This window comes from Podarcis muralis, chromosome 7 (genome assembly GCF_964188315.1).
Source record: "Podarcis muralis chromosome 7, rPodMur119.hap1.1, whole genome shotgun sequence".
Lineage (NCBI taxonomy): Eukaryota > Metazoa > Chordata > Lepidosauria > Squamata > Lacertidae > Podarcis > Podarcis muralis.
The window spans coordinates 72,494,828-72,633,958 of record NC_135661.1 but is presented as its reverse complement, the minus strand read 5'-3'; the positions used below and the strand labels follow the sequence as shown (position 1 = coordinate 72,633,958).

The 139,131-nt window shown below is 47.3% G+C and overlaps 5 protein-coding genes and 1 long non-coding RNA gene across 13 annotated transcripts; 3 read left to right on the top strand and 3 right to left on the bottom strand.

The window, feature by feature from the left end:
* Positions 1–11,505: 11,505 nt before the first annotated feature.
* On the top strand, positions 11,506–23,839 carry UPK1A (uroplakin 1A). The gene is made up of 8 exons (XM_028742671.2): positions 11,506–11,612; positions 17,676–17,777; positions 18,413–18,613; positions 19,054–19,128; positions 20,633–20,740; positions 22,118–22,297; positions 22,497–22,580; positions 23,462–23,839. Exons 2-8 carry the CDS (start codon positions 17,715–17,717, stop codon positions 23,504–23,506), a joined length of 756 nt encoding a protein of 251 aa, XP_028598504.1. The 5' UTR covers positions 11,506–11,612; positions 17,676–17,714; the 3' UTR covers positions 23,507–23,839.
* Positions 23,840–27,088: 3,249 nt separating this feature from the next.
* ARHGAP33 (Rho GTPase activating protein 33) lies at positions 27,089–79,851 on the bottom strand. Of its 2 annotated transcripts, XM_077932074.1 has the most exons (22): positions 79,610–79,850; positions 64,567–64,661; positions 62,018–62,102; positions 61,769–61,852; positions 57,043–57,180; positions 55,795–55,887; positions 54,830–54,952; positions 53,104–53,181; positions 51,947–52,013; positions 49,672–49,731; positions 48,448–48,597; positions 47,495–47,597; positions 46,129–46,273; positions 43,271–43,353; positions 42,976–43,083; positions 41,227–41,372; positions 38,750–38,939; positions 38,243–38,388; positions 37,571–37,645; positions 35,235–35,795; positions 33,638–34,002; positions 27,089–33,099 (listed from the first exon to the last, which is right to left on the bottom strand). In XM_077932074.1, exons 1-22 carry the CDS (start codon positions 79,613–79,615, stop codon positions 31,957–31,959), a joined length of 4,044 nt encoding a protein of 1,347 aa, XP_077788200.1. In that variant the 5' UTR covers positions 79,616–79,850; the 3' UTR covers positions 27,089–31,956. The 2 variants fall into 2 exon arrangements, with proteins under 2 accessions (XP_077788200.1, XP_077788201.1); XM_077932075.1 differs by lacking the exon at positions 49,672–49,731 and having other exon boundaries at positions 79,610–79,851.
* Positions 79,852–79,929: 78 nt separating this feature from the next.
* Positions 79,930–96,387, top strand: LOC144328461 (uncharacterized). Its single transcript, XR_013393736.1, has 2 exons — positions 79,930–80,586; positions 96,166–96,387. It is a non-coding gene; the product is annotated as an uncharacterized LOC144328461 (long non-coding RNA).
* Positions 85,473–107,530, bottom strand: PROSER3 (proline and serine rich 3). The gene is made up of 13 exons (XM_077932076.1): positions 107,314–107,530; positions 95,709–95,812; positions 95,486–95,594; positions 94,640–94,938; positions 93,610–93,755; positions 92,672–92,733; positions 91,635–91,714; positions 91,370–91,488; positions 90,120–90,310; positions 89,157–89,663; positions 87,666–87,837; positions 86,569–86,650; positions 85,473–85,891 (listed from the first exon to the last, which is right to left on the bottom strand). Exons 2-13 carry the CDS (start codon positions 95,717–95,719, stop codon positions 85,825–85,827), a joined length of 1,845 nt encoding a protein of 614 aa, XP_077788202.1. The 5' UTR covers positions 95,720–95,812; positions 107,314–107,530; the 3' UTR covers positions 85,473–85,824.
* Positions 107,531–107,884: 354 nt separating this feature from the next.
* Positions 107,885–120,120, top strand: LIN37 (lin-37 DREAM MuvB core complex component). Of its 7 annotated transcripts, none has more exons than XM_077932078.1 (10): positions 107,885–107,905; positions 110,961–111,015; positions 111,241–111,316; positions 111,773–111,823; positions 113,250–113,279; positions 114,368–114,453; positions 115,361–115,527; positions 116,778–116,927; positions 118,750–118,823; positions 119,915–120,120. In XM_077932078.1, exons 1-10 carry the CDS (start codon positions 107,903–107,905, stop codon positions 119,994–119,996), a joined length of 774 nt encoding a protein of 257 aa, XP_077788204.1. In that variant the 5' UTR covers positions 107,885–107,902; the 3' UTR covers positions 119,997–120,120. The 7 variants fall into 7 exon arrangements, with proteins under 7 accessions (XP_077788204.1, XP_028598520.1, XP_028598519.1 ...); XM_028742686.2 differs by lacking the exon at positions 107,885–107,905 and adding an exon at positions 110,206–110,469; XM_028742685.2 differs by lacking the exon at positions 107,885–107,905 and adding an exon at positions 110,206–110,716.
* Positions 120,121–129,272: 9,152 nt separating this feature from the next.
* Positions 129,273–134,122, bottom strand: HSPB6 (heat shock protein family B (small) member 6). Its single transcript, XM_028742688.2, has 3 exons — positions 133,813–134,122; positions 131,004–131,126; positions 129,273–129,887 (listed from the first exon to the last, which is right to left on the bottom strand). Exons 1-3 carry the CDS (start codon positions 134,035–134,037, stop codon positions 129,690–129,692), a joined length of 546 nt encoding a protein of 181 aa, XP_028598521.2. The 5' UTR covers positions 134,038–134,122; the 3' UTR covers positions 129,273–129,689.
* Positions 134,123–139,131: the final 5,009 nt, after the last annotated feature.

The following is a 139,131-nucleotide window of genomic DNA, read 5'->3' as shown; positions in this document are numbered from 1 at the left end:
CTTAAAAACTCATGTGTGCACACCACTAACCAACGCTCAACTTGTGTCGCATGCACATCATCTTAACCTGCACCAGGGACAAATGCCATTTTGTTTTTAAAATTACAGCCCGGCCCTGTGTGCCCTCGACATAACACTGCATTCCACGCCCCCCCCCCCAAAAAAATGCATCCATCCATTGCACTCACTTGCGACTCCATTTTGCAGGGATTTTTATTTTGAAAAACTGAAAGAAAGGAAAACCACACTGAAACAAACCATGGAACGCCTGTAGTTTACATGCGAGACAGAGTGCCCCGCACACTCGAACTGCCCAGTTGCTAACCTAGTCTGCCTCCAGCATAGGAAACGAGTCCACCTACACTTGCTTGCCTTTTCTGTCTCCACTTGTATTATGCTTCCTTTTGAACTCCTCACTAGTTGCACTTAATTTATTGGAAAGCCAGCTAAAGAGGGGTAGGCCTGAGTAGGTAAACCCTCTGCTACCCTTGGCCCAGTTAACTTCCATCAGCACCTTACTGACTAGTTTTGGAGAGGGAAGGGGGAAGTGAGGATTGAAGGTCTCCTCCCCGCCTCCTAGTCCTCCCTCTCTTTCTCCTCTCCCCGCCCCCCCCCCCATCAAAAGATGTACGGGATAGGAGGGGCAAAGTTGCTGAAACAGATAAGAGGGCTGGTCTTTGTCCATCCTAAAGTTCAGCAATTGTTTGGTTTTGTTTTTTTCCAAAGGGGGCGGGTCCATTATAGGGCTAGGCTGTGATAAACATATGCCTATTTTTGTCATTTGCAGCGAGATATTTTTCCTTACAGTAGGACCTTGCCAATCACGCAATAGGGTGCTGCCATCTCGACTTGATCACCTTCCAAAGCAATGCATATTTTGGGATGAGCCATCTCAGCATCTGAAAATGAGGGGAATCAGGGACCGTAGGGGCTCCATTCTGTTGCCACCTCTGATGGTGTACACCAGTTGCACTGTAGTGTTTCCCCACCCCCACTACTGGATAGGCCTTGTCCCGCCTTTTGGACTGTACCATTTTACCAGCTTTTCTGGGGGTTGCAGTTGGGTGGCCAGCCAAGGGAATAGACCATAAAGTTGGCACTTGTCAAATTGGGACTCTTGAGCTAGATTAGAAGAAACGATGCTTTGCCCTGGTTTTGATTTTGTTTTTGGTCCCCCCCACCCCACCCCGAGATGTAATGCCTTTGAGGCATTGGGCTTCCTAACTGTGAAGGGTTAAGTACGTAAGAAAAAGACCTGATGGATCAGGTCAGTGACCCATCTAGTCCAGCACCCTGTTCTCACACTGGCTAACTTGATGCCTCTGGAAAACCTGTATGTAAGGCCTGAGCACAACAGTACCTTCTCCTCCTGCAGTTTCCGGTTTTCGGAAGCATTCGTGTCTTTGACAGGGGAGGCAGAGTATAGTTACCATGGCCAGTATCCAATGATCCTATTGTTGCCAGATCCTATTTCACGCTGGGCTCTTGGCCTCCAAAGATCTTCCAAGGACAGTGGTTCTCAACCTTGGGTCCCCAGATGTTTTTGGCCTACAACTCCCATGATCCCTAGCTCACAGGACTAGTGGTCAGGGAAGATGGGAGTTATAGGCCAAAAACATCTGGGGACCCAAGGTTGAGAAAGGCGGTCCTAGGAGATAAAAGATTAGTGTGATATCCACTCGGTCAAGAGAGCCAGCATGCCCAGAGAACCGCCTCCTCCAATAGGTTCCTGCAGTCCCAGGGGTGGGCCAACCCCCTGCAAGCTCTGTACTCAAGTTTTGAGAATGAAGAATGTAAGGCTTTGCGCCCCCAACACCCTCCGTTAATTCCCTCGTTGTCTATTCACTCTGTGTGCCCTTCCTTGTCCTGTTTCGGGTTTAGTTCTTGTTCCTTTTTTTTTTAATGCTGACACTCTTGAAATCAAGATGCAAATGTCAAAACAGACAAACCAGGAGATGGATTTCAATTGCCAGCCCTCCCACCAAACTAATAAAATGTTGTCACTTCTCTAACCCCAGCGCCAGACCCAGACTCTTCTGTGAATGGGGCCGTGGTGGGGAAGGATGGAAATGGGGCAGTGGGCTCTGTGTGTGCACACACTTTCCACGCGAGGTTTCAAGGAGGAGGTTGGGGAAAGGTCAAATAAGAAGACCGTCTTAGTTCATAAACATCCTCTCCCAATTCTCTAGGATGGCCAACCAACATGTTGCCATCAAGGATAATCTTTGGACTCTTACCCTCTCCTCCTCACTTCCTGCATAGGCCCAAATCAGAAAAAATATGGTTTGTGCCAGGGATAGGGCACCTGGTTCCCTTCAGAGATTGTTGGACCACACCTCCTGTAAGCCCTGCTAGCTGGGGTTGATGAGAATTGGAGTCCAACAACATCTGGAGAACCATAGCTTGCTTCAGCTGTGAAGGGAGGATATCCAAGCAGGTGTGGGGAGAACCAAGACTTGTTCACATCAGTCAAACTGTGATTTGGGTTTTCGGCTCAACCAGGCTTGCTTTTCAGGGTGTGACCTGAAGGTAACCCTCCCAGATCTCTTCGTCCTTCAAGTGGTGGCTTGTGTGATCCACCACCAAAAACAAAGCCTTCATAATCACCTCACTAATTCAGGGCAATGGAGATCATGCACACATTCAACTTTACATCCTGGCCCTTTGTGAATCAGTCTATCCATATGTTTGCAAGGGAGGATAAGTGCAGGAATGGGAAACCTGTGGGGGGCCCCCATCACCCCCAGCCAGCATGGCTTCAATATCATTAGGCCCAAAATTGAATGGCGAGGATTGCTTTCTCCCTCACCTGATCCAACAGGAGAAAGTGGTGTTGGATGAAGCAGGGGTGTGGCATGTATAACCTACCAACAGCTTAAGACAATGCCTCGGAGAGGCTTGCTGGTAAAAAGACAATGATAACGGTCAACTTTGTAAAAGGTGACTTCTTTTTTTGGTGCTGTTATAAAGGTCTCTCTGTTCTCCCAAGTTAGCATGTCATCAGGTGTGCCTGCTTTAGGGGGCAGAGGTGTTGTCATCCCCCCCTCAAAATTCCGTAGCAGGGGGCTCAGCACCCCAAATATTGAGAGGGTGGAGGAGGCCGGACCATCGAACCGAGCGTGACACAGCATCAAAAGCAGGCTTCTCCGGAGCATAAGAAGAGAGGAGCTGTGGCCATTGAAGCTGAACGGCACTGGGCAAGGCTGCCCCCCAAGGACATGCTTCTTCCCAATGTCACATGTGTGCTGCACCACTTCGCTCCCCAATCTTTGGCCCAAGGTGCCACATCTGCACATCACTAGGACTTATGAGACTGGTACAAACTGGATCACCACATCCATGTGTGTGTGTGTGTGTGCACGTGTACTAAGTGTTTGTGTACCACTTAATACGTAGTATGTACCATGAGGGAGAGGGACGCGGGTGGCGCTGTGGGTTAAACCACAGAGCCTAGGGCTTGCCGAGCAGAAGATCAGCGGTTCGAATCCCCGTGACCAGGTGAGCTCCCGTTGCTCGGTCCCTGCTCCTGCCAATCTAGCAGTTCAAAAGCATGTCAAAGTGCAAGTGGGAAGGTAAATGGCGTTTCCGTGCACTGCTCTGGTTCGCCAGAAGCGGCTTAGTCATGCTGGCCACATGACCCGGCAGCTGTACCCCGGCTCCCTCGGCCAATAAAGTGAGATGAGCGCTGCAACCACAGAGTCGGCCACAACTGAACCTAATGGTCAGGGGACCCTTTACCTTTACCTTTACCTTTACCTTTACCGTGAGGGAGAGCTGAATTTCTCTTGATTCCTCACCATTTCTCATTTTCCCAAGCTTGAATTCAGTTCTCTACATTTCTGGAGCAATTCAGTATTAGTATTACTCTTTTTAAACAATCATGAAAATTCATTAATATGCAGTTCAGACTAACAAAGTTGCTTTTGCTAGCAATTTCCCCTAGTATGCATTTTTGCATGTTATTTCCAATGATTTATTCATTTTTATGCATGTTATCCCCTAATATATGCATTTTTGTTCACGCAGCATTGAGAGAGAGACCTGCATCGCAAAGGGTGAATTCTGGAGGATGATTGTGTGCCAATTCATGTATGGGTCCAAAAATATGAATTAGGTGGTTTCCCATTCAAATGCAAACAAACCCCAAAATTCTCACCCACCTCCCTCTCATGGTGCCACCGAACAAAGTGCCCCCATTTTGCGAGCCATAGAGCCAGTTGGGTCACAGTTACTCCACTGAATCTTGTTAATGGAGCCAACTCAAGGTTTGAGGGACCTCTGGGCAAAATGTTTCTTGGGGGCCCTTCAAAACTATTCAGGGAGGGGGGCTTTGCAAGTAGTGGGCAGTAGCACTCAAAGCCCTGGCACATGGCTATCTGTAATTTCAATTTACCACAATGCTTTCTTACATAACATCACTCCAGGGCAGAGCAGGGAATTAAGGAGGTGGCTAGACCCAACACCAGGCCTCAGGGAGAGGAAATTCACAGGGTCCCCGGGAGCCTGCCAGTGACACGACAAGTGGGCGATGATCGAGGACAGCCTGTACTTCAGAAAGAAAGAAGAGCAGCCGGTTAATCCTGCTTATCTTTACCACAAAGTGTTAAGACGTGAAGAAAGGGTATCTCCCTGGTCAAAGCCCAGGAGCCGCTTCTAAGAGATGTCTGCATAGCTTGAGCACTTACAGTTTTGGAAGTGTTATTTCAGGTTTGTGCTCATTCTAGTTTTGAGATAAGACAGCCTGGGGAATAAAGGTAAATGCCGCCATCACAGTCACTCACTTGGAGTGCAATTGCTGGCAGCCAAAATGGTGTCCTGCAGATATTTGGGGAGACCACAACTCCCATCAACCCTGGCCATTGCCCATGCTTGCTGGGGCTGATGGGAGTTGTAGTTCAGCAACACCTTGCGGGCCAAAGGCTCCTCACTCCTGTATGAGCCAATGCCAAATGAAGATGGGAAAGGGAGCAATGTACTGCGGCCAGGTGAGGCCCTCAAGCCTGACCTTTCTCCATGGCTAGCTAAAATAATGTCATCGCTCAGGACACTGGCCAGCATAACATAAAACAATGTTGAAATATTTCCAGAAATAGGAAAAATACAGGTGCCACCTATAAAGTACAAAATCTAGTCGGTTTGGGCTTTCTGCGTAGAGATCCGTTCATTCCAGCACAAACTGTAAATAGATTTTCATAGCTGGTAGGGGATTACACGATCTCTTGCATCATTTGCTTGGATGAGTCATCCACAAGCAAGATAAACCGGTTTACGAAGAATGGACTCGTGAATAATCCTATCAATCAAGCGCTCCAACCTTTTAAACTGCATATTGAGGGCTGAACAGACCAGAGGACCCAGCAGGTTGGAACTGAACGAAGGCAGATCTGCTTTTTGTTGACAGTAAGGGGAGGATCCTTCTTACGATGCTGATGCAGTCCCTCTGGGGTCATTAGTCTGGGAGGGCCTTCATGAAGAGGAGGCAGAACCCAAAGTGGGCAGGTTCGCTAGGAATGGACAAACCTGCCAGATTCCGTCCTTTTAGTTTCTCGTCGTTCGAATCTTAAATTCAGTTTTTCTAATTGTGCCAGCGATTTGAACGTCCATCAGCTTTTTAGTGCAAATTTCTCCTAATAAAGACATTATTGCATGTGGCTTTGACGAATACACACCCTTTGCAAGCAACTTCCTCCAGTTTAATACATTTCTGTATGCTATTTTCATGAATATGTGCATTTTCATGCACACATTGCCCTGGTACGGGCATTCTTGCACACATACCATGGGTTGCAAATTTCAGGGAAGCGCCGGTTTTGAAGAACAACTGTGTTTCAGTTCTTGTCTTATTTCAGAAAGTGCGGATTTGATGGTGTCAGGGGCTCAGGAGCAGAGGCACAGGAGAGGGAGGAAATAGAGACCGAGGGGGAGGAATCTGAAGGAAATGTTAGCGATGACAGCCGTCCGAGGTCTCTGAGTCTCTCCAGCGACTCGGAGGATTCACAGAAAGGGGCTCCCATGGTCAGAGCAAGGGGGGTGCCTAGGGGGACACCCCAGGAAGAAGGGGCAAGAGGGGACTCAGAGAGCAGCAGTTGGAAATCAGGACCAGCTTCTCCACCAGAGCGCAGTAGGGGGGAGGAGTCCCAGGCATCGGGATCAGGCGGCGCACCACCAGCGGGAGGACATGAGTCAGGATTGGCCACACCTCCATCGGAGAGCGAGGAAACGGTCAAAAGGAAGGTCGGAGACTGGGCGCGCGCGCCAAGTTCAAATGTACAAGAGGGCGGCGCAGTGGGCAGCCCGGATAGGGAGCCAGGTCCTAAAGCCCGCCGAAAGGAGGGAGGAGACTCAGGGGGGTCAGCGTCAGAAGAGTCCAGGACGGAAGGGACCCCGGGGGGTAGAAGGACCCAGAGGAGAAAGGAGAGACGGAAGAGGTGGAGTAAGGTTAGAGTCTTAAGCTGGTGTACAGGGGGCGGAGACTCAGATGGAGCTTCGCCGGTCTAGCCTCTAAGACGTAGAGCTGGGGCGCTCCGGTTTGGAAATGGAAACTGTACTTCAATAAAGACTTTTGTACATTACTGCCGGCTAGCGTTGGTCCTCTGTGAGCTGGGACCTGGAGCCAGCTCTGACAGTTGGGTTCACCTTTAATTGTGAATTGGATCTATTTTTTACCCCATCCCTAAAGGTCAGAACCAAAGTAGGCTCTCTACCACCACCTTCCATTTCTGCCACCACTCTCCCCCCCCTCCTTTTTCCCCCCTCCTCAATACTGTCATGAAATTAGACCGAGGTTCATTTGTGTCTCCAGTGCTGCCGGTTGCCCACCGCTGATTTCCAAATGAAGACTGGGAGGGAAATGTTTTACATACCTTAAGCCAATGTGTCGTGGGACGTGGGTTAAGTGTGTTAAGGGACGTGGGTGGCGCTGTGGGTAAAACCTCAGCGCCTAGGACTTGCCGATCGCATGGTCGGCAGTTCGAATCCCCGCGGCGGGGTGAGCTCCCGTCGTTCGGTCCCAGCTCCTGCCCACCTAGCAGTTCAAAAGCACCCTTAAGTGCAAGTAGATAAATAGGTACCGCTTTATAGCGGGAAGGTAAACGGCGTTTCCGTGTGCTGCTCTGGTGCCGGTTCACCGGAGCAGCTGGCCACGTGACCCGGAAGTGTCTGCGGACAGCGCTGGCTCCTGGCCTCTAGAGTGAGATGAGCACACAACCCCAGAGTCTGTCAAGACTGGCCCGTACGGGCAGGGGTACCTTTACCTTTACCTTTAAGCCAGTGTGTCAGGCCAAAGAGGCCTACTTGCTTCAAGGAAGAGATGGTGAGTAGTACGTCCAGGGAGAGAGTTGGGCAAAAGCAACCACAGTGGCCACCCCCTTTTTTTTTTAGTGGTGGGGATGTTAGAGAGACAAAGAGGTTTTTACAGGATCTTCCCTACTAATCCTAGAGCAACATGGCTTATCTTACTCCTCATCATCAACCTTTTATTCGACCGTCAGTCAGAAAAAGTACATTTGTCAATACACAGTTAAAACATCCAGGAAGATTTTAGAACTTAGCCAACACTAAAATGGGCTAAACAGATAGCCCTATATCAATACAATCAATTATAGTCTTGCGACGCTTAAGAGCTAAAAAAAGAAATTTGGCCACCAAGGAAGGTATAGCTCTAGTGACGTTATTCAGCAAGTGTAAAACCTGGTTTTCTCCGGGTAGGAAGCTAAATTGACATAGGAGTGGGTCTATAAAATTTTGTCTAAGCTCTGCATAAGAAGGGCAAGTCAAGAGAATGTGTTCGGTGGACTCAACCGCACCCATGGCACAATGACAGGTTCTCTGGGCGTATGGTACTCCCCTGTACCTTCCCCACAATATCGCAGAGTCAAGGACATTTAATCTAGCCGCTGTAAGAAGTCTGCGGTATTCCACATAGTGGATTTCTGCAAGGTAGGGGGCTGGTATGGTCCGATAAATCTGGTCCCCTAGGAACATCCCTGGTTTTACCTGGGCTATGTCCTCTTGTCTGGCAATGTCACTCAGTCTCCGGGAGGGCTTATCTTACTGGTTAAGGGTCCAGTTCTGGGGGCAAGCCAGGTTAGAGCAAATGTCTCCCCTGAAATAAATATATATAAATATTGTGGCACCTAAAATACTAACATAAACTTAGGACTCAGCCATACAGCTGCAAATAAAATGCATTGTGCTTTAAGTGTAATATAGAATGTGACACTAGATGGCGATGGTGAGCCTTATGGAAAATTCAATGTACAGTGGTACCTCGGGTTAAGTACTTAATTCGTTCCGGAGGTCCTTACTTAACCAGAAACTGTTCTTAACCTGAAGCACCACTTTAGCTAATGGAGCCTCCCGCTGCTGCCGCACCGCAGGAGCACAATTTCTGTTCTCATCCAGAAGCAAAGTTCTTAACCTGAAGCACTATTTCTGGGTTAGCGGAGTCTGTAACCTGAAGCATATGTAACCCAAGGTACCACTGTATTTTTAAAAATGCTTTTTTAAAACACATTTTCAGAACGGTTTTTATATGAGTGTAGGTTCCACCTTGGGACGCGGGTGGCACTGTGGGTAAAAGCCTCAGCGCCCAGGGCTTGCCTATCGAAAGGTCGGGGGTTCGCATCCCCGCGGCGGGGTGTGCTCCTGCTGCTCGGTCCCAGCGCCTGCCAACCTAGCAGTTCGAAAGCACTCCCGGGTGCAAGTAGATAAATAGGGACCGCTTACTGGCGGGAAGGTAAACGGCGTTTCCGTGTGCTGCGCTGGCTCACCAGATGCAGCTTTGTCACGCTGGCCACGTGACCCGGAAGTGTCTCCGGACAGCGCTGGCCCCCGGCCTCTTGAGTGAGATGGGCGCACAACCCCAGAGTCTGTCAAGATTGGCCCGTACGGGCAGGGGTACCTTTACCTTTACCTTAGGTTCCACCTTATTCTCCTAGGATGGGTCACTTGAAAATTGCTGGGTGTTTTGGCAGATCACAGGGCTGACCCTATCAGGCAAAGTGAGGGGACTGCCTCAGGTGGCAGATTTTGGGGGGCAGCTTTGGCATTGCCCCAGCCATTCCTCCTAAGCCCTCTGAACATTCCCATCTATTGAAAGACAGGACTGCATTATGCTGCACAGCAGGGCTTGCCCAAGGCATTTTGGCACCTGAACCGAATTACAAAATAGCATCTCCCACCACGCCAGGGAAGAAGGGGTGAGTGAAAGTGTTATGTACTGCAGTTCTCACCCTGGGCCAGCAGGGGATACTGTAGATAGTTTTCACTCAGATCTGCATATGCAAATAAGGAATTGAAAGTGACGTTCAGTGATTGGATAGTTACAGAAAGTTGTTACTGTTGCGTGGTAGTGGAGCTCTATATAAGCAGGCTGACTGAACCCTTCAGTTCAGTTCTGTTCTGGCCTGTGCATAAACAAGAGTTGTCTGAAGAATCGCTGTGTCGTCTGATATGTTCACCCACAACTTAACAGAAAGCTACATCAGAAACAAGGGGGTAATAAAGAGCTACATTGGGATCTGCTGCCCCTGTGGAACTTACCACCTGAGGCGGTTGCTTCACACTGCCTCTACACAGACCTGTTCTCCTTAGTCTCAAGTATTGCCCCTTGTAGGACTCAGCAGGGTGAAGGATGGGGGCTAAACAAGAGTAAGTTCGCTCTGCCTGTCATTGGCTCTAGTGCCACCTACTGTTGACCTCCCTGCCTTCCTCCCTACGAGTTCCAATGGGCACCAGCCAGCACTGCCTAAACGAACTGGCTGCCTCAGTGGAGGATTTCAACAGCGCTGCCAGCTGCCACTCCAGTTGGCACCTCTGGTAGCAAATTATCTTGGGCTGGCCCTAGCAGACCACACTAGCTTTTTCTCTTCAGCCCCATTGTCAAAAACAGTGAGGCAAAATCACAGGCCCTAGACTAAGCATTTTAAAGGGGATTTTAAAATATAAATTTGAATGGGAAATTAGTGTACTGTACTGTACTAATGCCATATTATGACACTCATAGGCCCCAGCCCATGGCTTTGTTGCTTGATAATCTGATCTGGTCAAAATGGCATCTGTTTCTTTTGTCAAGGTGAGGAGATAAGAAAATCCAGGGCTAAGTACAGATGCTTTTATCCATTCTTCTTCCATGCCACAAGGACCACTGTGTGAGAACCTCTGGACTAGTCTATTTATTACAGTATAAACTCATACCCTTCAGCATTTCTCCGATGAAAACAAGGACTTCCTATTCCCTAATCATGATAATAATAATTTTAATATTTATACCTCACACATCTGACTGGGTTGCCCCAGCCACTCTGGGAGGCTTCCAACATATATAAAAACATATATAAAAACATTAAACAATAAAAAACCTCTCTATACAGAACTGTCTTCAGATGTCTTCTAAAGGTTACTTATCTCCTTGGCTCAGGGGTCACATAACTCCATACCCCCCCCCCAAATTTCTCTGATGAAAATAGGGGCATCCTAAGGGAAGTGGGACATTCCAGAATCAAATCAGAAACTAGGATAGCTTCTGTAAATCCAGGACTGTCCCAGGATAATAAGGACACTTGGAGGGTCTGTAAACTATGCTATGGACATGAACAGACGTCATCACGTTCCTCCAGTATTATCCTCTGTTTGGCAGGTTATAAAGTTGGATGGTTTTGCATTTGACCAGACTCACTTATGTCTGCTGAAAATAAATGAGGTGGTTTTAGCACCACCCCAAGACAACTGAGACAACATCCCATTCTACTCAAAGCTCTTCAAATGTGTACAGAGTGCAGAGGTGGTGAACAACAGGGGCAAACAGCTGTAAAGGACAAGAGGCACCGTCAACAATCAATCTCTCTTCCCGGGGAACTCTGGGAATTATAGCTCTGTGAGGTGGAGGGGGGGGATAGGGGTCTTCTAACAAGTATTTTTAGGATTAGACCCATAATCTGCTGTTTCAAATCAATGCTCAGATTCAGCTGACAGCCATTAAAAATAAATGCGGTTTTCAAAACTGCTGATTGAGTTGCACTTATCCCTAAATTGGATTGTGGCTGCAAATAGGTATGTACATTTATTTATTGATAGAATTGCCTGCCCCGTTTTCCCATTAAAAAAGTAAAATGCTCAAGGCAGCTTGCAACGAACACACACACACAAGCATATCTTCCCTGCTTAAAAACTCAAGAGAAAAAATAAATAAAAGCCAGAGCTGTATCCAAATAATAAAAGAACATTATTACTAAAAGTGATCAACCTCAACCCCTTTAAAAAATGAACCACACAATTTCATTTCCACTCTGCTTGTCTGCCAGGGTGTCTTGCAAGCTTTCGAAAGCTCCTTGCAAGGGAAATTCCTGTCCCCATCAAATTACCCGGAGGATCCAACTATGTGATAGCTCTGGTCAGTCAGCCTTTTGCTGGGTGGGGCATCAACCAACCGAGTGGCAGAAATCTCTTTCCCCCCCCCCCAGTCCTTCCTGCCTCCAATCCAGAAAATCCAGTCCAGTTTTCTGACCCCCCTAATTCCCTACCCACTTTGCCTGGGCAAATATATAAAGGGCAGCCTTAAGATTGTTGCACCTTGCAGAACAGGATACATCTGGCTTGTCTGCAGCTAACAGGTGAGTGGAGGCTTTAAGCCGGGAGGTTTTGAGGATGGAAAGGGGCCCATTGCTGCCTTTCAAAACTGCAGTCCCAAACTGAAGAGCTGTGATTGTTTCCATGTATGTGTTATTGTTGTTTAGTCATTTAGTCGTGTCCGACTCTTTGTGACCCCATGGACTAGAGCACGCAAGGCACTCCTATCTTCCACTGCCTCCCGCAGCTTGGTCAAACTCATGCTGGTAGCTTCGAGAACACTGTCCAACCATCTCGTCCTCTGTCATCCCCTTCTCCTTGTGTGCTCAATCTTTCCCAACATCAGGGTCTTTTCCAGGGAGTCTTCTCTTCTCATGAGGTGGCCAAAGTATTGGAGCCTCAGCTCCAGGATCTGTCCTTCCAGTGAGCACTCAGGGCTGATTTCCTTCAGAATGGATAGGTTTGGTCTTCTTGCGGTCCATGGGACTCTCAAGACTCCAAGTATGTACCCTCCAACATTGGGGACATCCCAATGTTTATCCAATGCAAATAGGGACATCGTAAGGAGAAGTGGGACATTCCAGGATCAAATCTGAAACTCGGACGGCTTCTGTAAATCGGGGACTGTCCCTGGAAAATAGGGACACTTAGAGGGTATGTGTGTAGAGTTCTTATCAGTGGTGACTGTCTTCTGATAGCAATGTCCTTCCAGAGTGGTAGCCATTGCAGGGGAAAGCGTGGAGTCTTGTGGCACCTCAAGACTAAGTTTTTGTGAGCAAGATGCATCTGATCTCTTTAGCTGAGTTACCTCAAGTGGGGCCATTTCATTTGTGCGATGAAATGGATCCTTCCAGAAATGGTCAACAAGGCTTTATGGCAATCCAGCTAAGCTTCTCAGTCTCACACAAAGAAGGTGTGCGCATATATTTGCAAAATCTCTCCCTAGTCCTGTTTTTGTGCCTCAGATTCACCATCAGTTTCCATCCAGGTGACTGAGAGGAGTGTGGTTCTGTACAAACCATACATTTAAAGTATGTTGCTTTCCCCAAAGAATATTGGGAACAGTAGGCTGCCCCTCACAGAACTACAATTCCCAACACCCTTAACAAACTACCATTCCCAGGCTTCTTTGGGAGAAGCAATGTGCTTAAATGCATGGCTCATACGCAGCCGAAGTGTGAGGCTGGTGGCAAATTACTAGGTCTGTGGTACGGAGGGTTGAAGAAAAACAACAGAGGCTAAACTTCAGGATGGCAGTGGAGAATATTCAATTCTCATTCAATGAATTTATATACCAGGCTAAGATGTGCACGGAAATTGCATCTGTTAGTGAATATAACATTTAGAAATGCATTATATCTGGGGAGATTGCTTTGCAAAACTGCATGCAAAAATTGGTATATTAGAGGGGGAAATTGCCAATGAATTTTCATGAAGACTGTAAAAAATCAAATCACAAACTGATGTGGAGAAGTGAACTTAAGTTTGGAAAAATGAGAAGTGTGAATTTTGAAGGATGCCTGCAGTTCACATATTGGTTTGAAGAAGCATAAATGCACCTTTAAATGTTCTATATCTGGTTCAGTGCTTATCATGTTGATAGAATATATCCCAAAATTTCCATTGAAATGATGGTATATGGTGATGTAGCGTATTTTTGAGAAGCTGTCTGGAACATGAAACCAGTCAAGAGAACCTAGAGGCAATTACTGCCTGGGAGTAGACACCATAGAGCACAATTTGTTTTACTTCCGAGTAAACACACAGGAAGGGCGTATGTTTTTAAGACAGAAAATGGCCCGCAAAACCAGCTAAAATTCACAAACTGACTACAATGCACAAAGCGCCTCTGAAATGAAAATAGCCAATATTTACTAATTTCCAGGTGCTGAACATTAAAATGACAATAAAATGTGTCAATTGGTGCCTGTTTAGGAGATACAAAGATGGTAATGCCTTGAGTGCATAATTTCGTTTGGCAGCACTTAATATCTTTAGGTGCCAGGCAAAAACATTTCTCTTCAACCGGGCATTTGGCTGATTAACATTCTATGGCTTTTGAAACGTGCTTGTGGGAAAGAGTTGCTTGTTTGTTTTTGCTTTGTTATGTATTTTGTATTCTCATTTTGTATTTTTCCGTTGTGAACCACCCTGGGATCTTCGGATGAAGGGTAGTACACAATTTTAATAAATAACAGGAACAATAATAAAGGCAAACAGCCTCAAACTCTCTCTTAAGAAGGAGGGCAGTCTGGGTTTCAGATAATTGATTCCAGCTAATTAGGCAACTCTTTGACTAAATGCTTCTAGCCAGAACGCAAGTACCTCCAGAATTCTTAAATCCATTTGCAACCCAGTACTGATTTGGGGCTATTAGTTCTTGGTAGGGCCATAAGGCAAGGTGAACTGACCACCTTGGGCGGCATGGTCCACAGGGGCAGCAGATCTTGTCTCCAAGGAATGTATCGCTTGCTGCTGCTACAGCGAAGGTTTCAGCATGCTCCTTGGAGGATGGACCTGTCGCCTCCTTGGCAGCCCATGCCACCTCGACAGTGACCTCTTAGCAACTAGGAGGCACTGCTGATCTCCTCCCACCCCTAGGGAGAAGGTGGGGGGGCTGCCCTCTGGGGTCTCCTGGAGTCTGCACCCATCTGCACAATTCAAAGTGTTGGTGCTGACCTTTAAAGCCCTAAATGGCCTTGGCCCAGTATACCTGAAGGAGCGTCTCCACCCCCATCGTTCAGCCCAAACACTGAGGTCCAGCTCTGAGGGCCTTCTGGCAGTTCCCTCACTGTGAGAAGTGAGGTGACAGGGAACCAGGCAGAGGGCCTTCTCAGTAGTGGCGCCTGCCCTGTGGAATGCCCTCCCATCAGATTTCAAGGAAATAAACAACTATCTAACTTTTAGAAGACATCTGAAGGCAGCCCTGTTTAGGGATGTTTTTAATGTTTGATGTTTTATCGTGTTTTTAATATTTTGTTGGGAGCTGCCCAAAGTGGCTGGGGAAACCCAGCCGGATGGACAGGTATAAAGAATAAGAATAACTATTATTATTATTATTATTATTATTATTTTCTGGCATGTTCCTGAGCAGGCCTTGTCCCCTCCATGCAATGACCTTTGATTTCCTTTTCAACCATTGGGTCAGGTTGATTTGATTCCACCACCCCTTGTTCTTAGCATAGATCATTTTGTAGTTCACCTCAGGTGCCAAAATGTCTTGGGTCCTTGGTAATGCTTGGAAGTCGTTTGGCTTGGTTTGGTGGAGAACCTAACTGGTTCTCCTTCCCACCTTGAGTGCTTTGACTTGGCTGGAAGGTGCCCTTGAACTCTGATCTTGCTCGTCTGAATGGAGGACAGAGAGCTGAAGGTTGCCAGTTGTACAAAAGTAAAATTTGCATTGGTTGCTCCACCCACGCTTGTCTCTGGCCCTGCCCACTGCTGGCATATGGCCCTTGGAAGGTTGCCCAGAAGTGAACGTGGCCCTTGGGATAAAGAAGTTTCTCCACTCCTGGATTAGATGATATTTGGCCTCTGATCTTCATCCCCTCCCATTAAACAGAAGGATGTAGGAAGAACCCTACAAGATTGCACCCAGGTAAGGTGTCCTTGTGTTCTACTGTGCCAAGAACAGCCTTCCAACTGAAGAGCCATCAGAGGACAAACTTCTGTCCAAGGATAGCTCTCCAAGCCAAGTCCACAAGAAGGGAGATCAAGAGGGGTCTTGTAGTGGCTCATCAACAGTTAGCAACATCTGGCCATCTCCCTGGTGCCATGCAATACCAAAACTGGAAACTCTTGGAGAGGGAGGGTGTGGCAATGTGTGCTCTGCATAACAGGTTTGAGTCACAGAGCACTGGCCTGTTCACCTTCCTCTCCCTGCAAAACAACTCTGGAGGAGGCAATGTGGATCGCCAGGAATCCCTGCAATGCTGTCCTGAGGGTATAGCTAACTCCACCAGTTAGACCTGCCCTTTGTGGAGCCAGCTAGGCAAGAACTGGTGCCTGGGGACAGGCGCTCCCACACTGGAAAAAACATACACACACCAGACCCAGCCAGGAACTTCCTCTTCCCTTCAAATCTCTTAAAGACTTGGGTTGTTTGGCTCCATATATACCCTGACTTTATCCATAAATTTGGGGCAGTTTCTTTTCTTTTTCTAAAGACTGTCCCATCATACAAATCCTTGGTCTGTTAGGTCTTAAGATACACAAGTTTGCATTTTAAATTAATCTGAATTTCTGTTTGGCCACCAATTATTTTTTTCCTGGTTCTGAGATGGGTGCCATCACCTGGCATCCTTGCATACCCACCTCAGCTTCAGCACCCTTGCAGAAGGTCCAGGGCTGATGCCTGCATGAGTTCCCTTTTTAAAAAAAGGTTTCAGTATTCTAAGCAGTTCCAGGCAACTGAATTAAAATTTGTCCTAGTTTTTCACAATTGGTCACTCTCGAGCATTGCACACAGGCCTCTGGTACTATTTTAGAAACCTGATTTTCCCACATTCTAGAAAATGCAGGGTTAAATGGTTCTGAAATATCTCGGGAGACACCATGAGTCCAGGAGGCAGCACAGGACTGTTTGCAAAAGGTCTTTCAAACAGCCTGATATTGTTCTTTGAAGCTCTGATTTTCAGGGGTTTGAGGATCAATGCTGGGAGGGAGAAATAATTTTCAACTGAAACTACTGCTAAAAAATTTTCCCCACCACTATCTCCATTTCAACAGCTGTTTAAATGGAAGCTGCTTCCTCCTCCTGGAGCAATGTGCATTCCTTCACCACCAACTAATGGCCAATTGAGTGTGCTTTCCTCCAGTAAAGGAACCACCAGGAACTCCCTTTAAGCTCCTGATGGGTCCTTCGAAGCTTGCCCAAAATTGAAGCCTGTGCTGGAGGTTCCCCATCCCTGCTGAAGAGAACTGTGATTTGCTCCCTATCATGAAGCGCTTTTCCTGTGCAAGATGGGTCAGGAGTGGTAAGTTCACTCCTGAACACCAAATCTGATCCTCCAGACCAAGGTTTCCCAAACTCCAGCTGTACTACAACTCCCACCATCCCTATCTAGTAGGACCAGTGGTCAGGGATGGTGGGAATTGTAGTCCCCAAAGGGTTGGAGACCCAAGTTTGGGAAACCCTGCTCTAGACCTTTCTATCTGACCCTTGGGGCACCTCCCACTGGCCTTGCTCCAACTTCTCCTCAACTGTTTTTGCTGGTTAGGATGAGTTCTTGAATGCTTCTTTCTCACCTGGGTGGAAGATAAAGAGGAATGTGTGAGTGTGTGTAGAAACTGGCCTACTGTAAAAAGGTAAAGTTTACATTTATTGGTCTGCTTATTTTTGCCTCTGGCCCCACCCACCACTAGCATGTATGTGGCCCTTGGAAGATTCCCAGAAGGGATTATGGCCCTCAAGCTGTCAAAGGTACCCTCCCCTCCCTCCCACCTGAGACAGGTAGCAACTGTTCCTGTTTAGGTCAACTGAGTCTTGAGTTCCTTGATAAAAGGCCACTGAGTTGATTCATTGGAGTAAAAACATAGTGGTGTGTCTTCATTGCAAAGGAAGTTTGCCCTGAGCTCTTCTGACTCCCAGGAATGTTGTGGAGTACCCTAAAACCTACGTATTTGAGTCCATACCTATTGGCTCAGTTACCTGCCTCCAGACACACTTAAAATAGAAAACAGTTACTTCTCTTCTTATTGTATACAAACTGTTAAAACAGTGAAACATTAAAATCGATTTCTAAGAATGGAGTACAAAATAAAACTTGTAGTAAAACTCAACATTTCAGCCAAAAAGCTCACGTCAACCCAAGAAGTCAGAAATGCCATAATCATGGCCAAGGTTGAAAAGACTCTCATCCCAAATGCTGTGCGGTCTAACCTGGTAAAGATGGTCCTTAGATCAATCTTGCCATTCGACCTTCTCCATCTCTGCACGCTGTTGGGTATGGATGTTTTGGAAGGAGCACTGACCAAGCTGGCTTAAGCGTTTCTCCTCTATGCAAACTGAGACAGGAGTGGTGGAAGCGAGCCATAATCCCAAGTTGTTCCCACTGGCTTTTCAGAATCACCTTCTTATTTCTTTTGTGCTTTTCCATCTTCTGCAGAACCTCAGCACCTGTTGCAAGGAACCTTTCCTGGGAAACATGGAGGAGAAGAGCTCATCTTTTGTCGTGGGGCTGTTGGTGATGGGCAATGTGATCATCATGGTGAGAGTGCTGAAGCTACCATGTTTGTAGGTAGAAGGGGAGCCCCTGGGTTTTTTGGCTTAGAATCTGGTGTCTTAACCTGGAGCACCACAGCCCTGCTAGCAGAACTTGTGTCAAAGGGGAACTGGCATAGCTCAGTGGTGGAGCACCTCCTTTGCTGATCAGAGGTCCCCAGTTCATTCGTCTGCATCTCCAGTTAAAAGGTTGAAGGAACAGATAATGGGCAAGACGCCTGCGGGAGAGCTACTGCCAATCAAAGTGGAGAGCATTTGGGCTGTGGGCCATTCCATCTGAAGGTCCCCAGATGTTGCAACATCTGGGCACCCACAGTTGGCAAAAGCCCACAGCCCAAATGCTCTCTACTTTGGCCCTAAGCCTTGACCTTTGATCATGATGGCTGAAGGTGATAGGAGTTGGACAAGTCTGAGGATTCAAGGTTAGGGAAGTTTGGGCTCAATGGACAAATAGGGTTGTATCCAATGCCAGTCCTGCTCAGGGGAGACGCATTGAATTTAATGAAGCAGGCCCGTTATTTCATTGGGTCTACTCTGAGCCAAACCGTGCTGGCTACAGCTCCTATTTTGAACGTCCCACAAGGCAGCTTGCTATATCACAGCTTTCTCATATTTACGCAGCTTGCAGGACTGGCCCTTTACGCGGAGTCTGTCTGGGTAACAGCTGATCCCTACAAGGTGTACCCCATCATGGGAGTTACAGGCAAAGACGATGTCTACGCAGGTGCCTGGATCTCCATCTTCACTGGCTTTTGCTTCTTCTGCGTGTGCGTCTTTGGTATTATCAGCCTTGTGAATGGCAACCGCCTGATGGTGTTGCTGGTGAGTAAAGCAGGGAGGAGGAATGGACTTTACCGAATGCTCATCTTCCCTACTCCCCATCCCAACTGGAATCTCCTGCCATTCCTTAGCAGTGTTTGGGGAGACAAGCGATGGAGTCAGCTTTGACACGCTTCCCCTTCTGGCAAGATTGCTGGGGGTGACAATATGGAAAACTGAAGGCACCTTGAAAGAGAGAGCTGTGGTTCGTGATGTGTGTTCCACCTTTCCCTATGTAAATCTCAGAGAGAAGTGGGGCTGGCATCAGTATTTTCAAGCAGGGCTTTTGAAACAAACCCTCAAAACTTCAGTTTGGTCTCCCCAGAAGCCTCTTTGTCTCCAGCCTTCATGTTCTGCCTTGGGAAAGGAAGGTTGGCTTGCTAAGGCCCTAGTGGTCAGCAGTCTCCCTACCCGCTTACCTGGTTCTTTCTCCTTGTCTTCAGTATCTGGTGCTGATCCTGGTTGTCTACTTATTTGAGTGTGCTTCCTGCATCACGTCCTACACGCACCGTGACTATGTAAGTACAAGCAGACCAGGGAGAGTCGCCCAACTGTGCCTGCCGCTGGCCGGAACTTGGCTCTGTCCAGTTTGAGAGAAAGGGTGGGCCTGTGTCATAGTGGGCCTGTGTCCAGCCCACTAACCCCCAACATAATTTTCAGGTAGTGGCTGCATCACCACAGAGAGGTGACTGGGCTGAACACCAGCAAAGGCAGAGCAGCTTTAATTCTTATCACAGCACTGGGCCAAGCAGAGAAATGTTAGTCTCTCTGCTCTGTCCAGCACTATGATCAGGAGGAAAAATCACCCAGTCCCTGCTCATCAGATGATCAATATAATGATTGGGGAAGGGAGAATCAACAGTGTGTCTTCTGTGTGTGTGTTTGTAGTGAGCACCCAAGACACAACCACATGTGACTTTTGAGATTTCATTGAGAGACTTTTCCTTTGTTTTTGTTTTGTTTTCCTCCCTTCAAGCTCCAAGACTCTGTTTGTCCTCCTGGCCTTGTGCTCCTTCTTGGAAAAGCCCAGAGGAGCCACAGATACTGTCAGTAGTGCTGGTTTCATTCTGCAAACTGAATTGCACTTGTCACAGTTTTAAACTGAGAACCAGCCGCCCAGTTTTTGGCCTATGCCCTTTGTGCTTAAGTGCAAAGCCCCCATTCGGACGAACCATTGCCACATGGATGGCGCAGATGAGACTAATGCACTGGACTGGTCCTCTTGAAGAATCCTCTGAACCAGCCCACTGTCTCTTGTGAGTCTAGGCTTTGCCAAGGGGAGGGGCAGCTGCCCCCTAAATAAAGTAAATAAATAGAAATACTTAACTAACAGCTCAGATCTGCCTCCCCCCTTCAACGTAAATCCTGGCTACTCCCATGGTCCAGGTAGTTAGCGTTTCAAGTGCTGAAGCCTTTACAAAGAGGTTTTACAAGTAAAGCTAAATTAGTTGGAGTTACTTTTTATGTGTCCCAGTTAGGCTGCAACCATGGGAGCCAGGTGCGTATATTCTTGAAGAATATCAGAAGTAAGTGGGCTGTTACGTTTTTTAAAAAGTCTATTTGGCCTAATAAACTAAACACCTTAAGTGATCCCACTTCTCTCATTGTAGAGAACCAACAAAACCTAGGGTCGCATCCATACCACCCATTAAAGCACGTTTATAGCACTTTAGCAGTCATGGCTTCCTCAAAAGAATCCTAGGAAAATTTAGTTTACTCCTCACAGAGCTTAAATTCCTGGCATCCTGAACAAACTACAGTTCCCAGGATTCTCTGGGGGGAAGCCTATGATTTGTTTTTGCCTAATCCCATGATCCCCCACGATAGTTTTTTCCTAACCCCATGCTCATTTTATGGAACGAAGGCCTGTCATTTTTCTTCACTGCCAGAAACCATTGTGCCACGCATTTACACAATCCACGTTCTTTACAAGCAGAATGTTCAGAACATATGGGTCTTGTAAAGGACATGGGCGCTGGGGAATGTGGCTGACCAGCATTCTCTCTCCCTTCCCCACCCAAGGTGGTTTCGAATTCCAAGCTAATAACAAGACAGATGTTGGCCTTCTACTCAGCGGACACTGACCAAGGCCGGGAACTCACCCGCATGTGGGATCGTTTCATGATGGAGGTAACATGCCCCTTCCCAAACTACCAACTCTGGGCGGAGCAGAACTGCCAAGAGCTGGCCAGCTTGCAACTGAGAACGTAAGAGGAACCTGCAGGATCAAGCCAATGGCCGATCTAGTCCAACAGCCTGTTCTCATAGCAGCCAACCAGGTGGAAACTCAGTACCTGAGCACAAGCTGCCATTTCCAGCAACTGGTATTCAGAAGCGTTACTGCTTCTGGTCATGGGTTTTCTTGCCGAGTGGGGAAATCTCTGCTTTCCAGACAGTGGCTGGCTGAAGGGCAAAGTAGAAACTTGCATTGCTCTTCCTGCAGAAGAACCCACTCCTGTGCCATTCCTGGAGGCTAATAGATGATGATGATGATGATGATGATGATGATGATGATGATGATTGACAATAATTTGCTTATGCTGCATCAAGCAGCACAAGGGATGTTGCCTTGGCATGCTGAGGCTGGGGAATCACAGACTTGTAGCATTGGAAGGGACCATGAGGGTCATTGAGTCCAAACCCCTGCAATGCAGGAATATTTCACGCAATGTGAGGCTAGAACCCACGACCCAAGAGTCTCATGCTATCCCTCAAGGAGCCTGTCGCCCTCCTAGGCTACCACTTCCCTCATACTGGTTGAGGCTGATGTGAGTTGGACATCAACATCTGGAGGGCTGTAGGAAGCAATCGACTACCCTCCATACATTTTGGACTACAACTCCCATCATCCTTGACCATGGGGCCATGCAGCCAGGGGCTGATGGGAGTTGTATTCCAACAACCTGGAGGACACCAGATTGGAGAAGACTGACATTTGCTTTTCTTCTGAGCTGCAGCCCTTTCCAGATACTTCTAGGAAGCCTGAACAGAATAGCCCCTCCCCATATGAACCAACCCAGACCCTACAATCATCATGTGAGCCCCTTCTTCATGCGCCCCTTCCCAGAGAAGTCCAGAGGGTGGCAACATGAGAATGAGCAGTGGCTCGCCATTTCTGGAATGCTCTCTCCAGGGAGGCTCGCCTGACACCATCATTATATATCTTTAGGCACCAGGCGAAAACTTTCCTCTTTAACTAGGCCTTTGGCCTTTAACTGTCTGTGGCCTTTTCAGAAGTAGAAGGGATATTTTTAATGTAGTTCGTTAAAACCAAGAAGAAATCTATCTATGTGGAGGGGTTTTTTTTGTCTGTTTGGTTGGAAGTCGCTTTGAGTTGCCCTGGGCAAGATAAAGTAACTAACAGATTCAATAATAATAATTAAGTGACTAACAGATTCAATAATAATAGCCAGGGAAGGCATAGCAAACAAGCATGGGGACCTCTGCCCAAATAGTTACTGCAGTACAAGGTGTTAACACTAACTGGGATGCTTTTTCCACCTCCAGCAAAAGTGCTGTGGCGCCAATAATCCCATGGATTGGGTGAACTACACCTCGGTCTTCAGAAGCAGGTACCCTGAGGTGGTGGCCCCTTGGCCCTTCTACTGCTGCAAGCGTGATCGCAACTTTGTCATGCTCAACGAAGAGGGCTGCAGACTGGGTCACGTCGACTACATCCATACCAAGGTACTGTGGTCCTCAACACCCTCCCTGAAGTTGCCTCCCATTCCTGGGCATCTTCATGAGAAGTACAGAACTGTCTGCCCTGGAGCGAAGTCTCCCTCTCAAGGTCAAGACAGCCCTCCTTTTTGGCCCCCGGGAGCAATTGTGGCACTCTCAGCATCTCAGGGAAGATCTCACTGGCTCTCCTTCCTTCCTCCCTTAGGGCTGCTTTGAGCACATCAAGCACGCAGTACAGAGCTACGCCTGGGGAGTCTCTTGGTTCGGCTTTGCTATCCTCATGCTCACGGTGAGTCCTAACTTGAAGGGCTTGTTTGGGGAGGAGGTGGAAGGAATTTGCTGCCACCAGATGAGGGGATGGCCGCCAGCTTGGGTGGTTTCAAAAAGATGACTAGACCATGGAGGATGGGACTGCCAGTGTTCACAACTAGTCATAATATGCCTCTGATTGCCAGTTCTTGGGGGTTGCAAGCAGTGAGAGTGCTGATGTACTCATGTCTGGCTTGCAATCTTCGCAGTGGCATTTTGATTGGCCACTGTGAGAACACAATGCTAGACTAGAAGGGCCTTTGGCCTGATCCATCAAAGCGCTTATGTTCATGTAGAGAGTCAGTGGGCTCCTCTACACGACTTATTCACCACTCAACCTGTTTGCTTGCAGAAAGATCTCCTTCACATTATGCTGTAATGTGGAATGCTTAATAACTCCTAAACCTAATTGGATTTATTTTCATTAGGTTTCAATTCCTGCTATTTGAAAAAGAGAAGCACGTCCTTGTGTAATGACTTCCTTGTCTCTGGTTCACAGTCAGGATTAAAATATTGCATGCATGTTTGACAATTTATGTGTAAAAGAAATGATGTGATGGGTTACAGGATCCTATATTTAAGTATGTTGTGTACACAGCCCTGTGCAAGCCAGCTTGAACTCCTCAGAAGAAGACTTCAAACATGGGTGGACAACCTCTGACCCTCCAGATGTTGCTGAAATACAACCCGGTCATCCCCAGTTGGCATGGCCAATGGTCAGGGAAGAGAGTTGTAGTTCTGCAACTTCTGGAGGGCCAAAGGTGTGCCGAGTAAGCATGGTGCAAAAGAAATTTGTAATGACATGGTTAAGGGAGGGTGAGCTGCAGTCAGTTTTGTCATACGTTGTCCTCTCTTCCACAGTGCCCTGTTGTTCTCCTGGCTATATACCATTACACTACAATGTGAGGAAACCCAGCTGCTCGAGCTGAATTTGCCCTATGATGGGGAAGGGTGGAGCCCTCTTCCTACACCTCCAGGCAGGGCACGGCATCCTGATTCATCCTTGTGAGGAACCTCCGTGGGGTTTCCTTCTATAGTCACACTGCACCATAGCATGTTCTGTAAGGCTGACTTGCTCCCCACAAACTTGACTGTAGCTGGCTGGTGTCACTGCCGGACACCTTTAACTCTGCCATCCTGTCACTCAAGTGTCCTTTGGAGGAATCTTCCTAACCTTCTTTTGTGAAACTTTTTTTTTAATTAAAAAAAATGTACAATAAATATTTGAAATCCAGAAAAGCTACAGTGTGTGTGTGTGTGTTTTTTTTTCTTTTTGAGAACTATGGCATTTAATCTGGCTTGTTCGCTTACTGGAAGGTGATGGAGGAAATGAGCAGCAAAAGGTAGGTGGGGATCCACTAACAGATCACTGCAGTAGATCAGCAAGGGCTTTCCATTTCCAGTTGCTCTAACAATAGCGACAGCAATAGATCTCTCACCACCTAATTGTATAGGCAGATCACCCCTAGGGATGTCGGAGAATTCAAATGGAAATGGTAGCAAAAATTGCCAAGGTTTGCTTATTTGTGGCACGTCCAGATTGGAAAGCAATCCAAGGAATAGGATTGGTACTCACCATTGTTGTTTTCAGTCTGCAAATGAGACTTAATTGTTTGTGTATGCGCACGCACACACATCTGCATTGTATTTCATTTGTACTGAACGGTAAAATTCCACCACAGTAGACAGCAAGATGAATAACAATAGCTTTTGTCAGAAGCAGAACTGCAGCAGAATGAAAGCACAGGTGCATGTGAATAGGATGGCACAGAAAACAATGCCTTTTTCACATCCCTAGTCATCACAGCACACAGATTTAACAGCCCTATTTATCCACCTTCAGCTAAACCAGAACCTGAAACTCAGTTAAAAATATTTTTTTTAAAAAAAGTAAACCTAAGTGGATGGGGATGCTGTACCAAACTGGAGCCAGCCAGGTCCCACCTACTTCCAGTTTGAAATTGAAGTTAGCAAAATGAATGTCCAACTTTATTATATGACTGGTCATATTATTCCTTCCCTTCTCTTTTGCTTCTCCCTTCCCTGCCCTGAGCAGAAAACTACATCCCTCTGAGGGAAGAGGCATGACTCACTTGATTACCTCTTTCCAAATTCCTTCTCCTCTGTTACTTTCCCAGGATAGATGCTGTGACATGTCTTTGCCAAGGAACTGTGCTGGCTAGGGGCCCACTTTCATCCCAAGCACCACCAAACCTGCATACACCACAGGCTCGGCCCCTCTGAGCCAGCTACAAAGTTCACAGAGTGACCCTGGGCAAATCACCATCTTTTATCCTGGTGGCTGATAAGGTAAAATGGAGGGAGGGCGATCGGAGAATGCCACCCTGGGCTTCTTTAAACTGGGTTTCACCTCGTGTTTTCTGCATTTGGTGACTGCGGCAGCTAGCGTTAATGGGCATGTGTGAACCTGCTATAACAGGTTGTAAAGACGGGTGCTAGAACTTCCAGGTTACTTCCTACAACAAGGGCTGTCTAGATCATGTGTGAATCAGTCCTCCAGTTGTAGAAATTGTTTTTCTACTGTCACTCTTTGGTAGCAACTTCACAGCTTGCAGCGAGGCCGGATGGGTAAGTAAAGAAGTACAACACTGTATCATCACAGCTCATTTTGTGCCAAATAGATGGTTAAAGTAGGGAAGGGCATTTAAGGCATGTAATCCATGGCTTCCCCCATAGAATCATGGGAAGTGTGGTTTATCCCTCGTAGAGCTACAATTTGTGGAGCACCATTAACAATCTACAGTTCCCTGGGTTCTTTGGGGCAAATCACGCACTTTAGATGTGTTGCGTACATGCAGCCTATGTTCTAAACACACATTCTTCATTAAAAATAATAATAATAATAAATGACTGCAATGGGTGAAAAGGCTAAAAGATACTATAAAAAGCTCTCTCTGGATATGAAACTAGCCAGCAGACTTTACAAAACTTTAAACAGCATGAAAATTCATCCCCGTTGACCTGGGAAACTGCCCAGAGAGGAAACATCTGGGCGCGCTCTAAAAATAACAGGTGTTCATAAGACAGCGCATGAAGGAGCATGTGTTTAACTTTACAAAACAAAAACCACCAAGTACCAAGGGCACATAAGACAGCAAATCCTGGAAGTCATTCACAAGAAACTGGAATGTGTCCAGAGGGCGGCAACCAAAATGGTCAAAGGCCTGGAAACGATGCCTTATGAGGAACGGCTAAGGGAGCTGGGCATGTTTAGCCTGGAGAAGAGGAGGTTAAGGGGTGATATGATAGCCATGTTCAAATATATAAAAGGATGTCATATAGAGGAGGGAGAAAGGTTGTTTTCTGCTGCTCCAGAGAAGCGGACACGGAGCAATGGATCCAAACTACAAGAAAGAAGATTCCACCTAAACATTAGGAAGAACTTCCTGACAGTAAGAGCTGTTCGACAGTGGAATTTGCTGCCAAGGAGTGTGGTGGAGTCTCCTTCTTTGGAGGTCTTTAAGCAGAGGCTTGACAACCATATGTCAGGAGTGCTCTGATGGTGTTTCCTGCTTGGCAGGGGGTTGGACTCGATGGTCCTTGTGGTCTCTTCCAACTCTATGATTCTATGATTCTAAGAAAGAGGAGGAATGGTGATGGTATGACTTCCTTCTTCTTCCCCTCGGAAATGGCCTGGTCACCATTGGGCCTACTCCTCTCACCATATATAGTGAAATAGATGTTGAGCTGAGGAACCCACCACTTAGCCTCACTGTTTGGTAGTGGTGTGTAGGAAACAACTATGACCAACCTCCTATTTCACCCTCAACATCCAGAATTGATAAAAGGAAACCAACAGCAAAATTGAGCTGCGGCCAAGTACCACCGACATCCCTGGTCTATTGGTGCAAATGTGTGGATGGTGTCATATGGCTTAGTCACCAGATCGTATTGGACCTGGTGGCATTCGGGTGGAGACAGGAGTTTCTTGTGCCTGCTTGGCTATTTCTAAAGAGACAGGGATGTTCATGTCTAGCTTCTGGATTGGTATGTCCTCTGAGCAGATAACTTTGGTTGGCATGGGCCCAGAGGCAACCCCTAGGCAGGCTTGAGGCCTAGTGACCTGGTTGGTGGTGACCCATGACAGGGCCTTTTTGGTGGTGGTTCCGTGTTTGTGGAACAGCCTCACTAGAGAGGTTCATCTGTCTCCCACATTCTTAACCTAAAAACATTCCTGTTTACCCATGCATTTGGTGGCTGAAAGATCCGGCAGCCCTGAAATTATAAACTGCAAGAGTACGTGATTGTTTTTGGAGGCTTTCAACTGGTTTTTAGAAGGTTGTTTTTAGAAGTTTAAATTGTATTGTATTGTTGATGTGTTTTTCCGCCCTGGGCTCCTTCAAGAGAAGCGCAGGATATAAATTTCAGTAATAAGATGATGATGATGATGATGATGAACACGACCCCAAGTGACACAAGCCCTGTTTCGTCCCATCCGTCTCCTTGCAAGCAGAGAAACCACATGCCCAAGCTGCCAGTTTGCCTTTATTTGTTAATTGGTTTTGTTTTAAGCCATTTAGTACAAGAGTCCAGGAAGAAAGGGAAGTCGATTCATATCCGAAAAGAAGGATGCAGCACATCAGGGTAGTGAGTAAAAGCTGGCCTTTAGAAACACAGGCACAGACACACGTGGCAGTGACAGCTTCACAGCATCAGAGAATGTGGGACTGCCCCTTCCCCTCCCCAGACCCCTTTGATGCCAGACCCTGGGAGACATCACACAGAGGAAACAATAGGAAGCAATTCCTTGGTGTTTGTTTGTTTGTTTGCATGCAGGCAGCAAAACGAGGTGGTGCAATGCCAAGGGGAGTGAGATAACTGCACCACTTCAAGCCACGAGTGGGGAATACCATTGTTAAATGCTTACCCATGAAATGCAGGAAGAAAACTGGCGCATCAGGGAGGCAATTTCTTGCACAGCCTGTTTTCCGTTGTGCTACTTTCTACTTACAATTTTTTCCATTAGAGTGCCCAGATGCAATGCAAAAGAGTTGTGCGTGGCAAGCGACACATGCTGAAATCGGCTGCACAACTCTTAAAGGCGCAGGAGCCCTCTTCCTCTTTTGCATTTGGCCACCCTCATTTTTCACATAGGGGATACTATTACAAAAATGGGACACCCCAGACACATCCCACCTGCAATCTGTGGTGGTACAGTCCGCTCTACCGTCTCAGAAATGGGTTGCGAACCATCCGGATAGCCTATTTGATAAATAAATGCCACTTCGCTCTGCTGCAGGTCGGGCCCAGGCCAAAGCAGGTCTCACCCATTTTCCTGCCAAATGTACAATTGAATAGTCGGTCTCCCAGGTCAGGAATCATTTTCAGGGTTGCACAGAACATTATATTTGAAAGGCACAGTGGTTGCCCCGAAACTGCACCTACATCTACAATCTAATTGCCCAGAAAGTCAGAACAGCAATATGCACCTTGATCTCTCATGGAAGGTACTGTATTTTTTGCTCTATAAGACTCAATTTTTCCTTCCTAAAAAGTAAGGGGAAATGTCTGTCCGTCTTATGGAGTGAATGCAGGCTGCGCAGCTATTCCAGAAGCCACAACAGCAAGAGGGATCTCTGTGCAGCGATCCCTCTTGTTGTTCTGGCTTCTGAGATTCAGAATATTTTTTTTCTTGCTTTCCTCCTTCAAAAACTAGGTGCGTCTTATGGTCTGGTGCGCCTTATAGAGTAAAAAATACAGTATATATTTTTATGATGATCCTGCTGTGAATCCCCAAAATTTTGTCACATTTACATAGGCACATCAGCAGACCCAGGCAAAAGCTGTGCATGGCTAGAACACATCTAAATAGAGCTATCAGCAGTTGTCTGTGTCTGAAATGTGTATTCGGGCATTCTGAAAAGTCACCTTGGGTTATTAGCATTTACTTGTGAATATGAGCATCCCCCAAATTTTGGACATTCGAGCTGCAATCCTGTGTGGGACAGGACTAAAGGCAGTTCTTCTGCCTGATCCAACATCCAACAGAAATGAGATTGGAGAGGTTCTGCTGTGCTCCTTCGTCCTTTTCTGCTTTTTGGTTTGTTTGTTTTTAACTAATTCCATCCCATTACTCCAGGGAGATGAAATAAAAAAGCAATAAAACACATCAGCTCCTCAACTGGCAAGAGATTGAAAGATCTGTCCATTTTGGCTCTCTCCATTTCTCCTTTCCTCCAATCTTAAATTCGGTTCTCCACATTTGTTCAGCAATTTTCAAGTTAAAAAGCAATCTGTGTGAAAATTCACCAGCATGTTAGTGCTGATTTCTTCTAAGAATAATCACTGTATGCGGTTTCCACTTCTCCCACCACTTTCCTCCAGGAAAACCCACTCTCTAGGGTCGAATCAGAACAAACAGCAATTGGGTTTTCCGTGGATTGATGTTTGTTCAGATCAACACTTAAAGAGCGGGTTTTTAGGAGAAATAGCAGGGCAAGTGCTTTCTAGGAATGGGGAAAGTGCATGTGTGGACAAGCCCTAATACACACAATTCTGCAAACAATTTCTCCTAATTCAATGCATTTTTGTATGTCTCTTTCACAAATGTATTCATTTTTATGTTTCGGTTTTCTGATTGTTTGGGAAAGAGCATATCTGATAGATTTGGCTCTAAACGCCAACTGAATCAAATTTCTCCCCCATCCCTTCGGAGCTGGTGTAATTTATTCTCTTCTTTGGGGGGGTTATTCTGGGGACTTCCTTTGGTTCACACCCTCCCCAGTTCAGAACTCTCTCTCTCTCAATCTCTTCATCCTTGGAGATGGAAAACAGATGATTCCCATGGCCTCTGGGATGCCCTTCCCAAGGGGCCACAGGACTGCTCTGCCCACGTAGCAAATAAATATGCAGCAAAAACTCCCAAAGACTTTCCACCCCAACACAGACCAGGGCCACTGGTTGCAGTTCCAGCACCATGCTTTACGTGGGTTTTTAGACACCAGTTTTTTCGGAATGTGCTCACACGTGTTTGCAATTAAACACAAGAAGCAGCCTGCAACAAACTGCTCCTATGTAAAGCTAGGAAATATAAGAGGGTAAAGGACCTGGGGCAGTCTGGAAGTCATTGCCACAGCAGTAGTACCGGAAAAAAGAAAGAAAGAAAGAAAGAAAGAAAGAAAGAAAGAAAGAAAGAAAGAAAGAAAGAAAGGGCTAGATTAGTGCAGTTTCTGCAGTTAAAACAAAAGCTTCAACTGTCCATCAGTCCTGGATCCGAAACTCTTAAGTCAGGGCACACGTTTCACACTGAAAACCATATTGGAGGTGGAGAATTATTTCCAAGTCATTTGCATATCATTTTATACATACACGAGTATCATCTGCTTTAAGATGGCCGGTGCCTGGTAATGGAGAGGGAGGATCTGGATCTCACCACAAGAGAATGCCAGCCAGCTGGGGTGGCCAAGATCCAGATATGGCTGATCCCAAACCTCACGAGGGAATCCAGACCCTTCGAAAAGGGGCTTTGAAAAGACGAGGGTTAAGGCTGCAATCCTATGTGCACATACTCAGGTGTCAGTCCCATCGAGCCAAGTACAACTTGACTTCCAAGTAAACATGCAGTAGGATCAGGCAGTTAAAAGCGGGGCATGACTTTGAGGTCACACGGAGCTCAGTGGGGGAGTGTTAACCGCATGCTCAGCTTTACTCTGATTGAAATCAATAGGACCCAAATGCGTGTGCAAATTTGTCTGCATCGCGCTCAGGCAGTGTTCTCATTCCCCCCCCCCCAAGTGATGTGGGGGCAGGAATCGCCATCAGTAATTGTTTTTCTTCCTTAAAATTAAAAAAGGAATCTGACATCATGAGGATTCCAAAGAAGCCTATAGGCCGTATAAAAGTGCTTTTGTGGAGTGGGAATCGCATGGGGCTTGTCACCTGTGCCCTTGCGTCAAGGTGTGATTGGTCAAAAGGGGAATAAGGCATAGATTCCCCTCCCTCCTTCCTCCCACCCCACATACCTAAAATACTGTCCCGTGAAATATCTACAAACATCACAGACGCATACACACGCACGCCCACCAATTCCAGACAACACAACACACATACCATATAGACATGGATACCCAACTCTATGTCCTCCCAGGCACACACAAACCCAGTTCCCAAACACACACACACACACACACACACACACACACACACACACAAAAATTTACATAAGCATCCCATGCGAAGCACACATGCATCTTACTTTCCACTAAAAGAAACAAACCCACACAAGCAAACCGATATACAAAGACCCTCCAATCCTAAGTAAACTCACAAATGCGTGGCTGACCTTCCCCTTGCCTGCCTGCCGCCCCTAAAGCTTCTGGAGACGCCAAAGTCTGCCTGGCTTAAAAGCCACAAACATATGGTCTGGGAAGAGGAAGCAGGAGGTTGCCTGGTCACATTACTCTAACGAAAGAATCCCTTGTACCCCCCTGGCACATATGCAAGAAACCAAGAGTCTTGTGCCTTGCCCTCTCACCAGGAACTGGGAAAGCAGGAGAAAGGGGAGTGGCTGGGTGCTGTTAATGTTTTAATGGGGTTAAAACAACGGTTAAAAAGTTAGAACTCATCCTGGATGGAAATACTCGACGATATTTTTTTTAAGGGGAGTGATATTTTTTTTAAGGGGAGTGATCAGTGCGCGGTCCGTCCCCAGCTTTCAAAGAGCCTGCAATATCACCCAGCGATGTCACGCAATAGCATAGCTAAGTGAACAGCGCCCCACTGTGCCAGCTCAGGGAACTGCACTTCCAGGAGCACAGCCACCCTCATCATACGGCTCCCCTAGTCATCATCTTAGGGTCAGCGTTACCGAAGCAAACCAGGTGACGTCATCCAGGGGTGGGGTTCAGCCACATCACTGTGCCCCTTGCACCAGAGATGAAGGACCTCCTCTGGAGGTGCTAGGAATCCACTGCTGGCAGTGGAGATGGAGGGGTTGGGAACGAGAGACGTAGCATGGAGCGTAACATAAACAGCCGTTACGGCGAAAAAGAGGCTTAAAACGATGCGATCAAAGGCTCTGCCATGATGTCATGCCGGTCGAAGTGTGGGGGACATCATGCAGGGTTCCGCAGCTGCCTTTGGAGATCTGTGTGCTCTCAAAACAAAACCACAGGCCACTCCTCAAAACAGGCAGGCGCAGCAGCCAGCGAGGGGCCTGGGCACGACGTTCCTGGGACCTATAGCGACACATCCTTCCTTCCAATACCCACATCCCCTCCCCCCGCGCCCTCCCCACAGCAAACAGTACCACAATATAATTCCATAAACACCAGTGGGGGAGAGGAGGGGGCAAGGACCCGGAGCCCAGCCCCGAGAATCCAAGGCTGGTGGCCTTCTCAGCAGTAGCTGTGCGTCTGGCCCTCTGTGTACACGGTCCAGCTGGGCCCCAGGTAGCACCCGGACGGAGACCCCTCCCTCCTCTCCACGTTGCCGTACTGTGGCGGAGACTCATCCAGCTTCCGTAGAGACGAGGCGGGTGCCGAGGCCTGGCTCCCTGGGCGGGCAGGGGGTCCATCGTAGGTGATGATGGGCTCCGGGCCGTAGGGGGAGCGGCCCCAGCAGGCCGGAGGCGGGCGGTAGAGCTGCAACAATGTACGGCTGCAGGGCAAAGCATCCATGAGGTGGCGGTACTGCCCCGTGGCGGGATACCCCCAGCCGAGCCTCTGCTTCTGAGGCAACGGAGGTCTGCTGTGGTGTGAAAGAGGCTGAGGGGCTCCGGGGTCGGAGTGGCTCCGGGGGTGTGCCGCTTCAGGTGGCGGGGAGGGCGGAGGGGTGGTGGATGGGGGCTCAGGGAACGGTATGTTGACGTAGATGGGCTCTTGGCGGGCCGTCATGGGAGGCGTGGGCTGGGCGTGCGCCCGGGGGTTCTTTAAGATGGGCTGGAGGGAGGAGGGTGCTGGGGGGAGGAGGGGCTGGCGCCACGGCCGCTCAAAAACCCCGTAAGAAGCGTTGAAGGTGGCCAAATACTCCGGGGGAGGGCAGGAAGGCCAGGGCCGGGCCAGGCCTGGGTAGGCAGGAGGCTCCCCCACAATCTCATAGTAGAGATTCTCGTGCTCCAGCTGGGGAGGAGGGGGGGTCCCGTTGACCCCCACCCGGGAGGAGGCCGGGAAACGGCCGTGGTGCCGGAGCTGGTGGTCCGGGAGGTAGGCCTGGAAAGCAGGGGGTCTGTTCTTGAAGGGCAAGTGGCCAGCGGCTAAGGGGAAGTGCGGAGGAGGCGGGGGCTTTGGCGGGGCAATAGGCTGGCTGGGCAAGGGGTAGGTGTCTAGAGGCTGGCAGGGGGCAGGGCAGGGCACAGACAGGGGAGGCGGCTGGTGGCGGAAGCTATAGGCACCTGGTGAGGCAGGAGACGGGGAGGACAGGTGGTAGGGGTCCGAGAAGGACTGCGACGGGTGGTCTCTCTGGGCGAGGTCAGCAAGGACCCTCCGGTAGGGGGAAAAGGAATCCGAGCTGCTCGGGGGGGACGCCTGGCTGAGAGGCACCTGGAGAGAGAGAAAAGCAAGGGAGGTGGGGCCACGATTAAGGACTGGGGTGGAAATATCAAGTTTATTAAATAATAGGTAAAGGGATCCCTGACCATTAGGTCCAGTCGTGACTGACTCTGGGGTTACGGTGCTCATCTCGCTTTAGTGGCCACGGGAGCTTCTGTACAGTACAGCTTCTGGGTCATATGGCCAGCATGACTAAGCCGCTTCTGGCGAACCAGAGCAGTGCACGGAAACGCCGTTTACCTTCCCGCTGGAGCGGTACCTATTTATCTACTTGCACTTTGACGTGCTTTCGAACTGCTAGGTTGGCAGGAGCAGGGACCGAGCAACGGGAGCTCACCCCATCATGGGGATTTGAACTGCCAATCTTCTGATCGGCAAGTCCTAGGCTCTGTGGTTTAACCCACAGCACCACTCGTGTCCCTATTAAATAATACACTGCTCTTAAATGTCTGGGAAGTGTTCCACCTTTCAGGAGCCCTCGTAAGTTCTCACCCCAGCCCAGCGCTTCCGGAACCCACAAGGCCCTCACCTGGTTTTCCCCCTGCCGGCTACGGAACTGGCTGCCAATGCTCCTGCCCCTGGCCTGGCCTTGCAGGGCCGGAGGACCGGGGGCCTTGGGACTGGGGCGCACCATGGAGTAGAGCGCCCGCGCTCCACTCGTCATCTCTCCCGCCTTGCACTCCAGCGACAGGGAGCGTCGGAAATGCGTCCGGGGTTCTCGCTGCCCGCGACCAGTCTGCTTCTGGCGCTTCTGCTGCAGCGCCGCCTGGTGGGCGCTCTCGGCCAGCGCCAGCGCCATCAGCCGAGCTGGGTTCTTGGGGGGAGGCGGAGGCGGGATGTGCCGCAGCACAGACAGCACGCCGGGGGAGTTGGGAGCTGCTTCGGCCTTCGGGCCTGAATAGGAAAAAAGGGAAAGGGAGAGATTAGAGCCGGCCCTCCCATTGGAGTGAAGCATCTTTCCAGGACTAGGAGCACAACAGAAAAACTTATAACTGGTTGTTGCTCCTCTTCCAGGATGGAGCACAGGGAGGTTCCTGATGAATGCAGGATGTGGTACCTGCGGCTCTCCAGATTTTGCTGGATCACAACTCCCATCATCCCTGTCCGTCAGCTGTGCTGCCTGGACCGGTGGGAGTTGTAGTCCTAAAAGTCTGGAGGGCACCAGGTGGGCAAAGGCTGCTCCGCTACTACTTCACAGTAATAACAGCAGGAAGCAAACAGTCCTTACTGTTGGCATAATTTGAGCAATGGGTTAAATTACACAATGCTTGGACTCATGCCTTGGGAAGCACATCCCCCACGCCTGGAGGTTCTGAGATAAGGGTACCAGGTGCACTGGGTTACCATAGCAACACCAGCGATACCGGGTGTATGATTTGCTGAGTCATTCACCTTCCCATTGGTTCAGGAAATATGCCTATGTGTAGAGATTTGTATAGTTGTCTCTAGGGCATTGCTTTCATTATGTCCTCTGTGTGCGTGTTTTGTCTTGATGATGTACTGTTTGCATGTCAGGATCTGACTCTGAATCTGTGGAAAGTCAGCGGAAGAGGCTGTGGGTTTCATGCAGTAGTGTTAAGATAAGAATAAGAATATTAATTGTACTGGGTTGCACCAGCCACTCTTCCAACAAAAACAAAAGCATAATAAAACATCAAACATTAAAAGCTTCCTCATACAGGGCTGCCTTCAGGTGTCTTCTAAAAATTGTGTAGTTATTTATCTCCTTGACATCTGATGGGAGGGTGTTCTACAGGGCGGGCGCCACCACCAAGAAGGCCCTCTGCCTGGTTCCCTGTAACTTTACTTCCTGCAGTGAGGGAACCATTAGAAGGCCCTCAAAGCTAGATCTCAGTGTCCAGACTGAACAATGGGGGTGGAGACGCTCCTTCAGGTATATAGCATAAAACCAGAATAACTGTACACAGCAGTTTATCTATAGTTTAGCTTTCTCTCGTGTCTGGAGACAATACACACTTCGTTACTTTGACATCTGGAAGATGTCTGGAAGATGTTCTGCAGGGAGCAGGAAATCTCTGAAGGCTTCCCAGGGGTTCCATGTGCTCTGTTGATACATCACCCTAGCTGAGGAGAATTACCGACTCCCACAAGGCACCAACACTTACTGAGTGGCGACGTGCGGCCTTTGGCTTGCGTGATCTTGCAGCGGACTTCACGCTCGCAGCTGTCGCTCAGCTGCCCGCCAGCAGCACACAGCAGCATTGAGATCATGTGCGGCGGAGAGGCATGCCCACCGGGGCCCCTGGCCTCGCCCCCGGCGAACATCTCCAGCATCTCTTCGGGGAGGGAGACGGGCAGCGGCTCCGATGTATCCTTGCCGATCGTGGGGGGCGAGCAGGGAGAGAGCGCCCGCCCGGGGCTCGGAGGCCCGGAGTCGTCCGAGAGCGAGGGCCGCCAAGCCGGGGGGCTGCACTGGAAGGTCAGCGGGTCAAAGTCCAGGCCACGGAGGCCGGGGGGGCTGAGCTCCAGCTCCGAGTCTAGCTCCGAGTCGCCTTCCAGCCAGGAGGAGCGTCGCCGGGCGGCCACATCTGCCGCCCCGGCCGCCAGACCCTCACCACGGCCGGACACGGAGGAGCCCAGAGAGGAACATGAGCGGCAAGGCTTGAGGGTAGGGAAGGCATCGCTGCTGGAGTGTGGACGTCGCAGGCAGGGCAGCTTGGGGAGGCCTAGGACACGGACAGAGAAAGGAGAAAACCCACACAGGTAAAGGACATGCAACTCCCTGGCTCACTGTCACCCACCAGATGCACATCCGAGAGGAAAGGGGCAAGCCTCAGCACCACACAGGGCAATAATAATAATAATAATAATAATAATAATAATAATAATAATAATAATAATAATAATGGGCGGCTTCCAACAAAGATTAAAAATACATTAAAATGTCACACATTAAAAACTTCACTGAACAGGGCTGCCTTCAGATGTCTTCTGAATGTCAGGTAGTTGTTTATCTCTTTGACATCTGATGGGAGGGCGTTCCACAGGGCGGGCGCCACTACCGAGAAGGCCCTCTGCCTGGTTCCCTGTAGCTTTGCTTCTCGCAATGAGGGAACCGCCAGAAGGCCCTCAGCACTGGACCTCAGTGTCCTGGTAGAACAATGGGGGTGGAGATGCTCCTTCAGGTATACTGGGCCGAGGCCGTTTAGGGCTTTAAAGGTCAGCACCGACACTTTGAATTGTGCTTGGAAACGTACTGGGAGCCAATGTAGGTCTTTCAATACCAGTGTTATGTGGTCTATACTTCTGCCTCTGGGAGACTGGCTGCTTGCATACAGGTGCGCAGTTAGAGATCCCCCCTGAAAGGCAATGGGTGCAAGCCTGAAACTATCCACTAGGGTGGGAGATATATCGTCCCAAACTGGGTCAATATTGTGTTATCGGTTTCATAATTTCTGAACTGTTAACTCTGCCAGCTCAGCTCTTTCCTGCCTCTTGCAGGGGGGCAGCGAATCACAACAGCAGGCGCCAGCAAAAATCACAATGCAGGGAAAACCCTGAAGCCAGCCAGTGCCTCTACATAGCTCCATCCTTATTTCAGACCTTGTGATATATCGGTATATTGCAACGTTGAGCTGGTGGAAACCAGAGATCGCCCAGCCCTGCTTTCTACATCCTGCAGAGCTTCAGCATACATGGCTGCCCCTTTGCAAGGCCACAGCTCAATGGCAGAGCATATGCTTTGCATTCAGAAAGTCCCGGTTTCAATACCTGGCATGGCTAGGAAGCAGGTACCACCTGAGTAGGCCAGGGGTGGGGAACCTGTTCTCCTCCAGGTGTGGCTGGACTACATAATCCCTGACCATTGGCTATGCTAGCTGGGGCTGATGGGATTTGGAGTCCAACAACAGGTCCTCCAGCCCTGAAATAGACAATATTCGACTTGATGGCCAAGCAGTCTGGCAAATGGCTGGCACAAGGCAGTTTCCTTATGTTGCTACAATCTTTTTGGCCAGTGATTGTAGAGGCAGGACCCTCACGGGCAAAGCACCGCCAGCTGCTGGCTCCCTACCTATCAGGTTTAAAGCCATGAACAGAAGCCACAGAAACCTACCCTGTAGACCTGTGCTCAGATTGCTTGTTTGTCCAGCAGAGGGAATGGATGCAGCTACCAGCTGCAAGTCTAAAGGTAGGTTTGTGCAACCTGTTTTTGTAGCAGGGATGGGGAACTCTAGATGTTAATGAACTACAACTCCCATCATCTTTGACCAGTGAGAGCTGGGGCTGCTGGGAGTTAGGTTCCAACAACATCTGGGGGGGCACAGTTTCCCCACACCTGTTTCAAAGGCAAAAGTCACCCGGAAGGTTGGCAGTCTATGCAGCTATTATTCTGTCTTATTTACTGAGTTTATATCCTGCACTTCCTCCCTAAGGAGCCCTGGTGGCAGCCCCTTGTGCCCCCACCTCCCCATATACCCCAGCCTATGAGGTTTCCTCTTACCTGCAATACTGGCCTGCGATGTCAGGGACTCCTCACTCTTGGCTGATCGCAAGGTGACAGTCTCAGGCTGGCCGCCTGAAACAAGACAGGACAAGGAAGTAGGTTATTAACTGAAAAGGGCCTTATCTCAAGGTCTCAATCTCTCTTCCAATCCTCACCCATGAAACAAACTTTATCCACTCTGGGATAAATATAAAGCCATAGAGGAATGCTAGTTGGAGGACTTCGTTTCAGGTTCCCAGGCAGTATATATTGTACACCGGGCAAGCACACCACACCTGTGGAATTTATTATCTGGTGCAGAACTGAGCGTCTGTGTATCTCAGCTTCTTTTTAAAAACAAAGCAAGTTTCTAGCCCTTAAGAGTGCTGACCGGGGGCTTATCCACACTTCCCTGTTGTTTTGTAATATGTTTTCGCCACTTGCCTGGCAGGGTGGTGGAACAGCTTCTCAGTAGTGGAACCACTGCAACCTACCAGGAAGAGTGAAGCAGTGGCAAGGTCTGGGCTGTGTGAACACACTAGTGGAGCAAACCCAGTGCTGCTACAACTCTGGCCTCATCGCCACCTTGCCCCTCCCAGATTGGAGGAGCCGCTCCTGATTTGCACACTGTCCCGAAAATCCATGGATGAAGAAAGCAACCCACGATCGGGTGTTGACCAGGTCTCTCACCTGGCAGAGACTCTCCAAGCCCAAAAAGGTCTCCAAGGCGGTGTGATTTCTTGCGAAACGTGACCGGTGTTTTGCCAATGGCGAAGAAGGCTTTCCAGCTAGGACCTGACGTCTTCCGCAGCCTCCCATTACTTTCTGCCTTTTGCCTGCAGGTGGGAGAGACAGGTCAGCCCGAGGCCACCAGCTCCGGCAGCTAAGCAGTCTGAGCCTGTGCCAGATTGCAGAGAGCCGTCCCAGTTGCCTGCTGTCACTGCACTTACAAAATAAAAAACAACCTACAACCCACTTCCCTCTGAAACATCAGCTCTCAAAGGGTCATTGCACGCAGCAATCTGACAATGGTCTTCACAGTAGCGTAAGAACTGCTTCCTCGGATCAGGGTGAGGTCTGTTTACTCCACCATCAACAGGAAAGCAGGGCATCAAAGTGATGTGAAACCCCTTGTTGTTCTCTCCCACCACCTGATGTTTAGAGGTATACTGCACCTGTACATGGAAGCCCAATTACCTGGTGTCAGGTGAGCTCAACACAGAAGAAAGTTTCCCTTGCCCCTGCAGATCGTTGGATCCCTGCTTAGCCTCTGGCTTGGTAGCCTTGCATAAGGCCTGGGTCCGTGCCTGTGCTTCTTCCAGAGACAGCAATCGGGTGGAGGGGCAGCTGACCACCTGGGATTTGGGTCGGGGAAGGAAGCAGCGCCCTGTTGGAGGAGACAGGTTGCATGAGTGCAAAGAGGGATATGGCCTCATGGCCCACCGTCCGGACAGGCAGCCAGGCCCACACTTGCCCAGAGTTAGGATTGCATGCACTGATAGGGAAAAGAAAGTACACCCCCTTTGCATTATGTGGTTTTGCATATCAGGACATCATAGCAATCATTTGTTCCTTAGCAGATCTTAAAGGTAAAGGTAAAGGGACCCCTAACCATTAGGTCCAGTCGTGATCGACTCTGGGGGTTTTGGCGCTCATCTCGCTTTACTGGCCGAGGGAGCCGGTGTACAGCTTCCGGGTCATGTGGCCAGCATAACTAAGCCCCTTCTGGCGAACCAGAACAGCGCACGGAAACGCCGTTTACCTTCCCGCCGGAGCGGTCCCTATTTATCTACTTGCACTTTGAGGTGCTTTTGAACTGCTAGGTTGGCAGGAGCAGGGACCGAGCAATGGCAGCTCACCCCATCGCGGGGATTCGAACTGCCAACCTTCTGATCGGCAAGCCCTAGGCTCTGTGGTTTAAACCACAGCGCCACCCGTGTCCCATTAGCAGGTCTTAACATTAGGTAATTGCAACCTAAGATGAACAACAACACATGACATATGACTCCGTGTCATGATTTATTTAACAGAAATAAAGCCAGGATGGAGAAATCATGTGTGAAAAACTAAGTACACCCTTACTGCTTCCATGCGAATTAAGAGGCTAAGTAGCAGGCAGGGGCTGCTAATCAAATGTCCTTGCTTAATTGATCATCAGCTAGTATGTCCACCTCTACAAAAGCTTGGCAGTTTGGGCAGTTTGCTGGTCTGGAGCATTCAGGTGTGTTTTAACACAATGCCAAGAAAGAAAGATGACCCAATGCTCTGAGATGAGCATCGGTTTGCTACTTTTCCCAGTCTACAACCTAAGACAAGCGGTCCATCTTGTACAATGAAAGGGCCGGCTGCATTTTGCAACTATTTTAAAAACATTTGGTATTTTAAAAAGAGATACATACATACATTCATACATATAAAAAGTGTACATTCTGCCTGAAAGGAAACCTTTCTTGAATCATTAGAGGAGTGAAACTGGCAGCTGAATCAGCATTCGACTTGCTGGCACCTACCCCTGCCATGCAAATTGCAAAACCAGGCTCATTTGGTAGGTGACGAACCTCCTGGCAGGGCTCTTTAAATATTTGTTTGTTTGCTTAAAAATTTATAGGCTGCCTTTCTGTCTGAAGGCCCCCAAGGAGCTAACAAATGAAACAAGAGACAACAATTAAAAAGGCAGCAATAAAATAAAAAACAGTTATGTTTGCCTTCAGCCTCTGTTCTGCGCATGAATGATTCCCCTGCCACTGCCACCCATCCCAGAGTGGGGGAGCATTTTATTGTTGGGAAAATCTAGGAGCCAGAGAGATAATTTTAGGAGCCAGTTCCAAGGGAGCTGGCCCTCTTTAGTAACCCTGGCCCCAGATGCCAGCCCTCCCATATATATCCTGAATTTTTGCACCCTTGAATATAATGAAATGCTCAAACTGGAACTCCCACAATGTTATGCCAGACCTCATGGTGAACAAGAATGAAATGCTTTCAAGAATCCCAGTAACATCCCATATCATCCCATAGCTCAGGGGTGAAAGCAGCAGCAGTTTTCAACCCAGACCTTCCCAGAATGCCCTCTGTATCCATTCATTTCTACTTAATTTCACTTCTGCCAACAATTAGATGAATTATACCCCACAAACTAGGGAGGCCCCATAAGAAAGAACATAGGACCTTGCCCTATAAGACACATCACTGGTCCATCTAACTCAGTTTTGTCTACACTGACTGGCAGCCACTCTTCAAAGTTCTAGGCAGGAGTCTCTCCCAGCCCTAGGGGTTGAATTCCCAGGATAGTTTAACCATCAATCCCTCTTCCTAGGGAGCTCTGGAAATTGTGGCTCTGCAAGGGGTCTCCTAACCCCTAACGAACTATAGCTCCCAGGATTCTTTGGGGGAAGCCATGACTGTTTAAAGTGGTATGAAAGTGCTTTAAATGTCTGGTGTGGATGGGGCCTCTTCATCAAGGAAAACCGGTGACAGCTCCTTGCCTGGGAATAGATTGGAGAACAGTGGCAAGGAGAACGGGGCTCCATTGACCGTACAAATCCAAGCAACCTGAACTGTCATGGTTTCCTTCAAGAATTCTGAAGCAAGCAAGCAATTCCGTGACAATGAGGCAGAGGGATTTCTTAACAGGTTTCATAGCAGCCTCAGAAAAAGTCCCCTTTGGTGTGAGCTACCTGCGCTGTCCTTGCCGACGGAGGTGAAAGTGTCGCTGAAGAGCACCTGAACGTTGTTGAGGAGGAATTCGACCACGAGGGACTGGACTCGGACTTCCTGGAAGGCATCGGCACCACACTGTGCCACAACCTCCAGAGCCATCGACCTGCCGTAAAAAGCAGCGAGGGGGAGGGATTACTAGAGAGCCGCGTATTCCTGTAAGATGGGCCTGGGGAGGGGACAAGCACGTGCTCACAGCCCCAGAATATCATCGTTGAAAGCCCAGAGGGCACAGTCCCTCGGTAACATGGCTGAGAAGGGCCAGACCCACAAAGCAGCATGATAGAAGCGCATGTGGAATGTGGAAAGGGCCCCATGAGAAGGAGGAGGAGGAGGCTGGTGTTGGGAGGGAAACCCCAGGGAACTGTGGGTAAGTGATGGGGAGGTGTCAAGATCAGGAGCTAAACGGGAAGGTAGAATAAATGCTAGTAAAAGCTCAGGTGGAGATGAAGCTCTCAAGCAAGGATGGTTAATCATTTCCAGGCCGAGGCCTGCATTGGTCAACTCTCTGAAGGCCAGAGCGGGTGCAAGGACAGATTAACAGTGCACACACTGAGTGCTGAGCTGAGGAAGGTGCTATCTCAAAGCCCAGTAAGCAAGGCGCTGGGCTTTGGGAAGGAGGCATGAGGCTCTGACAAGGTCCTAGAGTCCTCCCATCTCCTTCCCAAAGCCTACTTAGCTCTTTCCCAGCTTTAGGAAAGACGTGGAAAGCTCTAGGACCCTGCCAGAGCCCTCACGTCTCCTTCCCAAGGCCAGGGGTCTCCTTCCCTGCCTTTGGGAAGACAGCGTGAGGACTGGGGCTGGGGGGGAGGGCGCCAAATGTTGGCCTTGCACAGGGTGTCGTCGTACCCAAGTATGGTGGGTGTGGCTGAATTGTGGAAGTGGGTAGCCTTGAGGCACCACCAAAAAAAAGCCCTTTGGGCATGATGGCATCACAGCAGGGACCCCCAGGAGCAGTGAAAAGGATGACAACATTATTATTATTTTGCAAGGGAGGAGAGTCATGGGGGAACTGATACAGCCTGCCCGCTAGCCATCTTTGAGCTAGAGGCCCTAAACAGGAATGCCTGGGTAGGGCCCCACAACAATCCCTTGAAGGTAGGGGTAGGGAACCTGACAATCACATTCCCTAGGGGGAAAGGATTGGGGAGCCTATTCAGGTGGTGGGCAAGGCCAAAACATACCTCCTTCTTACACCCGCCCCCCTTAGCCCTGAGTCATAGCTCCGTAGGTTGTGGGTTCGATCCCCACATTGGGCAAAAGATTTTTGCACTGCAGGGAGGGAGACTAGAGGGCTCTCCAGGTATCTTCCAGCTCTATAATTCTAAGATTCACACACACACACACACACACACACACACACACACACACACACCACCAATCTCACACAGTCTGAGACCTGAGCCAGAGCGCCAGAATATGCTGGGGACAAAATGGGGAAAGTCAAGAGCTGCTTAAGAGCTGTAGCTTCTTATCCCTCAGGGCTGAGTGCAGGAAGGGTCGACTTCATGCCCCAGAGAGTTATGGGTAAGGGCTAGTGTTAGTACAGGGGAAATGCTGCGGGAACAATGGAGAGAGGATTGAAAGAGCGCTGCAGGCAAGAGCTGGAGAAGGTGCAAGGCGGAGGAGCATCGTGGCAACACAGGGAAGGCACGGGGCGGGTTGGGGTGGGGGGTGCCGGTGCAGGGCCATTGATCTGGGCGTCTCACCGCAGCAGGTTGGGTGCCCAAACGATGGCTAAGTTGCGGATATGCATGCTGGTGTTTTGACTGTGCATAGCCATGCGGGCCAGGTGCCGCAGCAGGAATTCCAGGGTCCTGTTGGGACAGAGCAGAAGCTGCTACAGCTAGACAGTCCGCTTCGACGGACCGCCGGCCCCCTCGCAAACCCCGCCCTCAACACCATTCCACCACCCCCCCTTGCAAGGGCTCTTGCATTCACCCTCCCTCCCCTCGCTGGGAGAGCCACCTCGGGCACCGTGTTCGCGCCTCAAGCAACGCCTACCTATAGTGCGGTGGGGGCAGCTGCTGAATGACGTCGTGCACTCGCACCAAGCGATCCTCGTTCCCAGAAACAGACACGGCCTCCTGCGACGACAGGGCGGGGGGAAAGCAGAGGGAAGGAGTCAGCGTGCTAGCCAGGCCTCTTGTGGAACACTAGGGCTGTGCACCACTCCCCCTAAGCTTGTGATTTGGACCAGCCCTGATCCCATCCAGAGCTGACCTATATCGGTTTGGGGTCCAACCGGATCCAGTGCACAGCCCTGTGGAGAAGGACTGGGAGAGTTTGCTTCCAGGCCCGATTCAAGGTGTGCACATTAGTGTTTGAAACCCTAAATGACAAGAGCCCCAAATCTCTGAAAGACCACCTCTATCCCTACTGTCCCTCTCGAGTGTTAAGATCAGCAGAGGGGACCCTCTGGGTGGTTCCACCACCTTGGGAAATGTGGAGAATGGTGGTCTAGAAGAGAGCATTTTCTGCGGCAAGCCCTGAATTGTGGAACTCCCTCCCCAAAGAGGCGCATCTGGCAGCTTCATTGCACAGCCTCTGCCATCTTCTGAACATCATTATTTATTAAATTTGCATGCTGTCCTCCATCCAAAAATCACAGGGGAATTTACAATCTTAAAAATGCACCTCTTTACTCTGGCCTTTGACAATTAAGGTCTTTTGTTTTGAGGAAGCCACCTCCTTTACTAAATTCCTAATTTTCTCTTCCATTTGGAACGCTTTTACTTGTCTTACAACTAACACTGTTATGGCGACAGGTGATTGACAGGTGGCCGGCCCTGATAAGGACCCTGGTCCAGCAAGTTGAAAAGCTTTCCCAACCCAAAAATGTTTCCTCTAGCATTTGACCAAAATCGACCCTCCTGCCACTTAAGCCATAGCTGTCAACTTTTCCCTTTTCTTGCAAGGAATCCTATTCGGAATAAGGGAATTTCCCTTTAAAAAAGGGAAACGTTGTCAGCTATGACTTAAGCATGTGCGGTTAAGACCTGCCCGCTGGGGCAACATAGAAGAAATCTTTGCCCTCTTCAATGTGACAGCCCTTGGGTATTTGAAGAGTAAACAGAACAATCTTTTTTAGAGAGGGAGGGGAAAGTGTGGAGGCTGTTGAAAGGCCATGAACAGGAGCAAAACAAAGCAAGGTGATAAGGAAAAATAAATAAATTACAAAGCAGATTTTGGAGCGCGGGGAACAAAACCTTCCATTCTCATTTCATTGCTATTATGAACATGGATACTGTTTATGTAGTTAACCTATTTTAATGGTAATAATTTTGCAATGTTTTTATTGCACTTATTATCTCTCTGTGTGTATATTTATATATGTTTATCTGCTGTAAATCACTTCAAGATCTACAGAAACAACCTTTAAAAAGAAGGACCTAGCAGTTGTCCATGATTCAAGTGCTTCTGCACTCTTTGGCCAGAACACTGGATGATGGGAACAACTTTACTTCTTAGCGGGCAACTGAGCAAATTACTGCATGCATGTTTTTCCTTATATTTTCCCCAAGTAACAGGGGGAAAGCCTTGCTTGTCGTTATTAAAATGAAAGCTGAGAATTCAGGAAAGGGGGCTGAAACATCCCTGGGGTACGCTTAGCGACACCACCAATCCCTTCTGCTCCAGCTTTCAATTGACTGAGAAGGTGTAGTCATGCCTCTGAAGACCCCTGCTCATTTTTATCACTAGCCATGCCTGGATGTTGCCCCTCAAAGTATCACAAATACAAGCCACAAGGAATTTAAAAGGAAGGGGGGGAGAGGAAGAGGGAGGCAGGGTTAACCAAGCCTGAAATAGCCCAGCACGAAGATCAGGTGATTCAAAAGAATAAGGAAGTCAGGAGAAATTGCTGCACATATTATTGTGTAGGCAGCAACGTTGGCGGGCGATGTAATTGTACTCCACTGCTCCACCCCCTCTTCTTCTTCTTTTGTTCCACGACTCCAATTTTTATTGTTTAGCCCTGGGAACACGCACACGGAGTCGGCACGGCCAACTCTCACTTGACAGTTTGAGCACACAACAGCTGCCGTTTCTGAGACACTGGGACGCCCACGGAAACTCACCTGGCACACAGGGCAGGTGATGGATCTGGCAGGGGAAAAGGGAGGGGTCATTGGCACAAGTTGTGCTCACTTTACTGTTTCTAGTACAGTGGAACCTTGGTTTTCGAGCATCTCAGAAGTCGAAGGTTTTGGCTTTTGAACACTGAAAACCCTGAAGTAAATGCTTCTGGTTTTGAACGCTTTTCGGAAGCCGAACGTGCCACACAGCTTCCCTATTGAGTTTTCCGGACATAAATGCTTCTGGAAATGCAGGCTTCAATTTTCAAACATTTCAGAAGTTGAACGGTCTTTGGGAATGGATTATGTTCGAAAACCGAGGTTCCGCTGTATGCTCATGCATTGCCCTGAGGACTACATTGCACAAAGCAACTTATAAACGGAATGATAATGCTGCACACAGGCAGCTCGGAGTCCTGCTCTGGACTCCCCTCCCGAATGTGGTGTGGCGGATGGATATGAGAGGCAAAGTCATTTCAGATATGGTCCAAAGCCCACCTGAACCCACCTTGGATTTCATTCTGCTACCTAGTAACAACAATGGGTGGTAGCTATCTCAAATATATTCAGAGCAGTGGCTGTGCAGCCGTCTGTTGTGGACACTCTAGTTCTGAATTTCTAGCTCTCTGGATTTCCTGCATTGAGCAGGGGTTAGGCTAGATGGCCTACATAAACCACTCCAACTCTACGATTTCTTAAAGGGGTAGCTGAGGAATGGTAGAGGCGGCAGCAGAGACCGAAAGCTGAGTGGGTGGGAGACTTCTCCCGGCGGTCTGCAAGACTCACAGCAAACTTGTTGTAGAGTTGGTAGGTGAGCAGCGGGTTTGGCAACTCCCGGAAGTACAGCTTGCAAAGAGAGCTGACAGAGTGGATGTCTTGTAAGTAGACGTCCCTGGAGAGCTCAGGCACTCGCTCACTGTCAAACTCGTGCCTGGAGGAGATAGGAAGCCGCGGGAAGAGAGAAATTACACAAAGCAAGACAAATTGCACAGTGACCCACAGCCAGGCAACCTTTCGCTTGGCCTACTTAGGGCCAAACATGATGTGACGAGGCAGCTTTCTGCATGTCTGCCCAAAGGGGTGATTCTATTCTATACATGAAAAGAAGTGGGTAGGGGAGAGGACTGAAACCTTTGTTCCTTGCCTTACCACAATGCTCTCTGTTGCTTTAAACTTTTCTCCCAGTTCCAAAACCAGGATCGCGGCACTGATTTATTTAATTTCTATTTCAGCCGAAATCTTCCAGCAGTTCAGAAATCCAACAGAAAGGAATCAATGCAAGACAAGTAAAATTCCGCATTCAAAACACCTAACGATGCTACTGCTGCTTCTACTAATCAATAAGAATTCCATATATTAAGTAGTGGGATTAAATAAATATCTCAGTATAGCATGCGTGGGTAAAACAACTAGGAACCTCAAAAAGAAATCATATGGAAAACGTTGAATTCTCAGAATGGTAATTACACTATATCTATCTATCATCTATATGAAATATTACAAGTAGCACATAAAGCGCTAGGAGTAAACATCATAAATTGATGGGTCACTGTGTCAAGGCTGAGTCAGGCTAGACTGGGAACCCTTGACTCCATATGCCAGCGATGAGAGACCCAGGGCCTCTGGGTCTCTTTATGCTTGGAATGTATCCTTGAGCTGTGGTAACACCTGCTTTCCTGGATGGAGAAAGGTGTGTGTGCATAGGAAGAAGACGTTTGCATGGTGGGAATGCAGCCTAATCTGCAAAGGTTTGCTCTGCCCACTTTTGCATCTTGCCCTGCCCACCACTGACCCACAGTCCACGGAAAGTTGCCTACAAGGTGCTACGGACACCAGGCTGAAAAATATTTCCCTATCCCTCTTGTACGCAGCTGTCCCATGTGGTGAACCACTTCCTGTTTGGGGCAGAACTTTGCCCGAACTACTAGTCTCGGCTCCTGTGCCACAAGGCACAGGGTTCACTTCCTTCCTCCTCCTCCTCCATATGCTCCTTTTCATGGACAGGATAGACCCTCCTTCATTTGGGAGTAAGATAGATGTGGCCGTCATATCCCGTCTAGTTTGGTTGTTAAACCCCACCTCTGCCTCTAGGACTTTCTGTGCTAAACAAGGCCCCGGCCCACAACCCCTGCTCCTCCTGACCAGGGCTCACCGCAACCGTTGGATGTTGGAGGAGACTCCAGAGAGACGGTAGATGCCATCCACAATGCCATGCTTCTCGATGAAATCAGAGCAGGACCGTAGTACCTGGGGGACTGGCATAACAACAAGGAGCGTATCTAATAACAATATAATATAACAATCATCCTTACAACAATCACATAAGGTAGGGCCAGTGCAATGGCTACAGTTGTCCCCGTGGGTCAACATGTTAAATTGGTTTATTTTATTTTTTTCTCAGAGGTTGAGCTCTGGCCACAAGCCATAAAGGACCAGGGAAATGAAAGTGGTAAGCCACAAAGCTGCAAATCTTTAATGTTGGCAACATGATTTATCTGAGCGCATCTCTAGTGAAGAATGAGTTAGCAGCCAAACCTAACAGATACATATTTTTGCTAGTTAGCATGAGAAGGGGCAAAGTCCAAAGAGCTGTATGGCTGGGCAGATACTCAGACCATAGAAATACAATAGCTAGAGAGGGCTCTGTGTGATGTCACTTCCCCTCCTCTTAGCTCTGTTCAGCCCACACATGTGGGCACCCGGAAGGGTAAAGCAATTTATATATCCTCTCCTGCCTGTTAAAACCCATCCCACAGAATGCTTTTCAGTCGGTGGACATACTAGGGACAGAAATCAAACCTGGAGTCCTGACGCAGTTTGAGGAGAACCCTCAGCCACACAGGCCACTTCCACCCCTTCCAACACCGCAGAGGAGAGCCAATTGCGGTGTGGCAGTTAGAGTGTTGGACTAAGGCCTGACAGACCACAGTTCAACCACCACTTAGCCATGAAGCTCATTGGGTGATCTTGGACAATTCACTCTCTCTTAGCCTAACCAACCTGACAGGGTTGTTGTTGCTGAGATAAAATGGACTGTGTGTTGTTTTCCTAGTAGTAGATGAGGCCGCACTATCGGTAACAGGAAGGATCTGTGGGCAAAATTACCATCATTGCCTGAGTTCTTGAGGTGTTCGCCCAAATCGCAGCCAAACACCCTCTCTCGGAGGATCCCACGCTGCTTCAGGCGCTGCTTGCTGGGCCTGGACTTCATAAAGGTGCGAAGGAACCCGATGAGCTTGCCATGCTTCTTGGACACTGGAACAGAATGAGAGAGAGAGAGTTGTGGCCCTTCTCCAAGCCACTGCAGGACAGCCACTGCATGTGGGCTGCATCATAAAGCCCAAGAAAACAGCAAAGATGCTACTTCCATGTACGGATGGAAAATGTTTTCAATCCCAAAGAAAATCACCCTCCCCAAGCTGCTGCTTGCTGCAGGAAGCTGGTATTTCAGCCAATATACCGCCAGAGAGCCCACCGGGTGCTGCTGGACTATGGGCTCCCATCAGCCCCCAGCCAGCATGGCCAATAGTCAGGGATGCTGGGAGTTGCAGCACAACACCATCTAGAGAACCGCAGGGCCCCCCACATTTGCCACAATACTTTCTCTTCCAGGAGAGAGGGCAATCTTGGCGAGGACTTTCGTCAAGAACACAGAACACAGGGGGGAAAGCTGAAGCACACAGCCACTTATGCCATGATCTCAGTCCAGACTGGGGTCTACTAAAGTTGCTATTTAAAACACATTCATGCATGCAGATTCAAGAATGAATTTAATGTAATGTATGCTTAAGTCTAAGGGACACGGGTGGCGCTGTGGGTTAAACCACAGAACCTAGGGCTTGCCGATCAGAAGGTCGGCGGTTCGAATCCCCACAACAGGGTGAGCTCCCGTTGCTCGGTCCCTGCTCCTGCCAACCTAGCAGTTCGAAAGCACGTCAAAGTGCAAGTAGATAAATAGGTACCGCTCCGGCAGGAAGGTAAACAGCGTTTCCGTGCGCTGCTCTGGTTCGCCAGAAGCGGCTTAGTCATGCTGGCCACATGACTGCTGTACGCCGGCTCCCTCAGCCAATAAAGCGAGATGAGCACCGCAACCCCAGACTCGGCCACGACTGGACCTAATGGTCAGGGGTCCCTTTACCTTTACTTTATGCTTAAGTCTGGGTTGGTCCAAGATGTTCAGCTGCCTGAGGCGAAGGACAAGATGGTGCCTTCTTCTGATTCCACATCCAGAATCTGACAGACTGGACACTGGACATTGGCAGAAGGACACCAGGGGCAAGAAGGCTAGCTTAGGGGGTGCTGAGCAGGCCACATTGGGCCATGTCTCACCTGAGGTTGGAGAGAGGAGGCCTGGGGGCCCGGGGATGCCACAGCTCATCCCTTCTGCATCTGCACAGGAAGACACACAGAGCATGAAAGGCCAGGAAAGATTAAGAATTCGGTAGCTCAAAGCTACTGGCATAAGTTGCTGTCCCACACTTCACCTCATTCAAACAGAGTTATTTTCTAGGGCTGGTGACAATCTTACATAAACGCCATCTCTTTTCAAACCACTGCAATCCCTGAGGCAAACACATCAAATCAGAGCAGCATAAGGGCATGAGGGGAAGATGCAGTAATTTTTTTGGACACACAAAATGGCTGCCATAAACCTCCCCTCTCCCCCACTTCCAGTCCTTGTCATTTAGTCGCCTGGGGCATTACCCATCCCTTTAGCACTCTTAACTTGTGAGTCAATGTCTTCGCCAGGGCTACTCGCCATCGTCTGCTGTGCCATTTCTCGGCTGTGGCCTACTTTTGAGAGCTGCCCTGATAGATTTCTAGGCTGCCCACCAAAAAAGCTCAGTACAAAATAAAATGAATTGCCTCTTATTTTTGAAAGCTTCACACAGTAACCCAACTCACATCCTAATGGCGAAAGCTAACACAGGAGATGAAGGCGAGGGGAGTATAATTGCTGAGAAATGATGGTTGCTAGAGATCATGGTTGAGGAAGTCAATGGTTGTAGTGGCTGTGTGAAATAGATGGCAGGTGAAATTGGGTGAGTGTTTATGAATAATATGTGTTATGTTGGTCGAAAGTTTACATTATACTGCCTCATAGTATTCTCTGACTTATTGATATTGTTTATGTGTATGTTTTATTTTTATGTAAATCATTTGACATGGTTTTTTATTGTTCTTACTATTTATGTAATTTTATCTACTATAAACTGCTTTGAGATCTTTGGATAGTAAACCGTCCATGAATGGAAATAAGAAATAATAAGAAACAGAAGGACACAAACAGTAAGACCAGACTAGGAATGGAGGATAAATTTGTTTGGTCTGCATTAAATTCACGCTCCCCAAACTAATACACGAACCGAAACATCCGTCGAAATCCACACTTCTCCAAATTTTGCGATGCTGTTCTCCAACCAAACAATGTCCAGAAGTGCTTACATTTGTGAAAACAGCATACAAACAGCATTCTGCTAAAGATTCTCAAACTCTTTTTCTCTAGGCCACACGTAAAACTTTGCTTGCAGCAAACCAGTTTTTTTATTGATAGGAAATACATTGGAAAACAAATAGATCACAATTAGGATTGTTCTCTTTTGCCACTTGATGTTCTTGCTCTCATTTTGAAAAGGTATCTATCCATATTCTAAAAAATAAAAAATGATACTATACTATACTAAACTGAAATGTTTCAATGTTTCTTTGATTGACCTCGAATCTTCCTGCCACATTTGCCACACCCTTTGAGAACCACTGTGTTAAGGGGAAATTGCTTGCAAAAATGTATATACAAAGTAAAATTCTTTACCAAATTGTGCATATTAAAAGATAACATGCACACACAAAAAGTGAACCAACATATGGGGTGATCAGTTGGCTGAGGATGATGGGAGTTGTAGTCCAAAATATCTTTAGGGCACCAAATTAATAAAGGCTGCTATAGACACACACTGCCCAGCTCTTGTCAGCCAAGTGTACCAAACAACTTACGACTGCAACCTAGATACATTATGCAAATTAAACAAATTTGCATTTGTTTTGCATAATTTATGCCCATTTTTGCACTTGCATAGTTTGATTGATTTGGATAGTCAGTGTGATGGATGTTGGTCTTAGACTGTGGAGACCCAGGTTCAAATCCCCAGGCCATGCAGCTGCCTAGGTGGCCCTGGGCCAGTTGCTTTTGCTTAGCCTAACATGTCACAGCATTACCATGACAGGAAAAATTATACAACCCCCTTAGTTCTGGTGCAATAAAAAGGAGAGCTAGACTGGAGAATCAGAGCACGCGCACAGCTTCTGGAACATTTGTGCAGAGCCGGTCCTAACATTAGGCACAGTGAGGCAGTTGCCTCGGGCGGCTAATTTTAGGTGTCGTGAAAGAGCTAGGCATCTGAAAGAGCACAGCGTTACCCTCCCGCACACAGAAAGACACAAGTGTTCAAGGGTTGTTTCCAGTAATACCAATAAATATACGAAGTTTTTGAAAATGTATCTGCTGGAAATGGGGGTCATTATGTTTCTGCAGCAAGCCGAATTGTAGATCTGGGAGAATCAGCATATGTGGTAGAACACAGCAAGTCAAGGAGGATGTGCTCACCTGTTTTGAGTCCTGGGCTGGGGCGCTCTGAGAACAGCTCCACACACTCACTGGGGAAGAACCCCACCTGGAAAAGAGGCGGGCATGGAAGAGTTCAACGTACTGACAAAGCAAAATATGCCTCCTTAAGGAAAACAACCAGGCCTTCCCCTCGCTTAGGAACTTGTTAAACCCTACCTCAGTTATTTATGCCCACCACAAGTGAATGTGGCAAGCAGGCCATTAACAAAAATTCGGATGCAATCAATTCATCTATACTGGCTATGGATTAACCAGTATAGGCATAAAGCTGTCAAGACAGGTGACGATGGCTAAATTCATGCACTTGCCACACTAGGTGCCTGGAATTGTGATGGAGGGAGTGGGGCTGACTGAAGCAAGCTACTGAGAGTCATGTTTCTCTCAAGCCAAATTGCAAGAGGCCTCTCTGCCAACTTAACAGGGCGCTAAAACGATACTGACCGAAAAGGCATTGGTATTTGCTTTGAAAGGAATATCTGTTTTTTTTAAAAAAAATAAGCAGAATTGTGCAGATATTTTAAGAAAATTCATAAAAAGGCATCTTGGAGCAAACTAAAATATAAGTTTAAAAATAATAATATGGGCATGCTGATAAAATGGAGCTGAGCAGAAAATTAACAGTGAACCGGTGCCAGAAAAAGCTCGTCAGCTGATACACTGCAGGCTACATATACCCAAATGACGTCTCTTCAGAAAGACAGGAGAATGGCATTATGATTCACCAGATGTTGCTGGACTACAGCTCCCATCATGCCCGATCGCTGGCCATGCTGGCTAGGGCTGATGGGAGCTGGAGTCCAATTCTCTGAAAGCCTGCCACTATTTCAGCTCACTTGTTTAAAGCAAGGTGGGGGACAGCTCCACCCCAGTCAGGGCTGCACACCAGCAATGAGTGCAAGCCAAGAAAAAAAATGGGTGGGGCCTAAGCCACCACACACAGGCACACACTCATACCCCTGTCCAGTCACACACACACACACACACACACACACACACACACACACACACTTTCATTCACTCCCACCCACCCATCCAAATTTTTCTTTAATACAATGTGGCCATCTAAGACATAGTGCTGATCCTATGCTTCAACATATCTCTCCTAATGCAATGTGTCTTCCTTTCTGAATCCCAACCTGGAATCCATGCTTTCCCCGCCACCAGCTCCTGTCCTCCTTGGGGGGCATATCAATCACAGAGATGATGTCTCCAACCTGTGCCAAACAAAGTAACAAAACAACAATAATCCTATTTTAGTGCATGGACCATGGTGGGCAATCTCCAACGTTAGCCGTGCTTAAGAGTACATCCACTGAATCTACTAGATTTAAGTACCTCCGAGTAGGCTCAATGCTTTTGGTAGGTCTACTCTGACTACGAGGAACACCCAGAGCCTCTTGTTCCAGGACTTGTTCCAGTCTGCCAGAGTCTGAGTTACAAAGGTATGTACTTCATATGAAGGGGATTAATATATGTAGGGTTGCCTCCAACTAAGTTCTACTTAGAATAGACCCACTGGAATTAATGGATCTAAGTTCACCACGTCCATTAATTTCAATGAGCCTATTCTGAGTAGGACAACCTTTAGTAGTTACATTTTAAATTGGGCTTTTTCTGAAGTACCTCATATATATTATCACATTTTATCAATCTTTTATACATGTCTACCCAGAAGAAGGGACACGGGTGGCGCTGTGGGTAAAAGCCTCAGCGTCTAGGGCTTGCCGATCGAAAGGTCGGCGGTTCGAATCCCCGCAGCGGGGTGTGCTCCCGTTGTTCGGTCCCAGCGCCTGCCAACCTAGCAGTTCAAAAGCACTCCCGGGTGCAAGTAGATAAATAGGGACCGCTTACTAGCGGGAAGGTAAACGGCGTTTCCGTGTGCGGCTCTGGCTCGCCAGAGCAGCAATGTCACGCTGGCCACATGACCCGGAAGTGTCTCCGGACAGCGCTGGTCCCCGGCCTCTTGAGTGAGATGGGCGCACAACCCCAGAGTCTGTCAAGACTGGCCCGTACGGGCAGGGGTACCTTTACCTTTACCCAGAAGAAAGTCCCACTGAGTCCCATTTGTGAAACAAAGAGAAAACGTGCAGAATTGATATATGCTGGCAAACAGCAGCTGATGTTTGTCCACAGGGAATCCCTGGGGTTCCTCAGAAGATCAGCAAGAAAAAGTTATCCCCCACCACGACAGGACATTCCTTGGAATGTGCTAACACAGATGGGTCCTGGAATGTGCTAACACAGATGGGTGCACCTGAGGTGCACTTGGTTCACACTAGATGACAGTGAGGCCCTAGCAAGGTAGAGTTCCACAGGAAATAAGATGGCACCCAAGGTTTTGCCCCAGAATCCTTTGCGGTGTACAAGGTACTCCACCACAGATATGGAGGGTTCCTTGGCAGACAAGTCAATGTGAAAAGAGTTTTTCAAAAATTTGGAAACCACAGTGAGGGGGGCTGTAAATATTTTTAGGAAATAAAAAGACAGCTGTTTTGTTGATTATTGTTTCTTTCTGGTTTTAAATTCATGGCATGGAAGCCAACTTTAGTCAGGGTAGGCCCACTGAAATTAATGGAGATGATGAACGTAATCCCATTGATTTCCGTGAGTCTATTCTGAGTCAGCTGAACACAACCCATGCTAGTTTGTCTGTGACTGTTATATACCTGGAAGCTGTCATGGTTCCCCCCCCCCCAAAAAATAAAAATCAGTTTTAATAAAGCTTCCCTGGGGGAGAGCAACTCTCTGTGCTCCCAAGCAGCACCCTAGCTTGGAAGAGAGATTGAAAAGGTATTGCATTGCAGGTCTACCAACAAGATAAAAGCCATTCAGAAGTAACATGAACTACAAAGTAGTGCTCACCTCAAAGGAGAGCTCGTCGGATGCCTGCGCTGTGTAGCGTTTTACCACATGGGCAGCTGCAATGGCAGGAACATTGATAGAAGCTTCCTCATTGACCAGCAGTCGGTTGCCATGGTTATCAATCTGAAATATAAGGGGAGGGGGAGAATACAAGTGAAGTGGGTGAAGCCTTGAAATGTTCTGTGGGTGTCATTCAGAAATACAGGTGTTAGAGAATTCCATCAGAAACTGAAATAAGAGCAAAAATTCCCACACTTTGCATGTTCCTCAGAGGTCAGGAACATAAATCACATGAGCAAATGCAAGCAGCATTCAGTACTGTACTGTTGTACTTCTAGTCTGCAAATGTTATGTAAATTGCTATACTGTTTGCTGAAATGCTTTTGTCATTTCCCTTCCACTGAAATCAATTGCTTTATTTAACTACACACGTTTCAGCCGCAGCGGCTAGCAAGATGAATAGCGTAGGTTTTAGCAGAAGTCAAACTGTAGTGGAACAGAAACAGCACTGATTGTGACGGACCCAGGACTGGATGAAAATTGTTACCTCCTTACATCCCTAAACCCAGCATACAGTAACCAGGTCACACCATTCACATGGGGCTTCCATCTCATTTTCTGCTAGATTTCCGCAACAGGCAGAAATGGGTATCTGTGGAGCCCTTGAAAGCAAGATTAACATTTCTAGCACCCTAGCAGCGTCAGTGGCTTACTCTGTGTAGTAATATTACCTAAACTTTTCCGCAGAACATTCCAAATGTCTCAGGCATTTCACATATATTGTTTAAAACTTGTATTTATCTGCTTAAAACACACACACACACACAAACACAATTATATTGCACAGAGCTTCATCAGATCCTATATGAGAAATTAAAATAAAAAGAAATACACAAAACATATTTCAGCTTGCAAATGTTATAGCTGCATCATCCACCACCACAGCTACCCTCACTGTTCCTCACCTCCATCCAGGTGAGGACCGGTCCACAGTTGATGTTGCTGTCCACAATGGCTGACAGCTTCTCCAGGTACTGTGAAAGCATGGGCACCAGGAGCTGGCAAAGGAGAGAGAAAACGTAAGGTGTCAATGGCATAGCAGTGCCCTGATTCAGTGTCAACGGAAGCCGACAACTACTTGAGAAGAGATGGTATGATGGGCACTTAGTATGATGGGCACTTAGGAAGCACCAAAGTCTGGAGGTCTTTGGCAATGCTGTCTCTGAGCATATGCAGAGTGCTTATGACACAGTAACTTGCAGCAGGTCCCCCACCTATTAGGTATGGTGGGGGTAGTTTCTTGGAATTAAAAGACTGGAAGCCCTCGGTATCGGATAGCATTAAATTTAATTCCATTATTTGTTATTACATTTACAGTGGTACCTTGGTTCTCAAACTTAATCCGTTCCAGGAGTTCTTTCGACTCCCGAAACCATTTGAAAACCAAGGCTTCTGATTGGCTGTAGGAGCTTCCTGCACTCAAGCGGAAGCCGAGTTGGACATTTGGCTTCTGAAAAATTTTCACAAACCGGAACACTTACTTCCAAGTTTGTGGCGTTCGGGAGCCGATTTGTTTGGCAAGCAAGCCATTCGTGAACCAAGGTTCCACTGTATTTCCATAGCAAGGTAGAATGCACTTCACAATTTTATCCACACAACAACCTTGCAAGGAAGGTTAGCCCAAGAGGCAGTAGCTGGTTCAAGGTCACCCAATGAGTTTCATGGCTGAGTGGGGATTTGAACCCTGGTCTCCCAGGCCCTGTGCAACACTCTAACCACTTGGAAGGGGCCACAAGGATCATCTGATCCGACCTCCCGCAATGCAGGAATCTTTTGCTCAATGTGGGGCTCAAACCCACAGCCCTGAGATTAAGAGTCGCATGCTCTACCAACTGTGCTATCAGGGAGAGTGACCACCTTGCTCTTCACCTCAGGCAGCAAAATGTCTTGGGCCAGGCCTGTAAGTCAAGGTAGACTAAGATTGAGAAAGATGTCCAGTCTCCAGAGGCAGTGCGAATTCCCTGGACAACTTATATACTAATCAGTACTTGGAATTCTTTTGTTTCCAGATGTGGGTGTGGGGAAGGGGACATGCAAGATTCCTGTGTTTGGTGTACCCCTTGCCTATGCATGCCAGAAACCAAGCCGCAGATAGTCACACCCTCCTCAAAACACTCCCCACGCACCCCTCAAAATGTCTCCCAGACAATCACCTCAGGGTGGGCCCGCATGTGGCTGAGGGGCGGCAATTCGGGGAGCTGAGAGAAGCGCCTGTCGAAGATGCAGCAGTGGAGGTGAGCATCCAGGGTACGGAATTCCTCGTAACTGCGGTGCACCTGCCAGCTCTTTCCCTGCAGGGAGAAAGGCAAAAACCGAGAAACGAAAAAGCAAAAGGTTGGCCCCTGAGAAACCTTCAAAAATCCATATAAGGCCAATACCTTTAGTTGGCTTAATAAATATATTTAACCTACTATGAATTCAGAACCAAGAGGGAGGTAGACAGCTGTTGAGCAAACCCAGGGTCAATATTTGTGTGTGTGTGTGTGTGTGTGTGAGAGAGAGAGAGAGAGAGAGAGAGAGAGAGAGAGAGAGAGAGAATATGTTTGAATTGCACTTGCAAGCCCAGCATTACCACAAAGCATCCCTTGAGCAGCTGTTTGGTCAATGCCAGGAAGGGATCATCATTAACACTTGTCCTGGGCCTTTATAAACCATTACCACCCATCCCCAGTGCTTTTATCAGTGCCAGACGGCTAGAGACACTCATTTAAAATTCCCCACAATGCCTCACAGCGCTGCTACATCAGGGGCAGTGTGGGAAATTTTAATGGTGGTTCTCAGACCCAGCTGTTCCATCTCTGAAGGGAGCATTGCTGTGGCTGCTGCTGCTGCTGCTGCTGCCTGCCCCTGCCACCAAGTAAACCCACGGAGGAAGGAGGCATTGTGGGAAATTTAAATGCTGGCTCCCAGACTCAGTTGCCAGTGATGATTGGAGCACAGTTGCTGCAACTTCCTGCAGTGCCAGCCACAGCAAGTAAGCCTGACAAGGATGGGTCTCCCAAACTTTGTTTGCTGAGGGACCCCTCAAACCTGGAACTGCCCTGGTCTCTATACCAAAAGTTCAATGAACACAGCAGAAACCGAGGCCCATGGGCACGATCCAAACACACAGACAACATCCCAGACATGCGTCGGGATGCTGGTGCAGCATGTGGCAGTTGTAAAAAAAAAAAAAGGCGAAGTCCATGCTAGGGATTAGGAAAGGAACTGAGAACAAAATTGCCAATATCATAACGCCATTATACGGTTCTATGGCATGGCTGCATTTGGAATACAGTGGAACCTCGGGTTACAGACGCTTCAGGTTACAGGCGCTTCAGACACTAACCCAGAAATAGTACCTCGGGCTAAGAACTTTGCTTCAGGATGAGAACAGAAATCGTGCGGCGGCCCCATTAGCTAAAGTGGTGCTTCAGGTTAACAACAGTTTCAGGTTAAGAACGGAACTCCAGAACGAATTAAGTACTTAACCTGAGGTACCACTGTACTGTGTACACTTCTGGTTGCCTGGCCTCAAAAAAGATATTCTAGAGTTGGAAAAACTTTTGGGAGAAGGACAGTCAAAATGCTCAAGGGAATTGGAGCAAGTCCCTTGTGAGGAAAGGTTGCAGAGTTTGGGATTGTTTTGGCGTAGAGAAAAGGCAATACGGCAGCGATAAGAGGACAAACAGATCAAAAATTAATTGAAGAATGAGATTGTGTAAAGGAGTACATAAAGAAACATTGTTCTGGGATAAATATATCAATACGCAATGAATAAAGTTTACAGGGTAGAAATATTGAGGAAATGGATGGAAGTGGAACAAAGACAAAGTAATACGAATAAAAGAAGATTAAGGGAAGGAGGTGGAGGGAAGTCTATGTTTTTATGTATTTTTTGGTGTATTCTTTTTATTTGTTTTTCTTTTGTGTAATTTTTCTCTCTTTTTTCTTGTCATATTGTTTGGTTTTTGTTCCTGCAATTCAATAAACCGTGTTGGTTTCAGTTTATAAATAAATAAAAACTTAACAAACAAAAAGGTGGCATGAGAGAAGTGCATGAATGGCATGGAGAGAGTAGATAGAGAAAAGTTCTTCTCCCTCTCTCATAACACTAGAGACTTGAGAGCATCTAATGAAGCTGAAAGTTGGAAGGTTCAGGACAGGCGTCAAAAGCCCTTCCTCACATAGCTTGCAGTTAAAGGCTGAAATTTGCTCCCATAGGAGGCAATGATGGCCAAAAATGAAGATGGTTGTAAAAGACAAATGCAAGGAAGACAATAATTGGGTGCCATAAGAAAGCTGCAGAGGTAGTGCAGGATAGTGTAGTGACAATAAAGTGCAGGATAGTGTAGTGACAATAAAGATATTATTATTATTATTATTATTATTATTATTATTATTATTATTATTATTATTATTATTATAGTGCACACCCCGGCAATGATCTCTTTCAGCTTCTGCCTTCTGGAAGAAGGTACAGGGTTATAAAGACTAGGACTAGCCGCCTAAGAAACACTTTCTATCCAAATGTGATTTCGGTTTTAAACGCAGTGTAAGGTAGTCTCTATGTGAGTATATTGTATTCAATTATGGGGCATCAGAGTTTTTAGGGGGTTAACCAGGCTGGGATAGCTGGGATAGAAGGCTTCTTGGTTTTTGAATGTCCGATGTAGATTTTTTTCAATTTCGTTGTTCTGTATGGGACAATGACAATAAAGATTATCGAGTCGTTGTCTACAGCTAATATGCACGATGGCTATGTTCTCCCTCCAGCATCAGAGGGATTATGTCTGAGTCCCAGTTGCAGGGAATCGAGGGTGGGAAGAGTGAGGTTGCACTGAAGTCCTGCTTGAGAGCTTCTCACAGGCATCTGTGAGAACAGGATACTGGACTAGCTGGGCCTTTCACCTGGTCCAGCAGATTTGGTTGGCTGAGCAGGACTACAGAACGGGAATACTCTAGGTTGGCGGAACTCATACAAGCCTTCATACAAATATATCCCAGGGTGGTTCACAATTAAGAAACGACAATTACATACAATTACATAATTCAAATGAAACAAAACACGCAGCACATAATTAAAATGGAAGCACAGCACAACTTCAGATTGCAGAATGGGTGGCCAGATTATCTACCATTTAAAGGAAACTAGGCCTTTCCCTCAGTATCACCAAACAAGACACACAGAACGCTGTCTCCCCTACAAACCTAAACCTGTTTTATACCAATTTAGCAATCGATTAACAATGATTCCTGGTAATCGTAGTACAGTAGGGAATTAAGAATTTATCAGAAAACCCTGTCACCCCCTCCTCAAAGAGCTACAATTCCCAGAATTCCCTGGGAGCGAGCATTATGCCTAATTAACAACCCAATCCCATCCAGTTTAGCATGCTTAAACCCATTGCACAAAACAATATCTCCCTCTGCACTGGATCTGGCTGCAAGTGTGCTAGGGCAGGTATAAACCTTGGTTAGATTAGAAACAATTTGGAATCTTTTAAAAAGTACCGTATTTTTCGCTCTATAACACGCACCTGACCATAACACGCACATCGTTTTTAGAGGAGGAAAACAAGGGAAAAAATTCTGAATGAAACAGTGGATGTATCATTTTTGTGCTTCATGTTGTGGCCACAGACATGTGATCTGATGGTGAATTTGGGGTAGCTCAATGCAAAGATCCTGAGGATCCATGTGGATCCATGCTTTTTAACCACATTTTTGCACCATTGCAGCCCCAGGCAACAGTGGGTGTGTGATTTTTGGGGGGCAGGCTGCTATGTGATCTGATGGTGAATTTGGGGTGGCCCAATGCAAAGATCCTGAGGATCCATGTGGATCCATGCTTTTTAACCACATTTTTGCACCATTGCAGCCCCAGGCAACAGTGGGTGCATGATTTTTGGGGGCAGGCTGCTATGTGATCTGATGGTGAATTTGGGGTGGCCCAATGCAAAGATCCTGAGGATCCACGTGGATCCATGCTTTTTAACCACGTTTTTGCACCATTGCAGCCCCAGGCAACAGTGGGTGTGTGATTTTAGGGGGGCAGGCTGCTATGTGATCTGATGGTGAATTTGGGGTGGCCCAATGCAAAGATCCTGAGGATCCATGTGGATCCATGCTTTGTAACTACATTTTAAGTGGGGAGTGAAGGAAAAACACAGAAGGGACAAGAGAGCGGTGTGCAGAGAAGCAGCTGGCTAAGAAAGCAGGAGAGGGATTTAAGGGGAGGGAGGAAAGAAAGGCAAAAGTTTCCCCAAACCGAAGCCAGCTCTCTCTCTCCTCCTGCATGTTTTCTGGCTGCCTGCGAGGAGCACGGAGAGGAATTAGAAGGAAAGACCTCTGCTTTCCCCTCTGCTTGCCTGGAGGGGAGGGGATTTGCCTGCTCTTTGTTCCGTTTGAGCAAACACAGCAACGAAACAGAGGGGGGTGGGCAGTAAGACCCTGAGGCAGAATGCAGGAAAGCAACCACTTCCTCTTTTCAGGTTTCCCTCTCCGACACAATGCACGATTGATTTTTGCTTATTTTTGTTCCTGCGCTCCCCTAATCGGCTCCAGGGACCCCCCACATTCGCTCCATAACACGCACAGACATTTCCCCTTCCTTTTTAGGAGAAAAAATCTGCGTGTAATAGAGAGAAAAATACGGTAATTGGCTTTGAAATAATTCAAACTGTCAAGTTAAATTGTTATTTTTTTTTATCTGAACTATTTTTTAAGCTTTAAATTATTTCCAATTTAACTACAGTATAAAATAATGTGCGCAGTATAAAATAATGTACTGATGGGTGAACAGCTGCCAGTTACCTAGTCAGCTGACAACTCGACTCAAGAATATAAGAAGCAAATCCAACAGGTTTTGCCAGTTGACTCCCCTTCCCCGCCCCTTACCTGGCAGGTGACCTGCACATCAAACAGCACCTCTCCCTCCTCCAAGTGGCTGAGATTCTCATTCTGCTCGGGTGCAAGCTGAAGCTGTGGGGAGAGAGAAAATTTAAGTGTCCTCTGCAGCAGTGGGGAGCCAGAAATATCCACCTGTCCTGCCACTTCCCTTCCCAGCCTGCCGTAGGGACTCAGGTGCCCAAGGTAACAGTTCCTCGTTCTCCCAAGCCCTGCGAAGAAGCAGGGTGGCAAACGTACCTCGATGTGTCCAAAGTCAAGAGCTTCGTAGTGGAAATGAGCACATTCGGTCAGCTTGGGGAAGTGGCCTCGTGTGATGGAAAGTCTGCAGGGAAAGAGAGATAACGTATTTTTTGCTCCATAAGAAGAGTTTGGATTTGATATCCCGCTTTATCACTACCTTAAGGAGTCTCAAAGCAGCTAACATTCTCCTTTCCTTTCCTCCCTCACAACAAACACTCTGTAAGGTGAGTGAGGCTGAGAGACTGCAGAGAAGTGTGACTGGCCCAAGGTCACCCAGCAGCTGCATGTGGAGGAGTGGGAAATCGAACCCGGTTCACCAGATTACGAGTCCACCGCTCTGAACCACTACACCACACTGGCTCTCTAAGACCACTGGCTCTCTAAGACGCACCTGACCACAAGACGCACCTAGTTTAATATATTCTCTCCCTCTCTGCGCAGCACCTCTCCACGGCTTCAGGGATAGCCGTGCAGCCTGCATTCACTCCATAAGACGCACACACATTTCCCCTTACTTTTTAGGAGGGGAAAAGTGCGTCTTATAGAGCGAAAAATACAGTAGGTCTATGTAAGGGAATGAGTTATGTTGCCATGGGTGCTAACTCTTGAGTTTCAAGCCTTAGGTAAAATACTAAAAAGCACCCTCCTGCCATATGCAATGAAGCCATTGTGACATTCTGAGCCCAACCTCCCTCCCATGGGTGTCCATCGCAGGGGGCGGGGAGAGGGATTTTCCTCCCCACCCTGCCCTAGATGAACCAGAATCCTAAGATTCCCAGCTTGCTTGCTTTTTTAAAAAAGAGCATAAGGCTCCATACACACTGTACCTTTAAAGCACGCTCAAAGCACATTCCCGCCCGCCCCCAAAGAATTCTGGGCCTTTGCAGGAAAGAAGGCGCATCCAATGTGTTTTAAAGAGTATCGTGCGTACGAGAGAGTCTAGCATTTGTAGAATCTCAGATAAAATGTACACACACAATTCTTCTCATTTTTATATGACAGAAACTAGCCTGCTCCCCACTTTGGGGGTTTTGCTTTGCCTCCATGCCACCCCATAAACCAGGCTTCCTCAAACTCGGCCCTCCAGATGTTTTGAGACTACAATTCCCATCATCCCTGACCACTAGTCCTGCTAGCTAGGGATCATGGGAGTTGTAGGCCCAAAACATCTGGAGGGCCGAGTTTGAGGAAACCTGCTAAACATTCCTGTGGAAGCCCATGCATCTTCCTCTCCCCAAATCCTACACTTGTTTCCTGCCCTGCCTCAAGCCCTCTCTCTGCAGGCCTTTTTTCTGTCATCCTAATTCCTTTAGCTTGCCTACGTCAGGCACTCTCAGCCCAGCTCTGCGCCATACAATGAAACCAAATCCAGTGTACATTTACAGTACAGTGGTACCTCGGGTTAAGTACTTAATTCATTCCGGAGGTCTGTACTTAACCTGAAACTGTTCTTAACCTGAAGACTACTTTAGCTAATGGGGCCTCCTGCTGCTGCTGCTCTGCCGGAACACGATTTCTGTTCTCATCCTGAAGCAAAGTTCTTAACCTGAAGCACTATTTCTGGGTTAGCGGAGTCGGTAACCTGAAGCATATGTAACCTGAAGCGTATGTAACCCGAGGTACCACTGTACACATAGACTCCTCCCGGCAACTCTTGGGAAACTATCATTTCCCTCTCACGGGCCTGCCATTCCCTTCACAAACTACAGTTCCCAGGATTCTTTGGGGCATTAAATCTACGTTGTGGGCCTGCCCTTACAGCCGTTTGGCCTTCATCCTACATGTGTCTTCCTCTCAAGCCATGTCCAGCATCGCTGCTACTAGCATTACTTTCTAGCAGCGATGCTGAACGTGGCTCGAGAGGGGAAGAAACTTGCAGCAGGGGTGGCTGACGCCAGCAACCACCTGTACCTCCCCTCTCACATTAAATTGTGGGTGGGCACTCACTCAAAACAAGACCGTGGTCTCTTTGCCCTATGTTATATCTGCAGGATAGGGGGCAAGAGCAGGCAAAGCTTTCCACAGCAGAGAAATAAAAAATTGGCGCCTGCAGATCAAACAGCCACACCTTTTAGAGCAGGCTTCCTCAAACTCGGCCCTTCAGATGTTTTGGCCTACAACTCCCATGATTTCTCCAGTAAAAATAGGGAAATACTAAGGAAAAGTGGGATATTCCGGGATAAAATCAGAAACTGGGACAGCTTCTGCAAAACAACTTCTAACAAAGGAGAGTCTTCTATCAGGCATAGGCAAACTTGCCCCCCCAGATGTTTTGGGACTACAACTCCCATCATCCCTAGCTAGCAGGACCAGTGGTCAGGGATGATGGGAATTGTAGTCTCAAAACATCTGGAAGGCCGAGTTTGAGGAAGCCTGTTTTAGAGGCTGCAGGGGCGAGTTCAAAAAGTTGGCGACCGTACGTTGCCTCTCAGTCCTGGGGGTTGAACCTAGAGTCCTGTAATGCAACACAGCCTTGGGCCTGTTTTCATCTCTCTCTCTCTCTCTCTCTCTCTCTCTCTTTCTCTTTCTCTTTCTCTCGATTTTACCTCTTGGTTGGCTTCCCCTTGATGTTACTGCTTGCATTCCCCAGCGAGCGGACTTGACCCTCTCCCGTTGTATCAATGTTGTCCGTGCTCCGGGCCTGTGCAGTCAAAATAAGGAAGGTATGGATAAATATTGACACTTCCGACACTTCTTCCCACAGCCAAAGCAACGCCAAAAAATAATAATAAAGTTCTCCGGAGATCACTCTTCAGACTCAGAGCTGGCCTGCTACAATTCCACCCTGCAGCTAAGTCAGGGATCGGTTGGCAGACAGATTTCACAGTATCTTCCGCAGATAATCGCAGGAACCTCCCAAGTTACAAAAGGATACAATGGCTGATCTCCCAGTACAATGCCGGTCCCTGACATTCTATACCAACAGCATCTTTAATAGATGCCATCCAGCTTTCTCCCTACATCGGCTGCCACATTATCTAGTTCAGTTTCCCAGTTTGTTGAGATACGTTTTATTTTCTCAACCTCTCTTCAAGGACTGCTTGCAATCCACCACCACCCTTTTTTTTTTTTAAATTGCTGCTCGGTTTGCTAGCAATACTTGTCATTTCCCCACCACCACCCAGATAACTGATTTTAAAAAGGAAGAAAAAGTAACATCGTTAGACATAACATTAGCCCCTTCGTTGGATAGCTCAAAAGATATCACAGGACACCGCTTGGAAGACTGAGAGACCTGTGATCACGTGACATTACACATTTCAGATGCTAAAACACCCAAAATAAAATAAAATAATCCAGAGCGGGATTATGCAATTTAAAACACCGTAGCCAAATCTGTAAAAACCCACAGGTCTATTATATAGGGGCAGCGCTGAAGCAAACCTCCCTGATTGTTCTTTTCATATAAATATATATGTATATTTCAGTTTTTCAAAAATCTTTTTGACAAAAATACAATCTAATATTTTCCAACAAATAGGTATATTTTTACTTTTCCCCACTCCTTTTGTGGTTTCTTATATATATATATTTAAATTGTAATGCTACATCTCCTTCATTATTCCAATTATCTTTCAGTGATTTTGGGACTTCATTACACCAGTTATTAATTACTCCCTGGCTATTCTTTCGCATTAATTTTAACTGTTTGGTTTAAATTAATCCTGCTAATGAGTTTATTTGTGTACAATAACATTTCATATAATCCACAAATCTCCCCCAGTCTTTGATTGTTCTCGTATATAAATAAGGTGAGCTTGGCTAGTCAAAATCTGCTTGTCAGCTTTGGTGGGACAACTCAGGCCCCAAATACCCAAAAGACCACCTCCTTTCCTATAGACCCTCTTGCGTGCTAAGATTGGTGGCATACTCTCCAGCATTTCTCCAGTGAAAATAGGGAAATACTAAGGAAAAGTGGGATATTCCGGGATAAAATCAGAAACCGGGACAGCTTCTACATAAGAACTTCTAAGAAAGGAGAGTCTTCCATCAGGCATAGGCAAACTCGGCTCTCCAGATGTTTTCGGACTACAACTCCCACCATCCCTAGCTAACAGGACCAGTGGTCAGGTATGATGGGAGTTGTAGTCCCAAAACATCTGGAGGGCGAAGTTTGCCTATGCCTGGACACTGTGAAACAGGTCCTTCCACCAAGAAGTTAGTGTTTACTCAAATTCCCCTTTCTTGTCATGTGAACCCACAGGTTAGAATCCTTCCTTCTAGAACCCTTTTTCCCTGGCAGGCCTGGTCTAGATTTAAGAAGTGAGCGGAGGCCACCCACCTGCCAATCACATGACATCACAATGACATCAGGCAACAAGCGTCTTTGGAGGCACGCTGGGCATGTCCCATCGAGGAGTCTTGCTAAAGAGTCTAAAATGGAAGGGCTTCAATGCGAACCCCTCTGTGATCCAGAATAGCTCAGTCAGTAGAGCATGAGACTCTTAATCTCAGGGTTGTGGGTTTGAGTCCCACTTTGGGCAAAAGATTCCTGCCTTACAGGGGACTGGACTAGATAACTCTTGTGGTCCCTTCCGACTCTACGATTCCATGAAATGTTCCTCTGAAGCAATGCCAATACAGTGGTACCTCAGGTTACATACGCTTCAGGTTACAGACTCCACTAACCCAGAAATAGTGCTTCAGGTTAAGAACTTTGCTTCAGGATGAGAACAAAAATTGTGCTCTGGCGGCGCGGCGGCAGCAGGAGGCCCCATTAGCTAAAGTGGTGCTTCAGGTTAAGAACAGTTTCAGGTTAAGTACGGACCTCCGGAACGAATTAAGTACTTAACCTGAGGTACCACTGTACTGGCCTCACTCCTGATGCTGCGTCTGATAGCAGACGTGGGGAATGATTTTCCGGGAATGGCCTGGTGGGCCAAAGATGGCCCGTAAGCCAGAGGCTCCCTACCCCTGCTGAAAATAAATTTTGTTTCCTTTATGTGACAGCCCTTCAAATATTTGAACATAAGACAAACCACTGGATCGGGCTAGTGACCCATCTAGTCCAGCACCCATTTCTCACAGCAGCCACCCAGATACCTGAGTCAAATCCTTAAGCAGGATCCGAGCACAAGAGCACTTTCCCTTCTTGGACTCACAGCTGTCCATGGAGGCACAGGTCAAATCTGTGTCCAGGGCAGCTGTTTACCAGCTCCATCTGGTACGTAGGCTGAGACCCTATCTGCCTGCGGACTGTCTCGCCAGAGTGGTGCATGCTCTGGTTATCTCCCGCTTGGACTACTGCAATGCACTCTACGTGGAGCTACCTTTGAAGGTGACTCGGAAACTACAACTAATCCAGAATGCGGCAGCTAGACTGGTGACTGGGGGCGGCCGCCGAGACCATATAACACCGGTCTTGAAAGACCTACATTGGCTCCCAGTACGTTTCCGAGCACAATTCAAAGTGTTGGTGCTGACCTTTAAAGCCCTAAACGGCCTCGGTCCAGTATACCTGAAGGAGCGTCTCCACCCCCATCATTCTGCCCGGACGCTGAGGTCCAGCACCGAGGGCCTTCTGGCGGTTCCCTCATTGCGAGAAGCAAAGCTACAGGGAACCAGGCAGAGGGCCTTCTCGGTAGTGGCGCCCGCCCTGTGGAACGCCCTTCCAGCAGATGTCAAAGCGATAAACAACTACCTGACATTCAGAAGACATCTTAAGGCAGCCCTGTTCAGGGAAGTTTTTAACGTGTGATATTTTACTGTATTTTTGGTTTCTATGGAAGCCGCCCAGAGTGGCTGGGGAGGCCCAGCCAGATGGGCGGGGTATAAATAATAATAATAATAATAATAATAATAATAATAATAATGTTGTTGTTGTTGTTGTTGTTGTTGTTATTTCCATCAATTGGTATTCAGAAGCATTACTGCCTCTGACCATGCGGGGAGAGCATAGCTTTCATGGCTGGTAGCCACTGACAGTCTTATGTGCTGTGAAGATGACTATTGCATCACCCTTTCGTCTTCTCCAGGCTAAACAACATACCCAACTCCTCCAACCTTTCATTTTAGGACTTGGTCTCCAGGCTCCTCACCATCTCCCTTGCCTTCCTCTGGGCACTTTCGACTTTGTTGATTTTCTCCTTCAACTGCAGCACCCAGAACACAGTGCTCCAAGGGAGGTTAGAGGACAATGGTCTCCCTGCTTCCCATGATCTGGACACAATCCTTCTGCCGATGCAGCCTAGAACAGCTCAGAGCAACAAATCCACATCTCTTCCTCTCTCCCCCAGTCATGCGCTGCGAGACAAAAAGTTATGGGGTGCTGCCGTTGCGTCCGGTGTTCCCCTGCTCCATTTGGTCAGCCTCCTCAGCTAGCGGAGGTGGGGGAACTGAAAATGATGATGTTTTGTTTAATTACGGCACATTTCTAGGGGAGAGAAGATGCGAGGCTGGTGGTTTTGGAGACGGCCACATGGAGAAGTTCCAGTTTTACACAAAGCCTGTTGTGATTCAGCCCAGGTGCCTGCTCACAGCGATGAAAAGCACGGCAGTCAATGGAATAACACTCCTCTGCAGGAGCAAATTAAGTCATCCTCCATTTACTCAGTGCCAGGAGCAATTCAAAGAACTAATTTTGCCCTATCATGCTTTCAATGGCCTGGGACAAGCATAGCTCAAGGACCACCTTCCTCCATGCAGCCCTGCCTGTTTACTCAGATCCTCAGCTGACTTGCCCCACCTTGGTAGGTCAAGCAGGTGACAACCAGGAATAGGGCTTTCTTGGTGAAAATACCTCACCTCTGGAACACCCTCCTCAGAGATGTCAGTTACCTCTTACCAAGGGCTGTATCCAACTAAGATTTACTCAGAGTAGACCCATTAAAATTGATGGCTCAACGTTAACCATGTCCATTAATTTCATTGATTCTATTTTGAGTTATGACTATCATGGAATAAATCACTTCACTTTAATCCTTTAGTTAGGGTTGTTGTGGGTTTTTTGGCAAAGTTGTTGAGCTTTCTTTACAAAATCTTTTTTTAAAAAAAACCCACAAGTTTTTCGGCTGGTTTTTTTTATGAAATTCACCAAAATCCACACTGCCGACATGGGCTGCCATATGTCCAGATTTTCCCAGACTGAATACCGGCTATTTCTGGGAAATTCTGGACATATGAAAACTCTACTTTAGGTATAAAAAGACTTGTATTTTTACAGGAATTTACCTGAATGAATTGATACTACAATCTTCTGCTAATTTCACTGTTGCTCTGTTTTGTTTGTGCTGTTTCTTGGCTGTAAATAAGAACACAGGAAGTTGCCTGATACAAAGTCAGACGGTTTTTCTCTCAGTTCTCTATGGGCTGTTGCAGCCTTCTCCAACCTAGCGCCCTCCTGATATTGTTACACTACATCTACCATCGGCCCCAGCAACCATGGCTGGCAGTCAAGTACGGGGCGAGTTGTAGTCCAACAACAACTGGAAGGCACCAGGTTTGGAAAGGCTGGTACAGGGACTACATCGGGACAATCACATATCAGGTAAATAAGAAATTAATAAGACTGCAGCTCGTACCTGCGGTCCATTTGCTCTTCCCTAACTTCAAACCAGAAATGCATTCCAACCACAGCAGTTTTCCATTTTGTCAGAACTGGAAAACTCTAGTGTCCCCACTTGGGAACTAGTGAGAATGCAATTTTGAATCAAGATGGTAGACTGAATCTTTCAAAACTGCCCTGACGTTTTCTTGTTTCCAGACAGATGGACGGACGGACTACCAGCCTTAGCCCTGGCATTGCTTGGGAATTCTACCTAAATACTTTCATCACAGAGATCCAAAGCTCACTTCTGGTCCCTATAGATAGACTGACAATCGACACAGCTAACTAGGTATCGCACACCTTCCTGAGAAACTTTGCAGCTACTCAGAGGAAAGACAGGAAGGCGATTTCAACCAGGTCAGGTTCTTTGCCCATCTAGTCTACTTGTGCCTACCATTATAGGCAGTGGCTCTCCAGGGTCTGGGGCAGAGTCTGCTACCTGACCCTTTTAGCTGGAGATGCCAGCAGGGATCACATCTGGGACCTTCCAAAAGTAAAGCAGATGCTCTACCACTGAACTATGCAATGACGGCTCCCAAAAGCATCCCATTGTTCTGGACCAGACTGAAGCTCCCGAGCAACCCAAAGACACAGGTTGGTAGCAGGCACAAAGCTCAACCGCACACCGCAGCAGGATTGTGCAAGCAGTTGACCGGCAGCTGGGAGGCTGAGATCTGCAGCTATTTTGTCACCACCAGGAATCCACCAGGCATCTGAGCTGCCCTTGTGACTTGTGGTGAGGAAATACCCGAGTGTGCACTGTGGAGGATGCTTTTGGCTGACACATGCGACAACAGGAGGAAGACTGTTGTGCGCTGGGATGCATGATCAGCTGAGACGCTTTTTCCTTTTCCTCCACTCATGCTCCTTGCCCCAGGACCCCCTCTACTTCGCTATTTCCTCTCCCCTACAAAGATCTGCTGGGAAACTCCCTCTCTGATTAACCCTCAGCTGGAACATGGGAAGCTGCCTTGTACCAAGCCAGACCATGCACCCATCTGGCTCAATATTGTCTATGCTGACCGGTAGCATCCAGGGTTTCGGGCAGGATGCCTTTCCCAGCCCTACCTGGAGATAGCAGGGATTGGACCCAATACCTTCTTCATGGAAAGTGGATGCTCTGCCACTGAGCCATGCCCTCTTCTCCAAAAACCCTCCCCCCCAGGAATACTTATGAGTAGACTGCCATCAGCTCTTACAGAAAACCACAGGGTGGGCCATCCAAATGCAGGCATTATCTGCCATTGCTCCAGAAATCTGGAATGCCTTCCCTCTGCCATACACGAAGCAGAATCCATCTAGGTACGGTAAAAAAGGTAAAGGACCCCTGATGGTTAAGTCCAGTCAAAGGCGACTATGGGGTTGCGGCACGCATCTCGCTTTCAGACCGAGGGAGCCGGCGTTTGTCCACAGACAGCTTTCCGGGTCATGTGGCCAGCATGACTAAACCGCTTCTGGCACAACGGGACACCGTGATGGAAACCAGAGCGCATGAAAACGCAGTTTACCTTCCCACTGCAACGGTACCTATTTATCTACTTGCACTGGTGTGTTTTCAAATTGCTAGGTTGGCAGGAGCTGGGACTGAGCAACCGGAGCTCACCCAGTCGCAGGGATTTGAACAGCCAACCTTCTGATCGGCAAGCCCAAGAGGCTCACTGGTTTAGCCCACAGCACCACCTGCATCCCTAGTTGATCCAGACATTTTGTAAAGGCATATGACCCATGATGTGCACTGGTGGTGCAATGCTTGACCCTTTCCCCTGAATAGCAAGAACTTAAGAATGTAAGAACAGCCTGCAGGAACAGGCCTGCAGTGGCTCAGCTACTTCAGCATCCTGCTCAGGCCAGTGGTCCATCTAGTTCAGCATCTTCACAATGGCCAACCAGATGCCTTTGGAAAGTCCACAGGCAGGACCTGAGAGCAACAGCATTCTCCTCTCCTGTGATTTCCAGCAACTCGCATTCAGAAGCAAACTGCTTCCAGGTAGCCTTATAATCCTTCATAGAATCATAGAACTGTAGAGTTGGAAGGGACCCTGAGGATCAGGACTGCAATACCTCAAGGACCGCCTCTTTCCATATGAACCTACCCAGACTCTGAGATCATCTTCTGAGGCCCTCCTTCGTGTGCCTCCTTCTCGAGAGGTCTGGAGGGTGGCAACATGAGAATGGTCCTTCTCTGCAGTGGCTCCCCATATGCAGAATGCTCTCCCCAGGGAAGTTCACCTGGCGCCTTCATTATACACCTTTAGGCGCCAGGCAAAAACGTTCCTTTTTAACCAGGCCTTTGGTTGATCTGATTTACATCCTGTGCCATTTTAAAAGGTTGTTCTTTTTTAGAGGGGGGCGTGTTATTGGGTTGCTGTTTTTATTTTGACTATATAATTGTGGTTTTTAAGTTGATCTTGGTCTGTGAACCGCCCTGAGACCTCGGGGTATAGGGCAGTACAGTGGTAAAGGTAAAAGGTAAAGGTACCCCTGCCCGTACGGGCCAGTCTTGACAGACTCTAGGGTTGTGCGCCCATCTCACTCTAGAGGCCGGGGGCCAGCGCTGTCCGGAGACAATTCCGGGTCACGTGGCCAGCGTGACATCGCTGCTCTGGCGAGCCAGAGCCGCACACGGAAACGCCGCTTACCTTCCCGCTAGTAAGCGGTCCCTATTTATCTACTTGCACCCGGGGGTGCTTTCGAACTGCTAGGTTGGCAGGCGCTGGGACCAAACAACAGGAGCGCACCCCGCCACGGGGATTCGAACCGCCGACCTTTCGATCGGCAAGCACTAGGCGCTGAGGCTTTTACCCACAGCGCCACCTGCGTCCCAGTACAGTGGTACCTCGGATTAAATACTTAATTCGTTCCAGAGGTCCGTTCTTAACCTGAAACTGTTCTTAACCAGAAGCACCACTTTAGCTAATGGGGCCTCCTGCTGCCGTCGCGCCGCTGGAGCACGATTTCTGTTCTCATCCTGAAGCAAAGTTCTTAACCCGAGGTACTGTTTCTGGGTTAGCGGAGTCTGTAACCTGAAGTGTATGTAACCTGAAGCGTATGTAACCCGAGGTATCACTGTATATAAATTCAATAAATAATAATAATCCCCATCAAATCCAACCCACTAGACTATGCAGCTGTCCCACACAGGGACTGAACCGGCAACCTTGGTGTTATCAGAACCATGCTCTAACCAACTGAGCTATCTTACCCAGGGCATGAATTTGTCTACTCCTCCTTTAAAGCTATCTGACTTGGTGGTCACGACTGCCCCTTGTATGAGCAAATTCCATAGTTTTACTATGAACTATGGGAAGAAGCGCTTTCTTTTATCTGTCCTGAATAGGTTCATATAACGCCATTAAGGATTGAGCTTTGTGTGGAAAGAGTCTCTTGCCAGATTGAAACGCTCACACGCAACAGGAGGGCACGTTCACAGATTCCCATGGCAGAAGGGCTGCGTGGATGGCTTGCAACAGCTGATCATAGTAGAGAGTCTAGCACATGGCTGGTAGAATGCACACCCCCATGCAGACAATCATCATTAGCTCTGCACAATATGGGTAAGAACGCACCTTTCCAGACATCTCACTCAGTTCACCATTTCAAAGATTTTGATGCCACTTTCTGGGTCCACAAGGCAGACATCAGCACAACGAAACACAAATCGTTAAAAAACAAAATCACAAAAATAAATAAATTAAGAAACAGAAGTAGTTGAAATAATGCAGAGCACTACATATTTTAAAGCAGCTTGAAATAAAAAAAGGTTTTCTGAAAGCAGAAGAAGTATCAGCTAAAGGCTAGGTTGATCTGTTTGGGGTTTCTCTTAAATTCTCATTTTTTCCAGCCTTAAGTTCGCTTCTCATATTTCCACATCAGTTTGCAGGGTTGTTGTTTTGTAATTCTCATGAAAATTCATCAGCATTTTAGTAAGGATTTATTCTTCTTATTCTCCTTCTTCTACTACTACTACTACTATTGATTGAATTTATAAACCGCCCTATAGGGGTCTCAGGGCAGTTCACGGAACAAGATCAACATAAAGAAAATCATGTAATTCTGCATAATGCACACATTTTGCAAAGGAATTTCCCTAAAATAATGCACTTTGTATGCTATTTTTACTAATATAAGCATGTATATGCACACTTTACCCTAATGTTCACATTTCTGTAATTTTTTTCGTTGACAAGCTGCTTTGTAAAATTCAGAGGCATGTCGGTTTTGGAGGGCGGCTGTGTTTGGTTTGCATATTATTATTTTGCCAGTGAATCAATCTTATTCCCATCCCCGGTCTCCCAAGTAAGGGAGTTAGACAAATATGGGGCCACCACACCAAAAAAGTCTCATTTTCTCATCTGCCAGTCTAAAATACCATGATGCATGGTTCTCAAGACCCACGAAGCTTCATATTAGTACAGGCAGTCATTAAATAACTTTCAAATACTCTTCCATACTTTGGCTTAATGTCAATAAGGCTATAAACCTGTGTCTCAGTTATACCACTTTAGTCTGCAGTGGAGGGAAGGGGCCTTATATGATGCCTACAAACAGAAAACTATCATTTAAGACAAGGTGGGTAACCTTAAACTACAATTCCCACTAGCACCAGCCACCATGAGGAGTGGTCAGGGAAGGTGGGAGTTGTAGTCTGACACCTGGTAGGCTACAGGTTCAGGGGAAAGGATAATCTAGAATCCTTTCATTCGCACCTAGGATGCTTCCAAATGGGGGCTTTGGGTCATATAGATAAAACACAAGGATAATTATTCATATTGTAATGCGATGGTTGGGACGCGGGTGGTGCTGTGGGTTAAACCACAGAGCCTAGGACTTGCCGATCAGAAGGTTGGCGGTTCGAATCCCCGTGACAGGGTGAGCTCCCGTTGCTCGGTCCCTGCTCCTGCCAACCTAGCAGTTCGAAAGCACGTCAGAGTGCAAGTAGATAAATAGGTACTGCTCTGGCGGGAAGGTAAACGGCGTTTCCGTGCGCTGCTCTGGTTCTCCAGAAGCGGCTTAGTCATGCTGGCCACATGACCCGGAAGCTGTACGCCAGCTCCCTCGGCCAATAAAGCGAGATGAGCACCGCAACCCCAGAGTCGGTCACGACTGGACCTAATGGTCAGGGGTCCCTTTACCTTTACCTTTAATGCGATGGTTGGGTGCGTTGTAAGATGCTTTGAATTTGTTTGAGGGGGGGGGGCAAGGTGGGCTTACATTTTTTAATCAATACAAAGAAAGAATTGAGGGTTCCCTGTTTGTAGAACTTTAGTGCATTTTTGTACAGATGTCTGTATCTGGAGCGCCTCCTGCACACTTCAAAAAGTCTTCATTCCAATTGGTAGCAAAGGCTTGTGTTCCCGGTGAGATTTCAGTGTTATCTGGAAGCTGGGAACAAGAAGACCCCATGCCCGACATGGAAAAGGAGTTGTTTCTGGGAGGCTCCCACACTTGCCTAAGACATGGTGACTTCCCTTGACCCTCATCTGCCTTCCTCCCACAGCCCTGCATTAACAGCAACAGATCAAGAAAAGCTACCGCTGTCTCCAGGAAATCAAGCCGAAACTTCCTCCCAAGCTATTTTTCCCCTCTGGCGTGCGTTTCAGGGGAAGTACCTCTGACTTAGCTCTGCACTTAATACCAAAACTGGCCTATTCAGCAGTTTTCAAAAATCTTTCTGTATCTCAAACTCACAAGCAGGTTTTTTTTTGCCTCAGTGACAAGCCAAGGGGCTGACCCTATGCAAGCTGGTTTCCCCAGTTAAAAGGGAACGCAGGCTGGCAAATTTTGTTTAATTATTGCATCTATATCGCTTTTTTATTACACCTATTAATAGCAGGCAGGAACCTTCAGCGTTCTCTTTTTGGCACCCGCTTAAAACATTTTTGTTTAGGCAAGCCTATCCAGACAGGTAGAAGTTATATCTGCTTTTATTTCTCTTGATGATGATGATGATGATATTTATACCCCACGCATTTGGCGGCTTACAGTTCTTATAAAACATAATGAAACATCAAATATTACAAACCTCCCTAAACAGGGCTGCCTTCAGATGTCTTCTAAAAGTTGTGTAGTTCTTTATCTCCTTGACATCTGAAGGGAGGGCGTTCCACAGGGTGGGTACCACTACCGAGAAGGCCCTCTGCCCGGTTCCCTGTAACTTAGCTTCTCACAGTGAGGGAACCGCCAAAAGGCCCTCAGAGCTGGACCTCTGTGTCCGGGCTGAAAGATAGGGCTGGAGATGCTCCTTCAGGTATACTGGGCCGAGGCTGTTTAACTATCTTTTGGATATTTTTAAATACCTGTTTCTAACTGCTTTAATCAACAATTTTAATGTTTCATTTCATGCTTTCGCAAGCTGCTTAGAGGTTTTCTTACAATCAAGTGGTATATGGATTTTGTTTAATAATAAATATTATAAGAGGAGTAGGTGGGGCCTAGGTGGCTTGCTGGAACAAAAACGGAGCACTCCCCACTGCAACATTTTGTTGCAGGTGCCTCTTGTAGTGCCATTCGTGAACTGGCCTCCAGAGTCACTTACGGACTCATTGCTAAAACCATGTTTATGAAAGACAATCTTACTCAGCTACGAGTGATCACCAAAGAAGAAGAAGAAGAGCACTGTTACGATACATCAGTGCTACTAAGAAACCAGAGATTTGGCACAGATGTAACCCAAGGTCCCCTGATAACTAGAAAATGCCAGAAACTACTAGATGACATATAAATCATTAGGGGACAATCAAACAATAGGACTGAGAAGGGAGGAATTTGTGCATCTTTCTTTCAAAATGGGTGACATAATGCCTGCCCTGAAATGGTTACAGCAAGTCCACATTAGCTACAAAGCTGAAATTTTTCATGCAGATGGCCCAAGGCGTCCTGATCTCTAGAAAAGTGGGGAATAGTTTATTATTTGTGCATTTCTCTTGCAAAACAGGGGACAAGAGAAAGAAAACAATCAGCAGTCCCTTTCACATTACTGGAAAGCCTGACTCTGGTAGACATTGCAACCAAAGACACCGATTTCTGCAAAAGCAGAGATAAACTTTGACACTCAAGACTCCTGACGTAGAATTGCGTTAACAGAGGCCCTTAACAGAGGCCCGCAGATAGGAGCAAAACCACACACAGTGTGAGGTTCTGCTTTTCTTTCACACTTTCCCATCAGTCTTGACTTTGGAAAGCTTGCAGAATTCAAGCTATATGTTCCAGCGGCCAAGATAGCAAGTCAGCGCTGACCTCTTCTCAGTATCTCCAGCTTGCGTACCACACAGAGCAGATCAACACCATATATTTAAAGCACATTTGGTGCACATTTAAAACACTTCACTTATCCCCCACCCAGAATCCTAGGAGCTATAGTTTCATCCTCACAGAGCTACAATACTCAGGATCCTTAGCAGACAGTTCCTGGGATTCTTTGTGGAAAGTCATGAGCTTTAAATGTTTTTTAAATGTATGGTATGAATCTGTGGCCCCTGGCGGTCCAGAAATAAGAGAAGCAGGGAAGTAAAATGTGAGCACCCACCTCTGTGGCGCCAACCCAGAGATGACCTCCACTTCATTAATGGGATGTTAGCTACATTTGGACTGAACTGTGATGTGAATTTTAAACCATGTCTTTTCATCTGCCCTTAATTGTTTTTGAATGATCGTTGTTAATTACGTCGCAATCCGCACCCGGAATTGTGTAATGAAGGGCAGGCAATATATAATTGCAAAGCACACTTGTTGTTATTTATTTAATTTGTAACCCGCCCTTCCTCCCGAGGGAGCCCAGGGCAACAAACGGCCAAGCAATTAAAAGTAAAATAAATAAAAAACTTATGAAATATTTAAAACCTCTAAAAAACAGTTACATATCCCCACAGCTAAGCCTTTCAAGGTTGCCAGGAACAGCATATTTCAGCTATCCGATGCTTGGGTGAACAGGAATGTCTTTAAATTCCTCCTGAATGAGGGAGACAGACCCACCGCACCAAAGAAGACATCCATAGATGGGGCACACCACCAAGAAGGCCCTCTCATGAGTCAATGCCAACTGGGTAGCAGCCGGTGGCAGTGGCAGGGCCACCAAAAGCATCTGTTCTACTGATCGTATAGCTCAAAATAAATGCAAACAATTGCATTCAACACATAGCTATACTAGCTACCACATACAACTCAAGCAAACCTTCCTTCCCTCTCCTGGCCACCCTGCACCCACTTTCCTTCTTGCTGCCTTTGTCTACCCCACCTAGCAGAAAAGACACCAAGGTGTACTGACTTTTCACACACATTTGCATTTTTCTCTTTGCACATATGCAACATGGGTTTGTTTTGTTGTGGCTGTTCCTGGAGCAAATGTGGAAACATGATTTGTTTTCATTTTGTTTTTACAACTTCCTATTTATCAATCCGTCAATAAAAATCCTACCTCTTACTAAAGGGATTAAGGGGAAAGTGAAGCCAAGGGAGTGGGGGGGGGGGAGGAGGTACGCTGGCAGAACCTGGAGGGAATGGTAATGTCAAGCCTTGCATAAAAACACTGGCTATTCTTCAACTTGAAGCAGAGACGGCGAACTTGTGGCCCTGCCGTCGCTGTTGAACTCCAGCTCCCATCAGCCCCAGCTAGCGCGGCTGATGTGCAAGAATGGCGGGAGTTGTGATCCAACAGCACCTGAAAGCTTACAGGTTCCCCATCTTAAAGGAATCTGGCTCGGAGCATTTGAAGGCAATCTGGGAGAAAAAGACTGTCGCTCACGGGTGCATGTACACTCAACCCTTTCACCTCCAGCAAAACAGGTTCTGCAGGGTTCTGCATCATTTCAAAACCCTGCAAGACCTGTTGGACCACAGAGAGACAGCATGGGAAGCCAAGCCTCTTTGTAGACAGTTCCAATTCCTTTTAAGCAAAGGAAAGCACCATCCATCTCCACTCAATGCCTCTGTTAGTCTGGTGCAAAACTGCTTGGAGCTGTAACAGACAAACACCACAAAGACACTGGTAAGTGGAACAGAGGCGATTTTTGTTTTTCGGGATTTCTTTCAGAATTGAGCGGATCGAGACTCTGTATATCAGTGTCCGTCCGTCCCCCACTGTGCCTACCAATGAGCCAGTCTGTTAATGGTGCTTCTGGTCAACCTATATCAACAGGGAACTCTTTCCCACTGTCCAGAAAGACAATGGCAGAAAGTAGCTGCTCCAACACACTGTAAATTGTGGACAGTGTCAGAGATCCCTCTCCAGGCTGCAGTAGCCAGTGCTCCTAATCACCCAATTCTAGTCTTAATTGCCTGCTTCCTGACATTGGCTTTTCACCTTTTGTTTCTGGGGTTTTGCTGCAAATCCAGCTGCCGGGGCCTAGCAACGCTGCTGCTACTGCTGCTGCTGCACTCCCAACAGTTGATGTTGAGTGAAGCAGAGAACAGCCTCCTAATTATTTGGGGGAAGTTGTGGAGCGCATTTGTGTGTGTGTGTGTGTGATGTTCTAATTACAATGGATGAGGCACAACTCCTAATGATGGGGAGAAAGTGGTGGCGACGCGTGGGGGGGGGGGGAGAGTGGGTCGGCTGTCTTGGTGAATTATTGCGGTTGCTCTCTAGGGCAGAGGAATCTTCCCCCTTGCGCCACGGCGCTGATGGGTTGGCAGGGGGCACCCAAAGCGCTCCCTTGACCTAGATCTCCCCGAGTTTCAGGACTTGAGGGAGGGACGGGTTCCCACTCCCCCCCAAAAAAATGCCACGGGAGGGGGGGGTGAGGCGGAGGATCGGAAGAAAAATAAGGGGTTTTCATCTGACTTTTCCCCGTTCTGCATTTTGCTGAAATCTGATGGGGCGGGGGGGGCCTCCCAATTTCACCTCTCTTTCCACCCCGCCCCGGCGAGGAGAGTGACGGGGCGCGGTGGTGTGTTCCTAGGGGCGCCCGATGTGGGTTTCGATGGTAACAGGTGCATGCCGCGCGAGAGGCAGAGAAGGCGCCCCCTAAGCCCGCCCCACATCTCCTCTCCCCCCCCACCTACCCCCCACCCCAGCCAGAGAGAGAGAGAAAGGCGCCTTCACTTACCACCATGGCGCCGCGATCCTGATGTGCCCCGGCGGCGGCAGCCCGGGCCAGTCCCGGGCCGAGCCGAGACAATAGGGGAGGGAGCAGCGCGGCCGCCCGACGCCGCCAGCCGATCCTCTCCGGCCCGGCCCCTCGGATGCGCGTCCGTCCTCCTGCCCGTCTCCGGCTGGGGAGCGCCAGCCAGCCAGCTAGCGAGGCGATCGGGCTGGCGGGCGAGCAGAGCAGCGGCGGGGCGGGGAGCGCAGGCGGGCGGGGGCGGGATCAGGCTCGGAGAAAGACGGGGAGGAGGAGGAGGAGGGGGCGGCAGGGAAGGGGGGCGATCGACGGCTTGCAACAAAAGGGGCGCAAGGAAACGAGGTAGGGGGTGCAGGCGCGGGATCCGACAGGCGACCCCCCCCACACACACACGTTGCCCTTCCTCGTTTTGAACCCCGCCACCCACCCGCTCTTATTTATTTTTTTTTCGCCGTGCGATCGCACCGAAGGGGGTTAAAAAACAACAACCCTGAAACAAAAGGGGCAGCTGGAAGGGACGGCACAAAGGGGCTTCTGTTAGCCTGGCCGGCCGCTCTCCAACCCCCCCCCCCCCACCTCAAAAGAGCTGAGCATAGAGGGGAGGCGCCCCAACGTTTTCCCCACCTCAGCCATTTATTATATAGGCAGTCCCCATCTTTCTTTCAAAAGGAGAGAATACATATACTGTATATATAGCTGAGGTTGGCGGCGGGGGAGTGGGGGGGACGGGACACAGTTCTGCCTCGCCCTAATTCAGGAGATCTGCCCCTCGGGAATGGTAAATATAGAGGACCCAGGCGTCCTAGGAGTTCCCTCTCTCCCTCGCTCTTTTCCCATTTGTTAAATAAATAAATAAATAAAAACCCTTGCAAATGAGACACCTCCCTTTCTAACCGCTTGGAGCCAAGTTATAAAAAGGGCCTCGTGCTGTTGTTCCCCACAAGGAAATCACCTTTCTGGAGGTAGGCCTTTCTCTGAATTATGTCCTCCTGCGCTCTCTCTCTCTCTCTCTCTCTCTCTCTCTCACACACACACACACACACACACACACACATGCATGCATTTATACGCACCCTTCAAATTTGCTGGATTGCTACTACAAAGTAGTATATGCATGTGAAAGCTTGCTCTGTAGGAATGCAGGCATAGACTGGGGATCCTTGTATTCTTCACTTGCCCCCCTCCCCACCCTTTACAGGGACAGGCTGCTGGAGTTGGGCTGTGACAGACAGAGATACCTGGTGATTCAGGCGTTCCTTGCCGCTTTGTGTGGATTTTGAAGGAGGAACTGGGAACTAGGCCTCATGAGCTCCCCTTGTGATATATCTCCGCGAAATATCATCACCAGAGTCCAAAGGAGAACCACCGCTGCCAGTACTTAAAAGCCTTGTTTAATATGCACCGACCGAATGGCTTATTATGCCTTTATGTAATTGGGTGGTACAAAAAAATAGGGGGGAGGTGTGATCCTGCCTCACAAATGCGACAAAGGAAGGTATGGCACAGTGGGACTCCGTTACATAACGACAAGTGACATTCTTATTAATAGACACTGTCACCGCTGCCTCATCTCTCACCAGCCCTCCCAGGTAGACAACATGGAGGTCAGACCAGGCGATTGCTGACATCGCAACAAGTCCAGACAGGGTGCCCTGGGGGAGCTGGATTCATCAGTCCACCCCGGCGGATGGCTCAGATGTATGGGTACAAGACACACACAGAGATAATCCCAAACCCTCAGAACCTGCTCGCATAAAGACCTCACGCTTCCATGCAAGGTCATCTGGTGGGTTAGTAAATTGGCTCCATGACACATCACAAGCTTGATAGGTTTTGGAGAACTCATAAGGTTGAGAACATAAAGGAGAGCTCTGCTGGATCGGACTGATCCAGTCAGCATCCTGAGTCACATGGTGGCCAGTAAAAAGATGACTCTGGAAAGACAAGACAAGAGATAAGTGTAATAGCCTCTCCCATAGTTCCTCAGCAACCAGTAATTCAGCAGCTTATCTCCTCTGAATCTGGTACCATAAAGTCATCATGACGAGTTGCCACTGATAGCATCGTCCTTTATGAATTTGTCGAGTCCCCCTGTAAAGCCACCTAATTCAGGCTACCATACAGACATCCTGCTTTACTAGATAGAAGCCCTATGTCAAGGGCCATATTGCTGAAAAACTCATATTGCTCCGGAATAGAGATACAGAATACCTGTAAAACATGTCACATTAATCTTGAAGGACGCAATCCCAAATTAAAAACTGGATCTGCATTATAAATGCCAGTTTAACCCACATTACATTTGACCCTCGCAACATCCCTGTCACACCCACATCCTTCAGAATGTGCCAGAAACCTAAAGGAATCTCACATGGGAAGATTGCGCAAGAGTCATTTTGATGCAAACACAGACCATTAGCTACATGAGTAATATCTTACGGTCAAGGCATTTGCAGGCAAGAATGAGTTGCCATCTCTGCTCCTGCCAGCTACAGACAGGAAGCCTAGGTCTCCAAAGGTCACCGTCCAAATCCCACTCACTGAACAAAAATTCAGAAAAACTAATAGAACTTTAGAAGTTCAGTGACGAAGTTGTTGCCCTAAAAATGGGCCAATATTCAGCTAATAATAATAATAATAATAATTTATTATTTATACCCTGCCCATCTGGCTGGGTTTCCCCAGCCACTCTGGGTGGCTTCCAACAGAATATTAAAATACAAGAGATGAGGACAGGACGACTGAGGGAGCAATGTGACAAAGTGGTTCGAAACAACAAAAAGTACCTTGTTCTTTGCCAGACACGGCCATCTCGATGCCTGGCACTACCTAGGCTATCACAGCTGTGCCCATTCAACACCCACCCATCCCAGCTAGCTCCCACACTGTCCTGCACTGCTATAATTCATGTGGCCTCTCCAGATGGACATCCAGTCAGTCACAGTTCAAGTTAACTCACAAGTCAACCTGCGATGGCTTCATGCAGAACATGGGTGAAGGTCAGAAATCAAAGGATAAGGGAGCATTCAGGTTTCTGATTTGCTGATTGTGGCCACATATTGGCACTTAGCTGCCGTGAGAATAGGGATATAATAATAATAATAATAATAATAATAATAATAATAATAATAATAATTATTTATACCCCGCCCATTTGGCTGGGTTTCCCCAGCCACTCTGGGAGGCTTCCAACAAAATATTTAAAATATTATAAAATGGGATGAGATGCCAACATCAGTTCAGGAGTGTGTGTGTATAGGTAAGTGTCCCTCAAGGGGACAGATGGACACACCCATAAATAGATCATGTAAGTGGACTCAGGAAGGGGGAAAGAAGTGACCAAATAAAGACAGAATTTTCAAATGTCTGGATCTTCGAGATGATGAGGAAGTCGTAGCACAGAGGTACAGCATCTGCTTTCCAAACAGAAAGCCCCAGGTTCAACTTCCAGCATCTGCAAGTAAGGCTGGGAAAGAACCCTGCCTGAAACCCTGGAGACAGTCAAGTGTAGCAAACACTGAGGAATATGAATGAATGGTCTAACTCAATAGAAGGCAGTGACAGGAGCGAGCCAGCAGTAAATCACACCAAACACATTGGAGTTAACTCTTTTATTAGCAAAAACAGGATCTGCACAGGTGTGCCAGGCCTAATGAGCCCAGCAATTCATCTCTGGCAGGTCTTGTCCCCATGAAGCGGTTGCGAAGACTGAAGGTCCCTGCCTCCCCACAGCTGCCTAAGTCCCCTCCTCTCCAGTTTTCCCCAAGCAATCTGAGACTGTGCCTGTGTGAAGTTAACTTCTCTGCGCTTTTCATGCCTCTCCTGGTTCTGGGAGACTGGGGAGAGGGCAGTTTGTCACAGTAGGAAGGGGAGACACCCGTGCCTCTTCACCAGCCAAACTCATCTCTGCCTCTGGGCCTCCCTTCTCTCCTACATCAGCTTCTGCCTATAATTCTGGACTTCGCTGTGCCATAGACTTTCCCCGCTCACTAAGCTGTGTTACCTCTTCAACTTCCAACACCACCTCCTCCCAGTCTTCTCCCTCTTCTCCATCTAACCACTCATCGTCATCCCACCCCTAATTCCCTGGCTCTGAGCCTTCTTCCATTGGGGGTAACCCCAACATATTCCTCTACAGCCAATCTGTCTGTGACATCCAGCTACCTGTGTTTGGCCCAGTTGCTTTGCAAGACAATGGGACACACTCCTGTGTGTGTGTGTGTGTGTGTGTGTGTGTGTGTATTTCATACAGAACAAAAATGTAGTAGAGTGCCACATTCCTAGCTTGCCCATTTGCCCCACTCAAGAGTATTATTCTCTCTCGTTTGAAGCCCAACTTAGAAAATAAATAATCTTTTGCAGGGATACTCCTGTGTTCAGTTCCCTTTCTCCACCCATAGCCAGACATCACAACCTAAAGAGCCCAAGGGCTGCAAATCGAAAAACCTTTTCCATTCTCTCATGCTGGAACGGGGGGCGGGGGGCGTTTACACCAATATTTAAACCAATTGGCAGCAGTTTCAGGACTGACAAAAAGAAGTACTTAGCGCAAAACTCGTAATTCACTTATGGAATTCCTTACCTCCAAAATGTGGTCATGACCACAAGCTTAGATCACTTTTTTAAAGGCTTAGACAAGGAGAACACTGCCAATGGATATTAGCCACAATAGCTAAATGGAAGCTGTTGTGTACTGAATACCAGATGCTGGGATCAAAGGGGGAACAGGCCATCATGGTTGGCAACGTAATACTGCACTAAATGAGCTTTCAGTCTCACCCATAATGCTCCCTGTTAATAGACAACAGGGACAGGGAGGGCGCTATAAGAAACCAGCCATGGGGAAAGTTGTGTTTTCTTGGGATTATTCTATGCTGGCCCGCCAGCATCTATTTCCTCTTTCCCTGGTCATTTAGAGGAGCTCCTTATAGAGTTTTGATCTTCCCTCATATTGTTACTAGGCTCCTATATTAAGCGCTGGCAGTCTTAACATTGCTGCTGCATAAAAGGGCACCAAATATCTCTGGACAGGACACATTTGCTGCTGGAGGCTCTGGGATCACACATATATGATTTCCAGGACTTTGGAGGAAACAGTTTATGACACTTTAAATGGATGCTTTTATATCTATGTCCCACCTCGCATCTCCCCATCCGCCTTCTTTGGCTGAGCAGGGGCAACACGTTCAGCTGTAGCGTATTTAATCACTGGCCTGGGAATGGCATATGTGACAAGGAACTGCATGGCAGTGAGTTGGTGGGGGTGAGACAGAGGCCCCTCACTTCCAATCCTCTGCACTAAGCACAGAAATGCAGCAGGTTACTGCAGAAGGGACTAAACTTACAAAGCTGGTCTACAGGATAGCATCCACACTGCCTTGTCCTGCACAAACCTTGCAGTTTGTTGCAGTCGTCAGCACTCCTTCGAGTATCCCTGCTCTTGAAGGTTAGGCAGGTGACTACTGGAAACGAGGTGCCACAGCTGAAAAGGTCCTGTGAAAAACCCTCCCCAAAGAGGCACACCTAAGGCCCAAGTAAACACCTTTTTGTTTTCCTGTGCCTTCCCCAATAGAGTTCTATTGCCAGTTTTAACTCTCCTAGTGTTTTGGTGTTACTGTTGGTTTTTGTTACTGTTTTGGGGGATTACATTGTTTAAAATCCAATAAAACACAATTCGATGTAAGTTCATCCGTCTTCTCCATTCCAAAGGTGGCTAAAATAAATTAAAAATGTTTGCCTAGTGCCTCCTCTCCAAGTCAAATGGTTTTAGACTTCATTAATCATCATTTAATTGGACAGGAGGTACTGGATAAGGTTATGTCATCTTACTGCAAACCATCACAGTTCATTTTGATCCAAAAATACACTTTTTATTTTAATCTCACCACAAAAATACACAATGAAACCATGGAAACAAGGCACTGTTTATGCTTTAGGCACATCCCTACACACCAGTGCCTGGTAATTTTGCACTCCCAGTTGACTTTGATGAACACACCAGCTTGTTGGGTACAGGCAGCGCAGCCAAAACCAGAAGGGTGCTAGCATAAATAAGAACCTCTCCCAAAGCCTGTCGCCGAAGTCATCCAGAGGTGTCTGAGCAAGGAGCACAGGACCCAGTCCACTGCCGTAATCCCAAATTATGAACTGGAGAGCCTTCAACCACACTCAAGGTGCAGAGAAGATCGTGCAGGAATCTGTCATCGACGGGATAAGTCTTGATCAGAATGGTAGCCTTCAAGCTGAGCTACCCGGACATCCACAGCTCTGCAAGGGAACAGAGTAGAAATGCATACCACCTTTAAGGGCTGGAGGAGACCAAAGCAACACAGCCATACTGTCACAGAATAAATTGCCCATCAGATCAGGCAGCTGCAATTTGTTTGGAGCAGTGGGGCAGCACTCAGCAACCGCTCATAGCTGAAAGCAAAATGCCCTTTGCACTAAAAAGCGCCAACTTATCATAAATTCTAAGATGTGCATAAATTAAGCAAATTTTATTTCCTGCATACTTTATTCTGCTTCTCTCACATATGAAAAGTGTCAAAATGGCATGTGCGATGCCTAAATCCACTAAAAAAATAAATAAACATAAGCCACACTTCTGACTTTTGAGATTACTAGATATTTCCTACATGCTTTCAATTGTCACAGCTGTAAAGACTAGAAACATTGCAAATATGAATACAGGCCATCAGAAAAAGCTGAATTCTGTGCTCTCTATTATTATTATTATTATTATTATTATTATTATTATTATTATTATTATTTAAGTGATTGCTTAGAATCACTGAATATCCACTATCCTGTCCATACAAAGAATTGTACTTTAGGGAAGGATTAAATCTGGATGATTTAATTCTCAGCAGCTAGCAAAGACTTTGGAACAGCAGCAATCCCAAGAGAGAATGCCTCTAGACAGTTTGCCATGAGCAGCGACCCACCTCAGCTGGCTGCGCAGCAACTCCCTCTGGCCCCTTAGCACCTGTAACAGGGGGTCGTCCTCAAACTCTGTGCCATCCGAGTCTGCAAAACAGAAAAATTAACTCCACTTTAAGTGCTCTCTCCTTTTCCTACCAGTCAAGGCTGTGGAGCTCTCCAATAAATACCTGCAGGGATGTTCCAAGCTGTCTGTTGTTTATTTGCTTAGAACCAAACAATCAGTGCAAACCTGTAAAATACAGTGGTACCTCGGGTTAAGAATTTAATTTGTTCTGGAGGTCTGTTCTTAACCTGAAACTGTTCTTAACCTGAAGCACCACTTTAGCTAATGGGGCCTCCCGCTGCCGCTGAGCCACCGCTGCACGATTTCTGTTCTCATCCTGAAGCAAAGTTCTTAACCCGAGGTAATATTTCTGGGTTAGTGGAGTCTGTAACCTGAAGCGTATATAACCCAAGGTACCACTGTAACCCACTACCCAGGCGCTTACCAATTCCTCCTGCTCAATTCCCGCTTCCACATATTCCCCTGCTCTTGCTCCAGCCTTCTTCATCTTCTACCCCCTCCCATAGAGCCCACACACTTTTCTCTCCTTCTGGGCTGTGCCTGTATTGTGCCTCTGGCTATGCTGGTACTTTGACTAGAGGCATGCTGCAAATAGCTCCTGTTACAGCACCAACACTATGACACACAACATCTGTAGTTCTAGGTCTGTGCAAAAAAAAAAAAACACCCTTGCTGGTGTAGACACCTTTAGACACCCTGTCTCTTGCTTACTCTGTTCCTTCTCTAGCTACATCTCCATTTCCATTCTACCCATTACTGATTTGGTCAGTGTGTTTAGAATAGTTGCAAAATTGGAATTAAGCTCATGCTTGCCCAGTGGAAACTGAACAGAGCATCATCATTGCCCATTGCCAGTGACAGCCACCCAGTGGTCCAGAGCCCAGGTCTAGGTTTCCTGTCCAGAGTTCATGAAATGTGAAGCCAGGCAGGAACTAAATGAACAAGCTTGCATGGGTGGGACGAAATGGACCACAACATGAATGTTTAAAGCCCTCCATGAAATCCACATATCTGCCATTCCCACAACTATCCCACCTTCAGCCTGCTCCAGCAGCTGAGCGGCCATGTTCAGGAGCTGGGGATGTGAGGGAACAGAAACAGCTCTTGGCCGAACTTCGTCCAGGCTTCGACTCTTTGAATTCCTCTTTGGTTTGTCCCTATGAGGACCTGGAGAATCAGGTGGGGAGAAAAGTCTTTCGGCAATCACCTGGATGAGAGAGAAAGCTAGTTAAATCTCCTCCTGTCCTCCTGGAAAGGAAAGCAGAAGTGGAAGAGCCCATTTCAGATACCCCCAAGCAGCTAAATGGAGCTGCTGGATGATGATTCATCTTCCATTTCTATAGTAAAGTCATCCCCACAACCCACTGGGAAATCTGCAAGTGTGCTACTTGATTACATTTTGTTTATCTACATAAACTTTCTGAAAGTGCTTTTTTCCCCCCTGGCACAGTGGTCTTTAAGGGGTCCACATCACATTACAGTGGTGCCCCGCAAGACGAATGCCTCGCAAGACGAAAAACCCGCTAGACGAAAGGGTTTTTTGTTTTTTGAGGTGCTTCACAAGACGAATTTCCCTATGGGCTTGCTTCGCAAGACGAAATGTCTTGCGAGTTCTTGCAGGTTTGTTTCCTTTTTCTTAAAGCCGCTAAGCCGCTAATAGCCGTGCTTCGCAAGACAAAAAAACCGCAAGACGAAGAGACTCGCGAAACGGATTAATTTCGTCTTGCGAGGCACCACTGTACCTACTGAGAAACTCCTTAACATCTGCCAAGATGTCCATGCAGAGAAGGCCTGATGCTTGCCTGCTGTCTGAACCAACCTGGCTGCAGCCTCCAGTGCTTTGAGATAATGTCACAGCAGGCCACAAGTCAGTCTGGTTAGCCTGAAGGGAAGCAGTTGGGGAGCAGGCTACTAAACCAACTTTGATAAGTGGAGGCATTAAAGTTTCCCATTCACTCCTGTCTGAATTCACAGCGCAGCCTGTGAATTTGTTTTCTCTCCAGCGGCTTTGCAGAAGGTCAATAATGATGAATAAGCCGTCTTTCAAATGAATTTTCTGTCTGCCAGAACTGATTGTCACTGCCTCCCACATGAAGGGCCTCACATAAACCTCCCTGGAACACAGTTTGAAAACCACTGTTCCTGTGAAATATAATGTGGGGATACTTCACAATTTAGCATTAAATTTTTGTTAGCCATAAAGGAAGTGGGGGCAATTGGAACACATGGGGGGGGGGGGTGGAATCAGAGGGCAAGAAAAGTGTTAAGGATAGAAAGTGTCTAGGTAGAACTGGGGAGGGGCCTGCACTGAGTCAAGGAGTCCTGTCTGAGATTAATGGAAACCTCAGACTAATCCTTATTCCTAAATCTTTAGCAGTAGCTGCCAATAAAAGCATTCCCATTTGTCTCTGCAACCATGTGGACTAGAAACATCATCCGGACTGAAGTGCTCACTATTCTGCATGATAGGCCTCGACATCACACTCTGATGACAGCCACAAAGATTGCCAGATCATATGCTTATACCTCTCCCAAGACGTGTTGAATAGAATCTTTTGTGTGACTGACTGGTGGCCCCCGGAAGTCTCTGACTGGTTTGGCTTGGCCCTGCTCAGTTCTGAATGCCTTCTGGTTCCCTCTGGGCTCAGTGTGCACTCTCTCTACAGGGCGGGCTGCCTGTTGATCCTGATGCAAAGTGCTCTGGCCCAAAAGCTTACTGGTTCCTGCATGCCTTGGTAGGGGAGGAGAGTCTTGGTATGCAGGGATAGGATCCTCTTGCAGAGTTACTTCCTTCACTCCTTGCTCTCCCTTTGGTTCTGAACTTCCAACCAGTACAATCCCACTGCTGAAGGGAGAGGCTTCTATGAGCTGTGTGGAGCATGGTCCATTTTTCACAGAGTCTGTGGGGCAGCAGGGATGATAATCATGCAGGGTGGATTTCACATGCAGCTGGGTTTCCGATGTTGGCTGCACTCTTCCACCTTCACTCTTCCAACTTGCAGGTTCTGATGGCTTCTGGGCCGTTCTTTCTACCTGCAGGGAACAACGATTGAAAAATATACATGACTCAGACTGCATCTACTGGACTTTCTGAGATGGAGTAGCGAGATGCTTAGAAGCAGATCCACTCCTCTCTGAATACTTTGCCATACTGTATAGGATCAATACTATGATGGGAAAGTTGTTTACTTCATCAGCTTCTAAACGATTGAAGTGGGGTGGGGTGGAATAGCCACAAGCATCTTGGAAGTTATAAAGATGAAGCGGCCTGAAACGGTGCATGAACTTTGCAAGGTTTTTTCCACTTCAGCTCTCAACAGCAAGGTAGCAAGAGCTGTGGTCCTCTCATGCATCACACCCTGCCTATTGCTTGTGCTTCTCCATCCTGTTGTGCACTGAAAGCATGGCTCCATCCCCTGCTTCCAGGGCTTTTGCCTTGCAGCTACACAACACGGAACAATGGCAAACTTATTCACCTCAAACTCTTACCAGGCTAGAAGCACGGGTTGGCTGGATATGTGGACTCCTCCAAGCTAGAGGGGACATCACAGCAACAGCCTGGCTCGCTTCCTCCATCTTTCGCCGCAGGCGCCACTGAAAAAGGATATCATCCTCTGGTTTTGAAGAAGAACATGGCTGAGATCTTTGAGTGATATAGTAAGGGAAAGCATTCAGACTACCTAGGGAGGCAGAGACAGACAGAGAGAGAGACAGAGAGAAAGAGAAAGAGAGAGAGAGAGAGAGAGAGAGAGAGAGAGAGAGAGAGAGAGAGAGATGCATATGAATGGAGTGTCTGCAGTGAACTTCTGAAAAAGATCTGCAAGATACAGGCATTGTCCATCACTGTTTTCATTTTGGGATCATCAACTTTGAAAAAGTGTATATTGATTTGTCTCCTTTGGTGATAGCTTGTATCAGTCACTGGATCTTTTACAGCAGGGTGGAGGAACCAATGGCTCCACAGATGTTGTTAGACTACAGTTCCCATCATACCTCACCACTGGCTATGCTAGCTAGGGATGACGGAACCTGGAGTCCAAAAGAGCCCATTCAACTCAACCAGCATATGATAAAGCATGTGTGCTTTTGAACAAGAATCAATTTAATATCAAGACAACATGAATTCTATACCAGTAATTCTGTGACCTCTAGAAATTTAGCAATACAAATTTGCAGTTGCTGTTTTGCCCAGTTTATTCAGCTGCTGTTACCCTGTCCATGCAAGATCCTGCTCAGCAACCCCTCTGGCCTTTTGAAGTTACCAAGGATTGCCTGAAGGGCTAGCAATTTGTTTGTTTGTAAATGAAAGGGGAGATTACTGGGGTGCCCCTTACCAAATTCTGCCTTTGAGTGATGCACTGAAAGATAGGGCAGTCTAAAGATTTGTACTAAAGCAGTCATCATTCTTCATAAATCGCCAAATAAGAACATCCACACTGTTTAGGAGGCAGAGAGACTTGCACTCAGCCAGCTACTAGTCTAGCCAACTTGCTTTTCCGCACTCCCCCTGCCCCCAACAACACTCACTTTCTGTCATTGTCCTGGGACCACAACACTGGCATTCCTTCAAGACAGAGTTCTTCAACCTTGGGCTTCAGATGTTGGGACTACAACTCCAATCACCCCTTACCAGTGGCTAAGCTGGCTGGGGATGTTGAGATTGGAATCCACCAACATGTGGAGACCCCAGGTTGAAAAACACTGCCTTAAGAGGCAAGGTCCTGGATCTCATGTCTTACCTTGCAGCTCGCCAGGGCCAAGGTGATGTGGAGCACGACCGGTCATGTCTGTGTCAGCATTTGTGATGGTGGACGTGGAGGTAGAGCTTGCATGCCTGGAGCTGCTCAACGGGGATGTGCTGCATGGAGAGAAACATATGAGGACAGGCAGGTTATTAGGAATGAGAGGCAGCTGGGGAGAGAACAGGAAGAGAAGCTGGAAGGCCCATTAGACATTGAGGAAGGGCAGCCTAGATGATGAGTGAAATACAAGGGAGGTTAGTACCTTCTATGTAACAGCCTAGCTGCTCTCTCCTGCAGTTTAACAGTCTCGGGGTCCAGAGTAGAAGAATCCTGTGAGTCCCCCTACAAAAGAGCATACAAAGGAATGGGTCAGATAGGAGACTCTATAGCTGGGATGAGGGACTTGTGGCCCACCAGATGTTGTTGAACTCGAACTCCCATCAGCTCTAGCTCATAGGGCAAATGGTCAGGGATAATGGGAGTTGTAGTCCAACAAAATCCAGGGGGTCACACATTCCCCACCCCTGCTCTATAAGGAAAAGAATCAGGATTCTGGCAGTAGGGCAAGGGGAGAAGCTGCAGCACCTATGGAGTGCCTAGTGTTAGCAAGCTCATGACAAAAAATAGAAGATGGTCAATCCAATGGGACAAAGGTACTTTGATCCACTGGTGCAGACAAAGTAGGGACAGAAAGCAGAAGAACACCACTTAAGGTGAAACAGTCACCAGTGATAATAAGCAGGGAGCTACTGAGACAGAGGAAATTGAAAATGGTCTTCTGATTTGTCAAAGTAATCAGCCAAACCAGGACCAAGAAAGACTCCTGCCTGCCTGCCTGCAAATTCTGAAAATTTAAGGTTGCTTGGTTCTTAATAAAAGATCCAAATGGGAAACCAAAAACTAATCATCCTGCTGAGAAGTGCTATAGTGAACATCACAATTTTCTCCACCCAGAGCACAGGCCTCAAAGCAGGACCAACTTTATGCATATGATTTCCCCATTTATCATGTTTATATTCTTCAAGGAGACGAGGGCAGCATGTGTGATTATTCCATATTATCCTCACAACAATCCTGTGTAGAAGGCTAGCCTCTGAGATATGACTGGCTGAAGGTCATTCAATGAGCTTTATCACTGAGCAAGGATTAGAACCTATGCCTCCGGATTCTGTACAATATTCCTCAACCCTGAGGGTTGAGATTAACAGTGATCCGCAAAGATAACATAACTATATTATCTCCTTTTCTGATGGACAGAGTAGATTCCTCCCCACTCCTAGAGAGAACCTCCTTACTCACCGAGGGAGACTGGTCCAGAGCAGGACTGAAGAGAGACTGCCTCACTTCACTCTGGCTACCGTCTGCAAGGAAACACCTTCATTGCAGATTTCTGACTCACACAGTTCAAACATCTTTGCAAAGAGCCTAATCTTTAGATCTTGGGTAGCTCTAGGCTCCCTCCCTCCCTCCTTCCCTTCCCCTTTCATCCATAGGCCTGAAAAACTATATGCTTGACTTTAAGTTATCTTCTAAATTATAGGTGAAGAACCCTGAAGAAGGCCACCCTTTGGATGGGTTGCTTGGTTGTGAGAAATGGATGCAAAAACTACACAGAACTCCCAAGTAATAATGGAGGCCGTCAGAGCCCCCCGTCACACTTTGGATTGCTTTGATACCTTAAAGAAAATACCTTAGAGCATATGCAGAGTTATCTGATAACTACAGAGAAGAGGGGACAGATTTAAATACTGTGATTTTTAAAATCCTGGCACACTCCTATTATTTATTTTAGGCCCTCTTCCCAGTTGATGCCAGATGGGCACCTGCAGACTGTGGCACAATGAGGAGGGCCTCTGAGATTATCTTACTGACCAGACGGGTCTGTGTAAAAGGCATTCTCTCAGATAACCTGATCCCAAGTTGGTCTCATATTTCTCTCTTATGGGAAAAGCTAGGACAGGAGCGACCCGTGAGCGCTACCCACCACTGCTAAAAAGTTCTACTTCATAGGAATTAACACGTAAGTGCTGGACAAGGACACAGCTCCAATGTGTGTGACCATATCTAAATCTGCAATTCTTCAAATCTGAAGTTTTTCCTACCAATAGCAACCACTCTTTTGGCTATGGCAGCTACTGCTCCAACACAAATCCAATCTTTCTGAGGGCCCACTCATCCTGGTCTGCCTTGATAAAAGTGTTCCCCATTTCGGCACCCTTCTTGTTGGACTCAAGTACCTGAAGTTGGCGATGTCTCCTTCTTGGAGATGCTGCATTCAGGGGGAAACGAGTGGCCAAGCCACCAGAACTGTGCAGAGTGACCATTTGGTGCCCAGCGCTCCCTGCGGCTTGTGGGCTGCCCGTAACGAAATCGCTCCATATACCTGCCAAAGGATCAAAGGTGCCGCATCACAGACATGGACAAAGAACTTTACTTCAATGTAGTGATCACTCCCAAGCTAGACTAGAGACTCAGTACAGTGGTACCTTGGTTCTCAAATGCCTTGGTACGTAAGTGTTCTGGTTTTCGAATGTTTTGTGGACGCCGAACATCTGATGCTGCTGTTGGCTATTGTTTCTGGGGTGCTTGCACCAATCAAACATTTCAGAAGTCAAATTGACTTCCGGAACAAATTAAGTTTGGCACTTTTGTTTTTGCTATTTATTTTGCATTTTTGTTTTGGAGGCTTTTCGGTTAATTTGTTTTTGTGACTGTGTGGAACCCAGTTCAGCTACTGATTGATTATGTGACTGTGGAAATGGATAAAAGCCCCCCATCCAAACAATGACTATCATCAGTGCAGGTAAGATTTTTTTTTTAAAAAAAAAATTATCATCTACAGTACTGTTTTATTTATTTTATAGTACAGTACATTGATTATTGCTTTCATTTTATGGACCAATGGTCTCGTTAGATAGTAAAATTCATGTTAAATTGCTGTTTTAGGGGTTATTTTTTAAAGTCTGGAACAGATTACGGTAATCCATTTTGCAATACTTTCTATGGGAAAGTGCGCCTTGGTTTTGGAACGCTTTGGTTTTAGAATGGATTTCCAGAACGAATTAAGTTTAAGAATCAAGGTACCACTATACTCTGAGACAAGCCAGTATGGGAATTTGCATCCTACAAACAGACTTGACTGAGGGTATCAGATGTGTTTTTCTTCCAGGTAGTATTTGAACCCAGGACTCCCATCCCCACACCAGTCCTGTAAACTTGCTGCTCTGCCCACCCACCTGAGAAGAAACCCTTAGCTAGCAGGCTTACCTGGCAATAACTGAATCGCTGTCTGAAACAGATTCTGGGGGCTTTGGTGAAGCCAGTGCCTTGATCCCCGTTATCTGCTCTGAGGGAAGGCCTTTTGCTCCCTCGGGAGTCAGAGAGGAAGAACTGCGCTCAGTCGAGGGCCATGATTCATTGAAGGGGCTTGTGGAGTCTGACTCTGGGGGTTTCACCTCCTGGTAGCTGGACCCAGGAAGCAAACCTGGGGTTGGAGGACTCTGTGTTTCTGCCTTCTTGGGAGAGGTGGGGCAATTCTTGTGTCGTAAACGAGACGGGCTCAGAGCCTAGGAGAAGGAAAGTGAGTTTTCAGAGTTGGTGGGCCCAAAGGGTTGGCATAAACCTTCCAGAAACGTTCAAGCCAAGATGTAACAGAACTGCCTCTTCCTATAGCTCCACTTGACAACTGTTTAGTCATTACATTTTTATCCTACACTTCCTCCAAAAAACTGAGGGCATCAAATGTGGTTCCCTGCTCCCACATCCTTTTCCATCACAACAATCCTGCGAGGGAGGCTAAGCTAAGAAAGGATGAATGGTCTACGTCATGGTTGAGCAGGGATTTGAACTCCCAGCATTCTAATCAATATACTTTATTGGCTCTTTCCAGGCCTAGCTCAACCCCCAAGAATACAGAAATGCCCAAAGAGGAGCATTCATGTTCCACTGGATAGCCAACACCATGGAATTTTTATCCAGCTCCCGAAAGGGACTGGTTCAATAGAGATCCAAAAGACCTGTTTGACTCTTCCTGCTAGCAGCTCTGCTCCATTTGATTTCCTCGCTAGTGACTCTGCAGCATTATTTGCCCACCTTGTCTCTCCCCCATCTCACCGTATATCGCTGCTCCTGCCTCAGTGGGTGTGCCTGGGAAGGGTGGTAATGGCTCCGCGAACAAGGTTGCTCCAAAAAGGGGCTTCCCAGGGTGGAGAAAACAGCCATACTGCGGGCAAGCAAGGAATCCCAGTTAGTGAGGCCCGGCCCTGCCTAGACTGGGCACTTCTTAACAGAAGGAAACCCATCAGGTCAAACCCTTTTCTTCCTCTGGCTCTCCTACCTGGAATCCATTATTCTACACCCAGGTGTTCAGCTTTGATGGCTGCAGATGTGGTCTCTACATGCTTTCCTCATGGGATGATCGAAGGCTTCCCAAAGTTGGTGCTGTAAACAAAAGAAACAATACATACATACATTTTGGCATAGGCTTTACTTCTTTTGCGTAATTTATTTTGTTTCCAAATGTTCGTAGGCTTTTCCTCCACCCTTCCCTTTTGTTTTTTATTGGGATATTTCTGGTAATCATGATTTAGCTGAAGGAGGGTAAAGGGGTAAAAAGAAGGCATGAAAAATGGGGGCAAAAATATTAAGATGCAGTTTTGCCAACATAAGGATGGGTACTCAGAGAACTCATATCACTGCTTTTTCTAAGTGCTCAAGAGCCCTTCATATACACTAGCTCAGTAAACTTTATAAACAATCATTTAAAGGTCAGCACTATTATCCCCACGTTGCAGGTAAACTAGGGGACAAGAGGCTCAGCGATTGTGGTTCATCAATGGCTCCCGACAAATACACGAGTGAACTGAGAAGCTCTAGCTCATACTCATCGTCACTATTACAATGGCTCTCAAATACAAAGTTGGCATGTGGACCTGGAAACTGTTTCTCACCCCCTTTACCTTGCCACTGTCAACATGTAACTCAGGAAGATTAAAAGATAAAGTCAAGGAGTCATATTCAAAGTCTCACTCTCTTCTAATTCATGCCACTCTCTGCTTCCATCTGCCCATCTATGCCACCTCAAGTACCATCATGGAGCAAAGGCAGAATATAAATGAAATAAATGAATAGAAAATTACGTCCTGCTACTTCAGCACCTGAAATTGCCTCCTTGCACCTCATCAGTCTGCTCCTCGGGCAATGCAGGCTCCAACCACCTTAACATTTCTCCACAGCCAGGAATCTGGCCACCGTGTGCCTGGCAAAGAAACCAACCACAATGTTCTCAACTGTGGGAACATTAAAAAAAGAAAGAAGAGCCCAGCACTGCAGAGGTGGAATAAAATCATCCTTCATACAAACTTAAGGCCTCACTCTATGGTATGTGTAGTCTATTTGTTAATCCAGCCCAGGGAACTATATATAAATCCATTGACACAGAAGCAAAACAATTCCAAAATGTGACAAGCTCCAGACCCGGGAAATGTTCTAGAGCAGCTAATCTGCTGCACAATATTATGGATTTCCAACTTAGCTGTGGTTCAGAGCAATGAATTATTTGCATAAATGAATTCTTTCCTTCCTGCAGCTAGGAAGGAAATTTCCATGGCACTTGTTTGCGCAGTGTGCAGTTGCCAAGGCAACAGTTTTTGTTTTGCCCCCTCCCCCGTGAAAGTACCCCATTCACTGACCCTTCCATACTATGAAACGATGAACAGCATGAATTTCATTGCTCTGGAATAAAATGTTATGACTCCAACTAACATCTGATCAAAAGGTGGAGTAATTCCTATTATAGCAAAACAGAGCAAGCAACTGGATTGGTTGGTATGGGATAGAATAGCCTTTAGGACTATCACTGGAAGATCAGAGTTATGAAAATTGGACAGAATCACGAGGAAAGAAAATTCAACTCTGTAAGTGCACCCATCAATTGACAAATCTGTGAGAGCATCTCTGTGCTTTTAGAGCATCTTCCTGTGCATCTCCCAGCAAGGCAGGTCTGAGATGTCCACCTGCAAAAATGGAGTTACACTGAGAGAAACGCTGTAGCCAAAGCGAGTTCTTACTTATTTAGGCCCACACATCAGGCACAGCTGCAGTAAATGCTGGGAGGATAGCTCAGAGACAATCATTCAAACACAGAACAGTGAAAATCCCTTCATAGCAGAACCACCAGCCAAATTGAAATGGTTACCAAGACAGCCTGTTTTGCTAACTATTGTGACAACTTAACAGGCGGCTACTTGCAGCCAACACGTCAGATCTCACCAATGGCAATCTGTGGCCCTAGGAGCAGGTGGGGACAGTCCATTCCCCTGAGCCCTTCTGCCTGGAGGATAGAACTGTGCTGACTGTGCCAATCCTGATCCTCATTTTTTGCACTGGCCTGTACCTTTAAAGCCACACCTTGCCCCAACACTGTACCGACAAGGAGGACAATGGGGCTTCCCAGCAGACACATGAAAACAAATTTCACTATGGCCAAACAAAGACAACCAACCATACCCTAGGCCAGGCACGTCCAACAGGTAGATCGTGATCTACCGGTAGATCACTGGTAGATCAGTGGCTCCCAACAAAGAAGCCAAACAACTCTGGCTCCCCTAAAAAAACCTCAACATTCTTGCCCTGCACCCCACAAAAATGGGCCTTCCTTCTCCATTTGACCTGAACCCCCCCAAATGGTGTATATCACTGCCAGTTTTTAACTCTGAGTAGATTGCAGTCTCTAATCTAATGTCTCAACAAATGAAACTGATCTGTAGAAAACGTAACTTGAAAAAGAGAGACATAGCACGTACATTTGTAAACCAAGAAATCTTTAATAAAAATTTATTAAACGACAACAAAGGCCTCTGACATGCTAATGTCAGCAGATGAACAGGAAGCTGCTTGTACACCTGTGAGGTACCGTATATGCTGACTGAAAGACCTCTGGACTTTGGTGCGTTGAGAGGGCTCAGCCTCTCTAGGGGGAAATAATCCTGTCTACACATTTGTTCCCAGAAGCAAATGCAGAATTGAAGGCATGGTGAAAATGAAATTCCTTACTTAGGCTGCATTCCTACATGAAGACATCTGAAGGCAGCCCTGTATCGGGAAGCTTTTAATGTCACCATGGTTTGTGTGTGTTTTCATATATTCCGTTGGAAGCAGCACAGGATGACTGGGCAACCCAGTCAGAGGGATGGGACACAAGTACCGGTAATAAATTATTATGATTATGATTATGATTATTATTACACTTAGGGATCAAGCCTCAAGTCAAAGGGATTTACTTCTGAGTAGACATGTATAGGCTTGCACTGTTAGAGAATGCGCACACCACAACTGGGGTTGCCATAAGCAATTCAGCCCCGGGCTTCTATGCCTTATCAAACAGAATGCAGTGGAACCTCGGGTTGCGAACATGATCTGTATGGGAAGCACATTCGCAACCCGCAGCGCCGCGATTCGGTGCTTCTGCACATGCGCAAAGCGTGATTTAGCGCTTCTGTGCATGTACGACCTCCGAAACCTGGAAGTAACCTGTTCCAGTACTTTCATGTTCGGCGTGGTCCGTAACCCGAAAGCGCGTAACCCGCAGCGTTCGCAATCCAAGGTATGACTGTAGTGATTACAGCTAACAATACTAAATATGGTGTTACCAGAAAAATAGGGCTTCACTTTAGGGCCAGACCCCTTACCTGAGTCACAATGGACATATAACATATAGTGGAAAATTTGAAATATCAGTTTTAGCCCTGCATAGGCACCTAAACACTGGCAAGGAATGGAAAGTATTTTTTCCATGCCAAACAACATTCTAACTGGACATCTCTTCCTGCCAAAGGACAAAAGGATTGTCCTCTTTATTTCTCCCCCACACTGCACTTGTACATGAAATTCAGCTGGCCAGGCCCATTTCTTTATAATGCTTGAGGAAGCATTAATGATTTTTTTTTAGTGGCTACAATCTAGCCCAAATGCTGCAAATGCAGAACAAAGACCATTAGCAAGCATGAATACTATCTCCTAAAACAACTTCACGTTGCATTAGCAGCAGATGACATACAGAAAGGGTAATCCAGTGACCGCTTCCATTACCGCTTTCCAATAGACTACCATGCACTTTGAGAAAGTACAGAATTGCTAGAATTCATTCTTCAAACTGTACTGGTGCATTATTTAGTTCTCCAATTCTTTAGTTTGGCACATGTGAAGAGTCAAGGAGAGACAGACAGCAGTCTAAACGGAAAGAGGTCAAAATGTATTTAGAATGCATTTGCAGTGTACAAGAACAACACAATTTAGGGAACTCTCATTGCAGAGTTTTCAGTAATAATAATAATTTATTATTTATACCCCACCCATCTGGCTGAGTTTCCCCAGCCACTCTGGGCAGCTACCAATCGAGTGTTAAAAACAATACAGCATTAAATATTAAAAACTTCCCTAAACAGGGCTGCCTTCAGATTTCTTTTTAAAATAAGATAGCTACTTATTTCCTTGACACCTGATGGGAGGGCATTCCACAGGGCGGGCACCACTACCGAGAAGGCCCTCTGTCTGGTTCCCTGTAACCTCACAATGAGGGAACCGCCATAAGGCCCTCGGCGCTGGATCTCAGTGTCCAGGCTGAATGATGGGGGAGGAGATGCTCCTTCAGGTATACAGGACCGAGGCCATTTAGGGCTTTAAAGGTCAGCACCAACACTTTGAATTGTGCTCAGAAACGTACTGGGAGCCAATGCAGATCTCTGAGGACCAGTGTTATGTGGTCCCGATAGGTGCCAGATATGTTGATTCAACAGGATCAAATGGAAATTCTGCTGTTCTATTTTAAACTGTAGACTAGGGAACAGCAGGAGTGGCACACACACAAAAAACAACCTACAGACTCCTCTGAGATCGCTATGCAAAAACACGCCCACAATTATTTTTCTCAGAATTTCTGCCACTATTCCAGTTTAGTGCTAAACCATGCTATTTGCAGAGCCTTGATGCAGCATTCGAGGGGTAAATGGGGAACCAGGCAAGTACACAAGGACATAATCAGCTTCACTTCTAGGCAATCACCAGGTCCAGTTTGCAACAATTCCATTCACTTTTTTGTGTGTGGCAAAGAAAATTAAAGAACAGAAGCAGGCCCCTCTTTAAACTGCTAAGCACAGTAAACATGCACTTGAGTGGATTTCCATGGTCTTTCGGTGCCAAAAAGACAGATCAGATGAGTGTTTTGTATGCCTCAAAATAGGCCACTCATCTGCCACAAATCTCAAATAAGGTCTGGAGTGGAAGCAGCAAAGCCTTAAAACAGAAGCAAAGATTTAAATATCCTAATCCATGCTGCTGCTCAAAAACTCTTCCCTGGCCCCAAAGATAATCCTCCTCTTGCAATACCCCCAGCAAGCACAGAGATTCTTCCTTGAATATTTGACACCACAGCACTTGACGAAACATGGACGTGCATAATTCATAATTTAACCAAGCGGTGATAATTTAAGCAGACAGCTACGAGAGACCTGTCTAGCATTGAGAGTTAGCACAGAACTTCGCCATCTCTGCAGTGGTGTGGAAGTTGCTTCATTAGCTGGAGATGTCAATTTCCCTTCCTTCTCCAGCACACCACCCATCCTGCTTTTCCACCTTGGCAAACCAAGATCCTACTTCACATTACCTACAGAGATGGCAGGAGCTATTGATTATTCTCACACAGGTCCTGGTGCTGTGAGCAGTGCACCTCCGAACTGCAAGCTTGGGAGCCTCGTCATGCGCTGGCAAAAAGGGTTAAGGCTGCATCAATGTTCCTTCGCTTGGTTTCAAACTGGCATCTTTAGGTTGGCAGGTTTAAAGAATGCCACTGTGGGTTGGCACGTAAAGCAGGCTGGCTTTGCATTTTAATAGGGTGGCACAAAGGAAGAGAAAATCTTCAACCCAGATGGATTAAATAAATTGCTTGTGGCTTACTTTATGGCACCTGCTCAGGCTTGAATCGGTCTTCACTGAATGTAGATGTTCTTGCCTGTTTTCTGGCTTGTCCTGCTTTTTGGCATCAGAAGTCCCAGTTGTCAGCATTTATGGGGTGAATGAAAAGAATCCCAGCATTTTCTGTTACTGTTTTCTTTTCCCCCTTCCCCTTGTGCAATTACTGTAGCTCCTACATACACCAGGGGTTACTAATGCAAGTCAAGCTCCACTCAAGTTAATAAAAAAGGTCCACGTTTCAGTTGGTCAGGGAGACCATCATAAACACAGTCCTTTCCTCAAAAGGATCAAATTCAGTATCTACGATTTGTGGTTGAAAGTCCTCCAAATTAGTATGTGACAGCTCTGCTTTTTTGACAAAAAAAATTCTTCATATTCCTCTTTACCAGATCCCCAAAATTACATGCATTCTTATACCATCCAAAGTTATGTAGTTCGCAACAGTTACACCAAAGATTAGTGATACTTTTTTAAAAACTCAGACACAGTATATTACTATCCCAATCATTTCTATAGTTAGGTCATGTTGGCTATGCAACTTAGCTTCTGAACCACACAATTCTTGTAATATGTGCATTTAAGTATTTTGTTTCTTATGTAAAAAAAAAAAAGTGTTATGGCCTTCTGGCTAAAAATTAAAATAAACCTATTAACCCAATAAGATTAGTGGGGGGGGGGGTTAAAAGAAAAGTGCTTCATATATAGGTAAAGGTAAAGGGACCCTTGACCGTTAGGTCCAGTTGCAGACGACTCTGGGGCTGCAGCGCTCATCTCGCTTTACTGGCCAAGGGAGCTGGCATACAGCTTCTGGGTCATGTGGCCAGCATGACTAAGCCGCTTCTGGTGAATCAGAGCAGCGCACAGAAATGCTGTTTACCTTCCCGCCGGAGCGGTACCTATCTAACTATTTGCACTTTGTCGTGCTTTCGAACTGCTAGGTTGGCAGGAGTAGGGACCAAACAACAGGAGCTCACCCCATCGTGGGGATTCAAACCACCGACCTTCTGATTGGCAAGCCCTAGGTTCTGTGGTTTATAGTCCTCTACTAATTAACTTACTAGATTTTAGTACAAATCAGAAACATCATTGGCACGGATTTGTAAAAATGTTACATGGGGAAAAATATATATGAGGCACTACACTTCTGTAAAACAAGAAAATCCTTAATAAAATATTTAAAAAAAAAAAAAAAAAAAAAGAAACATCATTGGCATTAGAACAAGGAAGCTGAATATTATTTCTTTCCGTTGTTAAGGTTTCTAGAAGCTACAGGTCCTAAGATTATAATTCTGTGAGCACAAACACAAAGGGCCCTTGCCTTGCGTGGAATAAAACAAGTGCCACTGAATTTTCTATGTCTCCTGCAGAAGATCAGGAGAGGACAAACCCAGAGCATAGTGAAGGACTGCTAGGAAAGAGAAAATAAATTAACCATTGGAGGGGGGTAGGTTAAAAAAGGGCTAAATGCAGAAATAACTAAGTACACCACCCTGGTCACTGAGACATTAAGGGGCACGAATAGCAGCCTCTCCTAGGGCCTTCCCGAGAGATCAGGACATTCCTCTAAAGAGATGAGAACATACGGATGTGCAATTCATACTCTCACCATAGGGCCCAACCTATCCTATTACACAGGAATGGGCAGGGACACACCCCATCAGTTCTCTCTTGCACTGGCTCCCAGGACACTCCCTGCGTCTGCAGGTGAGGCCACAGCTGGCTCACTCTGCTGACAAGCCAGGTTGCATTGCTTTCACTTTGCCAGAAAGCTTCAGAGAAGGCAGGTAGGATTATGATTTCCAAATAAAACCAGGGAGTTCTGCATACTAGTGCAAAGAGGTCATCCCATTCTTAGCAGTCCATTAACAGATACAACAGCCACGCTCTACAGCCTCAGAAACCATAAGCCCTAGGAATAGCTAAACAAGCCACATATTATTATAGACTTACACTCCACATTTCTAATACATATGTATTACTCCCTGCTACTAATGGGAGACTGCTCCACCTGGCAAGTATGTCCTGGCCCAATGTTGCAAATAAGGCCATAAAGGTTGCTAATCCATTGGGCTACACATACAACTGTAATGGTACAAACCCTAACCTTGTCTGCCTAGAAGTAAATTCTGTTGAATTCAATGGGGCTTATTTCCAGGTAAGAAAGATTGCAGGACTGCAGTCATTTGCAGCATGCCAATAAGCTTGAAAAGGAACAATACTTCCCATTTGCCAAAAAGTTACATGGTTATGCGCTATCCCCATAACGTAACCCCAATGTAAATTGAGTGTCAACTGTATTTCTAAACTAGCCGCAACCAATTAATTGTGGTCGAAAGGACAGAAATGTTTGCTCCAAACCTCAGCACCATCTTCATGAGCTCTAAAAATGCCAGATGCTCAGAACTATGACTGAATTTCCAAGTGGCAACTTATTTGGAAGCAACACCGAATGAGCAACTGCAGTTTAGTACATTTAACAGCTGATTGCAGAAATGAGTAGCACTACTATTATTACATATATATCTCGGTTTTCGAACTTAATCTGTTCCAGAAGACTGTTCGACTTCCAAAAAGTTCGGAAACCGAGAATCAATTCACTGGCTGCAAAGTCAATGGAATAAAATGAAAAATGCACCTCAGAAGCTGTTTGCCATCCGAAAATCATTCAAAAATGGAAGCATTCACTTCCAGGTTGTCTGCATTTGGGTTCTGAATTGTTCGGCTTCCGAAGCGTTCGACAACCGAGGTTTCATTATGTGTTCGTGTGTGTATAATAATTGTATACCACCCTTCATCCAAAGATCACAGAGTGATTTACAACATAAAAATACAAAGTGAGAACACAAAATGCATAATAAAACACAAACAAACTAATAACCCCTTACCAGAACAGTCTGACAAAATAAAGGCATACACATAAGTTTTATTACTCCTGGGAACACAAAACCATTATGAGCACAAACATACATGTGACATTATGAAGTCATGAAGTTAACTAACTGGAGGAGAAGAAAGAAAGTAAATTCTGAAGGGGGGGGGGGGAATCTATATATCAACCAGTGGTAACTTATGAAGGACTATGAAACAGAATAATAGGTTTCCTCTCTATTACCTGCCCACCCCGGGTTCAGATTACTGGTTATAAGTAGTGGTGCTTTGCTCCCAACATGAACTATTATTAGACCATTAACTTACTTGAGGGTAACTCTTGAAATCAGTGTGACATGACTTCAGATAAGCATGAATATAGTCAACCTGTAAGATTGTCAAAGAAATAGGCAGAGGTAGTTGAGCTATTAAGGTGCAAGGAAGAAAACACCTTCAATGAACAGACAACCGCCCCTACATCTGTCATAAGAATTTTCACTACTAGGTAGAATCTACATACATTTAAAAACCGTTGTTATTTTAAAACATTTTGAAAAATACATTGAATTTTGCATAGCTCGCTTTCGCCATCCAGTGTCACATTTGTATACTGCACTTTACAACACATTTAAAGCGTTTTATTTGCAGCTGTGTAGCTGAGTCAGGACCTGACTAATTGCTCAGCTAACATCACAGAAGGAAGATAGCTTGTGCACTGTGCTCAAACACATTTCATTATTACACATACCACATGCAACTTGGCAACTACCCTCTTTTTCAGCATAGCATTTCATGATTAGCCAAAAGTTCATCACAATTTACAACTCAATGCCATGCAATTACCTAGGATGCAGCAAGTGCGACCAACTCGTTTGGGGCTTGAAAAACAAAACTCATTTCATTACAGGTTTCACCATCCACAGATTCACACTTCTGCAATCTGGAGAGGCAGAAATCTAGATCTTTTTAAAGAGAAAGCAGGGATTTCCCATAATTTTAACTAAGCCTCACAAGTCATTTCAAAGTTTTGGAGATATGTCAGTTGCTCACTTCCAACTCAAAACCTGATCAGAGCCAATTTACAATTCATGTAAATTGCTGGATTTTTTTTTTATGATCCCACAACCCAAGGCAAATCTGAGGTACAGAAAGTTCAGCATCAACAAAAGTCACATAAAGCCAGAAGCCACAGGGGTCTTAAAGCAGAAAGCTTCCAGCTAGTCACAGACCCATAACTACAAGACTAAAAGCCTCTGATGAGCGAGAGGCTCCAAAGCAAAGTTAACACATTCCAAACACTGGTTTAAAAACAGAGAGGTCCTGCAGATTATAGCCTGGAGCAATATTCAGATAATAACCAAATTTTTTCAATGTGTTTATCAAAGCACTGCAAGGAAACGCAACCTAGGTGGGACCACTTTACATGTCATATATTTAAGGATATGCTTAAAAAAACAACAACACCTGAATGCAACAAGCTTGTAAGCTTGTTTGCAAATGCAAATAGCTACACATCAGAACTCCCTCTTGAAAATACATGCACAGGAACAAACCTAGGTCTGTTGCCAGGTAACGTGTGAAATGGCCTAAACGTGTTAAGTTTTGAGAATCATACCAAGCGAATCCCAAACAAGCAAGTCTAGAAATGAATAAAGCTTTGGGGTGGCGTCTTTCAATGCACAGCGCAATCTCTTCTGCTCTGCGGGAGTTAATTCCGGGATAATCTCCAACCTAAACTAGAATTCACACCAACGGGGCCTGCATTTCTGAAAACAATACTGTACTCCCTGCACACAAGAAAATCTAACAGCCACAGCTGAAGGGAATGGAGCTGGCTTGGTTTACTACACAAACACAAACAGATTAAAAAAAAATTCCTTGCAGTAGCACCTTAAAGACCAACTAAGTTAGTTCTTGGTATGAGCTTTCGTGTGCATGCACACTTCTTCAGATACACTGAAACAGAAGTTGCCAGATCCTTCTATATAGTGAGAAGGTGGGGAGGGGTATTACTCAGAGGGGGGTGGGAATGGGTGATTGGCAGATAGCTGTGATGAGCCTGTTGACGACACCCATTCCCACCCCCCTCTGAGTAATACCCCTCCCCACCTTCTCACTATATAGAAGGATCTGGCAACTTCTGTTTCAGTGTATCTGAAGAAGTGTGCATGCACACGAAAGCTCATACCAAGAACTAACTTAGTTGGTCTTTAAGGTGCTACTGCAAGGAATTTTTTTTTGTTTTGACTATGGCAGACCAACACGGCTACCCATCTGTAACAAACAGATTAGGTTGCCAGTTCCACACACACCCTTTTCCTTCCCGCCCCCCCGCAAGGCCCAGCTCATGTGCCCTTAATAGGACCACTAGAAGCCAAAGATTAGCAGAGGAAGCTTCTTCCACCACTGAAATCTCCATGCCTGTTACTTTCTCCAACTAGTGCTCCAGTGCTTTTTTCCCCCTAAATAAATATTTAGGGTCATTTTGACTCAAGAAAACTACCATTTTATAGTTCAAATCGGGGGAAATAAAGACAGTAAATGGACAAAAGTACAAAGAGTCACAAAATGTTTAGGCCGGGTCCCCAGATGTTGTTGGACTACAACTCCCATCATCCCTGAGCTCTGGCCTTGCTAGCTAGGGGTGATGGGAGTTGTAGTTCAACAACATCTGGGAACCCACAGGTTGAGAAAGGCTGGTTTAGGGGTATGCGCCCCCCCGGGGGGGGGGGACACTGTATATAGGTGTGTTTTTCTCTGCCTCTAGCTGTTCACGGCTCAGCATTTTAGCAGCCCCTCCTCAGGGTCCCTTCCAGCTCTACGATGCTGCTACCCTAAACACCATTACAGTGGTACCTCAGGTTACATACGCTTCAGGTTACACACACCGCTAACACAGAAATATTACCTCAGGTTAAGAACTTTGCTTCAGGATGAGGACAGAAATCGTCCTTTGGCAGCGCGGCGGCAGCAGGAGGCCCCATTTGCTAAAGAGGTGCTTCAGGTTAAGAACGGACCTCCGGAGCAAATTAAGTACTTAACCCGAGGTACCACTGTAGCAGGGTGTAAACCTGCGTAGGATTACACCGCTAAAACACACTTACCTGACAGTGAACCCCAAGGAATACTCCTCTGCAGCAGTCCCTCGGGATTTTGCGCCTGGAGATCGGCGCCGGATTCAGTGACCTCTGGCGCCCCTTCCCCGGGGCCTAAAGCCCTTCTTCCCGCTCAACCCGAGATGAGCTTGCCGCCTTGGCCGTCGCCTAGCAACCGAAAGAGGAAGTCGCTACCCGCGGAGGATGTCGGGTGCGCGGCTTTTTCCTCGACCTGTCGGCTTCAGTACTACCATTCCCACAAAGCATTGCGCGCCGAGCCCTCCGGGAGACGACTATACGCCTGATGGATCCTCAGTTCCGTTCGGGCGCACAAACTACAAATACCGTCACGCTCTGGTACTACTTGATTGGGTGCGAGTCTCATGGGCGTACCCAAGTGGGAGGGGGGGCAAATCCTCAAAAAGTATTGAAAAGCATTTAAAATACTCAATTAATTGAGGTTCTGCACCCTCCCATATCAGAAGCCTGCCCCACGTAATGGCCTCTTTTTTTGGGGGGGGGGAAGGGATTTTTACCCGTGATCTCCCCAAAAAAGCTCAACTGTTTGCTCCCCCCAACAAAAATCCTGATTACGCCCATGGTAAGTACACTCAGCACGACTTATTTTTAAGCAGGCGCTGCAAGTACGTGACTAACTGCAATAGTGTCCTGAAATGTATTTGTAACACTAGGGCTGAGCAATTCTGAAAATTAGCACGTACGCCAGCTAGAGAGTAATCCTGTGGCCTGTTTACTTGGAAGCACTTTAGAAGTATTTAAAAGGGATATCGGGAAACGAGTACCCTCTGAGCAGTGACCGAAATAAATCGGTTCATTCATTCATCGGGAAACAATTATTCTTCCCACCCACTGAGGCAAGGAGGACACAAAGCATTAGATTTGAATATTATTACTTTTAATTATTAAATGTTAGGAAACACTATTCTAGCACTAATACAGCCCTCCAGCAATGATACCGAAAATGCAGGTGAGCATTTCTAACAAAAGGCAGGGCGGGCATCTTAGAGATGTAAGTTCTTCTTAAAAGTGTCTACAGTATTATAATGTGCTCCTACAAGTCCTCTGAGACAACAAATATATAGAATGACGGCAGCAAAGGAAACTGCTAGGGAGCCCTGCTTAAATGCAGCACAGATGGCCATGTCCAAGTTAGACTCTCCGAGTGCCAACCGTTTCCTTCCCCATAAAAAATATGCATCTCAGAGTTACTGTTTCATAGGGTGGTGTCGAGCAAGAGTGGGAAAGAATGCCTGCTGCAATGAGTGACACTGAGTGTATTTTATGATGCTCAGGAACAAAGGATACTCCTTTCACACCTACACGGGAGCCCCTACAGCACTGTGAGCACCTGTAATTACCACTTCTTGGATCAGCAAAAATTCAAGCTGCAGACTAAGGTAGCAATCCAGAACTGGTGCTCCTGCTGGGGGCCAAGATGCTGTTAAGCTTGCGCATAAGGTGGCACTCTTCACAAGGATGCACGACCAAGGGTGGAGCAGTCGGGTGGCAGGGGGGAGTCCCCCTTTGATGAACTTTCCTTAGTCCCAAAAGTCCCAAAGAAACAAAACTGTTTTCTCTGCCAGGCAGCAGGTGTTAAAAAAAACACAGGAGCCCAAACTAAAGGGAGAAACTTGTCAGCAACCACAGGATGGGCATAATGTAAATCTCTGGACTTTAGCTCACCACCATAAGCTGCACTTAACTAAATAAATAACCATAACACAATAGAACATAACAGAATATCACAAATACAGCATAAATCATATTGTGAAACAATTGCAACCTATAAAACACTCTTAACAAAGCAAAACATCACAATTAAAGCAAAAGTCCTATTATATGATTAACAAATCAACACGGCATTTTTAATCTATAAAACAATATTAACAACACCAGTGAAATTTATTCTTAATTATTTACAGCAAAACAAGACAATAGAACTGAAAATTTGCAAACCTGACCCTAAATTTATTTGAGCAGAAACAAGTTCCACTGAGTTCAATGAGAGTCACTACCCTAAGAATACTCATTACTGTCGTTTAGGATGCTTAGATTTTTAGGGAAAGCACTAGCAGCAGGGTCCCCATTAAGGACCTAGAACAGTGTGGGGATATACAAAAGGGGACCCAGGCAGGGGTCCCACCAGACCTGGTAAAGGTAAAAGGACCCCTGACCTTTAGGTCCAGTCGCGGACGACTCTCGGGGGTTGCGGTGCTCATCTTGCTTTATATACAGCTTCCAGCTCATGTGGTCATGACTAAGCCACTTCTGGCAAACCAGTTTACCTTCCTGCCGGAGCGGTACCTATTTATCTATTTGCACTTTGACGTGCTTTTGAACTGCTAGGTTGGCAGGAGCAGGGACCGAGCAACGGGAGCTCACCCTGTCGAGGGGATTCGAACTGCCAACCTTCTGATTGGCAAGCCCTGGGCTCTGTGGTTTAGACCACAGCGCCACCCGCGTCCCACCAGACCTGGAGCCAGCCCTATTTGCCCTCCCTTCCATCCTAGCAATCAAGAGGCATCTTTCCTGCGGTGGGATCAGATTCTCCATACGGGTCAATTATCTGCAACTACCACTACTACTACACAGTAACCAAAAATGCGAAAACTTTGCAGAGAGGCTTAGGCAACATCTGACTGCTGGCCGGAAGTTTGGTGGCTCGAGCCCACCCAGGATTCCTGCATTGCACTCTTCTCTACCAACCCCATGACTCCCAATCTTACACTGTGCCCCGCTCCTTAAAATACACACGCACAGAACGCAGAGATCAATTCAAAGAAAGGAAGCGGGCAGCCCATTGGCCGAAGCTTGCCGCCCCCCGCCCCGCCCCCGGCAAAAAGTCGCCTACAACTCCCAGCATGCAGCGGGCCAGAGGCGGTTTTTCTGCATTCGTGCGAACTGGCATCAGAGAAGGAGCGATTGGCAGAGAGGTGGCTTCTGCTGTTGCAACTGCGGGTGTTTTGCTGCTTCTTCGCTTGGGGGTGTCCGGGATCGCGCGAGGGCGGGGCGAAGGGGAGCAAGGGCAGAAAGGCCAGCAGCAAAGCAAGCAGCAAAGTCCTTTGGTCCGGAGAATCGGGGACCGGCTTCTGCCCTCTCTCCTGGAGTCAACGCTGTCCGGCGCAAGAGAAGCGGCTCCGAAAGGTCAGCTGCAGCAGAACCGAAAGCCTTTCCGGCACCTTGGAGCCCGGGACGAGCTGGGCAGTGCAATGCTGCGCGTGTGTCTACTCGGGAGTAAGCCCCAGCGAGTTCAGTAGGGCTTGTTGCCGGGCAAGAGCGCACAGGGCTGGCTGCCTGGCAGGAGCTTGGCAAGATAAAAATAAAAGATCCCAGAGATCCCGCTTCATCGATCACGTGAAGGGTCGGGAGAGAAAGAGGAAACTGCTGTAAGGTAAAAAGGTAAAGCTGCTGTAAACACGGAGGCCATAAATGTGCGCAAGAAGCGCAGTCTTGTGGCCCTTCTTTGCAAAATCCCATGCTTGTTAAAGGTACCCATCCTGCCTTTAAGGTATTTTCTGTTTCCCTCCTTAGTTCATACAATATATCTTCCTATTTTGAACGTTCAATATCACTTGGCCGTAATGCCTAGAATCCTCTGTATCAAGTGAGACACAGGTTTATTTTTTCTCTTGCAGGGAACTGTGATTCTGGTAAACATGCTGCACACGAAGGTGAAAACGGAAAAGCCAGGTAGGGGGGCTCTGAAAACTCTGCCACGAAAGTCAGGGGGAAGCAGCAGCGGCTGAAAGGGCAGTGCAGAAGTGACCTCATCATCACCACAGCACCCACTGGGCACGAGGTTGGGGACAGCCGCTATGGAGAAAAAAGAGATCCAATGTTGTACTGTAAAGTGGAGGGGGTGGGTAAACGCTTTCTGCCAGAATAATGATTTTCTCCCCTGCGGACCTTCCCCAGATCTAGAGACGGCCAATGCTCGAAACCGCCTCGATGCTGTGCTGCAATGCCTACTGGAGAAGTCTGAGGTTGATCGGTAAGTATTGCCAGGTTCTTTTGGGTTCAGGAGTAGGCAATGTATTAGCTTGCAATTTCTTATATACCGTCGCCTAGAAGGACGAGGCCTTAGATTCCTTGTGGCGTGCTTTGCGACTAGCTCCTTCTCCTGCGAGGAGTACAGTGGTACCTCGGGTTAAGTACTTAATTCGTTCTGGAGGTCCGTTCTTAACCTGAACCTGTTCCTAACCTGAAGCACCACTTTAGGGGCCTCCTGCTGCTGCTGCGCTGCCGCTGCACGATTTCTGTTCTCATCCTGAAGCAAAGTTCTTAACCCGAGGTAATATTTCTGGGTTAGCAGAGTCTGTAACCTGAAGCGTATGTAACCCGAGGTACCACTGTAGTTGCTCCAAGAGGTGGGTCCTCAGATGAGATGCCAGTTTCCCCCCTCGGACACTAACATCCTGTTCCCCCTTTTCCTGACTCATCTCCACAGGGAGCAGATGGAAGAGGACTCTGGGAAGACTCCCTCAGATGTACTCAGCAAGTAAGACACTCAAGCATTCCCTAGTTGCCTTCACTTGCCCTTGACTGCTGTACCATGCCATCAAATTTTTGGGTGGGGAGGAGGCTGTTGCCAAGGACCAGCTCCTAGATAGCTAAAATAATATTGTAGCTATGTCTGCCAGCCAGGGAAAACTGGGGTGGGTGGAAGAGATTCCTGTATTGAAGTAGATGACCTGCAACACTAAAATTCTTTGATCCTGTGGTCCTGCCACTTTGGAACTAAGAATTGCCCTTCTAGATCAGGCCAAGGTCCATTTTGTCTAGTATCCTGTCTCCAGGATGCTGGGCAGCAAACAACACCATTCCCTTTATTTCTGATGGTTGGACTGATGGTGCCAGAGTTGCCAGAATGGTACCACCCATGCACAAAAGTTAGACCTGGGAGAACTCTAGGTTTGCAGAAGTAAAATATGTTTTAAAAACTGCTGTGGCAGTGCAGAATAGTAATGACCATACCTCATTGTTTATTCCCAGCAGAATAGGGTTGGGTGGATGAGGCTGATAGTGTAGCCCCACTTACCTGGGAGTAAGCCCCATTGAATTCAGTAAACCCCCTATGACTGCACATGCCTCCTGTGTTACACCGAATGTGAACAGGTGGGCAAGACTTGCCCAGGAATATGTTGAAACTGAAGAAAGGAAGGATTTCTCCTGCCCCCCCCCCCTTAGAGGCCCACTTCTATTGAGAATCATGCGTTTAGACAGTTGGCTTTTGTTCCCTGCTTCTTCTCTGGGTTTCTTTCCTTTCTTTTCTCTCCAAAGTGTCTAGGACAGGGGTCAGCCATGGGCTGGTCCACCGTCCCTCAGACCATGTGGTGGGACAGACTATATTTTGGGGGGGAAATATGAACGAATTCCTATGCCCCACAAATAACCCAGAGATGCATTTTAAATAAAAGGACACATTCTACTCTGGTAAAAACACACTGATTCCCAGACCATCCGCGGGTCGGATTGAGAAGGCAATTGGGCCGCATCCGGCCCCCGGGCCTTAGGTTGCCTACCCCTGGTCTAGGAGAATGGAAGGAACCTGTGAAAATGAGCCCCACAGCTTTGCCCTAAATATCCTAATAGGTTAAGCATATAACAATTTGCAGAAAACAAACAAACCTAGCTACTAGGTTTTGTGTGTCTGTGTTTGCAAAGAGGGCTAATAAAAAAGATCTTAATTTGTAAAGTTGCCATGGGATATTTATTTTTATATAAGGGCTTTAAAAATGGTCCCGACTTCTACTGAAAGTCATGGGAGAGGAGTGTTCTTGGGGGCCCCAAAATCCTAAGAATGGTTAATCCTCTCCTGGGACCAGCTATCCTGGGGAGTAGGGTTTTTTTCCCCCTTTTTCTTCTTGCTGGTGAAGCTATTGCATTCTGGGCAATTCCTAAATCCTCTTGCTTTGCGGTTTCAGGGACTCTTCTCCTACTGCCACAGGAAAGAGGTATGGTTCTTTACAGCGTCTTCCCCACCTGTTGATAACCATAGCATAGGAGATTTCAGATTTCACCATTCTTAGCTCAGCTGGTAGAACACGAGACTCTTAATCTTAGGGTTGTGGGTTTGAGCCCCACACTGGGCAAAATATTCCTGTGCTGCAGGGGGTTGGACTAGATGACCATTGTTGTCCCTTCTTACAATTCTGCGAGTCTGTTATTCCATTGTACTCATTCACCGGAAAATGGCATTTAGGCAGTGTGGACTGGCCAGTTGATGCTCCTGAGCTGGATTTCAAATAATAAAGTTAAGTAAGCCTATCACTCAAAATACACCTTCTGGAGGTTCTCTAGCACAGGTCTCTCATGCTTGAAACTATTGCTGCTGCAAACATCACACTGTCGGTTGTATCCTGTGTTAGTCCTACTCAGTAGATCCGTTGCCATTAATGGACATGACTAACTTAGGTCCATTAAGTTCAGTGGATCCTACTCTGAGCAAAACTGAGTTAGCCGTGTGTTATTTCATGGGCTCACACATTTTGGTTGGCTTTGTTGGCCAACTGTTGCTTGTATTTGCCACCAACACCATCCACTGACATGCAGGGGGAACTTGAGGAAAGGTTGGGATCTTGTGCCTGAGCACATATTGAGACTGAGAAGCAGTGCAGCTTCTTGCTGCTTCCAAGGTCAACAGGTGAGCCCTCTCCCTTCGTCCCTCCAGCTGTTGCTGAATGAACTACAGCTCCCATCAGCCCCAAAAAGCATGGCCAATGGCCTGGGATGATAGGAATTGTAATTCAGCAACACCTGGAGGGTCAAATATTCCAGCTTTTAAGGCTTGCACTACGCAGCATTCCCATCAAATTTTGTATTATGTGTTTTTTTATATTGTAATTTTATGCTGTGAACTGTGCAGTATACAAATTTAATAAATAATAGTAATAATCAGCCAGTGTTAGCGGCTTTCAGTTTTAGTTGCACAAGTGATGCTGTGGCTTGCCCCCAGGGCTTGGAAAATGCCTCCAGGCCTTTCTGACACTTGTGCAGCGAGTCAGCCGGCTGCACAGTTTCTAAACTGTGGCGTTGCTCTCAGGCCGTCCAGCCGGTTCTCTCACCACCGCCGCAAGAAGAGGAAAGAGACGGACGATGGATTGACGGAGGGTGGGCAGCAGAAACAGAGTGAGTAGAAACAGGGGGCTGATCCAGCAAGACTCCCCCGAAAGATGTGGTTGATCACAGAGTTGGCCGAATCAGGATGTGGGTGGAGCCTGTGAGAAGGCCACTCCTATCCCCTCCTTGAAGCTGGCAATCCTTGAAGCCAGTGCAGGCTAGCTTATCTGAGCAAATGGGGCACTTTCCCATCAACCTTATTCTGGCCTTAGCCATCCCCTGCCTCCTTCCTTACAACTGGTCAGGGCATGGCTTTATGTGTCATTGGCTCTGGCTCCACCTATTGTTACCAACACTGGCAATAATAATAATAATAATAATAATAATAATAATAATAATAATAATAAATGGACATGTCTTTAAGTTAACATCTTACACTAAAAATCTGACAGTACCAAATTATCGAAGGTTTTTCACCAAAGTCTTTCCTTCTGCCGTGTTGGATGGCAGGTTGAGAGGAGTTCCCTACCAGGACAGACTTTGCTTGTGTGCTCAAGACATCGATTCCATAAAACATATTTTGCTGCACTGTGCGAAATATGAGCAAGCCAGGGCTGAACTGATATTACCCTTGCTGGTACCTTTCCCGGGAAAATCAGAGGCTCACCATGTCAGGTTCCTATTGGAAGACTGGCAAATGCTAGAACATTAGCAGTGGCGAAGTTTTTAATCAGTGGTTGCAAGAACCAGTGATTCCTATCTTTAAGTCTGAACAAAATGCTTGTTTAACCTGGAGGTAGGCTGTCTGAATTGTGCATTGCTTTGTAACGATTTGTTGGGTCTCTGGACCGTAATAAAGATTGATTGATTGATAATAAATGGAGCCCTTAGTGGCTTCCATATAACCACAAGAACCAGATGACATTTTTAAAGGGCTGCCTTGCAGAGCTATGTCTTGCTGCCTTGTCCCCCGCAGACACCTATGTCATCAAGCTGTTTGACCGGAGCGTCGACCTGGCGCAGTTCTCCGAGAGCACCCCGCTGTACCCCATCTGTCGGGCCTGGATGCGGAACAGCCCCATGGTCCGGGAGCAGGAGCGATCTCCCAGCCCGAATCTGCCTGTCCTACTGGAGGATGAGGAGGTACTAAATAAGAGGCCCTCGCTTAGGAAAGGGTGCGGCAGGGCCAGTCCTCTCATTGGGCAGAGTGAGCCCTTTGCCACAGGTGGCAGACAAGGGGGAGGTAGCAGACTGGTATTCCTCCCCCCATCCACTGCTGCTGCCCATCTTGGTTCAGTGTGGCAGGGCCTGGCAAAGGTGGCCCAGAGAACTGTTACAGCTGACTATTACCTCAAGGGATCTAGGAATGCCTGCGCTACTACCACCTAATCCAACATCAAAAAATATTACCACAAAACTTCAGAGGGGAAGGGTTGGCTGCACTGACATTGGACAGAATTCTACCCGGCTGCCATGAAAACAAAGCTCACTCTTTTTGGTTAATACTCTTGTGTGTGTACTGGCCAGGTTCAACATGTTAGGCCGAACCTTGGCTCAGCAAGACCACACAAATTTGCAGGCCTCCCAGAGAGGAGCTCACACAGCCGCCTTGCTTCTGAGTTTTAAATAACCGATAATTTGCTGCCACCTCACTCTGCCCAGTGATGAGGCCAGCCCTGCAGTGTGGCATAGTGGTTAGAGGTTTGGGCTTGGCTGCTGGCTCAGAGATGGAAAGAAGATAAAGTTCCAGCCAAAGAGGAATGGCTGATGAAGATGATGGGCTATGCCGAAATGGCGAAACTGACTGGGAAAATCAGAAACCAGGAAGAGAAGAATTTTAAGAAGGAATGGGGGAAATTTATAATGTACTTAAGAGAACACTGTAAACAACTAAAAACATTGGCAGGATTTGAGTGATGCTTGTAATGTACGAGAAACTATGGGAAAATAGATTATTATTCTTTTAACAAATTAGAGAAAATAAGCACATGAAGGGGGGGAAAGATTGACAATGGTAACCATGGAAGGGCAGAGGGAAGTCAAGGGATTCAGAGGAGTCTAAATGAGGAGGTGAACGATGTGTTTGAATTTAAATTTGTTATGTAAAACTTAATACAAATTTTTTTAAAAAAAGGTTTGGACTTGGACTGCAGAGGCCCAGGCTCAAATTCCTACTCAGCCCCCCACAGCGCCCAATCGTTGCCTAAGCGACCTCCCAGCTTACATTGCGATCAGGAAATGGGAACATTCTCATGTATACTGCCTCGAGCTGAGAAACGGGTGGTGTATAAACATAGAAAATGAATAGGGGGAAACTTTTCGGCTTGTCAAGTCCACAGTCGAAGAGATACTGAGCCTGTGCCTCTCTTCTTTCCCCGTGTTTTTGATCCTAGGGCGCCGAAGGTCTGAATGGGAAGAGCCAGGATGTGTACAAGCTGCCGCCCCCTGCTCCCTGCCACACAAATGCCGCAGGGGAACCAGTAAACCTGCGTATCCCATCCCCGCTAGAGCCTGAAGACAAGGCGAAAGTAGCTGCTGACACGGTCAGAGCACCCTAAAGCAGGGAGGTGGGGGAGAAGGGAGAAAAGGAATGTGGGAGCTCTGCTGATTTGAAGCAATTTATATTCAGGGATGCGGGTGGCGCTGTGGGTTAAACCACAGAGCCCAGGACTTGCCGAGCAGAAGGTCGGCGGTTCGAATCCCCGCAACGGGGTGAACTACCGTTGCTCGGTCCCTGCTACTGCCAACCTAGCAGTTCAAAAGCACGTCAAAGTGCAAGTAGATAAATAGGTACCGCTCCGGCAGGAAGGTAAACTGTGTTTCCGTGCGCTGCTCTGGTTCGCCAGAAGCGGCTTAGTCATGCTGGCCACATGACCCGGAAGCTGTACGCCGGCTCCCTCGGCCAATAAAGCAAGATGAGCGCCGCAACCCCAAAGTTGGCCACGACTGGACCTAATTGTCAGGGGTCCCTTTACCTTTACCTATATTTATACTCCGTTTTTTTCTGGGGGGACGCAGGGTACGCATACCCCTAAACATTTTGTGAATCTAAGTTTGGCCTCTTTGAGGGGCAATATCTCAATATGAGTAGGAAAATGAGAGTACCCCTAAACATTTTTTTAGGGGGGAAAGCACTGTTTATATTTATATCTTGCTCTTCCTCATGCAGGAGCCAAGAGCAGCAAACACATCCACAATAAAACAGTTTAAAAACATTCTAAAAACATTTGAAGGATCCAGGGAACTGTAGTGCTGAGAGCTGTCAGGAAACCCCATTCCCCTCACAGAGCTGCAGTTTCCAGGAAGAGGGTCTGACTGTGAAACCACTCTGTGAATTGTAGCTCTGGGAGGCAAATTGGGAGGGGGGTCTCCTGACACCTCCCAGCATTAAATCACAGTTCCCAGGACTCGGGGGGGGGGGGGCAGCCGTGACTGTTTAAAGTGGCATGATACTGCTTTAAACGAATTGTGCAGATGAGTATTGTCTGCTACTGGTGGCAGCTGCACTCACATAAATACACAAATTTTACACGTGCAAATATTGAATGTATAGGCCATTTTAAACATTTCATTTCTTTTAACAAGTAAAGATACCATATTTTTCGCCCTATAGGACGCACTTTTTCCCCTCCAAAAATGAAGGGGAAATGTGCATGCGTCCTATGGGGCGAATACAGGCTTTCGCTGAAGCCTGGAGAGCGAGAGGGGTAGGTGCGCACCGACCCCTCTCGCTCTCCAGGCTTCAGGAGAGCCCCACCGCCATCCCGCTGTCCCCCGACTTTGTTAGAAGGCTGGCGGGGGGGAGAAGCCTGCTCCCTGTCGCCAGCCCCGCAAACTCGGGGGACAGTGGGGAGGCGCAGCGCGCCATCCCGCTGTCTCCCGACCTGGTTTGGAGGCTGGCGGAGGGCTTCCCCCTTCCCCAGCCCCGCAAGCTCCCAGAGCTCTGGGTCGCGTTCTGGGGGAGAGGGAAGCTCGGGCTTCCCCTGCCCCAGCCCCGCGCCTGGGGGGGATATAATTTTTTCCCTTTATTCCCCCCCCCCAAAAAAATCTAGGTGCATCCTATGGGCCGGTGCGTCCTATAGGGCGAAAAATACGGTAATTATTTAAAGTCAACAGACTCTCAGCATGTTGACTGTGATTTCGGCAAGAAAATATCTCTGCATTTTCATTTTCTCCAACTAAGGGGGTTACTGCATCTTCATTTCATTTGCTTCTTGGCCTTTGGATAGCTTTTGAGTTGATTGGGTTATTCTGCTTGCCAGGCCGCTGTGTCAGCCCTACAGGGCTTTAGGCCAAGCAGAGTGCTGACGAAATCCTCTTTCTTTCTCTCTTTCTTTCTCTCTCTCGCTCTCCCCCCAACTCCAGGCTTCTGATGCCGTACCATCAATGTCCTCCCTCATCTACAAGAACATGGAGCGGTGGAAGAAGATCAGGCAGAGGTAGGATGCTGGGCTCTGGAAGCAAGGAGGAGGAGGGCATGAGGCAGAGAACCTTTTGCAGCAGAGGCTGGTCCATTAAGGCAAACTGGGGCACTGCCCCACAAACTGTGCCAGATTCATTTATGACCATCGTCCTTTATTAAATGCGTTTAGCACCCTTCCTTGGTAGATCTCAGGGTGCTTCACGAGCATAAAAATGCTAGGTAAAAACTCAAAATACATAATAAAAACAGGAATGAAATGAACCCATAACTGCCCCTCCCCAGCACTCCCACAAACACATTTTCAGTGATCTAGGATGTTAGCCAAAGGCCTGGTTGAAGAGGAATGTTTTTGCCTGGCACCTAAAGGTGTATAATGAAGGTGCCAGGCAATTTAGGGTGGTGCAAGCTGGTCTCCCACACAGGGCACCAAGCTGAAGGGGCGCCCAAATAATAACAACACCTACATACGGGTATAGAAAAAAATCAACTGTACCAAAATGAATTATTGTGAAAATAAGAAGGGGGGGGGGGGATTTTGTCCTCCCTCAGGGCACCATATTACCAAAGCCACTGCCACCGACTTCAGTCTGCCTTCAGCCCCGCCCCTTACCTGCCTCCCTCCTTACCTGCGGTCAGTCAAGGGAGTGGCCCTGGCTTCCTCTCCTTTGATTCCTGTAGAGCAGAAGAGCTTTCCAAACTCTGTGTCGCGACACGTTAGTGCTTCGGTTGCCATGTGTAGGCGTGCTTGTGTGAACGCTCTTATAAAGGGTTAGTTTAACCTCTGGCTTGCTAGTAAAACTGAATTACCGTGTCATGAAACGACGCATGTCTAAAAAGTGTGTCACTGACATGAGAAGTTTGGGAAGCTCTGCCATAGAGCTTAGCAGGGAGGAAGTCGGAGACGAAACTAGAACTAGGTAGCTCCGCCCACCATAAGTCTCTAGCGCCACCTACCATCGGTCTCCCTGCCTGACACCCTACCAGCCTCAAGGGGCACCAGCGACCGCTGTTTGTGGGGATCGTGGGAAACAACTGATCTGAGAGAGCCATGGGTACAAAGAGACGTACGGGGCTGTGTGGCTGACGTGTGGCCTCCGCTATTCACAGGTGGAAAGAGGGATCGCACAAGAACCAGCTGCGATACTCGGAGAGCATGAAGATTCTGAAGGAGATGTACGAGCGGCAGTGAGAGACACATCTGACTATAGCCAACAACCTTTTGTAAATCTCCCCTTCCCTGGAGTCCTTTGCCTCGGCATTAACTGGCTTCAGTTTTATGGAACAATAAACCCAGTATTTGGAATAGGTCCACATATATGAGTATATATCCGTTCCTTGGAGCTGAGGAGGACCCACACAGGTAAACCAGGATGCTATGAATTGTCAGGAGGTGTTGATAATCTGTGTGAAGTTGGGCAGCTTCTTCAGACCCTAGACTTGATTCCTTTGTCCCCTTGGCTCCCCCACCCCAAGGCTGCCTAATGAATCCTCTTAAGGCAGAAAATAATGTAAAGAGGTTCTGCCTCATCAAGGATCTTCCTTAGCTGTAGTACTTACCTGCACCCTCTGTTCTTTTGACTTGCACTTTGAGCTTAACCTCTTGGCCACGGGTACGCAAACTAAGGCCCGGGGGCCAGATGCGGCCCAATCGCCTTCTCAATCCAGCCCGCAAACAGTCCAGGAATCAGTGTGTTTATACATGAGTAGAATGTGCCCTTTTATTTAATATGCATCTCTGGGTTATTTGTGGGGCCTGCCTGGTGTTTTTACATGAGTAGAAGGTGTGCTTTTATTTAAAATGCATCTCTGGGTTATTTGTGGGGCATAGGAATTCGTTCTCCCCCCCCCCAAATATAGTCTGGCCCCCCACAAGGTTTGAGGGAAAATGGACCGGCCCCCTACTGAAAAAGTTTGCAGACCCCTGCTCCTGACTGTTCCTGAGTACTGGCTTCATCCTATACCCCTGGCTCACCTATAGGCGTGGTTGTGAGGGGAAATAAGAGTTTCTTGGAGAAAAGGTGGGCTTTTTGTTGTTGTTTAGTCGTTTAGTCGTGTCCAACTCTTCATTACCCCATGGACCAGAGCACACCAGGCACTCCTGTCTTCCACTGCCTCCCGCAGTTTGGTCAAACTCATGCTGGTAGCTTCGAGAACACTGTCCAACCATCTCGTCCTCTGTCGTCCCCTTCCCCTTCTCCTCGCCCTCAATCTTTCCCAACACCAGGGTCTGAAAACTCCATGGACAAAGACAACTGGCATATAAAAGGTGGACTAAAGTAAAGGTAAAGGGACCCCTGACCGTTAGGTCCAGTCGTGGACGACTCTGAGGTTGCGGCGCTCATCTCGCTTTATTGGCCGAGGGAGCCAGTGTACAGCTTCCGAGTCATGTGGCCAGCATGACTAAGCCGCTTCTGGCGAACCAGAGCAGCGCACAGAAACACCGTTTACCTTCCTGCCTGAACGGTACCTATTTATCTACTTGCACTTTGACATGCTTTTGAACTGCTAGGTTGGCAGGAGCAGGGACCGAGCAACGGGAGCTCACCCTGTCGCTGGGATTCGAACCACCGACCTTCTGATTGGCAAGTCCTAGGCTCTGTGGTTTAACCCACAGCACCACCCGTGTCCCTAAAAGGTGGTCTAGAGACCTAATAATTCTGAAAAGGAGGATGGTGAGAACAAAGTCCAGCTAAATCGCCTCCTGAGTTTCATTTCATGGGCTTGGTGAGGAGAGAGGAATGGGCCTGCACAGCTGCTATGCCAGGACTTGGCAGCTCCTTCCCTTTTTCTCAGCGATAGCAGGCAGGCAGCAAAAATCCGCTCGGCGGGTCGCCAGAGGCTTGATAGGCAGAGCAACATTTGGGCCCGGTGAGTCAGTGGAGTGTGACACAGCCGGAGATCCCCAGAGTGGCTTTTTATGGGCTGGATTCAGAGAACACCCGTTGGTGCGAAGGACTGTGATGCAGTGGAAGAACACCTGCTTTGAGTGCAGGTTGCCCCAGGTTCAATCCCTGGCGTGTCCTTGTAGGGCTGGGAGAAAATATTGCCAGAAATCTTGGACAGCCTCTGCCAGCCAGCGTGGAGAGCTAGGGGTCTGACTCATAAGAAGGACCTTGCTGGATGGGGCTCAGGGCTCACCCAGCCTAGCAGCCTGTTCCTTATAGCAGCCGACCAGATGCCAAAGCCAGCAAGCAGGACCCGAGTTCAAGAGCACTCTCTCCTTCACCGCATCTTCCTGTGTTGCTGTGATGTTTGGTGGAGAGGGGTGGAGCTCAGTGGTTGAGCACGTTTTACTATTAAAATTATTTCCCGCCCTTCACCAGCAGGTCTCAAGAGCACATGTATGCAAATGGCCTCCCCAGGTAGGAGTGGGAAAGACGCCTCACTGAAGCACCAGAGAGCTGCTGCTGGTCCGTGCAGGCGATGCTGAGCTAGACTGAGCAGCGGTCCACCTTGACGTAAGGCTGCTGCCAGGCTTCAGGGACTCAGCTTACTCCCCGCCCCCTTTGGCAGTAGATAAGCAGAACAAAGCAAAAGGAGTCTCTTACCATTTACAGATATTAATGATCACAGAGAGAGAACAAAGGATCCATTCCTAGGAATGAAGGTGCTCCCAATTAAGGGTTCCACCTGCTTCCCCCCCGTCACCCACGTCAGTTCCTCGTCTTGCAACCACTGTGCTTTCTGTGTTGCCACCCACTCTGTTCTCCTTGACTTTGGGCTAAGCTAATGGACACTTTCCAGCGAAAGTGAGTCTGTTAACTCTCTCCCAGTTCTCCTAGCTGTTCACCACCCAGTTCTTCCCAACTTCTGTCTTCTGAACTATGTCCCTCTGCAAACCACTGTTCCAAATCTATACTGTTCCACTGCTCCTGGGAAGATTGAGGATCCTGATCCTCAGCACAGTCCCTGACAGCTGCTTCCTATGCAAACAACATACGGTCAGGATTAAAGAACAAGGCTCACATCTTTCGCCTAGGAATTTGTCTCCAGAACTGAACTGAGCTCACACTCCTTTTGCACTCAAGCCCACAGCTGTCTTTGTTTCATCCGCTTAACTGATGTGGGGAAAAGACATACTGGGTTGCATCCACTATTAAGCAGTGTAGCCTCATAGACATGAATGGACATCACTAACTTAGGTCCATTAATGCCATAGGAACATGGGAAACCGCCTTAAACAGAGATCAGTGGTCCATTCTAGCTCAGTGACTCCCTGACTGGCAGTAACTCTCCAGGGTTTCAATTGGAGGGTATGTGCTTCTGGCCCCACCCACCACTGTCATGTGACCTATGGGAAGTTGCCCAGAAGGAAATACAACAGGGTTGCCGTATTTCGAAAAGAGAAAATCCGGACACAAAGGTCATTGATCTATCTCAACAAGAAGAAGAAGTTTCAAAGCTATTTTTTAAGGAAATTCGCCGAAATCTACACTTCCGATATGGGTTTGCCGTATGTCTGGATTTTCCCGGATGTTTAAGCAATGTCCACCTGGACACTATTTCCGACAGCCGAATCCCGCAATGTCTGGAAAATTCTGGATGTATGGCAACCCTAGAATATAGCCCTCAGGCGGGTGAGGGACTTATCCCTATTCTTGAATGTGACGAAGCTGAAACCAGCTCCCTCACACACACACACACACACACACACACACACATAGATATAAATATAGACTATTAGACAATTGTGTATCCTACCCTTACTCCAAGCAGCTGGGGATAGCTTACATGGGGTTCTCAGTTTACCTCTGAAGTTAGGCTGCCAGCCAACAGGCTCCATGACTGAGCAAATATTTCCCCTGGCGTTTTCCCACGTCCAAAGCCAACGCACTCTTGAGACCGTGGATCTTTCTGTCTTGGCCTTGCTGAGAAGAGTCACGAGAACTGCTGTGTCATAGCAGTGAAGGTGACCAGGATACCAGGGGAAGAACTTAAGTTACAAGATTACACAGTGGGGACAGTCCAATGCCTTGTAGCTAGTGCATCAACATCATCATCATATTACAGTGGTACCTCAGGTTAAATACTTAATTTGTTCTGGAGGTCCGTTCTTAACCTGAAACTGTTCTTAACCTGAAGCACCACTTTAGCTAATGGGGCCTCCTGCTGCCGCCGCGCCACCGGAGCCCGATTTCTGTTCTCATCCTGAAGCAAAGTTCTTAACCTGAAGCACTATTCTGTAACCTGAAGCGTATGTAACCTGAAGCATATGTAACTTGAAGCGTATGTAACCTGAGGTACCACTGTATTATTATTAACCGCCTTCTGCACTGTTGTTCAAGGCAATGCACAATAAAAAGGAAACAGCATATACATTTGAATTAAAACAAAATAGACACATGTCACTAAGTTACCCAACGGGGAAAGCCTTTCAGAACCAAGCTCTGTTCAGTTGCTTTCAGAAGTGCAGACCACGGGCAACTATTATCATGATGTCGCGTCAAATGCATGTGTGCCACTGGGCACCCACAATCTGGAACACAAGTCAGCGCCTCTGAGTCAGACCATTGGTCCATCCAGTTCAATACTGTCTTCTCTGACTGGCAGCAACCCTCCATGGTTTTTGAGGCAGTGATTCTTTCCCAGCCCTCCCTGACGAAGCCGGCATTTGAACCCAGGACCTTCTGCATGCAAAGCAGATGCTCTACCACTCCAGGAATTTTGTGCAGCGTCCAAATGACCTCCCCTTTCAAAACATCACCCCAGATTCCCCCATTTAATGTGGGTTTAATGTTTCTGCGGGAAATTCAGTAAGCAAAAGTAAATCCAGATTACATGGGGGAGCGGGGAAGTGGAATGGCATTTTGAAGGAGACGATATGTAGAGGCTGCAAAAAAAACCTTGTGTGCATAAGCAGGGATGATCTAGGATTCCATGAATCCACAGCCAGCTTGCCCTGCAGAAATATCCCTGTATTTATGTAGTAGATCACAGTGCAATAAGGGCAGGGGTTGCCAGTGTTTTCTGGGTCAGTAGGCACATTTGCAAAGCAGAGATACTCCAGCCAAGCACACACCACAACCTATTTTCTCTTGGCTACAATAGCGCACTTCTTTCAAGCCTACTTTCAATGGGGCGGGGAGACTCTGCGGGCACCACATTGGCAACCTCTGCTTTTGGAAAAGGCAAAGCAGAGGAAACTTGTGGTTTTTCATTTGGGTGGCTGCCAGCTTTCCCCCCCTTCTTTTAACTTGCTTTCTGAACCAAAGCTCATTAAGTTTTAACACAGGCAAGCACTGACAACTTGAAGAATGTGTCCCTTTTTATTCCGTTCTTTAGGAGTTACACGTTGGTGCAGAGGGTTTTCTGTCCAAACTAGCTGTAATGGTACTTTTGACTCTGCTCGAGTGTTGTTCTCTTTATTTGCTATTTTGTGGTCACTGCCTTCGCTGAAAAAGTCTGTTTCTTAGGACACAGTGGCGCTAGAAAGAAAAGTCGTGTGTGAAAGATTTGTCATGTTTGCTTGGCGGAGCCACAGCCCACACCTCCACCTCCTTTGTTAGTGTGGGCAAGAAAGCCCTGTTGTTTTTAAACCTCCAAATCTCTGTACCTGGGCCAGGGGACACTGCGAAGTCACACCCTCTTTCCTTGAGCTACATGCCTTAACTAGCCTGCTTCTCATCCTTCTTGCCTGGCTAGAATACATCCTTGCACTCTGATAATACCTCCTGCTTGCCTGGATGGAGGAGTAGGGCATACCCTCCAAGATTTCAATAATAATAAAAATAATAAAATAAAATACTACCCAGCCCATCTGACTGGGTTGCCCCAGCCACTCTGGGCATAGCTGTCAACTTTCCCCCTTTTTAAGGGACATTCCCTTATTCCAAATAGGATTCCTCGCAAGAAAAGAGAAACATTGACAGCTATGACTCTGGGCAGCTTCCTATAGATGGGTGGGTGCGTGGGTGCGTGTGGGTGTGTGGGTGTGGGTGTGGGTGTGTGAGAGAGAGAGAGAGAGAGACAGACAGAGAGACAGACAGACAGACAGACATAATACAGGGCTGCCTTCAGATATCTTCTAAAGGTTGTATACCTACTTATCTCCTTGGCTCGGGGGTCGCATAACTCCACACCCTCCAACATTTCTCTGATGAAAATAGGGACGTCCCAAGGAAAGTGGGACATTCTGGGATCAAATCAGAAACCGGGACAGCTTCTGTAAATCCAGGAACTGTCCCTGGAAAAAACTTGGGAGGGCCATGTGGGCGAGAGAGCATGTGTGTAGATGTAGAAGCTAGCTTTCTATACAAAATTAAATTTTATTTTCACTTTTCTGCCCACCTTTGCATCTAGATTTGCTCACTTACTGGCTTATGTACAGAGAGCTAGCTTGGCTGAACCAACCAATTATATCTTGGTCATGGGAAGTGCATGAAGTCTTGTGTTTCCTCCTCAAATTGCTTGGGAAAATCTACAACGCTTCCTCTTCCATCAATAAAGATTACCAACTAGTTTAGCAGTGTTAAAAAAAATAATACCATCCTTTGCAGCATTAACACAGAAACCTGGGACAAAGCTGTAGAGCTTTATCCGGGAGGCTGTAGGCGACCTGCATGTAAAGTCCCTCTAAAGAAAAGAATGACAATATGGCCCCCGGAAGGTTAATGTGGCCCTTGGGCTAAGGAAGAGATTCTCTCCACCTGCAGAGATTAGAGCTTCAAGGCCCTGTCTTCTTGACCATCATGGCAAAGTCAGTACAAATTAAGCAAATTAACAGATGCTGGTCTAAGGGTGCCGTGCTAGGCTGTTTAAATACTAGACTACTCGCCACAGGGAGGCAAGGAGTTAGAGGCAGGCAGGCCAAAGAGGTGGAACACTTTTTCTCCTTCATGCTTACTACGGAAAGTGAGTGGACTGGCAAGTAAGGAAAGCCCACTCCTCAGTACCAGGGCACAGAAATGTAGCAGGCAGCCATTGAAGCAGATTCTGTCCCCCATCTGCAAGGGCAAAGAGAGTAGTAAAATTTTGCAACCTGGTAACTCTGGGGAACTTATTGTTAGGGTTTTTATGTATCCGAGCTGCTCCAGCGAGTGGTACTATTGTACTATGTTTTGTGGACATCATGTGAGTGTCTGAGTGTGTGTGAGAAAGGAAGTCTGTATTATCTCTTCCTGTACTGTTGGAAGTTAGTTTCACTTCTGTATGTGTCGCAGTTTTCTGTACTGGTGTTCAAAGAGCACAGACGTGCTGATGGAGTCTTTGTACATAGACTGTAAATAAAGTAATTTTAGAACTACGAATCTTTATTCTGCCATGAAATACAGTGGTACTTCGGGTTACATGCGCTTCAGGTTACATACGCTTCAAGTTACAGACTCCGCTAACCCAGAAATAGTACCTCGGGTTAAGAACTTTGCTTCAGGATGAGAACAGAAATTGTGCTCTGGCGGTGGGCGGCAGCAGGAGGCCCCATTAGCTAAAGTGGTGCTTCAGGTTAAGAACAGTTTCAGGTTAAGAACGTACCTCCAGAACGAATTAAGTACATAACCCGAGGTACCACTGTACCAGAAGACTAGTGTGCTCTTCTCAGAAGAGAAAGGTCACTTATCACCGGTCTCTCTGGACTGAGGGTGATTTACAGCCAGGGAGGACCACTGAAGAGACGCTCCGAAGACTTGGGAAGTTGGTAGCCTTCCCAGGGCATGTTTCCAATACTTATTTCCATGGCTGAAATAAGGCCCCACCTAGGAGATCCCTGCTAAATCAGACCAAAATCCTGTCATACCCAGTGCCTGTAATAGCCACCCAGGCAGAACCAGGTAGCTCCCCAAGCAGAATGTTCCAGTATCAGATGCACCCGATAAAGTTGGAACTGTAGCCTGCAAAAAACTTCCACCATAACCAATTTGTTAAGACATGCCAACTGACATGACTGTTTTGCTGCAAAAGCCGAACACCACAAGGCTCCTCTGCAAAAATAAATATATTTAATCCATCGGCACAACGGATTAGGCAGCCCGCCAAATTTCTGTCCTTTGTGGAATGTGTATTGCGTGTCTCTGCCGGGACTACAGTGCCCACAGATGTTAAGACACGGTACATTTTAAGCACGTTTGATACTTGCCTATACATGAGGAGACATCTGGAAATGTGGAAGGATTCACGCGTCTTAAACACTGCATGCAAAGCTGTTTTGTAATTACAGTTTCAAAATCAGAAGCTTGAATGGCAATTAGGACGGAGGCAATAGGCCTTTGTTCTGGGCATTGAGGGGTAATTAAAGTGAGTCTGTTAAGCTTCAGGTTCACATGGCTGCAGCTGCACAAAACAGAGCTTCATGGTGCCACATAAGCCAGAGTGTGAGATAAGCTCTGCTGAGAGTAAAGGTAAAGGGACCCCTGACCATTAGGTCCAGTTGTGGCTGACTCTGAGGTTGCGGCACTCGTCTCGCTTTATTGGCCGAGGAAGCTGGTGTTTGTCCGCAGACAGCTTCCGGGTCATGTGGCCAGCATGACTAAGCCACTTCTGGCGAACCAGAGCAGCGCACAGAAACACCGCTTACCTTCCCACCAGAGTGGTACCTATTTATCTGCTTGCATTTTGACGTGCTTTCGAACTGCTAGGTTGGCAGGAGCAGGGACTGAGCAACGGGAGCTCACCCCGTTGCGGGGATTCGAACTGCCAACCTTCTGATCGGCAAGTCCTAGGCTCTGTGGTTTAACCCACAGCACCACCCGCAACCCACTCAAATTAATGGGTTAGGTCCCATCTGCAGTTTGAACTTTGAATCATCAAAGCTTCTCCCAAAGAATTCTAGGAAGGGCAGTTTGCTAAGGGTGCTAAGAGTTGTTAGGAGACTCTTCTCACAGAGCTACAATTCCCAGGGGTTTAACAACCAAACCCTCTTGCCAGGTTCTACTGCAAATATTGGCGTCACACAATGATGCTCTAGGCATCCTCTACCAATTCAAAAGAAGTCAGCGGGTCCAGATGGCAGCCCTCAGAGCATTCTTAAGAGAAATCAAATGCAAAATTGCTGATCTAACAAGAACATGCAGCTTGTCTCTAATAATCAGCCTTTGTACCAGAAGAGTGGAAAGTGACTAGTGTAAGATTAAGTATTTGGGAAATATATTGGGATTTGGGCTGTTGCAGACCAGTTAGCCTGATATCTGTCCTGGGAAAACTGGTGGAAAGCACCGAGAAAATAGAAGAACAAGCTTTGCTAGAGAAGAATCAGCATGGCTTCTGCAAAATAACTATCCTTTTTAGAGTGTTTTATGGATTTCCTAGGGAGAGGGCGCTTATGCCCATGTCTTGCTCCTTCACTTCCAAGATGTCCACTTGAAGGAATATGCTGCTGGATAGGCCTGATCCTGCCGGGCTCTTATGCTCTAATCTGGAATACAGCGGTCAATGCCATGGTCAGTGATGTGGAAACTTGCTACCACCCACCTTCCCGGCTGGTGCCGCCTTAAGGTTCATTGCCCTCCCACGTCCAGATGCAATCACACACTCAGAAGGCAGAAACACCACGTTTATTAGCAAGTATCAATGTGACATCTGTTTTTTAAGCAAGTACATGTACCCAAGTGGCATCTGTTTTTATACAAAGCAAGGAGTCTGGCATAAACAGTGGTGCACAGAGTAAGCCTGCAACAGTAGGGTACTCCTAGCCAGAAGAAGAAAGGGCCCAATCTCTACTCCAGGAAGGTCCTACTGGAGTGTAGGGAAATTGCACTAAAGGATCACCACCCTAGAGGCAATATATAGTCTCTGCTGCCAGAACCTCAGCAGGGAGCGGGCAGAGGGGAATGTCACTTCTGTGAAGAGTGAGCAGCCCTTGCAGCTACTAGCGAGGGGAGAGCAGGCCTGAGATGCTTGCTGGCTTCCGGTAAAAACAGAAAGCAAAAAGCCAAGCTAGGCTGCTACCCTATTACTTTCCGGTGACGGCAGGCTTTTCCTGGCGGCTGATGGGGATGCTGCGCTCCACTCCGGGAAGAGCCTGGGTAGTCGGTGCCGTGATGGATAGCACCCCGTCGGGAGACAGGGCCGAGGTGATGGCTGCCGGATCAACACCTTTGGGGATCATGTAGCGGCGGTGGAACTCCCGGGAGATGTAGCCATGCTCATCCTATAAAGAACGGAGATGCAAAAACAGGCAAGTGACTAAAGGGGGTCCAGAAACCAGCACTCTCACCGAGAAATTTATGTATTTACTTCACAAAATTTATACGCCGTTTGATTGTTTAAAAAAGGTCAAAGCAGTTTACGGAAAGATAAACCAGTAACCCCAAGTAAAATTTTAGAACCCTACTTCTAGAGATAAAATACTACAATGAAATCACCTCAGCTTTCTAAGTCTCTAGGTAAGCTTGTTTCCACAGGAATATTTTTAGCAGGCACTGAAAAAGAGTGCAGTTAAGGCACCTGCTTGAGTCAACAGGCAGGGAGTTCCAACGTTACTTCTTAATTATTTTATTTATTAAATTGGTTAGTCGCTTTATCTTGCCTGCCCAAAGCAACTCAAACAGGAAGTTCAGGCGGCAACACATGTCATAATAATAATAATAATAATAATAATAATAATAATAATAATAATAATTTATTGATACCCCGCTCATCTGGCTGGGTTTCCCCAGCCACTCTGGGCAGCTTCCAACAGAATATTAAAATACAATAGTCTATTAAACATTAAAAGCTTCCCTAAACAGGGCTGCCTTCAGATGTCTTCCATTTACTGAAGCATGTAATTTTCGCACATTTCAGGCACGGCTTGTGGGGGAGCAGGGCAGGATCTGTGGCCCCTCCAGATGTTGCTGAACTACAATTCCCTGCACCCGGCCATAAACCCTGTTGGTTGGGACCAATGCAAGTTGCGATTCCAACAACCTCTGGAGGGCTACGGATTCTGCTCTGGACACTGGTGGTGCAGCAGCAAATGTTTTTCCAGGCCGTTCTAGCTACTGAGGTTTCCAAATCCCTGTGTACAGACTAAGAGGACTCCAGAGCAATATGATTTGCTTCCGGGGTTGACTTAGGATGGCAGCTTTAACTTCCTGCTTTTGGATATGCCAGTGTTCTTCAACCTCGGGTCCTTGGAAGTTGCTGAACCACAAAACCCATCATTCCCAGGCAGCTTAGCTGACGGCAGCTCAAGGATAGCAGGTCCCCAGAACACTGCCCTACAAGCACCACAGGGATCTTTTAGGTCAGGGCCACCCCACAAAGAATCCATGAAGCCACATACCGGCCGTTCCTCATGCTTGGCATGAACTTCGATGTAGTCCCCAATCACCTTCACGCTCATCTCTTCAGGTGAAAAATGCTTCACGTCCAACAACACAGAGAACTTGTCTTTGTCCATCTTCACCTGGGTGGAAGGGGGGGGGGGGACAAAGTTAAAACTGGATTCAACAGACAACATCTTCTACAGGCCAGCTGCCCCTGCGCCCAGGGGTGCTGTTGTGGACAAGTCAACACCCTTTTACTGCTTTCTTCAACAAACCACAGGGTAGGCACTAACACCACTGGGCATATTTAGCAATTATAACTAATTGAACTTGTTAGTTGCCCGCTGAACAAAGTCTCCCAAAAAATAGATACCGAGAGCACAATAAACACAAGTACAGTGGTACCTTGGGTTAAGAACTTAATTCGTTCTGGAGGTCCATTCTTAACCAGAGGTACCACTTTAGCTAATGGGGCCTCCCGCTGCCACTGCCGCGCAATTTCTGTTCTCATCCTGAAGCAAAGTTCTTAACCCGACATACTATTTCTGGGTTAGCGGGTCTGTAACCTGAAGCGTCTGTAACCTGAAGTACCACTGTACATTATAATAAAAACATGTCTTATGGGGGGGTATGGGCATCCCCAGTAACAGAAGCACAACTAATAGCAAACACCACCGCAGTCCATCAAAAGCCTGGGGAAGAAAATAAGTGCTCTAGTAACATACGCAGCCAAAGCGCAGCACTTGCTTTCCTCTTCCCTCACCATTCTTTCTTCCTTTTATATCATGCCTTACCAGACTGTGAGCAGCAACTGTCTTAATCTAGGGATCGGATGCCCAGGCCCATGAGCCAAATGCTGCCCTCCAGGTCTGTATCTGGCCCCGAGACACTCCCCAGATCACACCCTTCTTCCAAGACCACACCCTCTTTGAGAGTTTGTGCCTGGGTGGAATACATCATTGGATTCTGCTAAGGCTTCTTGTTTGTCTGGATGGAGGACCAAACAGGTATGCCAGGGTGTGCAGAGACTAGCTGACTGCATAAGGCAGAATTCACATTCGCTGCTCTGCTCATTCTCGGCTCTGGGCAACACAAAAGGTTGTCCAGAAGGGAACAGTGTCGTTGGGCTGACCAAAGTTCCCTGCCTCTGATATCATCTTAATATATGCACAGTGTTTAGGAAAGAAATTAGCCACTTTAATTGTTAAATAATAAGTTAGAGCCACCACGAAGCCACTTTATGAGCACTGGGCAGCAGTTACAGAAACCAACACAGCAACAACCCCTCCAGGCTAAAGACAACCCTTTATGATATGGGCGAGAATGCTCTGTATTTTACACCCCCTTTTGTAGCTAGCTAAGAATATCATAGAATTGTAGAGTTGGGCCATGAGGGTTATCCAATCCAACTCCCTGCAATGCAAGAATATTTTGCCCAGTGTGGGACTCGAACCCAAAACTGAGGAGTCTCTGGCACTACCGACTGAGCTAACCTTCAGGGTCTTCTAGGTTGGATCACTGTATATTTAGAGCCGGTGCGCCAAGAACACAGGAGCAATCTCCCTGCCAAGGGGTGTGATGAAGCACATTGGAAAAAGCAGGAGCAAGACAAAAAAAGCCCAAGTATGCCAGTCATCCATGGGGAGTTAAGTGGCGGCGGCGGCAGCAGCAGCAGGAGTGCAAGGCTGCGCTGAAATCTCCCCAAGGATGAATTCTAACAGTTGGGTCTTAATGCCACAGCCCTTAAAAGCACCCCTCGTTTCCCAGGTCCGATTACATATTATTTAGTCATTATTATTTATGGAGCCGGTGACTACGGCTCCTTTGCATGCAGAGAAGGACCCTGGTTCAACATTCCCCCCCCCCCCGCACGTCCCCTTCTAACCGCAAGCAGAAGGGACTTGGGGGTGGGGGAAATTCTTTGGATCCCCCCCCAGTGTGGACAGCAGGAACAACAACCAATGCCCGACTGAGCGAGGAAGCATCTCTAATATAGGCAAGAACTATCTGGGGTGATGGAGGAGGTCCAAGGTTTGGTTCCCAACTCCTCCTGTTCGGGATCAGCTATCTGGCGGCAACATGGGGAAATGATCTCCCTGGGGACCCTGGAGAGCCACTGCCGGTCAGAGCAGGTGGTGCTGGCCTAGACAGACAAATAATCTAATCTGGGGCAAGGCCACCTCTTATGCCCCCATGCTGGTAAGTAACTCCAGGCAGCTGTGGGCAGAGAGCCAGCAAGACAGTGCGTCTTCTGTACAGCAAGAGTCCAGAGGACGGGGGGCGGGTTGAGTCCTGCATGCCAGCCCCTTCCCCGCAGGGCAAGACAACCCAGCTGGCATTGTCTCCCCACCCTGCTCCCCCATAGGGCCAGCTGGGGAGGCTGAAGAATGTTACCATAATAGGTAAGCACAGCCTACCAGCCCCTTGGCACCCTTTCCTCTTTCAAGCGCGCACCTTCACCAATTGGCAACAGCAGCACCACTGCTTTAGAGTCCGCAGACCGCTTCCCCGCAGGAAGCGTCACATTCCCGACACGCAGGCACACTCATTCCCACGACGCAGGTCCAGACACCGAGCGCTACCCATCTTCGGGCATTTCTGCTCCCTTTTAATCCTAAGCAACCCCGCTCAGCAGCCTCCAGTTAGGCGGGGGACCTGCTGCGCTGTTGCTCGGCCAAAAAAGCACTCTGCACATGGCCAGAGGCATCACGACATACATGGGGGGATTAGAAAACTAACTTTTCCCGTGATCTTTCTTTTCTTTTCTGGTGCAATTTCGCACAAAAGCCCCAGATGGGTTCAAAACTTAACGCAAGGCAAACCTACCTCCGAAAGCCCCGTGTCCGGCATCGCAGGCATCTGCGGCATCGCAGGCATCTGCAGGCTGGGCGTGCGCATGTAATAGGGGCTGAGCGTGGCCGGGAACAGGTCGCTCTCGAAGAGCCCTTCGCCGAACCTCTGGTCGAAAAGACGCGGCGGGAAGAGCGACGGGAAGGCCGAAGGGAAGCCCAGGGGCCGCCGCATCCAGGGGTGGTGGATGGCGATGTCCATGGCGCGGAGAGGCGAAGACGGGCGAGCAGCCGGAGACGCGCAGAACACAGACCGCGGCCAGGGGAGCGCACGCCCAGCCCGGCCCGCCGCGGCGCCTTTTATACCCGGCCGGCTCCGCCCCCTGGAAGCCGCTGGAACGCAGAAGAGGCTTCGGGACGGAGCGGGAAGCCCCGCGAAGCGCCCGGGTGGGCGGGGCCACGGGAAAGGGGCGGGGCATGGCTCTCGCCTAGCCTCGAGGCTCACGTGGGAACCGATGGGCGGAGGCGCGGCTCAGCGGGGAAAGGCGTGCCTGGATCATCCGTGTCATCCTGATTCTATTCTGGAACGGAGAGAGCCGGGAAGATTCTCTCGGCGTTTCCCCGGCTTTGAGCTCCGACCCAGCCCGTTCCCACGTTAACGACGGCCTTGCTGCGACGCCTCGAAGTGGGAGGGCAGTGTAACGGTAACGTCTGAATTGGGGACAGGTGGTTAGATGGGGGAGGAGGGGGAAAAACACATCGTTTCTCTTCCCTTCGGTCGGTGTGGCCCCGCCCCCCCCCGGCCCCATTTCAGACGTTACCTTTATACACGGGAGAAGCAAAACGATGGTGGGCCGGAAATACACCGAGGGAAGAAATGTGAGTCCTTGTTTCCCTTTGAAAGAGAGCGCGCGTTAACAGATTTGTTTCTACTTTCACCACTCGCAGTGGAATAAAACTAGCATAGGGGAAAGTACGCTATAATTTGAGATTTCCACAAACCCAGACATTTTTTATATCATTTGGCATTCATTCCTTTGTCACATAGGCAGGACAGCTTTCATTTTGAAGACAAACATGGACACAAGCCTGCCAAATCTGAACTTCACTGGACAGTCAAATAACACTAAATGTATTCTCTGGGTGTTGTTTTTTAACTGTGAAAACAGTTTTTTCTTTCATGAATTGGACTTTGTTACTTAAGCTGCAGAAGTAAATGTACATATTCTATGTGCTGCTGATTTTTTTCGTTGGTTGTCATCAGTTCTTCTGGTTTTTGTATATATTCTAAAATGCAATAAAATCTCTTTACAAAAAACACCACCACTCTCCACTTTTATGTCCCTAACACCGTTTCCACATTCGCTTGCTTCCTTCCCTTCCTCCTGGGTTTGCCTTCTAGACTGATATAATCCTGGGAACTGTAATTTGTTAAGGGTGTTGGTGGGAATCGCAGCTCTATGGCTCCCGGGAGCCTTGGGGAGGGGGAAGCCATGCACTTTAAATATATGGTGTGTGTCAGTGACATGACCTAATAAAGGAGTTTGGAAATGTTCACAAAGCATTATTTTAATTTATTTAAAATGCTTATGCTGCCTTTCAGCGCAAGTGGAAGCATCCCTGTTGTGCCTGGCAACATGTAGATACTTGCTTGCCCTTCCTCAGCCCAAGGCAGAACCCTGAGCTCACTGGACCAACCCTGCAAGGACCAGGTGATGGATTGACGGAAGAGACAGCACATACCCAGCTTCTCCCTTTATGTAGCACTGCTTGCAAAGGACCTGGGGGGGTTTCCTTCACAAAGCAGGACAATCCAGAATGCCAACTGGGGAAGGGATACAGGAAGCCCAGGAGGTCTGCTCCAAAAGATGTGAACACGCTTAACTCATTCATTTACTGCAGGACCTGTCCCCCTCTGGATATTATCTGACTACAACCCCATAATCCCTGTCTCATTGGCCAAAATGGCTGGGCTGATGGGAGTTGGAGTCCAGCCGTACCTGGAGGGTCACAAATCACCCCACTTTGCGTTGTGGGTTAAACCACAGAGCCTAGGACTTGCCGATCAGAAGGTCGGCGGTTTGAATCCCCGCGACGGGGTGAACTCCCGTTGCTCAGTCCTTGCTCCTGCCAACCTAGCAGTTTGAAAGCACGTCAAAGTGCAAGTAGATAAATAGGTACCGCTCTGGCGGGAAGGTAAACGGCGTTTCTGTGCGCTGCTCTGGTTCGCCAGAAGCGGCTTAGTCATGCTGGCCACATGACCCGGAAGCCTCTACGCCAGCTCCCTCGGCCAATAAAGTGAGATGAGCGCCGCAACCCCACAGTTGGCCACGACTGGGCCCAACGATCAGGGGTCCCTTTACCTTTACATATACTAGCATGCTAAAGGGACTGATTCACACCTTCACCTACTGCAGAAGTCCTGTAGTTTCTCGACAGTACAGGTATTTCCCTCAAGTCACCATTTTGGGAAATATTTCGCACCTCTAATCCAAATCTCGGGGGGAGAACTAACATGGCAAATTTCACTCCTTTATAAGCAAATGTGGTTGGAAAGAAGGAAGGAACAAGATTTGGAGGCTTTCACAAACAAGAGTCTTGTGGTTCAGCTTTTTCAATATGCAGCTTGGCATCTTGACACTTAGACCACACAACTGGTCAACACTTGACTCACAGGTGAATGCAATAACAACCTTTGTTGGAAAGTACTGTAATATAAAACAGGCCTGCAGGATCAGGCCTTCTGACTCGCTTGAACTTCTCTCCATGGTGTTTGGTCCACGAGTGTAAGAACCAGCTGAAAGATACACTAAATGGCATTCTAATGCACAGTTTACATACAGCAGTCATCTCTCCCTACCACAAGCAAACTTTTCTTGCTGTGCATACAATGTCGCCTCCTATAGCAAGCCGTGGGATTGGGTTAGGGAGACACACCTTTCAAATGCCTAATCGCCTTTGAAGCAGAAGGGATAGCAGCCCAGCTTCCTGCTCAAGGCCTTTATTAGGCTAACTGATGTGAGACTAGTAAAGCTGTTTTGTTTCCCTGAAAAGTACCGTATTTTACAAAATTAACACCTGTGGTATAACGAGCACAAATGTTCCAATCTTTTGGCACTGTTAGATGCTCTCAGTTTCAACTGGGAGAATTGTCAGTGTATACTTAAAACGTTCTTATTGAAATCCTTAGCATGTGCCCCTGACCTTAAGTATATTTATTTAGAAGGGGCTAATTATACATTACCTGCAAATGAATGCAGCTGTGAAGCCCCAACACAATTTTTTAAAGTGAAAAGGCAGCCTGGGGAGAGGATAATTTAGAGTTGAGAAGCAGCAGGGGCAGGAAATATGTTAAAGGGGAGGGGATATTTTTTCCCTAGCCCAAGGAGATGATAAAAGTGTGTACTATGAACTATGTTCTTTCTGCATATCTTTGGGAGGGGGACAAACATCACTAATTTATTACTCAACTTGTGTCCCACCCTTCCTCCCAAAGGAACTCAATCTCAGAATAGTAATACAACACATTATAAACATAGAATCATAGAATCATAGAGTTGGAATAGACCACAAGGGCCATCGAGTCCAACCCCCTGCCAAGCAGGAAACACCATCAGAGCACTCCTGACATATGGTGGTCAAGCCTCTGCTTAAAGACCTCCAAAGAAGGAGACTCCACCACACTCCTTGGCGGCAAATTCCACTGTCGAACAGCTCTTACTGTCAGGAAGTTCTTCCTAATGTTTAGGTGGAATCTTCTTTCTTGTAGTTTGGATCCATTGCTCCGTGTCCGCTTCTCTGGAGCAGCAGAAAACAGCCTTTCTCCCTCCTCTATGTGACATCCTTTTATATATTTGAACATGGCTATCATATCACCCCTTAACCTCCTCTTCTCCAGGCTAAACATGCCCAGCTCTCTTAGCCGTTCCTCATAAGGCATCGTTTCCAGGCCTTTGACCATTTTGGTTGCCCTCCTCTGGACACGTTCCAGTTGGTCAGTGTCCTTCTTGAACTGTGGTGCCCAGAACTGGACACAGTACTCCAGGTGAGGTCTGACCAGAGCAGAATACAGTGGCACTATTACTTCCCTTGATCTAGATGCTATACTCCTATTGATGCAGCCCAGAATTGCATTGGCTTTTTTAGCTGCCGCGTCACACTGTTGGCTCATGTCAAGTTTGTGGTCAACCAAGACTCCTAGATCCTTTTCACATGTACTGCTCTCAAGCCAGGTGTCCCCCATCTTGTATTTGTGCCTCTCATTTTTTTTTGCCCAAGTGCAATACTTTACATTTCTCCCTGTTAAAATTCATCTTGTTTGTTTTGGCCCAGTTCTCTAATCTGCCAAGGTCGTTTTGAAGTGTGATCCTGTCCTCTGGGGTGTTAGCCACCCCTCCCAGTTTGGTGTCATCTGCACAACATAATGTTGTGCACATATTTAAATCATTTGAAAAACCATCTAAAACCAATTGCAGTAGTGGATAGATACTGCAATAGCTGATAATCAAAGATCTGCGTAAACAGGAATGTCCTTGAATTTCTCCTGAAAGCCAATACCAAGGGAGACAGATTCGCTGCTCCAGGGAGGCCGTTCCACAAATGGGGAACCACCACCAAGAAGGCCCTGTCATGGGTCAATACTAAGTGGGCAGCGGCCAGAGGTCCTCTTCTGCCCATTGTAGGGCCTAAGATGGCTGGGGAGTTACTCCTTTCAGGACTGGGGTTCCAAGCCATGTAGGGCATTATATGCTAACACTTATTGATCTTGGTAGCTGGGTAACTTAATTGGTTCTACTTGAGGACAGAGACTCTTCCCCCACCCAACTTTACGAGGCTATATAATGCATTTTGAAACCCAGAATATTGGAGTAGTGGGGCATGGCCTGACCATAAAAATAATATTTTTAAAATGTGCAGAGTTGTTTCCGGTTTGTAGGGAATGTTCCATTTTAAGAAAAATGCATTAAAATGATTTATTTATAAAACAAATAGCTTAGAAGCATCTTACTATCATACGAATATCCCATCTCTCCTCAAAGGAGCTCAGGGTGACACAGGGTTTCCCTCCTTCTCCATGTTATCCTCACAGCAACCCTGTGAGGCAGGTTAAGTGGAGAGACATGTGACTGGCCACCCAGGGACCTTGTGGATGAGTGGAGATTCAAACCCTGGTCTCCCTAGTCCAATGCTCTAACCACTAGGCCACAAGCTTTTAGATAATGCCATATTGCAACCTCCTTGCTCGCATAGCTCGTGTGCTGTTTCCATCAGTCAGAACCTTGCCACGCGCATATTCTCAAAGGATTTTAAAATGAGCTGCAGCCCAATTTTCCGCAAGGAGTCCGACTGCTTGTTC

Bases quoted from the DNA above. Each gene is read 5' to 3' on its own strand.
- UPK1A (XM_028742671.2), top strand. From the start codon at position 17,715: ATGGAGGAGAAGAGCTCATCTTTTGTCGTGGGGCTGTTGGTGATGGGC. The intron at 18,614-19,053 runs GTGAGTAAAGCA...CCTTGTCTTCAG, and splicing joins ACCGCCTGATGGTGTTGCTG to TATCTGGTGCTGATCCTGGT. The intron at 22,581-23,461 runs GTGAGTCCTAAC...TCTCTTCCACAG, and splicing joins TTGCTATCCTCATGCTCACG to TGCCCTGTTGTTCTCCTGGC.
- ARHGAP33 (XM_077932074.1), bottom strand. The intron at 61,853-62,017 runs GTACGTTTGCCA...CTCTCCCCACAG, and splicing joins TTGACTTTGGACACATCGAG to CTTCAGCTTGCACCCGAGCA. The intron at 46,274-47,494 runs GTGAGCCCTGGT...TATCTCCTCCAG, and splicing joins TCCAACATCCAACGGTTGCG to GCACGAGTTTGACAGTGAGC.
- PROSER3 (XM_077932076.1), bottom strand. The intron at 91,489-91,634 runs GTACTAACCTCC...CTCTCCATGCAG, and splicing joins GCTAGGCTGTTACATAGAAG to CACATCCCCGTTGAGCAGCT. The intron at 89,664-90,119 runs GTAAGAGTTTGA...TGTTCCCTGCAG, and splicing joins CAACCCGTGCTTCTAGCCTG to GTAGAAAGAACGGCCCAGAA.
- LIN37 (XM_028742682.2), top strand. From the start codon at position 110,801: ATGCTTGTTAAAGGTACCCATCCTGCCTTTAAG. The intron at 111,317-111,772 runs GTAAGTATTGCC...TCATCTCCACAG, and splicing joins GAGAAGTCTGAGGTTGATCG to GGAGCAGATGGAAGAGGACT. The intron at 118,824-119,914 runs GTAGGATGCTGG...CGCTATTCACAG, and splicing joins TGGAAGAAGATCAGGCAGAG to GTGGAAAGAGGGATCGCACA.
- HSPB6 (XM_028742688.2), bottom strand. From the start codon at position 134,037: ATGGACATCGCCATCCACCACCCCTGGATGCGGCGGCCCCTGGGCTTC. The intron at 131,127-133,812 runs GTAGGTTTGCCT...CCTTCCACCCAG, and splicing joins CGGACACGGGGCTTTCGGAG to GTGAAGATGGACAAAGACAA. The intron at 129,888-131,003 runs GTATGTGGCTTC...CGTTCTTTATAG, and splicing joins CCAAGCATGAGGAACGGCCG to GATGAGCATGGCTACATCTC.